This window comes from Miscanthus floridulus, chromosome 6, assembly GCF_019320115.1.
Source record: "Miscanthus floridulus cultivar M001 chromosome 6, ASM1932011v1, whole genome shotgun sequence".
NCBI lineage: Eukaryota > Viridiplantae > Streptophyta > Magnoliopsida > Poales > Poaceae > Miscanthus > Miscanthus floridulus.
In genome coordinates, this window is record NC_089585.1 from 61,178,063 (window position 1) to 61,322,241 (window position 144,179).

General features: G+C 46.0%; 1 protein-coding gene across 1 annotated transcript; it reads right to left on the bottom strand.

The window, feature by feature from the left end:
- Nucleotides 1-16,795: 16,795 nt before the first annotated feature.
- On the bottom strand, nt 16,796-97,157 carry LOC136456069 (piezo-type mechanosensitive ion channel homolog). The gene is given in 22 exon segments (XM_066455827.1): nt 16,796-17,765; nt 18,976-19,120; nt 19,334-19,475; nt 19,604-20,119; nt 20,533-20,691; nt 41,839-42,234; nt 42,310-44,855; nt 44,963-46,507; nt 47,614-47,850; nt 54,451-54,541; nt 54,543-54,625; nt 55,316-55,444; nt 56,383-56,560; nt 56,640-56,855; nt 64,553-64,637; nt 91,356-91,471; nt 92,283-92,469; nt 92,561-92,717; nt 93,197-93,339; nt 93,475-93,634; nt 94,507-94,587; nt 96,728-97,157. Coding segments are annotated over 22 exon segments (7,509 nt in total). The 5' UTR covers nt 96,789-97,157; the 3' UTR covers nt 16,796-17,629.
- Nucleotides 97,158-144,179: the final 47,022 nt, after the last annotated feature.

Genomic DNA, 144,179 nt, shown 5'->3' on the forward strand with positions numbered 1-144,179 from the left:
CTGAATAGGCTGATACCCTGAAGCATGCTGAGCTAGTCGATTAGCTTCCTCATTATGCAATCGAGAGATATGTTCAAGACGAAAATCTCTAAATCCTTTCAATAATTGCAAACACCTTTCATAATACGAAATCAAAGCTTCACTTCGGCATTCATAAATTCCAGCCAATTGATTTATAACTAGCATAGAATCACCAAAGATTTCAACAACATCGGCACGTATCTCCTTTAGCAATTCTAACCCTTTTATCAAGGCTTGGTATTCAGCTTGATTGTTTGTCGCTGTAGCAACAATCGGTAATGAAAACTCATACTTCTTTCCTTGAGGTGAAATTAACACAATGCCGATACCTGCTCCTTCACCACATGTGGACCCATCGAAGAAAAGTGTCCAGGGAGCAATCCCCAGAGAATCCACCGTATTACAATGCTGAGTGACAAAATCAGCCATCACTTGCCCTTTAACTGCCTTAGTTGATTTGTAGCGTAGTTCAAATTCTGATAATGCTAAAATCCATTTGCCGATTCTACCACTTAATATCGGCATCGACAGCATATACTTGACCACATCGTCTTTGCATATGACCGTACATTCGGCAGGATAACAAATAATGCCTTAATTTGACACAAGAAAAGTATAAGCATAGACACAATTTCTCGATAGCCGAATACCTCGTCTCAGCATCCACTAATCTTCTGCTCAAATAATAAATAACACGTTCTTTCCCTTCAAATTCTTGAATAAGAGCTGAACCGATAACTGTATCATCAGCTGACAAATATAACCTGAAAGGCTTCCCATGTTGAGGTGGAACTAGCACTGGAGGATTTGATAAATATTTCTTAATTTCATCAAGGGCTAATTGCTGTTCAACTCCCCATACAAACTCCTGATCAGCTTTCAATTTAAGTAGTGGGCTGAAAGCCTTGATCTTACCCGACAGATTGGATATGAATCTTCTAATGAAATTAATCTTACCGATCAAAGATTGCAATTCAGTCTTATTGGCAGGAGCAATTACCTTGTTAATTGCATCAATAGACTTCCTACTGATTTCAATGCCCCGCTGATGCACCATAAAACCCAAGAATTGTCCCTGCCGATACACCGAATGCACATTTATTAGGATTCATCTTCAATCCATGCTTCCTTGTGCACTCCAGTATTTTTCGCAGATCAGGCTAAATGTGCTGTGATATCTCCAGACTTAATCACTACATCATCAATGTAGATCTCCACTAATGTGCCGATGTACTCATGAAAAATAAAGTTCATAGCCCTTTGATAAGTAGCACCGGCATTTTTCAAACCAAACGTCATGACTATCCACTCGAACAACCCCACATGCCCTGGACATCTGAAAGCAGTCTTGGGAATATCTTCCTCAGCCATGAATATTTGATTGTAACCTGCATTACCATCCATGAAGCTAATAATTTGATGTCCAGCCGCAGCATCAATCAACAAATCAGCAATCGGCATTGGATAGCCATCCATCGGTGTGGCTTTGTTGAGATTCCTGAAATCAATACAGACACGAAGTTTTCCATTTTTCTTATAAACAGGAACCACATTAGAGATCCACTCTGCGTATCGACATTGCCGAATAAACTTTGCTTCAATTAATTTAGTTATTTCGGCCTTAATGTCAGGAAGTACATTAGGGTTGCATCGGCGCGCTGGCTACTGATGTGGCCGAAATCCAGATTTGATAGGTAACCGATGTTCAACTATCGATCGGTCTAATCCAGGCATCTCAGTATAATCCCAAGCAAAACAATCTTTATATTCTTTTAACAAATCTGTTATTCGCTGCTTACACTTGGAATCTAACTTAGCACTAATAAAAGTAGGTCTTGACCTATCACCATCACCGATATCTACTTCTACTAAATCATCTGCCGATGTGAACCCTTGACCTAATTTTCCATCATCGGCAAACCTATCCATTAAAACTCCTCTTCAGAACCGACTGCTTGGATCGGTGGAATTTCATAATCAGCAACTCTAAGGAACTCTTTTTCCCAAGCTTCTCCTGATATGCATTTAGTTCGCTCATAAGTATCTGATTCTGCCGATGCGATGATATAAGAAGAATCACCAGGGACGACCTCAATCTTATCCCCAATCCATTATACGAGGCATTGATGCATTGTAGAAGGAACACAACAATTAGCATGAATCCAATCCCTCCCTAGAAGCAGATTATATGCACCCTTGCTGTTGATAACAAAGAACGTCGTTGGCAAGGTTTTGCTGCCGATGGTCAATTCAACGCACACTGCCCCTTTAGCCGGTGACACATTGCCTTCAAAATCTTTCAACATCATATCGGTTTTGGTCAAGTCTTGATCTCCTTTACCAAGTTTCCGATACATTACGTAAGGCATAATATTAATCGCAGCCCCTCCATTAATAAGTACCTTAGACACAGGCTGCCCATCAACTCTGCCCTTCACAAATAAAGCCTTAAGATGTTGTCTCTCGTCATCGGTAGGTTTCTCAAAAACAGCCATCATTGGATCTAGTGTTAGCTGAGCTACTTGATCAGAGAGAACAACTTCTTCCTCATTATCAGATAGTGCCAGAAACTCTATCGGCAACATGAATACCATATTAACATCTGCCGATGGACCCTTATTTTTGTGTTTTACCTGCCACTGCTGATGACCAGGCCTTTCATTGGAGGATTTTTCCTCTTGGTATAAATCCTCCTGACGCTCACGTTGCATCCTCCTTCTCTGCGTCTTTGTCAGACCCTCTGGGCACCATCGAGGAAACTTGGTTTTCCAAACCGGCTGATAACAAGTCCTAGTTGGTTCTACACGACGTATATTAGGGTCCCTGTAGAATATTTCCTCATCGGGAACTCTTGCGTTTGCCATCTCCTCAAGCTCCTCTTGATTCCTTGGAAAATATCCAGCGCGTTTACCAAGCCTCTCATGTACACTAAGTCTGCCCCCCAGCCGATCATGCACTGATGTTCTGCCTCTGATCGGCTCGTTGATAGACAAACCCTGACTACCACGTTGAAACCTCCTTTCTGAATGATTGACTCCGTAATAACCATTACACTCAGGGCAATTTTCAACAGTTGGCAATTTAATACCTTCTTCCCAGCAATGGATGAAAAACGGACATCTCCAATGATCTTTATGTCGATTCCATTCTTCCTGACGTCTCATTTCTTGCTGTTGTCGATATCGGTCATTACGTTGACGCCAACCCTCCTGCTGCCTTCGATGAGTAATCACAATGCCAGGTCGAGGAGGATTTTTGGAACTACTGCTTTCTCCTAGCAAACCCTTACTCTTTGCATCATCGGTAGTTATCCGATGTTGGGGGTCCACTGACGCGTTTTTCTCAGCAGCCTCTGACGTCAATACCTTGGTCTTTCCTTTGGCATCCAACATATTTGCTGGAAAAGGGTGTTGATCAATTTTCATCGGCTTCTGGGTCTTGGAAGTACCAAACTTAATTCTCCCAGATTCAATAGCCGATTGTAACTGTTGCCTGAATACCTTGCACTCATTTGTACTGTGTGAAGTTGCATTGTGCCATTTGCAGTACAAAATCTTCTTCAACTCTTCTGCCGATGGGATCACATGATTAGGTGACAGCTTAATTTGGCCCTCTTGAAGCAGAAGATCAAATATTTTATCGGCCTTGGTGATATCAAAGGTAAACTTTTCTGGCTCTTTTTGACCAAAGGGACATGATATCGGCTTTTTATTCTTAACCCACTCAGCTAAGCCGATAACTGGTTCTTCATCAGAGTCAGAATCTCCTACTTCTTCAACAAATGATACCTTTTTACTCCAGTTCTTTTTTGGTTCAAAAACCCTAGTATCTTGATCAGAGATCCTTTGCACAAGATGACTGAGACTTTCAAACTCCTGAGAAGCATATCTGTCCTTAAGATGTGGCAATAACCCTTGGAAAGCCAGATCGGCAAGCTGCCGATCATCCAGCACCAGGCTGTAGCACTTATTTTTTACATCTCGTAGCCTTTGTACAAAGCTCTCTACCGATTCATCATTACGCTGTCTCAATTTTACTAAATCGGTAAGCTTCTTTTCATGGATTCCAGCAAAGAAATACTTATGGAATTGTTTTTCTAGATCAACCCAAGTAATAATAGAATTTGGTGGTAATGAAATGAACCATGTAAATGCTGATCCAGACAAAGATGATGAAAATAATCGAACTCTTAATTCATCTCTGTTAGCTGCCTCTCCACATTGAATAATGAAACGATTGACATGTTCCATTGTTGATGTATCATCTTGCCCAGAGAATTTAGTGAAATCCGGTACCTTGTACCGATTTGGGAGAGGAATTAAATCGTATGCAGGAGGGTATGGAGTTCGATAAGAATAAGTATTGACCTTGGGCTTTATCCCAAACTGATCCTTCACAATTTCTGCTATCTTATCGGCCCAAAAAGCATCAGCCTCCTGCTGACGAACTGGTTGAATTTCTATAGGAGGTGCCTGCTGACATCCCTCCACATATCTTTGTGGCCCACGATCTCCAGCAATCGGCATATTTGCCGTTACTTGTGGTCCATTAGCCTGTTGGAAAGGATTCATCGGCTGGGCTGCCGATGCTTGATTCTGGAAACCAGCTTGCATATGACCTTGTTGAATCCCTGCAACCTGCTGATTTCGCTGAACTGTATGTTGAATAGGTAACTGTCCTGACCAATCATTATTAGAACTCATCGGTACAAAACTTACCGATGGCTGGTAATTTGCTGATATTGTTGGATAATTATAACTGGTTTGAGGCATGAACTGAACCCCAGTTTGACTTATAGCAGGGGCTTTCTGCTGCATCAGCAGTAAGCTCGCCGATGGGCTTGAATTGAATGTTTGAACCATAGGCATCTGGAAACCTCCTGGAGTTGGTTGCGCAGAAGTAGTCGCGGCATATTGAGGCACTTGAGCCATCGGCGAAACGGCCGATGGTATAGGCGCTCTTCCTACTGCATCAAACACTTGAGGTAATCTAGGATTGAAAGCAGAGGACTCTGGAGGCATGCCATATCCCCACCAATTAGTAGGAATCTGGCTATTCTGAGACACAGGGCCTGACATAGCTGATGCCGATAGATCTGTATTAAGCTGAACTCGCCCTCCTGGTAATACCTGATCTGATTGTATCGGTGTAGATTGAATATTAGGTGAGCCTGCCAATACTGGAGGGGAAGTAACTTCTGTACCCACAACGGCCGAAGGAGCCGATGGAGTTTTGACAGATGCCGGCTCTGGTTGATGATAGGCAGGCCCAACGTAATGTGGTGCCGCTTGTCCTTCTTTGAGAGTTCGAACCACAGCATTATGAACAGTATTGGACAGCACATTAGAATGATTAATCAAAACATGGTTTACTGCAGAATTAACCATCTCTTGAAGTTTACCAGGATTGGAGTCAAAGGTAACCTGCCGAGGCAACGGCAAATCTTGCTTCTGGATGACTTGTCCACTCTTGTTCAAGCTAAACGATCTCAGACAAAGCTGCTTGTATTCTTCTACAGCCTTTTCCATAGCCTGCCTCTGTTCTTCCTTGAGATCTTCTTCTGATACTGCGATAATGTTCCCTGAATCGATCTCGGAATTGAACATATTGATTGATCTGTCCCACCGGGCGTGCCAAAAGATGTGTTGATGCAAAAGTGGATCTGCAAACACAAAGGGCTAATACCCGAAATCGATATCCAAAGCGTGCCAGTCGATTTGACCTGCTAATCGACAAGGATGAAGATACGAACACTTTGGTCCTGACAACAGCGATACGCCCGGAAGTCACGGCCAAGAGGTGCTCACGCGGAACTCAAGAATCACCGAAGGTCGTACTGAAACGATGCAGCTCGCCGAATCAATGAGGACTCGTAAAAAAGGAAAAATATGCAAATTGACGAAGTCGCCGAAAAGTAAGTAGATGCGAATAGGAGTAAAAATTGGTTTTGATATTGATTGATATATTTATTACATTGCCCCTTACTCCATATTTATACCCTGATCTAAAGAGACACAACCAAACACAACTAGGACACCAATCCCATATCTAAGGAAACACGTGACTCTTACATGAATCATAACCTAACAAATACAGAAAAGGAAATCAACTCCTATCTATTTCCCTATCCGCCTCAATTACGATGGAAATCTCACCGTCCTCCTTCCCATCGGCATACTCCCTATTTCATCGGCAGTAGTCTTCAAGTCTTCCTTCATCGGCATACTCCCTGTTTCATCGGTAGTAGTCTTCAAGCCTCCCTTCATCGGCATACTCCATGTTTCATCGGCAGTAGTCCTCAAGCCTCTCTTCATCGGCATCGACAATAACACCTCCAACCTCATCGGCAACGCCCGAGTCCAAATCAACCTTTCCATCGACCATCACCAGCTATCGGCAACCATCTTTACAAACCATCTTTCATCGGCTATCAAAGTATTCAATAACTTTCCCCTTGCCGATTAGTCCACTCCGATTATTTTGACACGTGCAAAAAACGGTGTCAACAGAAGAATTCAAGGAAGGCATGTCAAGTGATGCCATAGAAGGAGAGCCAAGCCATTTAGAAGCCACTCCTATTCTCTCCCCTTCTATGCCCACATTAGATGTCTTATCTAAACCCATCCTTAACCTTGATGATCCCTCTTATGCTCTTTCTCCTAAGTCTCATGATGACCCTAGAAATCCACTAAGACAACCAAAGCATAATAATCATGAAGACCAAAAGGATGACCAAGAAATGCAACGACAATGGCTAGAATATATGAAGAACTCATATGCCATTGTTAAAGAATGGATGGATAAGGTCGAAGCCTTATGGGTAGAATCCAAACTTGGCCTAGATTCAAACGGCGAGTTTAACTCAATTCCCTTTGCAAACATGACTCATCCAAGTTTAGAGGAAGCCTTAGACGAGATCAACCCGAGAGCCACTAATCCATAGGAAATCCTAGACAATAAAACGTCCAATGAATGTCATAGGCATGGAATGATGGAGACAATGTTGTCACCTATAGACATTCATGAAGAATCAACCCTAGAGCTTGAAAAGGAAGACTACATCAGTGAGCATGGAAGCTACTTCATTAACACATCATCAAATCCATGCTCACATGAGAAATCTCTTAAAGCAATTGGTCTCTCCAACATTGCCACACATGAGATCTTCAACCCCCTCGTGCTTCATGTTCATAAAGGCTTTGAAAGGGTGGTTGTAGATGCATATATTTATCATAAATATTGCATATCTCATTGTGTGAATCTTGAGATAGGTACACAAAGGTTGATGTTGGAGGGGAAACCACTTCACCAACTTGAAGCGAAGGTTTCCCAAGGACGAGCTTTTGTCCTAAAGCAAGCACTTTCGAAAGATAATATGAGTTTTCCCCTTCCGCTATGATACCCTTGTGAAATAAGCATAGAAGCATAGTTGTGAAAATATACCTTCGGGAATTTTTGTCACTAACCATTACAGGATTGAGGCAAAAAGAATGAAAGATGATGACTCAAGGTATGTCCAACCAATCATCATGCAACATTGAATCACATCCATCCAAACTTGACTTTGCCTAGCAAAAATCAAGCCTGGGGGATGGGCTTCTTTGAAAAATCTCATGCCAAGTTGCTAATTCATCATAGTTATCTCTACCTTTAAGTCATGCTCAATGACAATTATGCTCTTTCATCTCCAATTGAATAAATCTCTATAATGCTTTCATGCTACCTTTGCCTGTCATAGTAAGTTTTGGTTTAGAAGTACTGCACATACTTCCATAGGCATTTAAATTAAGCATGGTGCTTAGGTTAAAATGCATTCCTTAATTAAAACTAGACATGGAGTTTAGTTTGGTTATTGAACTAAAAATTGCTTGTGTAGACACTGGCTATTTTGTTGAACTAACCCCTATAGGAAACTCTCACATCAATATTGGTAAGTCCCGAGATGAATTCAAATCAAAGATGAAGCAAGGCACATGATGAACTCCAATAACATTGCACAAAGAAGACATAGCTCATTCATGATGGATAGAAGAACTATAAGTACCAAAGATCATTCACCTTATCTTTAGTTGCAAGTTACCTTTGCCTTGAAGCCATGCTTATATAGAACATGATAAACAAAAACTATGCTAGAATAATTTTAACACCATCTTTTCATTAGCATAAAGGGAAACTACAAAATTCTGGGCAAACAACCCATGTTTCAAAACTGTATATTCCTTTGGGTCTGTGTTGTTCACTAATCCTTTGCAGGCATAAAACAATAAGTGAGGCGGAAGGTCTAACAAAGTGTCAAGATCAAAGAGCAGAAAGATGGCATGACAAAAGGATGAGAAAGAAAAGGTGCGATCTAGGAAACAAGAAGCTCATGAACAACTCAAGCTATGAGATTAGCTGAACAAGGAAAACTTCGAGAAAAAGGGAAGGACCATCACGAGTCATCTACCCTTTGTCATATGGTGCCTTCACACTCCAATGACAAAGGTAACATCCTAAGGTAAATGGTCTTTATTTAAAAAGTTTTTCCTTGATTTAGGTATGCATATGAATAAGAAACAAAATATGTGTCAGTTACAACTTAACTTGATCCAACCTGATTAACTCAACATGTTTAGTTCTTTAAGCTTGTTCCTAGCACCACTTCCTTGATCTCATAGTTTTAACCAAATGAGCTAAAAAAGTTGTGCACCTTATCTCTAGAAGATGATAGTCATAATCATATAAAGATTGATATAGTATGCATAGATAGACAATCCTTCCATAGGTTAAGCAACACAATCTTTTCTGCCAAATAAACTTAAATGCTACATTCATGCTCAATCTTCTGATCTTATCACTTATGATATAATTGAACACAACACATAACATAAACTTCATCTTCTTCAATGTGCCTAAGGCTAGAGAAGAATAAGTAAAGTTTTGGTTCTGTTGGTGTTTTTCCACCAATAGAGCCTATGCACGTGATCTCTACCTTATCTTTATGAGCAGGACACACTTCATGCAAAGTATGGGAGAGTCAGTCGATTCTCCAAATTCTACAAGTGAAAGTTCTGAACCTGTCAACCCAAAATCAAAACTCAAAATCAAGATGGGTTTGGTGAAAGAAGGTGACATCACCATTAGAGGTGCCACCATGAGAATCCTCGCCCTCGAAGCAAACCGAGCTTCATGATCAATGAACTTCACAAGGAGAAGTTCGGTTCGAAGGACTTACAACACCGAACCCTCACTGAAAGAGCTAGCTTGGGGGAGAAGCACTCTCATGTATCCAGGTAAGCATTCTTTCCCCTTTTGTTTTAATTTTAGTTTCTTTTCAATAGTTAAAAAAGTGATGAATGAAACAAAATAAAAAGTTATCTTTATAATAAATATATATAGCTATAGTAATAATGTGTGATCTAGTAAAATCAAAAACAAAATAAAAGGTGTGTCTAATTTGTTTAATTTGTTTTTAAGAGATAAATAAAATAATGAGGACTCAGAATAATCTCTTAAATGTAAATGAATGAATAGTTGCTCTGTTGTAATTCCTTTCAAGAATCTAGTTTTTAGCCTTGAATTCTCCCAAGTTTTGGATAAGATTGTTCTGATATAAGGATTTACTCTAAACTTGAAACTTGTGGGTAGCATAAGCTTGATCTAAGTCTAGGTAATTGATGGATATGATATGAGAAGGTCTAAGCTACTGTTTATCTTGTTCCAAGTGACACTAAAGTTCTGGAGATTTACTTTTTGAAAAAACACAAAAATGTTATATGATGAGTTCCTGTATGACAAAGCTTGAATTCCCACCAGAGCCATACATGTTAATTAGGCTAGGAAAACTTCCACATATATGCTACTTGCTTTTGCATTGAGTTTTGTCAAGCTTTGTTGACCCTTTATGAGAGGTTTGCCATGCTCTTAAAATCAAGATCACAGTACACACCATCCAAATATGCACTACTCCTACACTAGGGGTAGGCGCAAAAACATGCTTTCCATCTAGATCCACCCAAAAATGTTCTACTCCTACACTAGGGGTGAACACAAAACATGTTTGTTAGGTTTTCCATTCACCAAATAAATGCTCCAAGTTTTTGTTACTATCTCTCAAAAGTTTTGTTGTAGAAAAGAGGCATGGGGCTATGCAAAATTTATTCATAAAAAGAGAGAGAAAAAGAAAGTATTAAAAAAATGGATAAGTGTCCGAGATATTGAAAACAATGGGTACTTAGATGCCTGCCTGCAAAAAGAAGAAAGAAGAGATGAATAAGATAGTCCCTGCTCTCTAGCAAGTGTTCTAAGTTTCAAAAGAGAGATATATTTTCAAGGAGCAAAGTAGAATTAGGTTAGCCACCATATATCCACACACATGCACATCTTGATTCTATTATATGACTCAACTCTCTTTGGATCCATTGTTTGACTTTACAATATATGCATTGCATGTATGCTCTAGCTTTTTCCCTACCTATGAACTCCACATAAGCCTTAGTGCTAGGAAGGAAAAAGCATAACATCTTTATTGCCTTGGTGAGGATCCACAAATACCACATATATTGAGAGACTTGAGAGTGTCATACAATAGAATCTCTGAGTTTTATTTTGAAAACTTATAAAAACTCTAGAACAATGGTTGAACAAAGAACTCGAGACATAGTGCTTGACTTGATCGTTCTAGTCTTTCAAGTACTTAAGACCCAAGTGAAGGCTAAGAAGCCCCATGGTTGAAGGAAATATGGGTAAGTTTGAAAGTCAGATCAGTTTATTCTAATCCAGAGGAGAATTTTTGATTGAATGCATGTGTACTTTTGAGGCGTGAAAACATTGTAGCAACTCCTAATCCATTGCTGAGTTTAGCTTTGCTCAGGGACTGGCAAAGGTTAAGCTTGGGGGAGCTTATTGACGGTCACTAACATCAATTATAAACAGTCAACATAAGCTACATATATACTTAATTCCATAACCAAACATAGGTATAGGGGTTTAAACTAAAAAATTCCACAAGTTTTGGTGAATCTTGTTTTCAGCAGGGTTTATCTAGAAAACCACCAAGGGGGGGCCTATTCATCAAAGGAAATCGTGTAATTCCTGTAGCATAACCGATGTAGGAAGACTCTAGAAGACTCCAAGAGGCTCTCCACCGAAGCGAAGCCTAAGACACTGACATGTGGGGCTGGCTAGCCCCACATGCAGGCCACCTGGCCCCTAGGATCCGCCAGTCAGCCCCTCATTGCTAAGTCAGTTCCCCACCGCTTCCTTAGGTTGCATCTATGCCGTCCTTTAGGTCGATTTGATCTAAGGGCTCACGATGGACGCTCTGGCATATATATACCAGCCCCTGCCCCCTCCCTCAGCAGATCCCTGAAACCCTAATTCATTTCATGAGGATCAGAGCCAGCCATCAAGACAATATTAGTCTTCCATAGGATTTAGTCTTATGATTAGAAATAGTGAGATAGAGAGTGAGGGAAGAGTTTGGAGGAGGTGCTGGCCTAGTCGGTGCTCTCTCTACGGCTTGTACCTTGGTGGATTCAAGTTCTACCTGAGCTTGCTTCTGAGATTTCTCTGGTAATCAACCTCTGATTCAAGTAAGCATCTTATTTATATTGTTCATTAGGTTTGTGACTCTTTTGAGTGCTATATTCTCTACATAGGGGGAGTAAAGTATTTATCGTAAGTGTAAGCGTGGTGCTTAGACTTGGGTTAATCGTGGATGCACCCTGCATTTCGAAAGGTGGTAGATCGCGTGAGTGACATAAGTTCTATATAGCCTGTACTATATAGCTTCGTTGATCCTTTGCAGTCCACCTCCTATCTGTAGGCGCACTGTAGAACATGGTTGCGAAGGAAAGCATCCTCTGCTAGTGTCTTTCCCTAGTAATGTCCCCTAGTTGAGTAGTAGAAGACATAAGCTTATCCAAGTTAGAACTAGAGAACCCTAGTAATCCTTTCTACGCTCCTATTTATCCTAACCTTGTTGCTATCCCTTAGTTAAGTTAGATCGTAGTTAGTCTCACATGTTTTCCTGTGGATACGATACTTGGAATACCTCTGGGTGAAAGCTACAACGGTATCCGTGCGCTTGCGGATTTATCTGTGTGCGTTAAAATATACCAACAGCATGGAAATCATTTTGGACGAACCCGATGGTACTCCTAGTAGACGTGGGTCAAGTGGAAGCTCGTTTTGGTCCATTTTGAGATAGTATTAATCTCGATGGAAGAAAGGTCCATAGTTTGCACCAAACGTACCATAGGCTCAAAAATCATTTTAGATGCACTCGATGGTACACCTAGGTGACGTGGGTCATGTCGAACCTCACTTTGGTCTATGTTAATCTCGGTGCAATAGAGGTGCAAAGTTTATGCCAAAAGTACCACGGGCATGGAAATCATTTTGAATGCACCCGATGGTACTCCTAGGTGACGTAGGTCAAGTGGAAGCTTGTTTCGGTCCTGTTTGGGGACATTGTTAGTGTTAGTGCAAGATAGGTGCACGGTTTACAGCCGAACGTACCATAGGCTCAGGAAATTGTTTTAGATGCATCCAATGGTACTCCTAGATGACGTGGGTCAAGTGGAAGCTCGCTTTGGTCCTTGTTAATCTCAGCATAGGATAGGTGCACAGTTTGCGCCAAACATACCACGGGCATGGAAATCATTTTGGATGCCCTTGATAGTACTCCTAGGTGATGTGGGTTAAGTTAAAGCTCGTTTTAGTCCATTTGGAGATAGTGCTAATCTCATTACAAGGAAGGTGCATGATTTGTGCTGAACATACCATAGGCTCAAACTCCTAGGTGACGTGGGTCAAGTGGAATCTTATTTTGGTCTGTTTAGAGATAGTGTTAGTGTCGGTGCAAGATAGGTTCTCGGTTTACGCCGAACATACCATAGGCTCAGAAATCATTTTGGATGCACCCGATGGTACTCTTAGGTGACGTGGGTCAAGTGAAAGCCCGTTTTGGTCTATGTTAATCTTAGCGCAAGATAGGTGGATGGTTTGCCGCCGAACTACCATGGGCATGGAAATCATTTTGGGCGCGGATAGTTCTACTAGGTGACGTGGGTCAAGTGGAAGCTCGTTTGGGTCTATATGGAGACAGTGTTAGTGTCGATGTAAGATAGTTGCACGGTTTGTGCCGAATGTACCATATGCTCAGAAATTATTTTGGAAGCACCCGATAGTACTCCTAGGTGACATGGATCAAGAGGAAGCTCGTTTTGGTCCATTTGGAGATAACTGTTAGTATCGGTGCAAGATAGTTGCACGGTATGTTCCGAACAGTACCATAGGCTCAAAAATGGTTTTGAACGCATCCGACTGGTACTCCTAGGCGACGTGGGTCAAGTGAACATCGTTTTGGTCCATGTTAATCTCAGCGCAAGATAGGTGTATGGTTTATGCTGAACGTACCATGAGCACGGAAATCTTTTTGGGCACACCCGATAGTACTCCTAGTTGAGGTGGGATCAAGTGGAAGCTAATTTTGGTCTGTTTGGAGACAGTGTTAGTATCGGTTCAAGATAGGTGCACGGTTTGTGTCAAAAATATTATAGGCTCAAAAATCATTTTGGACGCACCGGACAGTACTCCTACATGATGTGGGTCAAGTAGAAGCTCGTTTTGGTCCATGTTAATCTCAGTGCAAGATAGGTGCACGATTTGCGCCGAACATACCACAGTGGAAGGAAATCATTTTGGGCGCAGCCGATGGTACTCCTAGGTGATGTGGGTCAAGTGGAATCTCGTTTCAGTCCATTTGGAAACAGTGTTAGTGTAGGTGCAAAATAGGTGCACGGTTTACGCCAAACGTACCATAGGTTCAGAAATAGTTTTGGACGCACCCAATGCTAATCCTTGGTGAAGTGGGTCAAGTGGAAGCTCGTTCCAGTCTATGTTAATCTCGGCGCAAGATAGGTGCTTGGTTTGTGCCAAACGTACCACATGCATCGAAATCATTTTAGGTGCACCCGATGGTACTCCTCGATGACGTGGATCAAGTGGAACCTCATTTCGGTCTGTTTGGAGACAATGTTAGTGTTGGTGCAAGATAGGTGCACGATTTGTGCCGAACGTACCATAGGCTCAGAAATTGTTTTGGACGCACCCGACGGGACATGCATATGCATTGCATTTGCACTCTTTGAAGTTTATTTGTATTGAAGTTTTATATTGGCATCGAGTGGATATGCAGGGTATTGTTTGTATTCATACGAGGAGTATTGTTTCATTTATAATATGAGAGTATTGTCTTATTTATATGTGGAGGTTCTTCATTTATTTTATATCATGTCCTTAACTTCTTTATGGAAATTTTGTTGGATTAATAATCTTATCATGAACCTTTTATTGATTATAATGGCATGTATTCTTCTATGATTAAATTGATGTCTAATTAACAGGCAGTTTGCTTGCTGAGATTTATTCTCACTCCATTATCTTTTTTCAGGTGCTTGATTCAAATGATTCGCTTGAAGGGAGGGCATTAGCGGCACATCTTCACTGTTTCACCCACTTTTAGAGATAATAACGATGTTTTTGGCTTGCTGTAATAAGCTTAGTTTATTAGTCATGGAGATCCTTCGTGGTTTAAAAAAACATAGCGATGAAAATTATCTTAATCATAGTTTTGTTCTTGTCGTTGCTTCTGTGTTTTACTTTGACGAAGGGGTTTTGATGTCGAGTTTTCACGCTCTTGCATGTGGGAAGGGATGTTAGTTACATCTTGGAACTTTTGTGGCGCCTAGGGTGTTACATTACCACAAAACAAATATCCTTGAAGGTCATAAACCTTCAAGGAAACCATAAAACCACCACAGAAACTATTCTTGGCTTCAACACTCAAGGAAGGACTGCCAACAATAGAGAGCAAGGGAAACAGCTATTACCATGGGTGTCGACCGCCACAAATGATTTCCTTGAACGTTTAGCCGATAAGGAAACAAAGATGAAGTCAAATTTTGAACGACATTATTAACATAATATAAGGGTCAATTTTTTTAACAGTGTGAAGGGAATATAATTTTCTTGAGTGCCGATGACCCCCAAGGTATATCTAACAACTGCCAAGAATTTTTTTTCGAGGGCCAATGCCCTCAAGGATATATGTCGCCGACCCAAGGATGTATATAACAAAAACAAGAAATAAACACACATTTGCCCAAGCTAGGAATAAAACCTGTGACTTAAGATTTCAGGTGAACGTTACTTTCCACTACACCAAACGGTCATTTGTGATTTAGTGGATGTTTCTTTCTTATTTGAGACTAAACAATGTCAAATGAAAATGCTTTAAATTGAAAAGTTTTATATGTGGTCGAGTACTACAACTTTGGTTTAGGTTGTATCTTTGTCTGAGGATCATTTGGAAAATTTTAAAAATAAATCGAAACTCCAAGGACTTAAAACATAATTTTTGGACACCTAATTTTAAATGAAAAAGTCATCAACTACGAATTTGTATGTCTTCAAGCTCTACAACTTTGATTTAGATTGTATCTTCATCCGAAGTCATTTGGAAAGTTAAAAAATGACTCTTAAGAACTTAAAACATGATTTTTCCTTGCTACGTACAGCAATTTACTTGACACACTCAAGGAAACTAGCACTTCCTTGGCGGTTTCAAATATACTCAAGAAAATGTACAATTTCACACAAGGAAATCTGAATTACCTTGGCAATTTGTGATAACACTTAAGAAAATGTGCAATTACCTTGACGGTTGAAACTAGCACTCACCAAAAAGTGCAATTACCATTGGCGGTTCAAACTAGCACTCAATGAAACATGCAATTACTTTCAATTTGGCTTAGCACTCAAGAAATACACATTTCATTGAAATTTTTCTACAAATTGCCAATGTAGTGGTATATTCCCCGAGGGTTTAATCTAGTCCATCAAAGAAATTAGTCACCCTTAGAGTTCCATTTTGTGGTAGTGCTTCAGCGGCTTTATTTACCTAAGAATTTGTCAGTGATCATTTAGCTAATTCTGGTGCTAATGTTTTTCAGGTTTTTTTGGGTGAAACATAAAGTTCTTTCTTAACAAACTATAAGATAAATTATCAATACATATCAAAGAGATCAAAATAGATCCACCGAGATAGATAATGAAATGAGTTGACTACAACGATCAACCACCGAGAATGATAATCTTATTTTTGTCACAACGGTCCCGTTCGCTTCGCTGAAAAAATAAACCGAAATACTGTTCCGACTGATTTGTTGCGAGAGAAAAGCACTGTTTCGGCTGAAAATGACTGGATTATAAAAGAAACGAACATGGCCAACGAATTGAACATTGAACACACGTACTTTCGAATGACAAGATTAAACTAGTATTTTCTTCAAAAAAGATTAACATGATATGGGGAAAAAAACGTAAGAACAAATTCATCTTTCTCTTGAAACAGATACGCTCAACGAACACCTAACCCCTGACTTATGAGAAATAGGAGTCCTACGTTGCCACTTCAGCTATGACCTGAGCAAGATCAAGTACAACCTGAGGAATTATGTCCAGATCTCAAGATTAACGCATCAGTTTTACTGAATCAATTCACAAGCATGTTTGACACCCTGAGGAAGCTCCTTCAGTTGTCCATTTATCTACTTGGAGATGCAACTGAACAAAGTTCAGTTTCTTTGTTATGATGTCTCCTAATGTCAATTTTTCTATACAAACTACCAGAACATTTAACGTTGTTCTGAACACATGATATGCCTAAAAATGGGGGAGGCATTTTACAAAGGACATAAATTTTCGCATCATTCAGGACAAAGGTGCATGCAAACAAATTTACATAATCCTGTATAAATATTACACACTTAAAAGATTAAATCAATCAAATACTTTATTCAGTCTCAGCAAAGACATCAATGCACTGCAATGTGCATTATTTTAGTAGACTCCTGTCGAAGGAAGAAGTCGAAGGTACCTCCAAAAATAATAAGATAATTCTTGATCCTCGGTTTGAAGTCATCAAGTATCCAAGTCAGACACCTCAAGAACATTACCATCACAGGGGATATCCGTGTCCAGCCCCAAGTCTATATGCAAACTCTAGCAGCAATTTTGGAACGGTAACATATTGAGTAGGGGTCAATGCAAATTTAGCAGGCATATAGAATAGAAAATCATAGAGCTGAAGACATACCTGGGTAAATGAACCAAAAGCTGAAGACAATGCAAGATATATCTGAAGACATTTTGCATTGGGATGGCATGGATTACATTTTTCTTCGCAACACTTTTAACACATTTTATTAACTTGAGATAACTTTCACAATGAAACTTTGATGTATACATACATTTTCCAAAAAAAAATACAATGGTCAACCGTATACATGTTAGCAAAGAAGAATTATAACTACAAAGCCTATTTGCATGATTTTGTCCTATGACACAAGCGGGGGGGGGGGGGGGTTTAAGTTAGCTTTGGGCTGGTTGAAAAACCAGCCGGATTTCACTGTGCGCGGATGGAAAATACTGTTCATTCTCACAAATTCCTCCAGATTCATCTAGATTCCTCCCAGCGAATAGGGCCAGACCTCAAAGGAAAGAAAATGTATTCTACTTGTACATTACTACATTACATGGAAAAAATTGCTGAATGGGTGCCCTAGTCAGGCTTTGTATATTCAAGCAGCATATGTGGTGATCTGTAGATATTTACCAATGTCCAATACAGAACTTCTTCCACTTCTAACTCGCCTTCAGCTCTTGCTGCATATATTCCTTCACAGATGTCAAGTAGCCTACAAAAGGCAGGTATATCATTTTTACTCCTAGCAAATATTGACAATAAAATGCATTCCAAAAATGTTTCAGTTTGTTTGTACTGTCACTATTTGAATTTTTGTTGCAGCTTGCTCAGTTTGCTTGCATAGGAAACAAAGTATAAAAATGGAATCTGATAAAGATAGGTATTGAACTTTATCATTCTGAAGCATAAAGATGCACAAGAAAACAGTGACAGAAAATTAGCACTCTCATATCTGTGCATATGCCTGTGAAAACTTTTTTAATTAGAACAGGTTTAGGAAAAGTTCTCTCATACCACCACTATGAGCTAACGTATGCTTGCTGCAAGGTCTGAGCAGATGTTATCTGTTGTCGCATCCAAGATGATAACTGTGCAGCAATACATGGCAGCACCAAAGACTAGTTAATACAGAAATGGCGGGAATGGCAGGACAACTAAAGACACATGGAAGTTATGGAGGCAAAGCTTGCCATTGTGGACCATGCCATGATTTACCACCACATTTGTTCAGTCGTGGCATCCAACTTCATGCTCCATTGATCTCTCCCAAAGATTGCCTCAAGCACAACCACCTTATTAGAACACTGCTGAGTAGTGCCCAACAGTAGTGGCAACAAGAAGCAAAAGTTTTACACATGATTTTGCCAGAATACAAGTGGGAAATGAAGGATTGAGAAAACAAATGACCAATTGGAGAATTAAATTAAATGATATCTATATCCATGAGGTTAGACCTCATGATAGAAATCCTCCAAAATTCCTATAAAACAAGCAACTCCAAACAAATTTCATAAGAATTGAAGTCCAATCCTCTATTCGAAACGGTTTTATAGGAAACTTCCCTACGAAACGAATTTCATAAGAATTGATGTTCAATCCTTTTTTCGCAAAAAGTGGATAAGGAATAGGACAAGGATAAAGAAAGATGCAGGGACGGTTGTACATTTCTTATTTGTTTGCTGACCCAAATATTAGCATATTAAACGGGAATTTTGGAAGCAGTTGCACAGAATGAATTAAGAAAATAAATGATGACAATTACAGATAATTATTTCCCAAAGACATAAGACCAAATGTCCCCACAAAATATTCAGAATACTTGGTTCAATTTTGTCCCTTTCTCCACTCTTGTTTAGTAGGTCCTCAAAGAGTTCATATCTCCAAAAAAAAAAGTAGAACATTCTCACATATATGTGATATACCTGTCACAAGATGGAAGGTTCTCATATGGTATTCTCATTCTCAAGTCTGAGCACTGCAGCCTAATAAATCTTGCAACAGCTAGAACAAAAGTAATGTATAAACTCCATATGCTAAATTTACTGAGTGTTTCGCCAATAATGCCCTCTGGACAGAAGAAAAGGAGATATATAAATTGTCAGACTAAGTTTGAGGCAACACCAGAGATGAGTACAGGCTAAACATTACTACATAATTGTGGTTGTTAAACAATCAGCATCTTCATACAATGTAAAATTATAATTTTATTTTTTATTTTTTATCAGATTTTAAAGATCATGCTACGGTTGGCAGGAAGTCAGGACAAGGATAGATACATACGAGGTGTCTCCTCAGAAACAACTATGGCCATGGGACCATTCAGCCCTTGACAGCCTGCCAAATCTGACGGGTTTGTATCATAGAATGACCACCAAGAAGGAGTACCATTATTTAATAGCAATTCACCACTCACTGAATCTATCTGCAGTTATGGATACAATAAAACAACTTAGCTTCTGTTAGGGAAATGAAATGACACGCAGCTCTCCTGTGTAGTTGGAGAAAAGGGAAAGCTAACAAAAACTGTAAGTCCAGAACTTCACAACATACCGCTGCTTCTAATCGCCGGACTTCACCTGATCCAGTAACTCGAAAATACCTTGGGTAAGCATCAATTATACTGAAGCTGTTTGCAGTTCCATTAAGCACTTGTTTAACATCATCTACACTCGGGCAGTGTTCAATAGGAGATTCATATCGCACTAATTCCTTCCCTTTTGGTCTAGTTCTGAGAAAATCCCAATTTAAAATAAGTTCCATCTTTCCAAAAAGCATCTCTCTCTCCTCAAGGGATTGGATAAATCTGCTTTGGACTGGAGGAGGTATCAACCACATTGTTGATGCATCAGGCTGGCAGCAAATGAGCTGAATGTCATCCACATTGTATGCACCAAGGTAATCTAGAGGATCAACATCATCATAGGCCTTCAAGTACTTCCAAGGTATTTTTTCACAAGCAGTAGTCTTAAACAAGGTTAATCTCCCACCAAGTGCCTTTATATCAATCTTAACACTTACATCAACAATGGGGTTGGCAATATTTGTAGGGTTACCACTACTATAAATCTGAAATTTTGGAAGAGAAAGGAGTGTCTTAAGACATTGCAAGAGCGCATAGCATTAGATATACGATAATTAAGTTGTGCTAACCATTTGACTGAAAGAAAAGGGGAACAACATTAATGTTGGAAAATAGACTTTGGCTATTAGCAAAATAAGTTTGCACAATTGAATCATATATGGTAGAGAGAGGATGTTACAGAGGTATAGCCAGATAGCCTGTTTTCTGTATTTAGCAGAAAGTAAGTCATTTGTACTCAAGGGAAAGTAGATTTGATGAAGAAAATGGGGACAATCCTCTATGGTTTATTGAAATCACAAATGTAAAAAGTATCATGTTTATGCAACTGTAAAAAAAAAAATAGGTAAGCACTTTGGAAAGGACAGTGTAATTATTCTGGAAGATTATAGTCGCATACCAACATAGGAGCCCAAATAACACAAATAAGTACAAAGAATAAGCATATCCCACTGCAGAACTTTGTCATTTTTGTTTGTTTTTCTCCTTGACGATGATTCGCTCTATTCAAAATTGCATCACATTTCACAAGAAACAAGCTTGCATATATGTCCTCCAACTGTCCAGATCAGTAGAAGTATCATGTTGCAACATTTTATGCAGAATTGAGAACAATACTAAGGACAAACAAATAAATACATTGACTACGATAACAAAAAGTGAATGTAATTGCAGCTAGTGATTAAATACAGATACCTTATAATATGTCATCGAATTTGTCCTCAAATATTTTTTTTTCTTGAACATGCAAGAGAGCTGTGTATCATTATATTAAAGAAGAAAGGGTAAAGAATCCCGATTACACCCACACCCACACACCCATAGGTTCACAAATTACAAACACATCTTTTTCATACAAGAACAAACAACCTGGAACGATCTAGTCACTAGGGATAAGGGCCGACAATAAGGAGGTCCCTTTCGCACCAGCCATCGGCCAAAGCTGAGCCTCATCAGCAAGTAACATGGCCCTGACCATATTGGCAGCGATACCATCCAAAGGCACATTGATCGTCTTGCTAAGCGCGGGCTTCCTCATCCAGCAGCATGTCCGCTTTGTGACCAGGCAGAGGAAAATATCCAGCATATCCTCATTTCTTGTGTGTTTGCTCGGGAAGCTTGGGCTTTAATTTTCCAGAGGCTCGACCTGCTGACTAGCTCCTCAAGGGATGAATGATCGTTTCTCCGGCTGGTGGTGTTGCGCTATTAAAAGCGTTCAAAAAAATGAGCACAAGGGTCTCAACACCCTAATCATCCTAGTTGCTTGGGAATTATGGAAGCATCGGAATGCTTGTGTGTTTGAGGGTGCTAGGCCTAACATTGAAGTGCTGCTGCAATCACTTGGCAATGAGTAGCATGTGGTGCCTGGCAGGGGCCTCCAAGTTGCATGAGCTACTTGCTAGGTCGCTCGTCCTAGATCATTATGGGCTGAGTCTGTTTCTGTGGTCATGGTGGTGTGTATTCTTCTCTCCCATTGGGAGGGACTAACCCCCCTCTTTGTATACTATATCTTCTTCTTAATGATGAAATGACACGCAGCTCTCCTGCATTGTTCGAGGAAAAAAGACACATTGGTTCCAAAGTGTCCAACTTTGATTCCACCAATGCACCAAATGGAAAGGGAACACAATATACACATGTGCTCCTGAACGTCTTGTCTTTTGATGTTTAGCTATTTCTAGTAGTCCTCTTTTTCATATATATGCTAGTGTTTGGCTATATCATTTTATCTTCTAAATGTGGGCACCAGGAGATGAACACTGCTGATCATGCACCCAACAACTCTACCAGCACAATAGAGGTGCTTCCCATGCCTTAACAAAGGTGCATTTACTGTTATGTAAAGCTGACTTGTTTGCACAGTACTCACAGCACTACCTAGTTATCAGCTCACTGGAATTTAGCAAATGGGCTATCAAAACCATGGACAAGATTCAAAGAGCTTTTCTGTGGAAATGTCGCAAGGAGCTGAATAGTGGACATTGCCTTGTTGCTGGGGACGAGTAAAGAGGCCAATTGATCTTGGTGGACTGGGAATACTTGATTTAGAAGTACTTGGTTGGGCTCTGAAGATGAAATGGTTATGGCTAAAGAAGACACAACCTGATTGTCCATGGGCTCGCCATGATATCCCTGTGCATCCCAATTCAGTTGTGTTGTTTACCATCTCAGTCACCTCAGTTATAGGTGACTGCAGAACACTTTTTTGGCATGACAAATGGTTACATGGGAAATCCTTGTGTGATCTTGCATTATCCTAAAGGTTCCAAAGCAAATTATCAAAAGCCAAACAGTTGCTCAAGCTATAACCGGAGCTGGGTGTTTGACATCAAGGGGGCTCACTGTACAAGTCTGGTGGAATGATATGATTCTTCAGCAGGATGTTCAAGACCAACACCGCTGGAAGCTGACAGCATCAGGACAGTATAGCAGTAAATTTGCGGCATTCTTTGTGGGAACTATCAAATTTGCTCCCTGGAGGCAGGTGTACAAGACTTGGGCTCCACTGCGGTGCAAGTTCTTCATTTGACTAGCTCTCAACAACCAGTGTTGGATGGCAGATCGCCTTGCAAAATGTGGTCTGCCTCACCCGGCTGCTTGTCCCTTCTGTGATCAGGCTGAGGAGACTATCTGTTGAATAATCTGCTGCTGGTCTTGCACAGAAGTCTGCAATTGCAGACCAATCTTCAGTCAAGGCTTATCCTGCAGCAAGGACAGTAGTTTTTTTACTGCAGTACAGCAGCCCACCTTCACTGGTTCCAGTTCACACACAAACTGGACCTACCCCTCTATATATAAATATGCAACCATGGTAATGTAACATTCAGTTCAGCTGCATCACATATTCAGAGTTCAGTGTTGTGCTCGTGGTGTGTGTGTGCTCTCTGTTCTTAGAGTTCTTCTACCTAGCATTGAGTATGTGAGTGTGCGGGTGGTGGTGAGCTAATCGTGGTGAAGGTCAAGGGCCAACAAGTGGTGCCAGAGTCCCGTTGATCACCAGCGATGGCGCAAGAAGGCAATGGCAGTTCGGGCCGCAGCAGAGCCAGGTCTCCACCGTGGCAGTCCTGGTCACCAGAGCGCCGAGAAGTCGTCATGTAGAAGACCGTGCGGGAGGTTGGCGGGGCCAACTGGCCAGTCCAAACTCACAGAGACTATGGCGAGTAGGCGGTGCTGATGAAGGTGAAGTTGCATGCACGGAAGCTGTGGCGCGCCATCGAGATCGGCACCGAGGACGAAGAAGAGGACTGCGTGGCGATGGAGGCGATCCTGTCCACCGTGCTGTCGGAGTATGTGAAGTCGCTTGGGAGCAAGGACTCCACGAAGCTTGCTTGGGACGCCCTCAAGGCCATGCGCGTCGGGTCGAACCACGCAAAGAAGGTGAAGCCACAGCAGCTTCGGCGGGAGTACGAGGCGCTGGCATTTCACGACGTCGAGGTGGTGCATGATTTCGCTCTACGGTTGCCGTCACTAGTCAGCTAGCTAGCGGCGCTTGGCATCGTCATTAGCGTCGAGGAAGTCATCCGGCAAGTACTTGGGGGTGGTGCCCACCATGTACGCGCAAATCGCTCTCTCTACTGAGACGCTGATTAACCCGTTGACGCTCACTCTGGAGGACGTGACAGGCGCCTGAAGGCGGCCGAGGACTACGCGGAAACAAGGACGATGACACCCGGTGGCAAACTACTATTGACCGAGGAGTGGGCGGCTCACATGCGCGAGCGGCAGATTGGCGAAGGCTCCTCCGAGTCATGCAGCCACGGTGGCGCAGGGAAGCGCCGCGGCAAGGCCCCGCAAAAGATGAAGAAGGACGGCGGTGATGTGACACGTCCTCTCGATAAGGACACTTGTCGCAGGTGCGGGAAGACTGGCCATCGGGCCTGGGATTGCAAGAATCCAAAGAAGGTAAGAAGGAGCATGAGCATCTCGCACAGGCAAATGACGACGAGCCGACTCTCCTGATGGTGTGTGCGCTGAACAATGCGGTCAAAGAGCCAAGTCGAGGGTGGAGAAGAGCATCTCCATCGACGAGTCGCGCGCTCAGGTTCACATTGGGAGTGAGGGCAGCGACGTGGAGCAGATGTGGTACCTAGACTCAAGGGCCAGCAACCTCATGACCAGCGACAAGGAGGCATTTGCGGAGCTGGACGGCAACGTGGGCGGCTCCGTGAAGTTTGGCGACGGCTCGACGGTGTGGCTCCATCATCTTCAAGTGCCAGAATGGCGAGCATCGAGCATTGACGGATGTGTACTACATGTCTACATCTAAAGGCTGCGCTCAGGCATTGTCAGCATCGGACAGCTTGACGAGCGCGGGTGCCAAGTCCTCGTTGACAACGGCATCCTGTGCATCCGTAACCACGAGCGCGTCTCGCCAAGGTAAAACGCTCCAAGAACCAGTTGAATATGCTCGATCTGAAGATTGTGCAACCGTGTGCCTCACGGTAAGGCACGAGGAAGAGCCATGGCTGGCATGCCTGTTCGAGCACCCAAGCTTCGACGCGCTCGGGAAGATGGTGCGGGCTCCCACACATCAAGCACGCTGGTGGTGTGAGGAACATGAAATTATTCATGAGGATGCCTCCCTATTCCCCACAATCAAATGTGATTGCCGAAAGAAAGAACCGCACTCTAACTGATTTGGTTAACGCCATGTTCGATACTGCAGGACTTTCCAAATAATGTTGGGGTGAGGCTCTATTGCTAGGTCGGGTCTGAGAACGTAACCTGTTCCACTTTTGGAACATCCGTTGTTCAGTCGAGTCAGGGGCGACTTACCTTCCTCAAGGACTGAAAGAAATAACACCATTTCAGGAATATGAAAAGAAAAGGTTGACTTTCTCATACTTACGCACCTAGGGATGCTTGGCCAAAGTGAATGTGTCAATTATCAAGAAGTGCAAACTTGGACCAAAGACTGTATATTGTGTTCCTCGGTTATGCTCTGAAGAGCGTGGGTCATAGATTTTTAATTATAAAATCTGGAGTACCTGAGATGTTACATTTTTTTAGAATGAATTTCCAATGAAATAAGATGTACCTAGCACATCTAGTCAAGAACCTACTATTTCACCTAATTCTTTTGTGCTGTTAGAAAATGTTGAACAAACATTTGTGGAAAATCCTGAGGATAATAATGGAGTTACTCATAAGAGTAAGAGACATAGGAGTGCAAAGTCCTTTGGTGATGACTTCACTGTATACCTTGTGGATGATACACCAAGAACCAAAGAAGGGGCATATTCCTTTCCCGACACTGACTATTGGAAGGAAGCAGTACAGAGTGAGATGGATTCTATTATGTCTAATGGAACTTGAGAAATCGATGATCGTCCTTATGGGTTCAAGCCTTATGTAAATGGGTGTTGAAGAAGAAGCTTAGGCCTGATGGTACTATTGAAAAGTACAAGGCAAGGTTTATGGCTAAGGGTTATACCTAGAAAGAAGGCGAGGACTTCTTTGATACTTATTCACCAGTGGCCCGATTGAGCACAATGTGAGTACTACTTGCCCTAGCTGCCTCTCATGTTCTTCTAGTTCATCAAATGGATGTTAAGACAACTTTACTAAATGGAAAGTTAAATGAGGAAATCTACATGGATCAGACTGACGGTTTTGTAGTAGAAGGTCAAGAAGGAAATGTGTGTAAATTATTAAAGTCTTTGTATGGCCTAAAACAGGCACCTAAGCAATGGCATGAAAAAATTGAGAAAACCTTGACATCTGTTGGCTTTGTTGCGAACGAAGCTGACAAATGTGTATACTACCGCTATGGTGGAGGAGTGATCATGTGTTTGTATGTCGATGACATGCTGATCATTGGGACCAGCCTCACTGTGATTGAGGAGGCCAAGGATTTTCAGTCAAAGAGTTTTGACATGAAAGATTTAGGATTGGCTGATGTAATACTAAACATTAAGCTACTGAGAGGAGAAAATGGTGGGGTTACACTTGTGCAATCCCACTATGTGGAGGTCTTAAGTCGTTTTGGTTATAGTGACTGCAAGCCAGTTTCCACTCCTTATGATCAAGTGTGATCCTAAGGAACAACCGAAGTATAACGAGGGATCAATTGAGATACTCCCAAATCATTGGCTCGCTAATGAATTTAGCTAGCGCCACGAGGCCTGACATCTCGTTTGCTGTGAGCAAGCTAAGCCGGCTTGTTTCAAATCTGGGAGATGATCACTGGCGTGCTCTTGAGAGAGTGATGTGCTATCTAAAGGCAACAGCAAGCTATGGGATTCACCATGCTGGGTACCCGAAAGTACTCGAGGGCTATAGTGATGCAAATTGGATATCTGATACTGATGAGTTGAAAGCCACAAGTGAATACATACTTTCACACTTGGAGGTGGCGCGGTTTCCTGGAAGTCTTACAAGACCATCATAACAAGATCAACAATGGAAGCAGAACTAGCAGCACTGTTGAGGCTGAATGGCTTCATAAACTCCTTATGGATTTGCCAATGGATGAAAAACCTATACCTGCGATTTCAATGAACTATGACAACCAAACAGTGATAGTAAAGGTGAACAATTCCAAGGACAACATGAAGACAGCTAGGCATGTAAAGCGGTGGTTGAAATCTGTCAAAAAATTGAGAAACTCCAGAGTGAGCGTTGGACTATGTTCATGTCTAAAAATCTGACAGATCAATTCACAAAGGGACTATCACGCAATGTGATAGTGCATCGAGTGAGATGGGCTCGAGACCCACATGAGGTCTAACTTAGTGGTAACATGTCCTATTTGACCGGAGATCCCGTGAAGTAGGATGGCGAAACAAACTGTTGGTAAACTGAGAAAAGAGACCCTTACATGGTTCATCTCTTCAGTGATGCACTTCTCTTCTTTACTGTATGGCAGGTTAGTGTATACCTTAATGTGATCCGAGTGGCTTATCTAAGCAGAGATGCCAGCCTACAGGGCATCTTAGAAAGAACACACCTATGTGAGTTCGACTGCTGGTCACAGTATGATATTTTGGTGATCCCTGGATACTCATGAAAAGGCATGAAGTTTGACTTATATGCTCTAACTAGAGGGGATGCTTTAGACAACCTTGTATCAGTTAAGGAATTGGGTAAAGCTTGTTACACATGAAACTGTCAATTCAAGACATAGTCCATTGTTCAGTTGTGGGTAAGTATAACCCCTTTTCTAGATGGATCTTCAACTTAACAGTCTCCATCGAAACACTGGTATATCAAACAACTCTAGAACCGAGGGCATTCATTATGCACCTTTGAAATTTGGTGGGATTGTTGGATTAATTGGGCTTGGCCCATGGTTAGTCTAGCAATTAATCAAAGGAATTCCAAAGGTCCACAATAAGTGCTAAGTTGGAGTGGGATTAGTACCACATGGTACACTCACTAAGAAGGTGCTCAACTTAAATATGAAGCTTGTTGGTTAGTTGGGGGACCACACGCACGCGGGTTCCACTCAAGGGTACAAACTAAACTCATCTCTAGTTTATATGACAATGTGTGCTATGATATTGTGGTTACGATTCGCTACAACTAGGTTCAGTAGCATATCCGCATATGCTATGAATGGATTGCTCATGTAATGTGACATGGTGTATGCGATGTCATATTTATGGATTAAAGCATGCCAAATATTCAACACTACCCAAGCAGGACCTGAAAGACTAGTTCATACGTCAGGACTTCACAGCGGAAGAACAGATGGGCTTGTCAATGAAGAATACTAAAACCATCTGAAAACAAGTAAAAAGATAATGCATGCGTACAACCACAAACGAATCCTACTTAACAGGTAATGATATTTAGTTTTTTACGAATCCTACTTAACAGGTAATGATATTTAGTTTTTTTGCTACCAAGACGAATTAGCAACACTAACAAGACTTCCCATGTTTTCAAAACTATCAGACATTTTGAGTACAAATGCTAAAGTATGCACAGCTGGACCTATTAACAAGCCGTATGACTTAACACAGTAAAACTACAATGTCTGTATAGAACAATAAGTGTTTTCCTGCTGATAGACTATTGTAAGACGTAATCTGATGCTAATCTCCCTCCCTCTTGCTGCAGCAGTTGGAATTTGGTCAGCTCGGCTGTCCAGTCTCTACTGTTGTAGCAGTATGGCAATAGGCCACTTTAGTACATTAGTTGGTAACTATTACATCAGCCATGTCTTGGTAGTGGGCTGATTTAAGCTTTGTACTGCTAGTACTAGGAGTAATTGGTGTACCTTAGGAGTAGGTAGCTAGTGTACTCACCAACTACTATGTACCTGGTAGAGGTACTAGTACTTGTATATATATCACATCTAAGGCAATGCAAAAGAGCAGTTCAGTTTGCCACATCCAGTAGGTAGTTGGTGTACTCACCAACTACTATGTACCTGGTAGAGGTACTAGCGTTGGGCTTGTGTTATCTGTGTGTGAGCTGTTCTCAATATCTTCTTCTACCTCTAGCCATAGTGAATGAGTGTTCTGGTAAGCTTACTGCTTATCTGTGCAGGGCAGCCGAGGGACCAACAAGTGGTATTGGAGCCATACAAGCGCCATCGCCGGAATAACCACTACCGACGACGGACGGTTCGGAGATGGGCGACAGCAGCGACGCTGCTGTGGCTGCCTAGCCACGATAGGAGATCGTCGTGCGCACGGTGCGGGAAGTCAGCTGCACCAGTTGGCCGACACTAACTCGCAACAATTATGGCGAGTGGGCGGTGACCATGAAGGTCAAGCTCAGAACCCGACAGCTCTGGAATACCATTGACAAGAGCAGCGACAACGAAGAAGACGACATGTCAGCGTTGGAGGCTATCCTCGCTGCTGTGCCAGCGGAGTACACGGAGCCGTTGGGTCGAAGAACTGTGCTAAGGAGACGTGGAAGGCCATTGCAGCGATGCGCGTCGGCTCCGACCGCGCAAAGAAGGCGACGACCTAGCTGCTGAAGCAGGAGTACGCTAACCTCAAGTTCAAGGATGGTGAGTCGGTGGAGGGCTTCTCCCTCCGCCTGCAGTCGCTCATCAGCAAGCTGAGGAGCCACGGCGTCACCATCGACGAAAAAGAGACGGTCTTCAAGTATCTCCACTCTATGCCGGTGAAGTACACCCAGATCGCTCGCTCCATAGAGACGATGCTGGACTTGTCCACCCTCACCATTGAGGATGTGACAAGTCGTCTGCGGGCAGTGGATGAGCGCATGGAGCAGGCCACAGCAACGACGGACAGCGGCAAGCTGCTGCTGACAGAGGAGTAGGCTGCCCGGATGAAGGAGAAGATGTCCGGGGAAGCCTCCTCTAGCCACGGTGGCGATGGCAAGCGCCACGGCAAGGCTTCTTCGGAGAAGAAGGTCGATCCCAACGCCTACCGACGTTGCGGGAAGATGGGTCATTGGGCAAAGGAGTGCCCAAATCGCAAGTAGGAGAAGAAGACTGAGGCTCCTTTAACGCAGGCTGATAAGGATGATGAGGCCACTCTCCTGAAGGCGACGTTCTGTGCGCTGCACGACGTTGAGGCCAAGGAGAAGGGAGAGGTGATGGCGGTGGAAGGGCACGGCAAGGCTCTCAAGGTTGTCAACCTCGATGAACCGCGCGCCCAAGTCCACCTCGAACGTGTGGACAACGAGCAGGAGCACGGTGGTACCTGAACTCCGACGCCAGCAACCACATAACGGGCTCCAAGGAAGCCTTCTCTGAGCTCGACGGCAACGTGACCGACACAGTGAAGTTCGGTGACGGCTCAAGGGTGGCGATCCGAGGGAACGACACCATCATCTTTAGGTGCCAGAACGGAGAATACCGCGCGCTGACGGATGTATATTACATTCCGCAGCTGCATTCAAGCACTATAAGCATTTGCTAGCTGGATGAACGCGACAGCGAGGTACTGATCAAGGACGGCGTCCTCAGAATCAGGGACCGGGAGCAGTGGCTTCTTCCCAAAGTGAAGAGGTTCCGGAACCGGCTGTACCTGCTTGACTTGAAGGTGGAGCAGCCCATCTGCTTGGCTGCACGGCACACGGAAGAGTCATGGTTGTGGCATGCCCGATATGGCTATCTCAGCTTCGACACTCTTGGTCGGCTGGAGAAGATGGTGACTGGGCTTCCTCATATCGAGCACGCAGACGGGCAGTGTGACAGCTGCCTGGTGGGGAAGCAAAGAAGGTTGTCGTTCCCGAAGACGGCGAAGTACTGCGTGGCAGAGGCCCTCGGGCTAGTCCATGGTGACCTCTGCGAGACGATCACGCCGGCGACGCACGGCGGGCGCAAGTACTTCATCTTGCTAGTGGATGACTGCAGCCGGTTCATGTGGCTGCAGCTTCTAACCAGCAAGACCGAGGCAGCGGAAGCGGTCAAGAAGTTCAAGGCGCGCACGGAGGCGGAGAGCGGCAAGAAGCTACGCATGCTGCGGACTGATCGCGGCAGCGAATTCACTTCGGTGGAGTTCGCTGCGTACTGCGCGGATCACGACACCACACCACGCCGTACTCGGCATAGCAGAATGGCATGGTGGAGCGGCGGAACCAGACGGTGGTCGGCATGGCTCGATCCATGATGAAGGCCTAAAGCATACCGGCAAAGTTCAGAGGAGAGGAGGTGACCACGGCAGTGTTCATCCTCAACCGCGCGCCCACCAAGGCCCTGAAGGGCAAAACGCCGTTCGAGGCTTGGCATGGACGCAAGCCAAATGGGTCCTTCCTCAAGACATTTGGCTGCGTCGGCCATGTGAAGAACACCAAGCCTCACCTCAGCAAGATGGAAGACAGGAGCATGCTGATGGTGCTCCTAGGCTACGAGGAGGGCACCAAGGCATATCGGCTCTGATCCCAAGAGAGGCAAGGTGGTGATCTCTAGGGATGTGGTGTTCGATGAGATGGCGGCCTGTGACTGGGAGGGTCCGGGCACGGGGGAAGCTAGCAGCTTGAGCACCACACCTTCGTCGTCGAACACTTAGTCATCCACAATGGTGGACACTAGAGAAGAGGTGCCGACCACCCTAGAAGTGGTGCCGAGCGGTCCAGCAGCAATGCCGACCACTCCAGAGGGGGTGCCGAGCATTTTAGCAGCAGTGCCGAGCGCTCCAGCAGTGGAGCCGACCACTCTAGGAGTGGTGCCGACCGCTCCAGCAGTGGATCCGACCACTCCGACAGTGGTGCCGAGCGATCCAGCAGCGATGTCGACTATTCCGACAGTGGTGCCGAGCGGTCCAGCAGCGATGCTGACCACTCCGTCAGAACAAGGAGGCCATGGACCACCGATCGAGTTCACCTCTCCACCCACCGACATCGACGAGTACATGGACGCTTTCCACGACGGCGAGGAGGTCCGGTTCAGGCGGGTGGACAACATCATCGACGAAGGGGGAGCTCCTGGGTTGGCTAGTCGTTTTCTCGACGATCCAGAGCTGCTCCTTGTTAGTGCAGAGGAGCCACCGACGTTTGCAGTGGCTAAACGCGACGACAATTGGCACTGGACAATGTTGGAAGAGATGAAGGCCATCGAGGACAATGGGACATGGGAGCTAGTGGATCCACCGGTGGGCTGCAAGCCGATCAGGTTGAAGTGGGTCTACAAGGTGAAGCGGGACGAGCGCGGCGCCATTGTCATGTACAAGGCTCAGCTCGTCACCCGTGGCCTCGTGCAACGTGAGGGCATTGACTTCGAAAAAGTCTTTGCTCCGGTGGCGCGAATGGAGTCCGTTCGCTTGCCGTTGGCCATGGCAGCAGCGAAGGATTGGCGCATCCACCACCTCGACGTCAAGTCTGCGTTCCTCAACGGCGAGCTCGTGGAGACGGTCTTCGTCAAGCAAGCTTCGGGCTTCGCCGTCAAGGGCGCTGAGCACAAGGTGCTCAAGCTGCGCAAGGCGCTCAACGGGCTGCGGCAGGCCCATCGGGCGTGGAACGCCAAGCTCGATGCCACCTTGGGCGAGCTTGGGTTCACTCGTTGTGCCACAGAGCACGCGCTGTACACGCGACGACGGGGGAAGGAACTCGTCGGCGGCGTGTATGTGGACGACTTGATCGTCACTGGAGCGCGAGCGGAGGACATCGACGGCTTCAAGCGCGAGATGGCTGCTCGTTTCAAAATGAGCGATCTCGGCGCGCTCTCCTACTACCTCAGCATTGAGGTGAAGCAGGGGAAGGAGCACATCTCCCTGGGCCAGCGCGCCTATGCGGAGAAGCTGCTGGAGCGCAGCGGCATGGCGGAGTGCAAGCCGTGTGCAACTTGTTAGTCGCTGAATTCTCACTCTTGGTAGTAGGAGAATTCTTACTCTCATCGAGAGAGGATGACACTAGGAGTTGGGGCAATTTTCTTGTCTATTTCTCACACAAGCTCACACAAATGCCATGCCAACCCAAGGGGTTGGGGTTACATATTTATAGGCTGCTAGCCAGCCAAGCATATGCCAAGATGCTAGTCTAAGATGCTAGTCTAAGATGCTAATATGCTGTCCTAGCTAAGATGCTGTCCTCTAGTCTAAGATGTTGTCCTCTAAGATGCTGTCCTCTAGTCTAAGATGCTGTCCTAAAAACAGAAAAACAGCCACAAGGACCATGACCATGTGAGCATCATAGCCCCACAAAAACCAGCCACACATGAGACTTATCCATCATTCTCCCCCTAAGTCTTGTGCGTCGTCTTGTGGGAGAGTTGAACCATCCCGGTCCTGGAGCAGAGCTCAAGGAACTTGATCCTCCCAAGGGGCTTGGTGAGCAGGTCCGCAAGCTGGTCCTTGGTGTTGATGTAGCTCGCCTTGATGCTCCCTTCCTCCAAACAGCTTCGGATGAAGTGGTACCTCACCCGGATGTGCTTGCTGCGTTCGTGGAACACGGGGTTCTTTGCCAGGGCCAGAGCGGACTTGCTGTCCACCCTGAGCTCCACCGCTCTAGTGTCTCTGCCGAGGAGATCACCAAGCAGTCGAGCGAGCCAGAGCGCCTGAGTCGAAGCGGTGGAGGCCGCTATGTACTCGGCCTCGCAGCTGGACAGGGCCACCACCTGCTGCTTGACCGACTGCCAGCTAACGAGGCACTTGCCGAGGAAGAAGAGGATCCCGCTCGTGCTCTTGCTGGTGTCGATGTCGCCGGCGTGGTCGCTGTCGCTGTACCCGACGAAGTGTGCCGCCCCAGGGCACCTCGGGTAGTAGAGGCCGTGGTCGAGAGTCCCCGCAACATAGCGGATGATCCTCTTCACAGCCTGCTGGTGCTCCGTCGTCGGTCGCTGCATGAACCGACTAACGTAGCCGACGGAGAATGCCAAGTCCGGCCGTGTGTGGGCGAGGTTGCGAAGGCTCCCCACAAGACGCCGGTACTGCGTAGCGTCCACCTCCTCCGTCGTGCTGTCGCGGCTCAGCTTCAGCCTCTCCTCCATCGGAGTGAGAGCTGGGTTGCAGTCGGTGAGCCCAGCTAGCTCAACGACGCGCTTGGCGTAGGCGGTCTGTCGAAGCGTTATCCCAGAGTCATCCTGGTGTACCTCGATTCCCAGGTAGAAGGAGAGAGGCCCCAGGTCACTCATCTGGAAGGTGGCCTTCATCTCTTCCTTGAATGCCGCCACCTCCGCATCCTTGGTGCCGGTGATCACCAAGTCGTCGACGTAGACACCCACCAACAGAGCATTACCTCCATTGCCCCGTCGGTAGATGGCCGCCTCGTGCGGGCTTTGCTCGAAGCCCATCCCCTTTAGCGTGGAATCCAGCTTGGCATTCCACGCCCTCGGTGCCTGCCGCAAGCCATAGAGGGCCTTGCGCAGGCGGAGCACCTTGCCCTCCTTGCCGGGGATCGCAAATCCCGGCGGCTGGTGCACGTAGACCTCCTCCTTCAAGTCGCCGTTAAGGAATGCCGACTTGACGTCCATGTGATGAACACGCCAGCCCTCCTGGGCAGCTAGCGCAAGGAGGAGTCGCACGGACTCCATCCGTGCCACGGGAGCAAAGGCGTCGTCGAAGTCGACCCCCTCCTGCTGCACGAAACCTCGTGCCACCAAGCGAGCCTTGTGCTTGACGATGACACCGGCTTCATCCCTCTTCAGCTTGTACACCCACTTAAGGGTGATCGCGCGATGACCACGAGGAAGGTCAGCAAGCTCCCAGGTGCGGTTCTTCTCAACCGCATCCATCTCCAACTGCATCGCGGCGCGCCATGCCGCGTGTCTCTCGGCCTCTGCGAACGACCGAGGCTCGCCGTCGTCACACGCAAGGTGCAACTGCGCCTCCAGGTCCTCCAGGTCATGAGGCACCAGTCCCGGCACCAACTGGTCGCCGAGAAGGTTCTCCATCGTACGGTACCGCAACGGCTCGCCGTCGTGGTACGCGTCGATGCGCTCCTCGTCGTGAGAGAGCGGAGTAGCGAGCTCAACCGGGCTATGCTCGACACGAGCTGGTGTTGGAGTAGACGTGCCCGGAGAGGTGCCTGTCGGTGCTGGAGTGCGTGGCGTTGCCGGCTGCGGTGGAGCCGACGAAGAACTCATCGCAGCCGAGGTCCTGGCTGGAGAGCGTGGAGCTGTCGGAGTAGCAGGCGCCGGGGTCGGTGGAGGCTCGGGGACTGGGGTAGACGCGCTCGCCGAAGAAGAGCTGCCTACTCCCCCAGCTCCCTCGAAGTGGACGTACTCGACAGTGAAGTCGTCGTAAGTCGGAGCCGAGCCATCGTCCACCGCCTTGTCCCACGCCCATCCTCGCCCTTCGTCGAACACAACGTCGCGCGCCGTGCGCACACGTTGTGTCTTCGGGTCGAGGATGCGGTAGGCCTTCGAGCCCTCCGCGTAGCCGATGAACACTCCCGGAGTGCTCCTGTCGTCGAGCTTGCTGATATGGCCAAGCTCCTTGGCGAACGCGACGTAGCCGAAGACCCGCAAGTGGGAGACCGCCGGCTTGCGCCCATGCCAAGCCTCGTACGGCGTCCTGCCGTCGAGCGCCTTGGTAGGCGAGCGGTTGAGGATGTAGACGGCCGTCACCACCGCCTCTCCCCAGAAGACAGCCGGCATCCCCCTCTGCTTGAGGAGGGCCCGAGCCATCCCCACAACCGTCTGGTTGCGCCGCTCGACGACGCCGTTCTGCTGCGGGCTGTACGGCGCGGAGTAGTGGCGCTGAATGCCCTCGTCAGCGCAGTACGACGCGAATTCAGCCGCCGTGAATTCGCCGCCGTTGTCGGTGCGCAGCACGCGCAGCTTGCGGCCGCACTCCGCCTCCGCAGAAGCCTGCGCGCGTCTGATGGCGTCCGCAGCCTCTCCCTTGCTGCCGAGGACCATCACCCACATGTAGCGGGAGAGGTCGTCGACGAGCAGCAGGAAGTAGCGTCGTCCTCCCGGTGTGGCCGGTGTCACCGGGCCACACAAGTCCCCGTGCACGAGCTCGAGCCTCTCCTTGGCTCGAAAGCTCGCCTGCTGGGGAAAGGGGAGTCGCCTCTGCTTCGTCAACACGCAGACGTCGCAGAGCTGCTCCACATGGTCGAGGCACGGCAGGCCTCGCACCATCTCCGTGGCACTGAGCCGCTTCAGGGCCTCAAAGTGAAGGTGCCCGAAACGCTCGTGCCACTGCCACGCCTCGTCGTCCCGACGAGCAGCGAGACAGAGGGGTTGTGCCACCTGCACGTTAAGGACGTAGAGTCGATTTGCGCTTCTGGATACCTTGGCAAGAAGGCGACGACGACGATCCCAAATCCTCATGACTCCGTCCTCAACCACCACGCGCGAACCGTTCTCATCCAGCTGTCCCAAGCTGATGATGGAGTTCCTCAACGCGGGGATGTAGTAGACTCCGGTGAGCAGCCTGTGCTCACCAGACACGGCGGTGAAGATGATGGAGCCGACGCCCTTGATCTCCACGCCGGAGGCATCCCCAAACTTGACGGAGCCTCGGACGCTAGAGTCAAGCTCGGTGAAGAACTCCCGTCGACCGGTCATGTGATGGGTGGCGCCGGTGTCGAGGCACCACCCGTCAGTCTTGTCGTTGCCGGAGCTGTCGCCGAGGAGGGCGTGTGCTTTTGGCTCGTCAAGGTGGAGGAGAGCCGCTGCGGCCGGTGCCGCTGGAGGTAGCTCGATGCTGGCATGTGCCATGAACAGAGCCGGCTCCTCCTCCTCCGCCTGTGCGACGTGGGCCTGGCCGCGTCGTGGCTGTCGACAGTCCTTGGCCCAATGGCCAAGCTGGCCGCAGTTGCGGCAGGCGTCGTCTCGTGCCGGCTTGTGCCTGCCGGCGGCGCCGCCCTGGGCGCCTCCGCGGGCATCACCCTCGGCACGTCCTCGCGCCCCGGCCTGGGCGTCTCTGCGCGCCTTGCGTGGCTTGCCACGCTTGCGGCCGCCTGTCGCGGAAGAAGGCTCCCCCTTCCTCCGGTCACCCTGGCTAGCAAGCCACTGCTCCCGAGTAAGAAGGAGCTTCCCGCCAGTGGTGATGGGCCCTGAGAGGGACTGTGGCTCATCACTATCGACGACCTTGAGGCGACCTATCGCCTCCTCGATCGACATCGTGGAGAGATCCAGCAGCGACTCGATCGAGCGAGCCATTTGCTTGTACTTCTCGGGGACGCAGCGGAAGAGCTTTTCGACAGCTCTCTCCTCGCCGTAGGTGTCGTCGCCGAACTGCACCATCTTCTGCAACAGTGTTGAGACGGAGAGCAAAGTCATCAACGTCCTCACCTGGCTTGAAAGCCAGGTTCTCCCACTCCTTGCGAAGTGCCTGCAGTGTGGACTTGCGGGCGCGGTCGCTGCCGATGCGTGCCACAGCGATGGCGTCCCAAGCCTCCTTGGCAGTCCGCTTGCTGGTAAGCGAGAACTGCATCTCGGGTGGGACTGCAGCGATGAGAGCATCCAGCGCCCGTCGATCTAGGTCGTAGTCGACGTCGCCGTACCGGACTGCCTCCCACATGTGCCGCACCTGGAGCTTTACCCTCATCACCGCAGCCCACTCGACGTAGTTGGTCTTGGTGAGGGTAGGCCACCCACCGCCGGGACCGACGTCCCTGACAACAGCCTGGAGCCCGTGGTAACCACGGTACCGATCCGGGGAGAGAGAGCCACACTGCCTGTGAAGGCCGCGCTCTCCATCGACCCGTCGGTACCGATCCGGGGAGAGAGAGCCACGCTGCCTGTGAAGGCCGCGCTCTCCATCGACCCGTCCGCCACCGTTGCCGTGCGCGCCTCCTCCAGGAGCGCCGCCGCCGTGCGCGCCTCCTCCAGGAGCGCCACCGGCGCGTCCGCGCCTGTCTGGGCTGCCGCCGCACTCGTGGGCGTGCGCGGCTGCCCCAGGAGCGCCACCGCCGTGCGCGCCTCCTCCAGGAGCGCCGCCAGCGCGTCCGCGCCTGTCTGGGCTGCCGCCACGCTCGTGGACGTGCGCGGCTGTCCACTGCGCCGCCCGCGCTCGCGCTGCCTCCCTCTCTAGCAGCTCGAGGTCCGCGTCGGCGGTGTCGTCAGCGGAAATGGAGCTGCCGATGCTGCCGCGCAGAGCCTCGACCTCCGCCGCCGCCGCACGCGCTGCATTCGCCGCCGCCGCTGCTTCCGCCTCCGCTCTGGCTGCTGCCAGCTCCGCCGCTGCTAGCCTCGACGCCCTTGCCGCCGCCGCAGCGGTCTCTGCCGCCGCTCGCTCGCGTTCCTCTGCCACGGCAAGTTCGGCCTCCTGCCGACGCCGCGTGCTCGAGACGACCGAGCGCTGAGACTGCCCTGCGGACATGACGCGCTACCGGGGGGCTGCTGCGTGGGGAGAGGGCTGCTTCAGACGAGCTGGGAGAGGAGTGAACAGGAGCGGCCGGAGGAGCTGCTGCTGCCAACAGCTGGGGCTGTTGTGGGGCTGGGAGAGAAGATGAGCAAGAGATGCTCAGGCTACAGGATAATACGGCTCTGATACCACTTGTTAGTCGCTGAATTCTCACTCTTGGTAGTAGGAGAATTCTTACTCTCATCGAGAGAGGATGACACTAGGAGTTGGGGCAATTTTCTTGTCTATTTCTCACACAAGCTCACACAAATGCCATGCCAACCCAAGGGGTTGGGGTTACATATTTATAGGCTGTTAGCCAGCCAAGCATATGCCAAGATGCTAGTCTAAGATGCTAGTCTAAGATGCTAATATGCTGTCCTAGCTAAGATGCTGTCCTCTAGTCTAAGATGCTGTCCTCTAAGATGTTGTCCTCTAGTCTAAGATGCTGTCCTAAAAACAGAAAAACAGCCACAAGGACCATGACCATGTGAGCATCATAGCCCCACAAAGACCAGCCACACATGAGACTTATCCATCACAACTCCAATGGAGGAGCGGCTGAAGCTGTCCAAGCACAGCATGGCGGCGAAGGTGGATGAGACGCACTACCGGGTTGCGCTACCTCACGCATACTCGGGCGGACATCACGTTCGCGATCGGGTATGTTAGTTGCTTCATGGAGGACCCGCGCGAGGATCACTGGACGGCGATGAAGACGCTGCTGCGCTACGTCAAGGGGACGCTCGATCAAGTGATCATCTTCCGCAAGAGTGGCGGCAAGGGTGGGCTGCAACTCACGGTCTTCAGTGAGGCACCCCCCAAGGCAAAGGAAGGTGAGCCGGAGCTCACTGTTTTCAGCAACGCAGACATGGCGGGCGACATCGACGGGCAACGGAGCACCCCCGACGTGCTCGTCTTCCTTGGAGCAGCCCTATTGCTTGGCAGTCGCTGAAGCAAAAGATCATAGCGCTGTCGACGTGCGAGGCAGAGTATGTCGCAGCAGCCACGGCAGCGTGCCAGGCTGTCTGGCTACGCCGGCTGTTGGGCGAGCTGACCGGCGAGGAAGCTCACCCGCCAGCTCTGATGGTGGACAACCAGCCCGCCATCGCCCTCGTCAAGAACTCCGTCCTCCACGACCGGAGCAAGCACATTGACATTAAGCTCCACTTTCTCCGGGACTGCATCGATGGAGGGCAGATCGTCATCGAGTTCGTCGAGACCGGCAGAGAGCTCGCTGACATCCTCACCAAGTCACTCGGGCGTCTACGGTTCATGGAGCCGAGATAAATGATTGGCATCGATGAGGTCAATGCATCGGGTTAGCAGCACGATTAGGGGAAGAATTGTAAGACATAATCTGCTGCTGATCTCTCTCTCTCTTGCTGCAGCAGAGTTGGCATTTGGTCAGCTCGGCTGTCGAATCTCTACTGCTGTAGCAGTATGGCAATAGGCCACCTCTAGTACATTATTTGGTAGCTATTACATCAGCCATGTCTTGGTAGTGGACTGAACTAAGCTTTGTACTGCTAGTATTAGGAGTAGTTGGTGTACTATAGGAGTAGGTAGTTGTACTCACAAACTACTATGTACCTGGTAGAGGTACTAACACTTGTATATATATCACACTTAAGGCAATGCAAAAGAGCAGTTCAGTTTGCCACATCCAGAAGCAGAGTTTTCGGCCAGCGCTGGGCTTGTACCGTGTGTGTGTGAGTTGTTCTCAATATCTTCTTCTATCTCTAGCTTTAGTGAGTGAGTGTGCCGATAAGCTTACTGCTTACCTATGCAGGGCAGCTGAGGGACCAACAACTATCATTGCTACCAGCAATTATATTGGCTAACAACGACAACAACAACAAAACATTTAAGTCCCAAATAAGTTGGGTTAGGCTAGAGTTGAAACCCAGCAGAAGCAATCAAGGTTCAGGCACGTGAATAGCTGTTTTCCAAGTACTCCTATATAACACTAAGTCTTTGGGTATATTCCATCCTTAAGTCTCCTTTTATTGCCTCTACCCAAGTCAACTTCGGTCTTCCTCTGCCTCTCTTCACGTTACTATCCTAGCTTAGGATTACACTACGCACCGGTGTCTCTAGGAGGTGTCCGTTGGACATGTCCAAACCATCTCAACCTAGTGTTGGACAAGCTTTTCTTCAATTGGTGTTACCCCTAATCTATCACGTATATCATCATTCCGAACTCGATCCCTTCTTGTATGACCACAAATCCAACTCAACATACGCATTTCCACGACACTTATCGGTTGAACATGTCGTCTTTTCGTAGGCCAACATTCTGCACCATACAACATAGCAGGTCTAATCGCGTCCTATAAAACTTGCCTTTTAGGCTTCTGTTGTACCCTTTTGTCACATAAGACACCAAATGCTTGACGCCACTTCATCGACCCTGTTTTGATTTTATGGCTAACATCTTCATTAATATCCCCGTCTCTCTGTAGCATTGATCCTAAATATCGAAAGGTATCCTTCCTAGGCACTACTTGACCTTCCAAACTAATATCTTCTTCCTCCCGAGTAGTAGTGCCGAAGTCACATCTCATATACTCAGTTTTAGTTCTACTGAGTCTAAAACCTTTGGACTCCAAAGTCTCCCACCATAACTCCAGTTTCTGATTCACTCCTGTCCGGCTTTCATCAACTAGCACTACATCGTCCGCGAAAAGCATACACCAAGGGATGTCCCCTTGTATGTCCCTTGTGACCTCATCCATCACTAAGGCAAACAGATAATGGCTCAAAGCTGACCCTTGATGTAGTCCTATCCTAATCGGAAAGTCATCCATGTCTCCATCATTTGTTCAAACACTAGTCACAACATTGTTGTACATGTCCTTAATGAGCTCAACGTACTTCGTTGGGACTTTATGTTTGTTCAAAGCCCACCACATAACATTCCTTGGTATTTTATCATAAGCCTTTTCCAAGTTAATAAAAACCATGTGTAGGTCCTTCTTCTTCTCCATATACCGCTCCATAACTTGTCTTATTAAAAAAATGGCTTCCATGGTGGACCTTCCGGGCATGAAACCAAATTGGTTCATAGAGACCCGTGTTATTCGCTCTCAAGCGATGCTTCGATAACTCTCTCCCATAGCTTCACAGTGTGGCTCATCAACTTAATTCCCCGGTAATTAGTACAACTTTGAATATCCCTTTTATTCTTGTAGATCGGTACCAATATACTCATGTAAATCTGGCAGTTTCACGAAACTCTTGGGAAACAGGTCAATTACTTGGGGTGTTGTCATTGTTGTAGCCTTGTGGGTCCTTTGCTTTCATTACATAAATGTTTTTTTTTTGAGACATAAGCAGGGGAAGCCCCCACTGTTTGCATTACATAAATGTGGATACATCTAGAGATAGAAATAAAGCTTTTTTAGCTATTTGTTATTTGCGATTTAATCACAAGACATGCTACTTCTAATGTCTGAGACTGCTAGGAAAATGTGGAAAGAGGAAACCTTGTATGGGGAATACTTAAAAGTTATGTAATTACACATCAACAGAATGCTAAGAGCCTAAGACCAATGTTATCACGTCATCCGATTAATCGCCTTAGTCGGTCCGCTGCACTCGATTAGGCATTCTGTCTCGATCAGAGTGATCAGAAACCTAGTCATCCAATTAGTCGACAATTAATCACAATTAATCGTCCGACTACCTTGTTTTGGACGACTAAACAGGCAAACTGGTAACTAGCTGCATCTGGTAACTAGCTGCATCAGCTCCTGGACTAGCTTGTGTTTTTGGCCCAAGCCCCTATACAAGTCCTGGTATGTACAGGAAGATTATAAAGACGACCAGGATGAGCGACCGGGGTTGATTAGTGGACCTGGTCGTCGATTAATCGCAACTAGTCACCTGATTGGTACCATGGCGGCTAGAGTCGACTAGCCGATTTAATAATATTGGCTAAGACACATCTAGTGGTCTAACATACATTGATACGTCAATACTCGCTATGATAATTAACTATGTGTAACTGCACAAGAAAAATATTGAAAGCTGATACATACCTTCAGCCAATCATACATTGTTAATGATGTGGTTGTGCAAGACCAATCAAGTACACACCGCAATTCATACAAGAATGGTAAAGCGCGATACAGCCGGAAGCCCAAATAATTCACTTGTGTAACTTTGCTAGTCAAGAACTGTCTATATACGTTGCTCTTGTTAGGAATACCATATCTGATCTGTAAAGCTTGCAGTGCTAGGGAAATTGATTTGGTAAGGTAGATCGCACGTAGTACAAGTCCTCCAACATCCCTGTGAGCTAGCTCCATTCCCCAAGCATATTCAGTGACAGAATACGTGAAAAGCACAAGATTAAAAAGGTAGAAAACAACTTTGCCAGTAGCAAAAGACCAAAGATATATAATGCGGTCAACCACTATCAAGAAAAAGAGAACCTGCAAGAGGTATGGCAATCAATAAGGGAAAGACCTCATAAGACGAAACTTAACTAGAACAGTAAATTAGCTCACCATAAGTATGAAAACAAATTCTTTTGGGAACTGATCCTCCAGCTGGTAAACTTCCAAGAATTCGCTCTTATTTTTTAGGACAGATTGATAGAACATCGCAACAAGGAAAAAAACTGCCAAGTCAGCGCCAAAATAATATGCATAAAGATCAATCTCTCTTTTACCCCCACCAATCACTGAGACGATCGGGTAAGGAAAATTTATTTCTTCAAAAAATCCTGCTTTCTGTGATTCATGAATCTCTCGTTCTACATCAGCTGCTGGAGTGAGAGATTTGTGCCATCCCTTAGATTGGCACTCTACAGGAGCAGCATAAACAACTTCTAGTACAGCAAGAGCCATATTACAATTTTCTTTGCTTTTTTCAATACTTTGAATCCGGACTTTACTACAACAGTGGCAAGAGGAAGGCAAGTTTGCCTGACATCTTTCTTCATGAGCAATAGCAAGCACCCTATTTATGGCAGACTCTATCCTCTCTGGCTGGATTCCATCTTCTGGCCAATTTCTTACCTCCATCGTAACTTGCACAAAATATGGAGGCGATTCAGCTCCATGTGTTAATGACATCCAATATCTAGATAAGCCTCTAACAATCATCCTTATGAGATTCATTACAGGTAAGTGCAAACTTTTTAGCTTCTCTCTCCAACTGTAAGCTACACAGTGTTTCTCTTCAATGTTGTTCCTTGCACTAACAAAGCTGAATTCTGTTACCGGAACCCATTCACCATCTTTGGCAGTGATTGAGCTCTGCAAGAGAGTGGATATATAGACTAAAAAGAGAGGCAATATGCTGACAACAAACGATGCTTTTATTTTATCGTCAGGGAAACCTAATCTCTGAAGAAGAGGTAAATGTATATTCAAACCACAGTGCTGAATAATAATCTGATATATATACTGTGACAGAATGTTGAGCTCAGTGTAGATCAGAATGATGACCCAAAACAAGTAACTTGGGCCATAGTTCACACAAAGAGCATATAAGAAAAGTGCCCCAAGGTAGGCCATGGATAGCAAACTAAAATTCCACAGGAAAACCAGAATAAAACAGCAATAGCAAACATAATCATAATTACTTCGCATCTGGTACCATATGTACCGAAAAATCACACCAATTGGCATGCTTGATTTCACTTTAGTCCCTGAGGTATCTGGAACTGAATGTGTTCTTGAAAGCTGCCCATCTTGTGTTTCCCTCTGACTTTCAACAACATCATAGATGTCACTTTCTACAGGATGCTCATTGGAGGGTGGCTCATCTGGATCAATGTTCAAGAAGCTAACAATATTTGTGACTGCCTGGTTCCCAAATGACTGAACTTGAGAAACACCATCACCAATCAATTGTACAGCTGATTTTAGTGGGTTTTCCTTATATTGTCCCCTCGCCTTCTCCCCTTTGGATAAATTACAATTAGCTTTGTCATCACTCTCCTCAACCTCAGTGATCTCACGTGTCAAACCAACGGAATTTTTTCTAATGTTATCAGTGAGCACACGTTCTTCACTTCTTCCCCTGATCGGTGATCTCATAGTATCAGATGAACCCTGGAACATCAAATCTGTCATGTTATGCTGTGTATCTGTTACAGATAATTCAAAGGACTGTGATGACTCTGTGCTTCCAATCTTATCTTGTTTTATTGGTGAGACAATCTCATTATCTTCATGCGATGTATTAGCAAGTTTCACATTCCTCCTACGCCTCAAGCCCTCATTGTGAGACGTATCATTTATTGGTGTGAAAGAGTTCATTCTGTTAAGTTGACTTTGCAAATTGTACATCTCAGACTTCATCCTCTCCACCTGCATATTCCGCTGACGTTTATGCTCAAAAGACCTGCAAAGATGATGCAGCTGCTCAGTTTTCTTTAAAGCTTTTTTTTCCTGCTCACGGACCATAGCACCAATTTGCTCTGCTTCAAGATATCTTGACACATAATCGAACTCGCTAGAGCTAAAGATGTATGATTGAACAGATACCAATAGGAAGATTACTATCTCAACAAAAGCCGATCGTGATGTTATCTTAAAACCATAGTCATACTTGTATAATCCAATTATTTCATACAGGTAGTCAATTTGATCGCACTTGCCAGAGCTAAACTGCCCAACATAAGGAGATTGATAAGCAAGTGACAAAACAATGAGACCAAAATTATACATCCGTAGAAACTTGAAAATCCTATTCTTCTTCTTCAATATTTCAAGTCTCATTCTAAAGAAAACCAGAGCAAATCCAAGATATCCAAGGTGCAGAACATCATACTCTAGAGTACCAGTAATTGCAATTAATGCCAAAACTATGTCCAATAAATGGCAATAGGCATAAAGCCGCACATAGTCAAGGAATGTCCAAAAGCTTTTTGTTTCCAGTGAGAGGTCCCTCCATACTACTGCATTTTTCCTTTGGGACATCATCTGGCGATATGTATCTGAATCTGAGAAGCTTGAAAAGTGGTCAGAGCGAAGCTTAAAAGAGGAAAATATAAACACAACATAGTAGCTGATCAGCATTCGAGGATCATCAGCAATAATCCCTGGATCATGTTCATGTAGAAATAGTTAGTAAATATTCTGATGTACCGAACTATAATAAAACATTGAATAGCATCGAGTTACTGCAAGGAAAGACTCAATGACATACCAAGCCAGCATTTTGAGCAGTAGTCAAAGAAAATCCTTGAATTCTTCCAGCATTCATGGCAATGGACTTCAATGTCATTGATACCATGAAACCAGGGTATCTCATCATTCCAAAGAGCAAAATATTCAAGTATTAAGACAGAAGCAAACAGAAACACAAAAAGGGGCCACAATTTCTGGATTAGATCTCTGTTCATAAGAATGCATATGACGAGGCACATGATATAGAAGATCGATACAACGTTCAACAGTGTAAAGCTTGCCAATAGTAACACAATCATGTTAATTTCCAGACCTCGCAGTTTGAAAAGATTTTCTATCCAGAATTTCATGTAACATTTGAATGTTGTCTTCTGGGTTTCGAATCTCTCTCTTTTCAGAAAAATAACCCTTTTCTTGTCCCACTTGTGGCTTTCTTTTGACAATCCCCAAATCTTTGCAAATGAGGGTCTTTTGTCCTCATCTGAGCCTTCGATGACATTATCAACATACTCTGATTTCTGCTGAGTGCTGCCTGGACCCAGTGATGAACTTGAACTACTACCTATAAGACCTTGAACTTTAGAAAACAACAAAGTAAACCTATTAGAAGAATGACTTTCTTCATTGCTTATCACAGGACTATAAGGTGGATTGGAAGAGATAAAAAGCTGGCAGGGCTCTTCCCATTTACCCTTATGTACTAGAGATGTTGGCATCAAATCTATCCAATGGAAAACATTATACTGAATGGTGCAGGCCACAATCACCAAAACCTTTCCCCTAAGCCCGTATTCGACACCCCAAAACCCCGAATCATAGTATTTCAGACCAAGAATCACAGACAAACCATAGAAGTGCTGATCAGGACACATTTGTGCAGGTTTGCACACCATTTGAAATAGATATTCAGATGCAGCAAGTAAACCAGTGTAGACAAGGTAAACCTTGGAAGGAATTCGAGAAACTTTTGGTAACGTAGAAAACACAATGAGGCCTAACAGGTAAATTAGGCCAGATAAACTGATTGATGATAGGCAAGCATAAAAGCCACAGACTGATAATATCTTGTCGCTGTGCCAAATTAGAAACCTTCTTAGGAACCCCAGAAGTCCAGATTCTGAAGCATCAGATACACCAAAGTTCTTGTCACTGTTTTGTCTTCGTTCATAACTGTATAGTTGCATTACTACTAGAATGGCCAATGATTGCCAAACATTTTCCAACAAAGAAGCTTCAGGGTCAAATCCCAGATCAGGGTATAGTTTAACGAACTTTGAGACTGATTCTGCAAAGATCGGTGAAACACTCAGGCAGTAGGTAAAAATAAAAACCACTGCAGCATATACTTTTAGAGGAAACCACAGTCGCCTTTTTGTCTTCTCCACAAGCTGCCTTCCAATAATCCAAAATAGAAGGAAAAATAGGTAACCAAATGATATATAATTAGGGGTCACCAAGTATAGAGTCAAAAGAATTGTGACAAAAGCCACATAAGTTCCATATGAGCGGTACACTGAGAGAAATTTCTGACCAATTTTACTGAGATATGATGCAATTTTTTTCTCTGCAAAACAGAAGAAAAGGTAAATAACATGTTATGGGTTTTCTAAAAATGGGACTACTTTCCTAGTATCGAAATCTGCATGTTACCAGACCACAATAACAGGAAGTTAAAAGGCAGACACCCTAGGTTGTCGCACATGCATCCTGCTTGGATTAGTGCTTGATAAAAGAAGCTACAGAGACATACAATTGTAGCAAAAAAACTAGGTTGAAGTTTCTTGATTTTAGAACAAAGAAGTAAAATGGAATTGAAACATAAACATCTTCCAAATTTTCAATAAAAGTTTGCTGAAAGTATAGTTCCTCTACTATGCCAACATAGTTATCAAAATACGAACTATACTAATGCAATAGATATTACAAAGTGAATGCACAAAAGGAAGAGTTCTAGTGTGACAGAAGTCCAAGACTACTCTGCTAAACAAAGATATGTAATTGGCAATGAAACCAGTGGCAGAGGCAAACCACCTACATTTATAGGAGAACACATTAAAGCCCCCTAGAGATATACTATTTTTTTCTCGAATACACAGGAGAGCTGACATCATTGCATTAAGAAGAGAACTCAGAGTACAACGCACACAAAAACACACACCATACACACACAGATTAATCATTGCATTAAGAATAAGAGAACTCAGAGTACAACGCACGCAGTGACATACTATCATACTATTAAAATTAGCACCACAGGGAGAATTTCACCATCCATTTCAGGATTAATGGCCGAAGGGTAATATTTTTGGAACTTTAATCCCACATATTACATGTTAGCGAATAATGTTGTGTCCAGATTATTGTCCAGGTTCAATCATTAGTGTTAGCAGGATTTAAGATGGTAGTTAAGTACAATAGTAAGGCTGATTACGGTTGTAATTTTCTTAATTAACTAGGAGGCTATCACAGCCATATCTGTAGCTCTCGGCTGTGTATAAATAGAGAATAAAAAAGAAAAGCTGTAAGCTATTCAGCAGCACATACTACTGTGTTTGTGTATATGATCTTGGTGAGTGTGTCCTGGGTGTCCTGTTGAGGGCTGAGACCTTTTATTACATGCATTAATTTATAAATAAAAATTCCAAAATGTTTACAACAATGAGGTTATACCATGTGAATTGCGGCGGTCTTCACCGTCTCGCGAATTTTGTGAGCTATAAACTGACAGTAGAACTGACTTGTTCAAACCAGCCTTTAGAATAGTGAATCCAACAGGTGGACAAGGTGTATGCTGAAGAACCGCTGATAATGAAAAAAGCATCTTAAAACCATGGCTATGTACAGCACAGAAGCACACTATTGAGCCTATCTCTATGAAGTCCTTTGTTGTAGCATTATTTGAGAGACCTGCAAGATGTATCAGGGAGCAGATTAAGATGTACAAGGATGGTGAATTGATTATACACTTAATAGCATCTCAATATTATATCCATGGTTCAGCATAGAGCACATATAATCACCTGATTACAAGGATAAATAACAAACAGACAAATAAAATGATTGGAGTGAACAATCCAGAAAAGACATGCCTATAAATACTAATGTGTAACCTGTTACATATACATTTAAGACCCAGTGGAATTTAAACGATCATTTTTGCAGTAAACTCATGCAAGAGAGCATGATGCTGGTCACTATTGCTGCCTTATCATTTTTCGTGTAATTCGCAAAAAGAAAATTCTAATTGGCTAATAACCACTGAATCTCCAGTTATCCATAAATTGCACCTCACATTGTTTCAGATAATTTGGTCAGTTATAGGTCATAGGTGCAGAAAAACCGATGCCTGAATTGTCCTCTGGGGCGACTCATGCGGACCCCATCTAACACCCTCCTCACCATCTCAGTCACCGGAGCCCCGTGCAGTGGTGATGAAGGTGGCAGCGAGGATCTTCCCCTTCTTTCATTGTGGTAGTCATGGTTGGAGAGCAGTGTTCCTCAGCTCCCTGAGGCAGCTGCCCATTCAGCCCCGGGGTGGCTAGATCTGCTACCTTTGTGACCAGGTCCGGCACCTCCTAGCCAATGGTTACTGGTTCATGGGCCGAGCTGCATCAGAGTGGCTTCCCTCCTCAATCTTGAAGAAGGGGGTAACCTCATGCTTGTCAGGATCCCCGGCTGAAAGCAAGATGACGACCGTGGGCACATGGAAACACGAATATCACTCAGCACCACCCAATCATGGACGAAGTGGAGATCAACCTCGATGTGCTTGTTGCATTGATGCTGATGTTGTACTGGGTTCATCAACATGTAGATAGTGCTGATGTTATCACAATACACCAGAGTAACTCGGCGAGCTGGCGAAGACAGGCGGCCTCAGCAACGCCATTGGCCAGCCCTGTATTCAGCTTCCGCACTGGAGCACGAAACTCTATTCAGGGGCTTGGGAGGACGAAGAGACTAGATTGTCGTGGAGGAAGACTGCATAGCCAAAAGTGGATTTGCATGTATCCATGCAGCCAGCACAATTAGCATCGGAGTAAGCCACCAGCTCAGTCTGCACGGAAGGGCGAAGGAGCCCCAAGTGGAGAGTGCCACGAATATAACGCAAGATGTGTTTGAGAGCACCAAGATGAGGCTCCTACGGATTGTGCATATGAAGATAAACCTGCCGGACGGCATAGGAATAGGGACGCCATCTGTGGTGGACATTTTCGGATTGGTGTCAATAGGTGTGGACACAGCAAGCACTCGGCCATACCAGCCCGCTCTCAAGAATGTTAAGACTGGAAGGGGACACCAGAGCACTTCTGAGCATGGAGCGTAGAGTTTGCACCTCGATGAAGTAGAGTTTGCTGCCGAAGAGGATCGGCTGATCTGGGACTGATGTCGCTGCATCATCGTCGTTGATCACCTTTAGCCAGCCAGTCACTGCTTCAATTGAGAGGTCCGCCATGTCGAGCATGGTGTCGATTGCAATCGCCGCCTGCTTGTAACAACTGGGAACAACGAGCAAGGGCTTCTCATCCATGCGCTGCTCGCTGATGTTCTCGCTAGTGGTTGAGGGAGCTCATCATCCCCGTTAGGTGGAGCGCAAAGTCATCAATATGCACGTCATCACGGAATGAGCAACTCCCAATCCCTCCAGAGCCATTGCAGCGTAGAGTTGCATGTGCGCTCCGAGCCAACAAGGATGGACTTGATCGCCTCCTTGGCCGTCTTCTTCACCATCAGCGTGCGGGTCATCTCCGGGGACACAAGAGAGAGGATGGAGTCGAAAGCCATGCGATCGGCATCACCATACTGAGGGTTTAGCCTAGTGCTTACCCATGTATCTAGTTATCTACTTAGCTATTTACTATTCACTATCTAGTTGTTTTCAGGTGCCTTAGCATCCAAGCTAGCATCTACTTTATACACTAGAATATGCTGTAGTAGTTGAGAACTTCTTGTATCCCAAGTTTGCTTTTCCTATATAATGCAATCAAGTGGCTAAGTGCCAAGCTGCCCTCTGGCAGGATAAATTCCACTTGTCTAGCTACTTACTTGCAACAATTGGTATCTAGAGCCCGGTTAGGAGACAGCAAAGGCCATGTCCATCTCCAGCGAGCGCGCCCTGAGAGCAGCAACCGCCGCCGTAGCCGCCAACACAGACGGAGGAGTGGTGGTCAATCCTGGCGCCGATCGCGCTGAGCGCCTGGCCGCGGCAGAGGCCGCAGCCGCGCAGGCGATCACCCTCCGTCAGACACATTATGCCAAGAGGATTCTGGAGCTCGGCGGAATGGCTGGCTGCAACGCTGCCCATACTCCAATGGAGGAGCGGCTGAGGCTTAGCAGGCACAGCACAGCGGCGGAGGTTGATCCCACATACTACCGGCGCCTCATCGGCAGTCTGCGCTACCTGGTGCACACTCGCCCCGATCTAACATTCGTTGTTGGCTTCGTCAGCAGGTTCATGGAGCGGCCTACGGTGGAGCACCAACAAGCTGTCAAGCGCATTCTCCGCTATGTCACTAACACGCTCGACTACGGTCTGCACTTCACCAAGGCGCTCGGCTCCGCTCGCTTCGTCCGCTACTGCGACAGCGACCTCGCCGGTGATGTCGACACAAGCAAGAGCACGAGTGGAACAATCTTCTTCCTCGGCAATTGCTTGGTCAGCTGGCAATCAATCAAGCAGAAGGTGGTGGTGCTCTCCAGCTGCGAAGCAAGAGTACATTGCCACTTCTACTGCTGCAACCCAGGCTCTGTGGCTCTCAAGGCTGCTAGCAGAGCTCCTCGGCAGGCATGTCGAGGTGGTGGAGCTGAAGGTGGACAGCAAGTCGGCCCTCGCTCTGGCCAAGAATCCAGTCTTCCATGAAAGGAGCAAGCACATAAGGATCAAGTACCACTTCATCCGCAGCTGCCTGGAAGATGGAAGCATCCAGGCCGATCACATCTCAACTACTGAACAGCCTGCAGACATTCTCACCAAATCCTTGGGCAGAGCCAAATTTGAAGAGATGAGGGAGAGAATTGGTCTGAGGCAGATCATCTCCAAAGCAGGGCACAAGGCTAAGGGGGAGAATTGAGGGTTTAGCCTAGTGCTTACCCATGTATCTAGTCATCTACTTAGCTATTTACTATTCACTGTCTAGCTGTTTTCAGGTGCCCTAGCATCCAAGCTAGCATCTACTTTATACACTAGAATATGTTGTAGTAGTTGAGAACTTCTTGTATCCCAAGTTTGCTTTTCCTATATAATGCAATCAAATGGCTAAGTGCCAAGCTACCCTCTGGCAGGAGAAATCCACTTGTCTAGCTACTTACTTGCAGCACATACTCGATTGCATCCCTAGAAGCCACGAGCCTCCAGCTTCGCCTTCATGAGGAGGCTCCAACCCTCAGTTGCTGTGTGTCAATTGTGGATGCAGCGTGCTACCGACTTCCTTCACCATGCGTTGGACGACCATCTCTGGGCCTCCATGGCGCCTCCCGCTCCTTGGCTGCGTGGAAGGGGAACGACAACGGTAGGTGGGCACCCATTGTGGGCTATGGCTTGGACCACTACCTGCCGGAGCAGAAGCCATGGATCACTCTACTAGCTGCAGACATGAAACTTACTAGCTAAGGAAAGTCTGCCGACCTCCATATACCAACCAATACTAATTACTATCTAGTTAAGTAAAGACACAAGGATTATATCTAACACCTAGGTGCCCTCTGTTAAGTATAAGAAGGCCCATCTAATATAGGACCCTATGGCCCATGAGGTTCCTATATATAGTCATCTCCACTAATGGAATCATTTATTCTCCCTAATCTCCAAGGTTAGGAACACCCAAAAGCAACGTGTGGGGCTGCCGCTCCATGGATTGTAGAAGGATGGCAACCACGATCTACCTATACCAGAGCAAGCGACAGAGGAGCGAAAGGCGGCCAGTGAGACTAGCCACATCTGGATGTTGCAGGTCTATGGATAGTGCCTTTACCGGAGCCGCCCTTGGAACAATCGGCAGAGCCACCCATCCATGTGGCGCCGGGGGATGGGTTCTTGGCGGTCTGGTTGTTCTTGCCACGCAGTTTCCCGCGTAGCTGTTTGTTGCCATTACTACCATTGTTGCCAGTGGAAGGAGGCTTGGCCGGGAAAAGGCTGTTGCAGTTGCTGCATATTAGGACTGGGGTAGAAGAGGATCTAGTGAAACTGTGGAAGCGACGAGGGCAGTCAGTGGTGAGGCCTAGCGATGTGCCAAGTTGAGCTCTTCCAGCAGGAGGTCAGTTGCGGGCCTTAATAATGAAGGGAAGGGGTGGCCACACTAGAGATGTTGGCCTATGGAGGCAAACTTATGTTGAGTTCATGGATGACATGGAGCACAAGGGTGCGATCGGTGATGACCTCACCTAGGTCACCAAGATCATCAGCCATGCTCTTCAACCACTGGTAGTGGTCGATGATGGACAAGTCCCCTTGGACGAAATTCCGGACAACACCTCGAGGTAGAGAGACTGGGCCTCGTGATTGCCAAGGAAGTAAATTTCAATGGCGACCCACATGGCCCAACGGGAGCCCGTTTCCATGACGATTTTGTGAGGTTGGTGTACATGGGGCCTAAGATCCAGGTATAAACCACACAATGCATGCGCTACCAGTCGGGGAGGGGCAGGAGAGGCGGTTCGACGGAGATGATCCTGGAGGGGGTACTTGCCGTCATTGAGGAGGAACAAGTCCACTAGGTGTAGTTGCTAGAGGCCAAATCGAGAATGACTGGAATGAGGGCCAGATGTTATGGACGGCTACGGCCTGGGCATGCATGTTAAGGATGGCGACAGCCTCGTGGAGAAGAAGAGCATCATGCTAGACGCACCATAGTCTTCGGGTTCGAGATTAGGGAGCGCCTGCTCAGCAGCAACGCGCTCCTTGACCACCTCAGCGGCTTCATGCTCGGCAGCTAGGGCGCAGGCGAGGGCGGCCTGCCGTAAGTCCTAGGCATCCCGGATGTGCACCTCCATAGGCAAGCAGCTTCAACGTCGGTGCCAACCTACGGCTTGGCAGCGGCAGCCACAACCTTGGGAGAGAGAGGAGGGGTGGCCATATGAATGCACCGTGAGAGGAACACGAGCAGGGGAGGCAACGACAGCAAGGAATGCCTGTGTGGGGTGGACACAATTCCAGGGAATCGCGTGCAGAGGATGCAGTGATGGCGGAAGCTGAGGAGTCGTCGTGCTAGGGTAGTGGAAATAATTAGGTGTCTGATACCATAAAAGCAAGATGACAGGCTAAACTTGTGGATTGATTATGAGGTATGAGAGTACAACCACATATATAGGCAAGGATTACCTTAATATTAAGGCCTATAGAAGTACGGCCAATTAGGGGATCCCCCCTTGCTTGTAGAAGAGACCGATGTACTAAAAAATGCACGCATGGGCCTGTTAGCCAGGTGCGGCCGGTAGCCTAACCTCATGCCCAAAGGGCCAGCCAAACATACCAAAAAGGCCAATCTACAGGATCAGCAGCCGTTGGATTTGCTCTCACCATGTCGTTTGTGCGGGATCCTAATAGATCTACATGGGTGGCAGGGTGGTGATCATCCAGCTCCGCGTGCTCGCCAGCTGGATCAGTTCTCTCCAGTGATAGCTTTGTTGCACTTGTGCGGTCTCATGCTGACCGGCTCACCTAGTGACGTGAATGCAGGTGTTGGTGTGGAGTTCAGCGATCGTGAGTCATGGTGTTGCCAGGTTTCAGGGTTCTTTGCTGAACTGATGCAAGCTTGACTCCTAACTGCTGTGGCTGGTTTTCTGTAAATGGAGGTGCATGTGGCGGGGACGCCCGCAGCACGCGTGGTGGCATCCAGTGTCAACAAGGACACCCACTTTCATCGCAGATGTCCAGCTTCTAGGATGGGCAAGCTCTACGCATGGCATTGCCAGGTCACGGTCTTACTCAAGGGTAGGTTGGTAGAGGTTGGACAATAACGTCTGTGGACTGACCTTGGAGGCATCCTCTTTGCACATGTTCCCCTCTCCTACCAAAGATCGGTAGAGGGTGGACGGTAACAGTCTAGCTTGGAGCTGTTCGGCTGATGGTTTCTGCGGCTGATAAGCCGACTTATGCTGTTTTGTTGTGAGAGAAAAACACTGTACCATGGCTGATAAGCCGGACTGATAAGTTCAAGCAAACAGGGCTCATCGCTTGGCCCATGCACCCCGAGGAGGCTAGGATTGGTCAGAATTAAGGTCGAGGTTGTTCCTTTAGTTCCAAATTTTCAATCAAGGGTGAGTTATGTAACATAGCCTGTGTGGCTGTGTGTGCAAGGGTCTTACCACTTTTTCCTTCATATAATGATACAAAGCTCTCATGTGTGTTCAAGAAAAAAAGGAGGTGTGCACTTCCTTACTGTGCCTCATCCAACGATATAGCTAAGCAGCTTTCGACTTTTTAAGAGCACTCAATTGTCATTTATGACATAAGCGACAAACAAGGGTACCTCTATATAGAAATGGATAAGGAAAAAAAAGAATGCGCACCTAACTGTGAGAGTACCTCCATTGTTAATGAACCACTGCGCTCCAGAGCACTGGACACTAGATCAAGCTGGAGAATGTACAGTATCGAAAAAATGAACCTCACAAAACAATACTAAGATCTGGCGCAGTCTCTTGTCGATTGAATGATTCACCAGAAACACCAAGAAAAAGCACACTGAGACAGAAATATGCTAGTTAGAATTGGTACAGGTCTAGGATAGTATGAAGGTAAAAGAATAAATTTTAGAGCCCACAAAGTGATTTAATAAGATAAAGGAACCAACTACCAACATAAATAAATGAAACAAAGCAGAATATTGCTTCATTTGCATGACTGACTAGGTAAACTCGAATGAGTCGATACATACAGGTTAGAATAATAATATAAAGGGACATCGAAGTGCTAATAAATATTAGAAGAACAGGAATATTTGCATGCCCAGAGCCTACAGCTTACAAGTTGCAGTTAAGGGCTGGGATAAATATAAACATTAGGCCTAGTTTGGAATAAGGGCCTAAAGGGGAGGCAAACCCAGGGATGGAAAGCCTCCCATGGAGAATTAAGCAGCTAATTGAAATGGCAAGTCTGTGGATTGCTGGACCCGGGAAAAATCCAGGATCCCGAGGGGGTTGGTGTTTCCAAACTAGTCCTAAGAGCCTCTGCTATGGAGATATCATAGTTGAAATATATGTCGTATGCATGCCACTTAGAATAGAACATGTAAAAATAAATCAAGAAATGTAACATTTTAAGATGAAATGCGTAAATTCATAAAGGATAAATCTTTTCACAATTTATAGGACAAAATATAAATACTACAACGAATTTAAAAAGACAACATAGAGAAGGAATGTTTCACCATACTGTAAATAGCATGAATAAATCCTCGTTTCATCACAAGTAGAAAGAGTAATGTTAAAGTAATTGCACGTGAAAGTTTGCGTAGACCCCATGCTAGTGTTGCTACAATCAGAACCATTGCATCTTCCTTCTCTGTAAAGAACAAGCCACAAGAAATCAGAACATAAGTCATATCACACAATAACAAAAACGTTTGCAATACCAAACATAGGGCACTGGAGCTCCAGTGCAATCTGTTTGAAGTAAACTCTCAAAATTCACAAAAAAGGAATATTATAACATACTACTGACGTAACTTTCAGACTCGCCTAAAAACGTAGAAATAGCCCCATGAAGCCTTGCCAAGCTACAGAACCAAGAGAAACAACATGAATAATTTTATGTTATTGGATTCGAGTTGAACTTGAAGAATCATTAGTTCAATATGTTTTATTGGCCTGGGAGATTTGGAAACACCGGAATGCATGTGTCTTTGATGGAGCAAGACCGAATATTATGTTGGTGCTACAGATCATTGCAAATGAATGTTTCTTATGGTGTTCGGCTGATGCAAAGAGACTACGGGAGCTTCTGATCAGTCTTGGACTTGGAGCAGCTGATCTTGCCCTCTGGTAGTCCTGGTCATGTTTTCTTTCTCAAAGGGCGAGGTGTGGCCTGTTTTTTTCTGTGTTACTGTGTGTGTGTGTTGTTTTTGTTTGTTTGGGGATGCTTCTCTCCTTGTACTCTATGTACACTCTCTTCATCTTAATGAAATGATGCACAGCTCTCCTGCGTGTTCGAGAAAAAAAATGTTTCATTGGGAAATAATCATGCAATCATGACAATGTGATTGCAGGAGTTTCAAACAGAACCTAAAACTCAGAAACAAAAGTAACAGAAAGTTATGGAATTCAATGCAGCAGTTTCTTTACAAAACTTTGTCACTGGTGTTGTCAGAATTAAATACATCAAACATATCCAACATGGCTAAATGCACGGCAGATTGAGCATCATATTGCTTAACTGTCAGCTGTGGAAACAGTGAATATGTAAAATGAAAATACTTTTTCATGATAATATGATAGACATACCATCAATTAGGTGATCATCACTTGATGAAGGACTCTCCTCAGAAGTCAAGTAAAGAAAAACAGAATTGTTAACAAGATTACACAGCGCCACAAACACTCCAAGGCAGAATTGGGCCAGTAAAAATAATCCAGGAATAGAATAGTGCCAAAGCCCAACAGTCTCCCAAATCATCATATCCTGCAACATTGAGTTGATTTCTCATAAATATTGATAGAAAAAATAACTTCTGGAGGACTTGCATAGCTTAACATGATACCTTTTGAAATCTTTTGTTGAAGAATGTGAATGCCACATTGAAGACATATGTGCTGGCTGCCCAGAGCAGAATGAACACAAGAAGTGACCCATTAAGCCGATGCATTTGGAACAAAGAAGGAAAAGCATATAAAATGTATCCAACATATGCTAGGAGACCAAAAGCACAAATACTGGTGAAGTTGAAACTCCAGAAAGAAAGGGCAAGCAGCAAGACCTGCAATAACCAAAGATATTTTTTTCTGACATGAGAATGGGTCATTGCCATAGGCAAAAAGGAGAGAAGACATAGGGATAAGACAATTGCATATTTGCATGCCTTTGAAAGAGATTGACATCCATCTTTCAAACAGAAGAGTCCTTAACACGATCAACTAACAAACCCCTGGAACATAAAAACCCAGGATACTGTAAGACATATCTGCTGCTCCCCAAATCTCTCTTTGCTGCAGATTAGGAGTAAGAGCTGGTCAGTCTTGGCTGTCCACTCCCTGTTGCTGTAGGCAATTTGTTGCTGTAGGCAATAGGCCATCTCTAGTACCTTAGTTGGTAGAAGGCAGCCATGTCTTGGTAGTGGGCTGATCTAAGCCAATGTACTAGTAGTACTAGAAGTAGATGGGGCTGTACTCAGCCATACTCTTGTGTACCTTATAGTTGGTGTTGGAGTATGAGAGTATGTGTATTAGGCCCATGAGGCCCATGTATGACCAATATACATTGCTACCCTCCTTCTAGGGTTAGCATGATGAAATCACAACTCTAGCATGGTATAGAGCTAGGCTTTCCTCCTCCCCTTCCCCACCCAGCCGCCAGGCGCCGCTGGCCGATTTCTTGCCGCCGCCATGGCTGGCCGCCCTCCCCCTCCCTCCCCAACCTACTTCCAACATACTTCCAGGCTTTCCCCTCCCTTCCCTACCCGGCCTGGGCCCAGCGCGCGGGCGCTGGCCTCCTTGCCGCGGACGGCGGAAGGCCCGGCCGCCGCCGCTGTCGCTTGCGGCCGCGGGCGCGGGTGCCGGCGCAGCCGCGGGCGCGGTGCGTTGGTGGCCCCGCCGCCGCTGCGGGCGCAGGCGGCCCCCGCTGCTGCGGGTGCGGGCGTAGGCAGCCCCGCCGCTGCGTCGCGGGCTGCAGGCTGCCCTGCCGCACGCGGGCTCGGGGCGCAGGCAGCCTGCCCCTGGCCCTCCGCCGCGCGCGTGCTTGGACAGCCTGGCCGTTCCGCCGCCTGCTTCTGCAGCGGCGCGGCGCGCAGCCACCCCCTGCCGCTGACAAGAGTTGTATATATACTACACCTAAGGCAATGCAAAACTTCAGTTCAGCTGAAGCAACTTTCAGAGCAGCAAAGCTGCTGCTTGGCTGTGTGTGTGCTGTGCTCACCCTTTCTTCTACCTCTAGCCATATTGAGTGTGTGAGTGTGCTGGTAAGCTAGCTGCTTACCTGTGCAGGGAGTCAGGGGGACCAAAAGATACAAGGGGACCCAGACTTGTCAACGTAACATAAAAAATATGTCTTCCCACAAACCCGGACAATCCCCTCCCGAAAAGAAAAGAAAACTGGACATGACAATCTTAAAGTTGACTCAGCAAAAATCAAAACACTTAAATTTGGGAAAATTGAAAATACCATACCAACTGTATTTTCAACAATGTTAGCCATAGCGTGTCTTCAGTTGTGCGGATGGTCAAGGAGGGAACCCTTTGGTGTTCAGCCAGGGCCAGCCTTCAGACCCTCTTCTAGGGTCAGAAGTTTTAATCTTGGACGTTTATTTTGCTCAGATGTGGCGCACATGTAACAGTAGTCCTAGAGTGTTTGGGTTCTGTGTGTGTTGTGTGTGGGGATTGTACATTTGGTACTCTTTCTTCTTAATGAAAATGAAACAGATCTCTCATGTAACAGCAGAATGATCTCTCCTCCCTTGATGTCCCTTTCTCTGAGGATGAAGTGTGGGAAACCGTCACAGATCTACCTCTTGATAAGGCCCCAGGCCCAGATGGCTTTACTGGCCGATTCTACAAGTCTTGCTGGAATATTATAAAGGAAGATGTGCTGCTGGCCCTCTCGGATATTCATCAGGGACATTTGTTTAAATTCAAACTTCTAAATAGAGCATTCATCATGCTACTCCCCAAAAAATTGGATGCACTGATGGTCAAGGATTTTAGGCCTATTAGCCTAATCCATAGCTTCGCGAAGCTAGTGAGGAACATCTTGGCTAACCAGCTTGCCCCGTCGTTGCCCAATTTGGTCCAGACTAATCAAAATGTCTTTATTCGAGGAAGGACCATCCATGATAAATTTCTTTTCGTGCAACAAATGGTGAAGGCTTTGCACAGGAAGGAGAGGCCCACATTCTCCTTAAATTGGACATCTCAAACGCTTTTGATTCGGTGCCTTGGCCTTTTTTGTTGGAAGTTCTTCGGCAGCTCAGTTTCAGACAGCGGTGGTGTAACCTCTTATGCCGATCTTGTCCACTTCTTCTACCCAGGTTTTGGTGAATGGGATCCCAGGTGATTCTATTTTGCATCAACGTGGCCTCTATCAAGGTGATCCACTCTCACCAATGTTGTTTATTTTGGTAATGGATGTTCTGAATTATTTGATGCAGTTTGCTGTCAGCGAACAACTCCTTCAACCGCTTGCTGTTCAGAATGTTCGCCATCAGGTTTCCTTCTATGCTGATGATGCGGTGATTTTCTTGAGACCTTCTTGCTATGATCATCAGACCTGCAAGCTCCTACTTGACTTGTTTTGGCATGACTCGGACCTCAAAACTAATCTTGCAAAGAGTGCAGCAATCCCTATCCACTGTAGTGATGATGACCTGCAACGTACTTCAGAATATCTTTCTTGTGCAATCAAAGATTTCCCGTGCACCTATCTTGGACTTCCGCTTACAATCCGTAAACCTACAAAGGCTGAACTTGTGCCCCTAATTGACAAGGCTGGTGATCACCTGCCAGGTTGGAAAGTGTTAGGCCTTGATCTGCTGGGAAGATGGCGTAGGGAGTAGGGATAGGAAGCAGAGGAGGAGGGGCGTGAGCGCTGGCGGCGGATTGGCAGCGCCGTGGCCGGCGCCGGGAACGGGGACAACCCTGGACGTGAACAGTAGGGCTGGGCGCCCAAGGGTGACAGAAAGTCACAATCCCAGGCTGATTATTCCTTAACCACAGGTTAGGCCATATAGGCCAGCGATTACAAGGAAACAAACTATCTCTCCTTAATTCTCTCAACCACTTATTTTAGGAAAATAACTAATGGCTGCATGCGATCTGGGCGTGGCTGCTGCATGCACACGCCCTGGTCGAACCTAGCCAGTCGCCTGATCTGATCGAACCGCCCGATCCCTACGCCTGTACGTCGTGCCAACCATAACATCTCTTCCCCCCTCGGAAGAGAGTAAAGGGCAAGAGCCCAAACAACACCACATACACACACGCACGCACTCACACCCCACCAGTTTCCAGGATTACATTCGCACCCGTGACAAAACTACACAAGGCGACCACTACAAAGCTTGTCACTCTAACTACGGGGGAGGAGGGCAGTCAAGAATGATAGCCCTCGAGCCCCTGGCATTGACCACAAGCTGCGCTCCTCACCAGCTGCGATCAAAGCACCAGATAAGTTTGGAGCTGCTCCATCAAAAATACACCCATTGCGATGGTTCCATATAGTCCAAGCTCCGAGTATAATGAGCGAATTAATTCCTTGCCTCATCAACTCATCAGCGGTGCTGCTGCTAGCTTTCTCCCACCAATCATGGAAAGATAACTCAGAGGTTTTAATCTTGGCCGTTTATTTTGCTCAGATGTGTCTTCTAGGGTCAGAGGTCACCCTTGCCTATATATTGTACACCCCTTGTACTCCTGACAATCAATCTACTATTATTCCTAAGCCATATCAGCTTTCATGGTATCACGAGTCTGGGTCATCACCCTGATTCACCTTCCGCTGCCCTAGCGCGCCTCTCCGGCTGCGCCTCCCCCCTCCCAGCGCGCCTCCTCTCCTGGCTGAGCCCTTCGCGTCGGCATCCCCTGCTGTGTAGCGATCTCCATGGGTGGGACTCGCCCTCTTAACCCTCGCACCACCACCGCCGCTGCCTCCGGCTCTGACCCGAGTCTGATGCCAAGGCAAAGGCCGCCGCCGCCGCAGCTGATGCGGACGCTGCTGCGCACCCGCGTGCGGCCTCCCGCAAGAAGGCCCGGGCTGACGCCCTGGCACACGCCGCCGCCGCCAAGGAGGCCTAGGACGCCGCTTTGGAGCGCGATGCCGCTACGGCATGCGCTCGCGACGCCCTGGCCCGTGGTGAACAGGATCGCGCCGCTGCTGGCGCGCCTGGCGACGATGACGACGACGTGCCCGGCGCCGATGATGACGACAAACCCCCTTCTGATGCGAAGGATCGCACCTCCAACCACCACGATCTTCATCAAGCCCTGCTCCTGCATGAAGCTGCCGCCATCGCCAATCTTCATGCCCAGGCAGTCGTTGTACAGAACATCCAGAACCTTGTTAGGGTCGTCCTCGACCTCAATTCCGGCAACTATAATCGATGGCGCGATCAATTCCTCCTCACCGTTGGGAAGTTCTCCCTTCAGGATCATGTCCTGCAGGATGCTCCGGCGCCTGGCTTCCCTGACTGGGGCACGCATGGACTCCGTTGTCAAGTCATGGATCCTCAACGCCATCTCCGACGACCTTGCCGAGACGATCTCGGCCCGGAACGCCACTTCCCGCACCACCTGGTGTGCTGTTGAATCCCAGTTCTTCAGCAACCGCGAGACACGAGCCCTCTACCTCGACGCCAAGTTTCGGAACTTCGTTCAAGGTGATCTGTCCATCACAGATTACTGCAGGGAGTTCAAGCGCATGGCAGACATGCTCGGCAACTTGGGTGAGGTCGTCACCAACCGCACTCTGGTGCTTAACATCATGCGCGGCCTGATCGAGCGGTTCAAGACCATCGGCATGCATCTCCGGCGTGGTCGTCCCTTCCCCACGTTCCTGGATGCCAAAGCCGATCTCCTCATGGAGGAGGTGACGATGGACAACCAGGCGCCCTCTCAGCAAACCACCCTCGCTGCGTCCACCGACACCGGCTCTTCGCCAACCCCACGCCCTCCAACTGCTCAGCAGCCCGCCACGAGCGGCTAGGGCTCCGGGTGCGCGCCTTCTTCGTCGTCCAAGAGCCTGCCGCAGCAAGCGTGGCGGCAAGCGCGATGGCTCTGGACAGCAAGCCGGCGGCCAGCCTACAGGCGCCGGCTCCCAGCCCGGTGCGCCGTCCAAGCCCGACAGTTCTAGCACCAGGGGCGCCCCGTGGCCCTCCTACAACCCGTGGGCCGGGTCCATCCAGATGTGGCCTGGTCCGCGGCCTCTGCTCACGCCTCTGCCGACGCCCACGCACCAGCAGGCACTGCTGGTGCAGCCGTCACCCCAGCAACCAGCCACGACCGGCCCTGCTATGGACCACGCTGGCCAATGGCCTGCTCCCACCGGTCAGTGGGCGGCGCCACCTCCTCCTGGGTTCTACAACCCGATGGCTGGGCTTCCCTCCTGGGATCAACCCTCCCTGGCATCAACGTTCAGCACCATGACACTGAACCAGCCCTAGTACGAGTGATACTTCGATTCAGGTGCTACATCTCACATGGCCTCACGTTCCAATATTCTTTCACATACAACTTCCCCACGGTATCCTGCTCCTTCCTCCATTGTTGTCGGTAACGGTTCTTTACTTCCCATTACAGCTACTGGCGCTAATGTTATTTCACCTTCCTTACATCTTAATAATGTTTTGGTCTCTCCACAGCTTATTAAGAATCTTATTTCTGTTCGCCAGTTTAATCTCGATAACAATTGCTCTGTTGAGTTTGACATGACTGGTGGTTCTGTGAAGGATCTTCAGTCTCGGAACGTGATCGTCAGGTGCAATAGCTCTGGGCCGTTGTACCCTCTTCGTCTGCCGGCTGCGCACTCCCTGGTCGCTGACTTCGGGTCTTCGCTTTGGCATCGCCGCCCCGGTCAGTCCACCTCGGGCTATGCTGTGTTTCTTGGTGACAACCTCGTCTCCTGGTCCTCCAAGCGTCAGAATACCGTCTCCAGATCCAGTGCTGAAGCTGAGTATCGCGCAGTGGCTAATGGTGTCGCCAAGGCCGCCTGGCTGCGCCAGCTCCTTCAGGAGCTTCACGCCCCTTTGCACCGGCGCTGTCTACATGTCCTCCAACCAGGTTCAGCACCAGCACACTAAGCACATTGAGATTGATCTTCACTTCGTCCGGGAGCGAGTTGCAATTGGTGATCTTCGTGTCCTTCATGTACCGACTTCGTCTCAGTATGCGAACATCTTCACCAAGGGACTTCCTTCTTCAATTTTCACGGAGTTTAGGTCCAATTTGAACGTGCGCAGTGGCTGACGAGTTGCAATTGCTATCATCGCTGCTGCAATGCTAGTATATTGAGGCCTAGTATTTTCTAAATTCCTTCATCTGTTACATTTGACTCCATCCAAATCCTATTCTACACATCACAGTTCATCCATGCCAGTGCGTGTCCACAAATTTATTGTCAAATCAGCTATTTTTTATTTTCTTTCATGGTTAGCTGAGTCACGTCGATTTAGCTAGTCAATATCATCATTGATGCGACTATGCCCTCTTGGTCTCTTTCGTAGCCATTTTGCTACACTACATGATCAATGGCCGTTTATTTGTCGTCGTAATCATTCTATTCTACTGCGTGCCATCTTGCAGCAGTGATCTATCTATTCTTTCTTTGGCTTGATTTGACATATCTCTATATTCTCGTCGAGTTCAAAGTCTCCAAAGCAAGGTTCATATTTGAAGAGTTGAAGTACTGTTTTGTGAAGAGTTGAGGTATTTGCTGAAGTACGTGTTATGAAGGCAATACCCTCTTGTGGAGGAGATCATTTCTACATCGACAATGTTCAATGAGTTGCACACTTTAACAACACCTTATATTTTGGATTTTGGATGTAATTCGTCTCTTATTTTTCAAGTCTAGGCATAGTGTCAACTCTCCAAATGCAACGACATTGCATTCACGCTGCATTTGAGAGGGGGTGTTAAGGCCCCATTTGGCAGAGCTCCCATAGCTGATTCTCTGCTGAATCCAGCAAGAGCTCTGCCAAATAGTTTTTCAGAGAGAAGTGATTCTCTGCTGATTCCGCGAAGTGATTCTCTGAAATGAACTAGGAGGCTGAGAGCTAAAAAAAAAGTAGCTTCTCCTGATTCTGTGAAGTGATTCTCCATCATGATTTCAAGAGTTTATGCTAAAGAATAAAAGAGAATCACTTTCAGCCACAGAATCACTTCTCTCAGAGAATCAGATTTAGATGAAGCTCTACCAAACAAGGCCTAAGATATATTAGTCAAGGGTATTATTGTAATATGTCTAGTGCATAGTGTCAACTCTCCAAATGCAATGACGTTACATTCATGTTGCATTTGAGAGGGGGTGTTAAGGTATATTAGTCAAGGGTATTATTGTAATCTCCTGTGTCTAGGGTTACGTCTTGTGTCTCCCATGTACTCTATATATATCCCTCATTAGGCCTCAATACAATCATACAGTTGAATCTCCCTTTATTCGTAACAATAATCAGCCGATGCAGCTCAATGCAATACAATCTACTATTCTCAACTTACATGCCTGACTAAGATGCCTCATGAAGTGGATAATTTTGTGTGTTTTTTATCTTTCAACATCAATCGAACTAAATATAATGGACCCTACCCCGTATGTTTGTCCCTGGCTATGTTCTCCCATCATCAATGACTTTAGGAGCATGGCAGAAACAAGAGGAATAGTTGGCCCAGACAATCATAAGAATGTCAAACTCTACAACAATGAATGGAAAGGCATGGGTTGAGGTGAAGGGAAAAAAGGCTTGGGGAAGAATACCGGGAATCCATAAGTGAAGAAATTAATGCTGAAAGTTCGGAAAACTGATCCTCTCAGTAATATGTTTCCATGCCTTCTGCCAGATCTGAGGTAGAGAAAAGATAATTAGCAACAAAATACAAAATATTATAGAAGCAAATCTGTAGTAGTAGCAGTCACAAATAGGCTACCAAAAAAGGTTATTGGCTCACTAAAAAGTCCATTAGGACATTTTTTGAACACAAATACAGCAGGGGAGGCCCCCACTGTAAGAGTTTATTATTAAGAAAAAAGGAAAAACAAAACAACAGAACAAACGACTGTACAAAAAGGAAACAGACAAAAGAAGACTGTACAGAGTCCGAGATGGGCGAGAAAGGGAACTCGTACTTAGCCAAAGAGGCTCAACAAGAAAAGGAAAACTGGTCTTTTTGAATCACAAAATCTATTGGTGTGTAGACTAGCTTCCTCAAAGAAGTTTTGCCACCAAGAGTCAACGGATCGGCGTCCATGATCAAAGATGAAGGTGTTCCTTTGTTTCCAAATTTGCCAGGCACCAATGATGAAGAATTCCATGAAGGGGCTCGGGAATTGCCGTTTAGTTTGCACCATCATCTGAAAGTAGCCCTGAGTAAGATCCCATTGAATGCCGATGTGCTGCCAACAAGATTGACCAAAAGGGCAACTGAAAAAGAGGTGGAAGGCAGTTTTCTCTCTATTGCTATTGCAGAGCACACAATTGTAGTTATTCACTTCGAGTTTATGTTTTTTCCTTTTAAGGATGTTCCTTGTATTCAATCTATCCATTAGAAGCAGCCAAGTGAAGACTCTGAGCTTGTTGCAACATTTGGAGTTCCAGATCCCGATGAAAGAAGCAGGGGGCTGAACATTTTTATAGAGAAGATTGTAGAACCTAGAAGAAGTGTAGGTGTTGTTTCCCCAAATGTACTGCCAAGGATCAGCTTGTTCAGAAAGGGGCAGGTGGAACTAAACTTCCAAAGTGTTATTAGTCAAGAATTGAGCAACTGAGATGTTCCTGTTTTTTTGCAAACGAGTAAGAGTCTTGGGTATTTGATTTGTATCACATTATTTTCTTTTCTCGAACTATGCAGGAGAACTGCGTATCGTTTCATTAAGAAGATAGAAATACAATGGAAAGAGGCAAAGTGCCTTTTCCAAAACCCACAAACACAAACACAAACACCACAAAGAACAAAAAAAAAACAACCATCACCAGCCCCTCAGATAGTTGGCCAGGGCAAGTGACCTCAACAACTCTTGGAGCGCTAAAGCACCGGCTGAACACCAAAGGCTGCTCTCATATACAATATCCTGCAGGACAACTTCTAATCTCGGTCTTGCTCCAAAAACACAAGCATTCCAATGCATCCAAAGTTCCCAAGCAACCAAGATTTGTATCACATTATCACTCCAGAGATCTGACCAAAAAAGAACAGTAGAGCCATCTCCAATTTTGCAGGTAGCAATTCCTCTAAAAAGATCACAAAGCTTTAAGACATCTCTCCACCAAAAGGAGCCCTTGTCAGTTATAGCATGGGGTATCTGACCATTTGAGTAGTGAGCGTTCCAGAAGAGCTTAACCCAGGGAATTTCTTTCTTATTGTCAAACATGTCCGAGTGTTTGAGAAGAATAGCATTTTTTTCTCAAAAACGCAGGAGAGCTGCGCATCATTATATTAAGAAGATGAAAAAAGGGACAGGTGCCCAGACAACATAAAAAACTCACAAAACACCACACACACACACTCTCACAGCTGCTGCTGCTGCTGCTAGGAACACTCGCACCTGCGAAAGAAACTACAGACGACCAAAACTAAAGCACAGGGTGGCTTCTGAGATTTATTATTCCATGTCCACCTTTTCTTTTTTGTTTACAACATTTCTTCCATGCTACTAAAGGGTTCATTTTAGCATATTGCTATCTAATCCTCTCCATAAGCAATGTCTTCTTGCTCTATCAATACATTCAAGGACGGTCACTGGGATTTGGAGGGCACACATAGCGTAAGTGGGCACAGAGGCGAGCACTGAGTTAACCAGTTGGAGTTTTCCAGCATGAGTCAGGAAATTGGAAGTGGCAGAGAGTTTCCTTTGTGTCTTGTTCATCAAGAAACCAAAGTGCTCAACTCGAGGCTTAGTGGTTACCAGAGGCAATCCCAAGTGAAAGGCAATGTTTCAAGCTTGCATCCAAAGACCCTTGCCAGAAGTTGGGCCTTATCATCCGAGAGATTTAGGGGGATCAGGCAAGACTTGTTATAGTTGACCCTCAATCCAGTTGACTGGGAGAAAGATTCTAATAAGCCTTTCAAAGTAAATAGTTCTCGTTGGGAAGCTCTCATGATTAAGAGGGTGTCATCGGCATATTGAATTATGGGATATTGGTCCAGATCATATGAGGGGATAGTATTAGGATATGTATATATCAGGATCATTAGACAGATCCCCTAGATAGGCTAGTTGCTAAGTATAGCCTAGTTTCCTTACATTAGGATAGCTTCCTTGTACAGGTGACAACCTCCTATATTTGTACCTGCCATGTGTGCCTAATTGGCCCTATATATGAAAGGCTCCCCACCCACATTGGGTGTGTGGTGATTCTCTGTATTCTACATGGTAACAGAGCATTAGATCCTTTTTCCTCCCTCCCTCCCACCGCACCTGCCCTTCTTCCCCTACGGGCCGATCATGTCCACCTCCTCTGCCACCAGCGCCTCCAACTCCCCTGCCACCATGGCGGCTACGGAGTCCCCCTCTGCCCCCGCCATGTTCGTCGCTCCCTACGCGACAATCTCCGTCAAATCCCACGTCCCGGTGACCTTGGAGCTGAAGCACCCAAACTTTAACCAGTGGTCGCCGTTCTTCACCTCCCTCTGTGGGAAATTCGGCCTCCTCCGGCACATCGACGGCACGACGGCGGCCAGACCCACTGACCCTGCTTGGGCCATTGCGGACTCCTGTGTTCGCAGCTGGCTCCTCGGCCTCGCTGCAGCACCGGACCAGACCGCGCACGAGCTCTAGGTCGCCATCAAGCGTCTCTTCGACGCCAACAAGGCCCCACGTGCCATCTTCCTGAGTCACAAGTTCCACTCCATGACCCAGGGTGACTCCTCCATCGACGAGTATTGCCAGCAGATGAAGGCCACCGCCAATGCGCTCCGCGACATCGGCCGTACCATCACCGAATCGGAGCTCGTCCTCAACCTCCTGCGCGGCCTCAATCCTCGCTTCGCCAGCACTGCGGACAACATCGATGACTGCCAACCCCGTCCACCATCGCCGCACGAAGCACATCGAGATCGACATCCACTTCGTCCGCGAGAAGGTTGCTCTAGGACAGTTCCGAGTTCTTCATGTTCCCTCCGCGTACCAATTCGCAGACATCATGACCAAGGGTCTACCCGTCCAGCTCTTCACTGATTTCCGAACCAGTCTGTGCGTCCGTGATTCTCCCGCTGCGACTGCGGGCGGGTATTAGGATATGTATACATCAGGATCATTAGACAGATCCCCTAGATAGGCTAGTTGCTATGTATAGCCTAGTTTCCTTACATTAGGATAGCTTCCTTGTACAGGTGACAGCCTCCTATATTTGTACCTGCCATGTGTGCCTAATTGGCCCTATATATGAAAGGCTCCCCACCCACATTGGGTGTCGTGATTCTCTCTATTCTACAGATAGGGAGCTCAAAAAGACCATCACGATGTCCTTTGTTGACGATGCATTGAAGTAAGTCACAGCAAGGACAAATAATAAGGGGGACTGAGGGTCACCTTGCCTGACACCTCACCTGCAATGAAAATATCTACCAGGGACACCATTGAGCAATATGGAAGAAGAACCAGAGGAAAGAATCCTATGAATCCAGTCAATCCATTTATCATTGAAACCCAGATGCTCCATCATTTGCAGGATTGTGTTGTGTTCAATTGTATCACAAGCAAGACAATCTTGGATTGTTCTAGGGGTCCAAGTAAATTGATGAACCTATGGATATCTACTACCCCTCTTTAGTTCAGCCAATTGTACTAGTTTTCCAGAATGAGCCCATCTTTTGGAAAACTAATTGGCATTGCTTGGCACAGCTGAAACTTATACAGAAGCCAGCCATAAGCTGGCTGCGCCAAGAATCTGCTTCCTAGAGAAGCATGCGCCCTAAAAAGCTAGATGTTGGGCCATCTGGTTTTTTATAGCTTTTTTATGAGTGCACCCACATGTCATGGGCTTGTACAGGAACAAGCTTGCCATTTGCCCTAAGCATGGCCTGGCCAAGTGTGGTATGCTTTTCCGTTTTGCCGGTCTTCAGCAATAGTGTGACAATAAGTGCTGGGAAAGCACGGAGCACAGTGGTTCCCGGAGCATGCTGAAGATGTAAGAGAGATGGCCTAAGCTATAGGAGGGAGCAGAAATGACCTCTTGCTCTCGGCGGTACGCATCCGCTGTCATTTTTTTTAACTTTAAATACAGCAGGGGAGACCCCGACTGTAAGGATTTTATTATTATTAGAAAAAACAAAACAAAAAGAACAACACCACTGTACAAAGATGGAGTGGATTATGATGAAACCAGCAACGGTCCGCACAGTCCTCTCTTCGGCTCTCTCACAGCAGTGGCCTATTTATCAACTGGATGCCAAGAATGCCTTCCTCCATGGCACTGTCGACGAAATATGGCCAGCAGTCTACCGAGGGGTATACCCACGGTGGTAGATGGATCGGTGAAGGTGCGTGTAATAGGAGCTGGATGGTGACACAAGCGCAAAGACAAGCGATTTAGACAAGTTCAGACCGTCTAATCGACGTAATATCCTACGTCATGTGTCTTTAATGGATTGTATTGAATATGAGATGAATTCGATGGGGGTCCTTACCCGCCTTATATAGTCTGGGGGGTAGGGTTACAAGTTTGTTTAGGCCTAGATCTATTCGGCTACATGGTAAGTATTTACAAGGAATACGATATCTATCATATCCGAAAAATCTAACTTCATCGCCCTGATGTCTTCTGATTGCCTTGCGGTGCACGCCGACCAGAGCCGAACACCGTAGGCCTTGATCTTATGGGCTGGACCTCCCCTGGTGGTGCGGCCCATGTCCATTACCGTGGGTTCCTGGGGTTATACCCCCCACAGCTAGTCCCCGAGCGTCTAGTATCCGCTGAGCAACGCCTTCTTGAGCAAGTCCGAGCAGTTTAACTTGGAGTCAGACAGTTAATCTAGCAATCCAACCAGTTTAACTGGTAAATCAATCAACAAAATGAAGTGCCGACCAGTTTAACCGGTAATCCGACCAGTTTAACTGGTAATCCGATCAACAAAATAAAGTGTCAACCAGTTTAACTGGTCAACAGGCCTTGAACATACTCAAGTAAGGCTTACCAGAAGGATGTAAGGAGCTCAAGTTTAAAATTTAAAAAATTCTCCACCTTAGGTGACGTGTACACACTTAGGCTTCGTTGGCGAAGTCAGACGATCACCATCCATGACTTTGTCAAAGAGGATATTAGTATTAATACATGCGCTGCAAGGTGCAATGTATACATTGTAGTCCCCGAGCCTGACAGTAGGTGAAGAAGACACCTGGTGTCAGGATCAAAGAACATCAGTGACTGAGAAAGAAAACGGGAACTTAGCCAACCATTAAATTTGATACAAGCACCGCAAGGTGCAATATATACATTGTAGTCCCCGAGCCTGATAGTAGGTGAAGAATGCACCTGGTGTCAGGATCAAAGAAGTACAACAATCAGTTAATCAGAATAACTAAGTCCCAGCTTAGCCGAGCACACAGCCAGCCCCCAGCTTAGCTTAAGACCAGTAAGAGGAAAAACAGTACACTCACTGCTAGGTGAAGTGTACACACTTAGTCCCCGAGCCTGCTGTAAGATAGAGCAGCATCTTGTAGCAGGATCAAAGAAACAAGTGAAAAAGACGAAATCCCCATGCTTAGCACTGGACATTGGAGTAAAATTTAGAGAGTGCTTAGCACTTAAAAATGGAGAAAAATGGAGAATGCTTAGCACTTTACCGTTGGAGAAAATTGGAGAGTGCTTAGCACTTAAAAATGGAGAAAAAATAGAGAGTGCTTAACACTTTACCGTTGGAGAAAATTGGAGAGTGCTTATTACTATAAAAAGGACAGGCCCAGTGCCGGAGGCTCCCACATGAGTGGGGTATGGGGAAGAGATAAACCGAAACAAGCCTTTCCCCCGCAAAATCTGCGGAGAGGCTGCTTCAAACCCACGACCTGGTGACTCAGTGAGACAACTCTCACCACTACACCAGGCCTGCCCTTCTAGAGTGCTTACTACTATATCAGGGCGAAATTGGAGTGCTTAGCACTTGACCGTGGCGAAATTTGGAGAGTGCTTAGCACTATGCCATGGAGAACATAGGAGAGTACTTAGCACTTGATAGTGGCGAAATTTGGAGAGTGCTTAGCACTATGCCGTGGAAAACATAGGAGAGTGCTTAGCACTTGACCGTGGCGAAATTTGGAGAGTGCTTAGCACTATGCCGTAGAGAACATAGGAGAGTACTTAGCACTTGACCGTGGCGAAATTTGGAGAGCGCTTAGCACTATGCCGTGGCGAAATTTAGAGAGCGCTTATCACTATGCCGTGGAGAACATAGGAGAGTACTTAGCACTTGACCGTGGCAAAATTTGGAGAATGCTTAGCACTTGACCGTGGCGAAATTTGAAGAGTGCTTAGCACTATATCAGGGCGAAATTGGAGAGTGGTTAGCACTATATCAGGGCGAAATTGGAGAGTGCTTAGCACTTGACCGTGGCGAAATTGGAGAAACATGGAGAGGTAAACCGACGAGACGTGGGGGCATTCTATCCTAAGATTCTTGTGCACGCTTAGGAATATGAGCATCACCGAGGAGCCACTGCCGCCCGCTCATGACGCAGGGTGCTACTGCTCGTGCACGTTTAGGTGCTAAGTCGAGGACAGGGCTGCTTCTGGATAACGCAAATGAAAACGTGACTGGTCGGCGCGGTTTGCTTACGACTCAAGCGGCTCGCTTAGCAGCTCGCTTGGCGGCTCGGGCGGCTCGGCGGCTCTAGCGGCTCGGCGGCTCTGGCGGCTACGCAGAGTCGTATGCAAACGGGCGTAATCGAAACCTGACGGAGTCAATTCGCGTGGAGAGGCGAAGCCCTTGAGCGTGTCCGACTGAGGCGAGGACGCAATCCGATTTGAATGGCGATAGTATGCATTGTCTCAAAGATGTTTAGCATGGAGAAATAAGTATTTCGAGAGAAATTATGGAAAGCAAATGGAGAAAACATCATGGATAAAATCATTATTGAAATGCATATATACATAAAAAGGTACATATCTTTTGTAGAACGTCTCAAGGATAGAAACGCCTAAGGTGTTCGATGCGCCAGGAATTAGGGATGTCAACGCCGTCTTGATCACAAAGACTATATGACCCTGGTCGGGTCACAGCCTTGACAATGTATGGACCCTCCCAAGGTGAAGATATCTTGTGCATCCCGTCGGTCTTCAGTCTCCTGCGGAGTACCATATCGCCAACCGCGAAGGATCGCTCCTGGATATTGCGGTTGTAGTACTTACGCAGACTATCCAGGTACTTGGCCGTCCGAACACATGTGACCAAGCGTTCTTCCTCAAGTCGGTCGACATCGTCTTGTCATGCCTGATCGTTGTTCTCTTCGTTATAGTTCTCTATCCTTGGTGCTCAGAAAGCGACATCAGCAGGTAACACGGCCTAGGGTAGACTCCGGTGTTGCGACTGGGCTAGGTCCTTAGTCCCTAGACCACAGCTGGCAATTCTTTGAGCCATTTACCTAGATGTTTCTAGTCCTTCTCGTATAACCACTTTTTCAGGGCATCTATAATCATGCTGTTTGCTCGCTCAACCTGGCCATTAGCAATGGGATGCGTGACCGATACATACTTAACAGATATGCACCGATCCTCGCAGAAATCCCAGAAGTCGCTGCCGGTAAATGTAGAACCAAGGTCGGTGATGCTACTGTTCGGCAGCCCAAACCTATGGATGATGTCGTTGAAGAGCTCCGCTGCTTTCTTTGTTGACTAGACGAGCGGCTTATACTCGATCCACTTGGAGAATTTGTCAATAGCGACATAAACCCATCGGAATCCGCTGGGGGCGTTCTTGAATGGCTCAATCATATTCAGTCCCCAGCATGCGAATGGCCAAGAGGCAGGAATCGTCTGTAGAGCCTGAGCTGGAACGTGGATCTGTTTGGCGAAAAAATTGGCATCCCTCACACCGTCGGACAAGCATTTCGACGTCTGCGACTGCTGATGGCCAATAGAAACCTGCTCGGAAAGCTTTGCCGACCAGACTTCTAGAGGCTGCGTGGTTGCCGCAGGATCCCGCGTGGATTTCTTGAAGCAATGCCACTCCTTCCTAGGATATGCACTTCTGAAGCAATTCCTCATTTGCATTCTTCCGCATTAGCTTGTCATCGACTAGCATGTAATACTTGCTGCGGCGAATTAGGCGTTCCATCTTGGTCTTGTCAACCGGTACATCTGCAGTGGTCAAGTACTTGATAAAAGGCTCTCGCCAATCACTGCTCGGCACGGGAATTACCAGGACCAATTGCTCGGCAGGGGAAGATTCGTGAACTGCTTGCTCTTGCTTAATGGATGGAGTTTGAAGATCCTAGACGAAGACACCGGACAGGACCTCGGCTCTGGTCGACCCTAGCTTGGATAGTTGGTCGGCTGCTTGGTTCTGATCTCATACGACATGATGGTATTCAATATCGTAGAATTTGCCCTCCAACTTTCTGATTTCCGGGCAGTAAGCATCCATCTTGTCACTGGTACAAGACCAATCTTTGTTGACCTGATTAAAGACCAATCTTTGTCCAACTTTCTGATTAACGCCAAGATCGACAGCAATACGGAGACCATGGAGACAAGCTTCGTACCCGGCAGCATTATTGGAGGCTGGAAAATGAATTCGGTGGACATATCGGAGGTGATCCCCTGATGGAGTAATAAAAAAGATACCTGCCCCAGCACTGTCAAGGTTGAGGGAGCCATCGAAGTACATGACCCAGTGCTCGGGTCGGTCGGCTGAGACAGGAGCTTGTATGTCGGTCCATTCGACGATGAAATCGACGAGCACTTGAGACTTTATCGTCTGGCGGCCCCTAAAATCAATGGAGTACGTGCCGAGCTCTACCGCCCATTTAATAATGCGGCCATTGGCTTCCTTATTACGGAGGATGTCGCCCAGCGGATACTCAGTAACCACTGCTACTTGATGTCTCAAAAGTAATGGCGGAGTGTCCTGGACGTAATAAGGACAGCGTACAACAGCTTCTGGACCTAAGGATACCGAGCCTTAGACTCGTTCAGGACTTCGCTAAAGAAGTAGACAGGGCGTTGAACCTTATAGGCGTGCCCGGCTTCTTGTTCAACGATGATGGCAGTACTGACGACACGGTTGGTTGCAGCGATGTAGACTAACAAGGTTTCACCAGGCTGTGGTGCTGTCATAACTGGAGGCATCGTGAGGAATTGTTTGAGCTCGTCAAAGGCCTTGTCGGCTTTAGGAGTCCAGGTGAACTTCTCCGAAGCTTTAAGCAGCTTGAAGAAAGGTAAACCCTTTTCCCCAATCGGGATATGAAACGGCTTAAAGCCGACATGCATCCCGTTAGCTTTTGGACATCCTTTACGTAGGTCGGCGGTTTCATCTTGGTGATCGCTTTTATCTTCTCTGGGTTTGCTTCGATGCCATGGCGGCTGACGACATTGCCTAGGAGTATACCAGATGGAACACCGAATATGCACTTAGTAGAATTCAGCTTCCATTGGAATTTCTTCAGGTTCTAGAAGGTTTCTTCGAGGTCGGTGATGAGGTTATCGGCAGTCTTAGACTTAACCACCACATCGTCGACGTAGGCTTCGACGTTCTTCCCAATTTGCTCTTGGAGGCATCATTGGATAGCCCTCTAGTAGGTGGCGTCGGCATTCTTTAGCCCAAAGGACATGGTGGTAGCAATAGGCACCGAAGGGTGTGATGAACGAAGTCTTGATCTGGTCTTCCTCCTTTAAGGAGATCTGGTGATAAGCAGAATAGCAATCGAGAAAGCACAAGAGCTCACAATCAGCTATTGAATCTACGACCTCGTCAATGCGAGGTAAGCCGAAGGGATCTTTAGGGCAGTGCTTGTTGAGATCGGTATAATCAACGCACATTCTCCATTCATTATTCTTTTTTTGTACAAGGACCGGATTGGCGAGCCACGCAGGGTGATACACATCTTTAACAAAACCGGCTACTAAGAACCGTGTTATTTCTGTCCTAATGGCCTCCTTTTTGTCTTGCACGAATCGTCGTAACTTTTGCTTGATCGGTTTGGCGGTCGGCGAGACGTTTAAGGAGTGCATGATCAGCTCCCGAGGAACGTCAGGCATGTTAGCAGGTTTCCATGCAAACACGTCGACGTTTCTGCGGAGGAAGCTGACGAGCGCGTCTTCCTATTTGGGGTCGAGATAGGCCCCAATCCGGGCCGTCTTGCTTCTGTCGCCGATCACGAGCTCAACCTCCTTTGTCTTTGAACTTAGTCGCAGACCGAGGTGGCTCCTGAGTCGGGATCGCCTGCTCCTCCGCTGGGACCTTCTTGGAGTCGACGATGCAAGCCTCCATTCTGGCCGAGAGATCCATCGCATCAGCGATGGCGGGTCCTCTTTCGCAGTCGTAGGCGGTGGAGACATTGGCGCGCAGGGTGAGAATGCCCTGCTCCGTCGGGATCTTCAACACCATGTAGACATAATAGGGCACGGCCATGAACTTGGCGAGAGCTAGTCGGTCAAGGATGGCGTGGTAAGCGGTGTCGAAGTCTACCATGAAGAAGTTTACGTACTCAGAACGGAAGTGGTCGGCGGTGCCAAACTGGACTGACAAGGTGATCGGTTGGGACGCTCTGCCAGGTACAATACCCCAGAATGGAGAATCAATAGGGACGAGATCGTCCTTTGTGAGGCCTAACTCAGTTAGGGCTCCTGCGAAGAGGATATTGAGGGCACTCCCACCGTCGATGAGGACCTTCTTGAACCGCACGTCGCGGATGGTGGGATCTAACACGAGTGGGAAACGCCCTAGGTATGGGATATCTGCCCAAAGGTCGGCCCTACTGAATGTGATAGGATACTCCGACCAGTCCAGATATTTGGGATTGGCGAGCGTGCCGTATTGGGTGATCGACATGCCCTACCGAGCGGTGAGCTTCTGCTGGCATTTGCTTTTAGAGGCGGCGTACCCTCCGGAGATTGTGGCGACGGTCTTGTTGGCATCTTGGGTAGTGGGTCGTGCGTCCTTAGGACGCTCCTCCCCTTTCCCATCGTCTGACTTGTCGTCCTTGCGCGTTCGCCGTTTCTGCTCCTCATCGTGGAAAGCTTTGACCATGCCATGGCATTGTCGCATGGTGTGCTTGCTGTTCTTGTGAATTAAGCATGGACCGTCAAGGAGTTCTTCGTAGGCAGCACTGAAATTTCGCTTAGCGCGTGGCTGCTCTACGTTGTCGATGGAGTTTTCCGGTCGGCGGCGACATGGCTGTGCAGCCCTCGATCCTTCTGGCCAATCAGCTTCTTCAGAGTCTGCGTATGAGTTTGCAACCTTGCGGAGTTCGCCGATGGTCTGGGACCTCTTGCGGTAAATTTTGGAGCACAGCTCCTGACAGTGACGGAGTCCTCTAGTGAAAGTGGAGATGGCCTCACTGTCTAGCCAATTCGCGGGTGGCCACATCCAACTCTGGAAGTCGTTGACATGGGCCTGAGCTGCTTTGAGCAGCGCTTGAATCTTGAGTATCTCTGGCGTTTGTGGGAGTCTAGCCAACTCGTGGGTGGCCACAGCCAGATTGGCGCTCGGCGTCTGCTCCACTCGCTGATTGTCCACCATGAGGAACTCTTGTTGGAGATTACAGGCGAGAGGCAGCGGGCCACCTCTGGCGGCTTGGGCGACGTTTTCTGCTTCTTCATTGCGACGTCATTGGCGATCAGTGTTCCTGGCTTCGCGCTCACGGCGCTGGATACTGGTCTCTCCATCATCGACAGCAACGCTGTCGTGGCTAACCATGAAAAACTCTCTCCCCAAAGCCTGGAGGGAAAGGTGGACAGCTGCTGGTAGAACTCTCGGAGTATGGCTCGTGGCTTTCCTCCAGGATTGTGTGAAGCGTGTTATCCGGAAGATTTGTTTGGATCTGCACCATGTTTACCATTGGCGCAGGCTGGTCAGCCTCAGGGAAGTTGATCTGATAGAGGTCGTTGACGTGGCTGCGCTCGGCGTGGTCGGCGAAAAGATGATGCACGGCGTCCAGACAGATCGGACCCGCACCCACCATGTTTACCATTGGCGCAGGCTGGTCAGCTCGATATGTTCACCGTCGGGGCGGGGAGTGGTCGGCGTTGAACGGCATGCCCTTCTAGAGTTGCCGTGATCACCAGATCGGAATCTAGCCGCCTTGAACGATGTGGCTGAGCAGGTCGCCCGGTTGCAGCGGCTTGGTGATCTTGGAGTACGGGAAATTCGCCGCTTGCTCTAGATTGATCTAAGACCGAATCCATGAGGAGCTGACATTCCGCTAAGCAGTCTGCGACCCGATCGATGAATTCGGCGCCCGCCTCGTGCCGCGCCCGTCCCTTCCTCTCCCGCGCGCGCGCCTCGGATTGCGCCCGCCCCGCGCGCCCTTTCTTGCCGCCGCAGCCCGCCTCGGGTCGCGCCCGCCCCGCGCGCCCTTCCTTGCCGCCGCAGCCCGCGATCTTTCCCTGCCGCCGGCGTGCCTGAAGCTGCCCAGCCACGCGCCCATGGCCACTTCAACCTCCGGCGTCTCCACCGCGGCTACCGTGATCAAGCTTCGTGATGAAGCTCTCGCCGCCGCCCAGAAGCTAGAGGAGGAGGCCGCCTCCCTGCACTCCACCAACACCGACCGCAGCCAGCAGCTTCAGACGGAGGCTGATCTCCTCAAGTCCGCTGCTGCCGCTCAGGATCGCGTTCGTGCCGCCGCTGACGCTCTCGAGAAGGAGCGCGCGTAGGCCGACACCCTGGAACAGCAGGCCGCTGCCCTCCGAGACCATCTCCGCACGGACTCCTTCCACGACGACGGCTCTCCGGACCGCGGCGACCACTCCTCCGACGCCACGACCATCGCTCATCTGCACAGCCAGGCTGCCGCTGTCCAGAACATCAAGAACTTGATTCCGATCATTTTGGACCTCCAGTCCTCCAACTACTCCAAGTGGCGCGGCTACGTCCTCCTCATCCTCGGCCGCTTCGCGTTCAAGGATCACGTCCTCCGTGACGCCTCCCGCTTCACCGATCCTGCGTGGTCCCGCATGGACTGCGTGGTCGTCTCCTGGATCTTCAACACCATCTCCGCCGATCTTCTGGACGTCATCCACGAGCGTGACGGCATCTCCGCTCGGGCTGCGTGGCTCGGCATTGAACAGCAGTTCCTGAACAATCGCGAGTCACGCGCCATGCTCCTCGACGCTGAGTTCCGTACTCTCTCCCAGGGCGCCCTCTCCATCGACGACTACTGCCGCAAGATGAAGGCCATGGCTGATGCCCTTGCCGATCTTGGTGAGCCCGTCCATGACCATACTCTGGTGCTGAACATACTGAGAGGCCTCACTGAGCGCTTTCAGTTCATGTCGCAATTCATCACGCGCCAGAAGCCATTTCCCTCCTTTGCGGACGTCCGCGCCGACCTGCGCCTAGCCGAGCTCAACATGGCACCTCCATCGGCTCTCATCGTCTCTTCATCCAGCAAGCCACTTGCATCCCAGCCGGCCTCTGGGTCTGCAACCCAGCGCCCTCAACAGAACGCCGGGGAGCGTCCTCAACAGAACGCCGGGGGGGCTTCTCTGGTAATGGTCGTGGCCGGCGGCGTCGTGGCGGCCGTAGCCAAAGCGGCTCGAACAACGGCTCCCCCGGTGGTTCCCAGTGGCCCTCCCTCCTCAACCCGTGGACCGGATCCATTCACATGTGGCCCGGGGCTACTCCCAGTGGCCCTCGCGGTCCACCTCTCCGCACCGGTCTGCCTCCATCGCAGCAGCTGCAGCAGCACGCTCTGGTGGCCGGCGTGCCTCCAACCTACTACCCTTTGGCTTCTGGGACATACCAACAGGTGCCCACCCAGGCGCCTCATCCTGCCTGGACGCCAGCACCACCTCCGACGCCTCCTGCTTGGTCACCTTGGGACCCTCAGTCCCTCGCCAACGCCTTCAGCACCGTCACCCTCACCCCGCCACCAACCTCCTCAGACTGGGTGATCGACTCGGGTGCTTCGTCTCACATTGCCTCCAACCCTGGTATGGTTACCGTATCTCCATCCTCCTCTTTTCCTTCCTCCATTGTTGTGGGAAATGGCGCCACTCTACAGGTCATTGGCACCGGATACTCCACTCTTTCTGGCCCTTTCCGTCTCAACAATGTCCTTATAGCTCCTGACATCATTCAAAATCTCCTTTCCGTTCGCCAGTTCACTACTGATAACTTTGTTTCTGTGGAGTTTGACCCTCTTGGTGTTTCTGTGAAGGATCTCCGTACCAGGGACACCCTCCTTCGATGTAACAGCTCAGGGCCGCTCTACATCTTGCAGCTCCCATCGTCGCCCTCTGACCCTTGTGCTCTCGTGACCACTCCTTCTCCAACTACATGGCATCATCGTCTCGGCCACCCCGGCAAGGCTGCCCTTCAAAGTCTCGCCCAGTCATCTTCCATTTTCTGCAGCAAGTCTACAGATGACTCCATCTGCCATGCCTGTCAGCTTGGGCGCCATGTTCGCTTGCCTTTTACTAGTTCCTTGTCTAGAGCACCTAAAATTTTCGATCTGATACATTGTGACCTATGGACATCCCCTATTGTCAGTGTATCTGGTTTTAAATATTATCTCGTTGTTCTCGATGATTGCTCTCATTTTCTTTGGATTGTTCCTCTTCGCTTAAAGTCCGACACTTTCTCTGTTCTCTCCAATTTCTTCGCCTTTGTGCACACTCAGTTTGGTTGTACTATCAAATCCGTGCAATGTGACAACGGTCGTGAGTTTGACAACTCTGCGTCTCGTGCTTTCTTTCTTGCCAAAGGAGTTTCTCTTCGCATGTCTTGTCCCTACACCTCGCAGCAAAATGGCAAAGCCGAACGCATGCTTCGCTCCACCAACAATGTCACCCGCACCCTACTCTTACAATAATCCATGCCCCCCTCTTACTGGGCCGATGCCCTTGCTACTGCCACCTACCTCATAAACCGCCTCCCCACCAAAACACTGAACATGAGCACTCCATTCTTCGCCCTCTATGGTACTCACCCTTCCTATCATGACCTTCGAGCTTTCGGGTGCACCTGCTATCCTAATCTCACCGCTACCACTCCTCACAAACTTGCCCCGCACTCTTCTTTATGCGTTTTCATTGGCTACTCTCCCGATCACAAGGGTTACAGGTGTCTCGACCTCGCCACAAACCGTGTCATCATCTCCCGCCACGTTGTTTTCGACGAAACAACGTTCCCTTTCTCCCTTTGCCGGCCTTCCCCGCCTACACACGAACTGGATTTTCTAACTGATGACGACCCTCCGTCGGTTCCTTTTCTCCCTGCAGGAACTCCCGGGGTCGCTGCCACCCTACCAGCGCCTGCACCTCTGCGGTCCCCCTCCCAGCCGGTGCCTTCAGCCACCCCGGCGCCGGGACCAGGCACCCCGGCGTCCCGGTCTCCTCCACCCGGCTTCACCACGCCCATGGCACCCCCTCCACCGGCGCCCGCTGAACAGGCGCCCACGGCGCCCCCGTACAGACGCCCCCGGCTCACTCCTTCAGGAAGCAGCCCGTCGTCCACGTCTACACTCGGCGTGCCCCCGCACCTAGCTCGCCACCAACGTCCCCCGTTGGGGCTCCTCCTCGACGCTTCGGCATGATTCCCTCTCCACCACGCTACGTCAAGAGCGGTCTCCATCCCGCCACTCGCCAATTCTCATGGCATGGCAACCCGCGGGAAGTCCGGATACAAACAGCCTCGCCTTGCTCTACACACCGAGGCTCTGTCCCCACTGCCACGGTCCTGTCGAGATGCTCTTGCTACTCCGCACTGGCGTCAGGCAATGGAAGAAGAATTCGCTGCTCTCTTGGACAACCACACTTGGGATCTCATTCCTCGGCCTGCCAAGGCAAATGTGGAGGATCTCACCGATGTCTTCACCAAGGGCCTTCCTTCTTCTGTTTTTATGGACTTTCGCTCCAGTCTGAACGTTCGTTCTAACAACGTTCCGACTGCGGAGGGGTGTTAGAGTATTTATTTCCTCTATCATTCATTGTGTATCGGCTGCCTCCTGGGTTTCTACCCAGTGCTGCCTAGGGACTCCCAGCATGCTGCCTGGGATTCTCCCCCCTCTTAACTCTCTAGCTTAGTCTCTCTTAGCCTCTTTATATATATGTAATACTCCTGTAAACTCATCATCAAGTAATCTAAGCCTCTTGGCCTTTCTCTATCACCAACACTGTTCTGGACCCCTTGTGCAGCACACTGTTTGGACCTCATGCTAGAGGACATTGGCAAAATGAAGGAGTTTAGCAAGCCTATTGCACGTGCAAAACAAGTTACTACCTTTATTTATTGGCACGGGAGGCTTCTTGATGCAATGAGGGAGAAGACAGGAGGTAGAGATCTTGTTAGACCAGGAGTAACTCGTTTTGCTACTGCTTTCCTCACTTTGCGCAGCCTACACACTCATAAGGATGCTTTGAAATTCCTATTTGTAAGTGATGACTGGACTAAGTCCAAATTGGCAAGAACAGAAGCAGGAAAAAAAGTGCATGACACCATCCTTTCAACCGAATTTTGGAACTCAGTTGAGGACTGCCTGAGAGCATCACAGCCCCTTATTGTTTTGTTGAGGATAGTTGATGAGGATGAAAGGCCAGCAATGCCAGAGGTTCAGTTTTGTATGGAATATGCAAAGAAAAAGATTAAAGAAAATTTCCCTATTAGGGGAAAGACAGACTTGCTTAAGCGTATCTTGGCAATCATTGACAAGCGTTGGGAAGATCAAATGGACCAACCATTATATGGGGCAGCACTATATTTGAACCCAAACAAGTATTTTGACCTGAAAACAGATGATGTTATGGCTGGTAAGCTAAGGTCTGCATTTACTGAGGTTCTTTCAAAAATGGTGCCTGACCAAGATCTTCAAAACAAGATTGATGACTAAGCTTTGGAATATGAGGACTTAAGGGGTAGCTTCAGCAACAAAATTGCAATCAACAACATCAAAACCAAGTCTCCTAGTAAGTTATTCACTGACTGTACAATCTGATTTTTTAGTCTTTCCTAATTTCTAACATGAAAATGTTTATTTGGTCACTTGATCTAGTTGAATGGTGGCGTTCATGGCAAAGCCATAGAGCTTCAAAGATTTGCAAAACGTGTTGTTGGGCTTTGTGCTTCAGGTTGTGAGCGTTGTTGGAGCACATTTGAGTCGGTAAGTAATCTGTCAATTACATAAGTATTCAATTATCCCAGTTCAAGGAATAAATAAAATCTACTATCTATTAATGCTTGCTGAATATTTCTTTTGTTTCCATTTTTACCATTGCAGATTCATACTAAGAAAAGAAACAGGTTAGAGCATAAAAGGCTTAATGATTTGGTCTATGTTCAGTACAACCGAAAGATGGCAGTGAGGTTTCAAAAGCAACATGAGAAAGGAGCAGGCAGCTTTGATCCTTTGTGTTTGGAAGACTTTGATTGGAACAATGAATGGGTTGATGTGGATGCGGAACCAGTCCATAATGGTCGTGGACTTGGGATCAAGTTGATGAGGCTGTTGGTGCATCCCAAATGTATCGTGGTCGTAATTTCCCTAGGGCAGCCCGCAGCGATGCAACTAATATTGATAGAACTTATACTCGTAGGCGGTCTGCAGCAGCTACTGCCCCAATTAGGAGGACTTATGAACCACAGGAGGATGAAGACATGGAAGATGATAACTCTGATGAAGAATATCTGGTTGATGATGTGGAAGTTGATGACTATGGTGAAATTGCACTTATTGTTGCTGACGAAAGTGATCAAGCTGCTGCTGGTGGTGGCAATTCAGATCCTTTTGTGATGGAGGATGACTTCTATTGACTTAATGATGCTTGAGAGTTGTGAGAGTATTTGTGCCAGACTATTTATGCACTAGTATTGTAATATTGTGGAATGTGCTCACTGAGCACTCCAGTTATCTTGTTTAGTGGACTATTATTGAACTACTTGTGTAATGGTTTTATTTGTGGCAGTGTGCTTATCTACTCGTTAATCTTTACCTGTCCCTCAACTAATTTCTATTTTTGCTGGTGCCATATTCCCTATGAAATACCTAGGTACTAACCTGAATTGTCTATCCATTGCAGTGTATTGTTGGATGCACACTTGGGGCTGCGGGCTGCACAGGAGAGGACAACACCAAGGTATGACATGCTTCTAGTTCTCTAGTCTATATTACTGTTGGATGGCCGTAAGGCGTCGCCTCGTCTTACGCCTTACTCGCTTTAGCGTAAGGCAGTAGTTGGTCGCCTCGCCTCGCTTTACTGCCTTAAAAACATTGCTCGACGCCATTGGCGCCGATGACCCAGGTCATAGATCCGACCGTGAAGGTCTGGCCTAGCTCGGGAAGGATCATGGAGCTCAGGAAGCGGACCATCTGGCTCGCCATGGAATCAGCACGCACCCTTCTACCTGGCGCGCCACTGTCGACAAAATATGGTCGGCAGTCTACAGAGGAGTATGCCCACGGTAGTAGATGAATCGGTGGAGGTGCGCGTAATAGGAGCCGAATGGTGACACAAGCGCAGAGACAAGCGATTTAGACAGGTTCAGGCCATCTGATCGACGTAATACCCTACGTCCTGTCTCTTTGGTGGATTGTATTGAATATGAGTTGAATTCGATGGGGGTTTCTACCCGCCTTATATAGTCTAGGGGTAGGGTTACAAGTCGTTTTAGGCCTAGATCTATTCGGCTACATGGTAAGTATTTACAAGGAATACGATATCTATGATATCCGAAAAGATCTTCCTTCATTGCCAAGATGTCTTCTGATTGCCTTGCGGTGCACGCCGACCAGAGCCAAACACCGCAGGCCTTGATCTTATGGGCTAGACCTCCCTTGGTGGTGCGTCCCATGTCCATTGTCGTGGGTACCTAGGGTTATACCCCCCACAGGCACCCTCTCCGAGATTGTCTATTGCTACCAACCCACTGGTTTTGTTGACACCGCTCTCTTCCTGATCATGTTTGTCGCCTCAACATTTCTCTGTATGGTCTGTGATGGATACGTCTCATGTGTGGCTGGTCTTTGTGGGGCTGTGCTGCTCACATGGTCCTTGTGGCTGTTTTTCTGTTTTTAGGACAGCATCTTAGACTAGAGGACAGCATCTTAGACTAGAGGACAGCATCTTAGCTAGGACAGCATCTTAGCATCTTAGACTAGCATCTTGACATATGCTTGGCTGGCTAGCAGCCTATAAATATTTAACCCCAACCCCTCAGGTTGGTATGGCATTTGTGTGAGCTTGTATGAGAAATAGACAAGAAAATTGCCCCAACTCCTAGTGTCATCCTCTCTCGATGAGAGTACGAATTCTCCTACTACCAAGAGTGAGAATTTAGCGACTAACAACTGGTATCAGAGCCGTATTATCCTGTAGCCTGAGCATCTCTTGCTCATCTTCTCTCCCAGCCCCACAACAGCCCCAGCTGTTGGCAGCACCAGCTCCTCCGGCCGCTCCTGTTCACTCCTCCCCCGCGCAGCTCGTCTGAAGCAGCCCTCTCCCCACGCAGCAGCCCCTCGGTAGCGCGTCATGTCCGCAGGGTAGTCTCAGCGCTCGGTCGCCTCGAGCACGCGGCGTCGGCAGGAGGCCGAACTTGTCGCGGCAGAGGAACGCGAGCGAGCGGCAGCAAGGGCGTCGAGGCTGGCAGCGGCGGAGCTGGCAGCAGCCAGAGCGGAGGCGGAAGCAGCGGCGGCGGCGAATGCAGCGCGTGTGGCGGCGGCGGAGGTCGAGGCTCTACACGGCAGCATCGGCAGCTCCATTTTCGCTGACGACACCGCCGACACGGACCTCGAGCTGCTAGAGAGGGAGGCAGCGCGAGCGCGGGCGGCGCAGTGGGCAGCCGCACACGTCCACGAGCGTGGCGGCAGCCCAGACAGGCGCGGACGCGCTGGCGGCGCTCCTGGAGGAGGCGCGCACGGCGGCGGCGCTCCGGGAGGAGGCGCGCACGGCGGCGGCGCTCCTGGAGGAGACGCGCACGGCAACGGTGGCGGACGGGCCGATGGAGGGCGCGGCCTTCACAGGCAGCGTGGCTCTCTCCCCGGATCGGTACCGACAGGTCGATGGAGAGCGCGGCCTTCACAGGCAGCGTGGCTCTCTCTCCCCGGATCGGTACCGTGGTTACCACGGGCTCCAGGATGTTGTCAGGGACGTCAGTCCCGGCGGTGGGTGGCCTACCCTCACCAAGACCAACTACGTCGAGTGAGCTGCGGTGATGAGGGTAAAGCTCCAGGTGCGGCACATGTGGGAGGCAGTCCGATACGGCGACGTTGACTACAACCTAGATTGACGGGCGCTGGATGCCCTCATCGCTGCGGTCCCGCCCAAGATGCAGTTCTCGCTTACCAACAAGCGGACTGCCAAGGAGGCTTGGGACGCCATCGCTGCGGCACGCATCGGCAGCGACCGCGCCCGCAAGTCCACACTACAGGCACTTCGCAAGGAGTGGGAGAACATGGCCTTCAAGCCAGTTGAGGACGTTGATGACTTTGCTCTCCGTCTCAACACTGTTGCAGAAGATGGTGCAGTTCAGCGATGACACCAACGGCGAGGAGAGAGCTGTCGAAAAGCTCTTTCGCTGCGTCCCCGAGAAGTACAAGCAGATGGCTCACTCGATCGAGTCCCTGCTGGATCTCTCCACAATGTCGATCGAGGAGGCGATAGGTCGCCTCAAGGTCGTCGACAGCGATGAGCCACAGTCTCTCTCGGGGCCCATCACCACTGGCGGGAAGCTCCTTCTCACTCGGGAGCAGTGGCTTGCCCGCCAAGGTGACCGGAAGAAGGGGGGGCCTTCTTCCGCGACAGGCGGCCGCAAGCGTGGCAAGCCACGCAAGGCGCGCAAAGACGCCCAGGCCGGGGCGCGAGGACGTGCCGAGGGTGATGCCCGCGGAGGCGCCCAGGGCGGCGCCGCCGGCAGGCACAAGCCGGCACGGAACGACGCCTGCCGCAACTGCGGCCAGCTCGGCCATTGGGCCAAGGACTGCCGACAGCCACGACGCGGCCAGGCCCACGTCGCACAGGCGGAGGAGGAGCCGGCTCTGTTCATGGCACATGCAAGCATTGAGCTACCTCCAACGGCACCGGCTTGCAGCGGCTCTCCACCTCGACGAGCCAAAAGCACACGCCCTCCTCGGCGACAGCTCTGGCAACGACAAGACTGACGGGTGGTGCCTCGACACCGGCGCCACCCATCACATGACCGGTCGACGGGAGTTCTTCACCGAGCTTGACTCTAGCGTCCGAGGCTCCATCAAGTTTGGGGATGCCTCCGGCGTGATCAAGGGCGTCGACTCCGTCATCTTCACCACCGTGTCTGGTGAGCACAGGCTGCTCACCGGAGTCTACTACATCCCCGCGTTGAAGAACTCCATCATCAGCTTGGGACAGCTGGATGAGAACGGTTCGCGCGTGGTGGTTGAGGACGGAGTCATGAGGATTTGGGATCGTCGTCGTCGCCTTCTTGCCAAGGTATCCAGAAGCGCAAATCGACTCTACGTCCTTAACGTGCAGGTGACACAACCCCTCTGTCTCGCTGCTCGTCGGGACGACGAGGCGTGGCAGTGGCACGAGCGTTTCGGGCACCTTCACTTTGAGGCCCTGAAGCGGCTCAGTGCCACGGAGATGGTGCGAGGCCTGCCATGCCTCGACCATGAGGAGCAGCTCTGCGACGTCTGCGTGTTGACGAAGCAGAGGCGACTCCCCTTTCCACAGCGGGCTAGCTTTCGAGCCAAGGAGAGGCTCGAGCTTGTGCACGGGGACTTGTGTGGCCCGGTGACACCGGCCACACCGGGAGGACGACGCTACTTCCTGCTGCTCGTCGACGACCTCTCCCGCTACATGTGGGTGATGGTCCTCGGCAGCAAGGGAGAGGCTGCGGACGCCATCAGGCGCGCGCAGGCTACTGCGGAGGCGGAGTGCAGCCGCAAGCTGCGCGTGCTGTGCACCGACAACGGCGGCGAATTCATGGCGGCTGAATTCGCGTCGTACTGCGCTGACGAGGGCATTCAGCGCCACTACTCCGCGCCGTACAGCCCGCAGCAGAACGGCGTCGTCGAGCGGCGCAACCAGACGGTTGTGGGGATGGCTCGGGCCCTCCTCAAGCAGAGGGGGATGCCGGCTATCTTCTGGGGAGAGGCGGTGGTGACGGCCGTCTACATCCTCAACCGCTCGCCTACCAAGGCGCTCGACAGCAGGACGCCGTATGAGGCTTGGCATGGGCGCAAGCCGGCGGTCTCCCACTTGCGGGTCTTTGGCTGCCTCGCGTTTGCCAAGGAGCTTGGCCACATCAGCAAGCTCGACGACAGGAGCACTCCGGGAGTGTTTATCGGTTACGCGGAGGGCTCGAAGGCCTACCGCATCCTCGACCCGAAGACACAGCGTGTGCGCACGGCGCGCGACATTGTGTTCAACGAAGGGCGAGGATGGGCGTGGGACAAGGCGGTGGACGACGGCTCGACTCCAACGTACGACGACTTCTCTGTCGAGTGCGTCCACTTCGAGGGAGCTGGGGGAGTAGGCGGCTCTTCTTCGGCGAGCGCGTCTACCCCAGTCCCCGAGCCTCCACCGACCCCGACGCCTGCTACTCCGACAGCACCACGCTATCCAGCCAGGACCTCGGCTGCGATGAGTTCTTCGCCGGCTCCACCACAGCCAGCAACGCCACGCACTCCAGCACCGACAGGCACCACTCCGGGCACGTCTACTCCACCACCAGCTCGTGTCGAGCACGGCCCGGTTGAGCTCGCTACTCCGCTCTCTCACGACGAGGAGCGCGTCGACGCGTACCACGACGGCGAGCCGTTGTGGTACCGTACGATGGAGAACCTTCTCGGCGACCAGCCGGTGCCGGGACTGGTGCCTCACGACCTGGAGGCGCAGTTGCACCTTGCGTGTGACGACGGCAAGCCTCGGTCGTTTGTAGAGGCCGAGAGACACGCGGCATGGCGCGCCGCGATGCAGTTGGAGATGGATGCGGTTGAGAAGAACCGCACCTGGGAGCTTGCTGACCTTCCTCGTGGTCATCGCGCGATCACCCTTAAGTGGGTGTACAAGCTGAAGAGGGATGAAGCCGGTGCCATCGTCAAGCACAAGGCTCGCTTGGTGGCACGAGGTTTCGTGCAGCAGGAGGGGGTCGACTTCGACGACGCCTTTGCTCCCGTGGCACGGATGGAGTCCGTGCAACTCCTCCTTGCGCTAGCTGCCCAGGAGGGCTGGCGTGTTCATCACATGGACGTCAAGTCGGCGTTCCTTAACAGCGACTTGAAGGAGGAGGTCTACATGCACCAGCCGCCGGGATTTGCGATCCCCGGCAAGGAGGGCAAGGTGCTCCGCCTGCGCAAGGCCCTCTGGCTTGCGGCAGGCACCGAGGGCGTGGAATGCCAAGCTGGATTCCACGCTAAAGGGGATGGGCTTCGAGCAAAGCCCGCACGAGGCGGCCATCTGCCGATGGGGCAATGGAGGAAATGCCCTTCTGGTGGGTGTCTACGTCGACGACTTGGTGGTCACCGGCACCAAGGATGCGGAGGTGGCGGCATTCAAGGAAGAGATGAAGGCCACCTTCCAGATGAGTGACCTGGGGCCTCTCCTTCTACCTGGGAATCGAGGTGCACCAGGATGACTCTGGGATCACGCTTCGACAGACCGCCTACGCCAAGCGCGTCGTTGAGCTAGCTGGGCTCACCGACTGCAACCCAGCTCTCACTCCGATGGAGGAGAGGCTGAAGCTGAGCCGCGACAGCACGACGGAGGAGGTGGACGCTACGCAGTACCGGCGTCTTGTGGGGAGCTTTCGCTACCTCGCCCACACACAGCCAGACTTGGCATTCTCCGTCGGCTACGTTAGTCGGTTCATGCAGCGACCGACGACGGAGCACCAGCAGGCTGTGAAGAGGATCATCCGCTACGTTGCGGGTACTCTCGACCACGGCCTCAACTACCCGAGGTGCCCTGGGGTGGCACACTTCGTCGGGTACAGCGACAGCGACCACGCCGACGACATCGACACCAGCAAGAGCACGAGCGGGATCCTCTTCTTCCTCGGCAAGTGCCTCGTTAGCTGGCAGTCGGTCAAGCAGCAGGTGGTGGCCCTGTCCAGCTGCGAGGCCGAGTACATAGCGGCCTCCACCGCTTCGACTCAGGCACTCTGGCTCGCTCGACTGCTTGATGATCTCCTCGGCAGAGACACTAGAGCGGTAGAGCTCAAGGTGGACAGCAAGTCCGCTCTAGCCCTAGCAAAGAACCCCGTGTTCCACGAACGCAGCAAGCACATCCGGATGAGGTACCACTTCATCCGAGGCTGTTTGGAGGAAGGGAGCATCAAGGCGAGCTACATCAACACCAAAGACCAGCTTGCAGACCTGCTCACCAAGCCCCTTGGGAGGATCAAGTTCCTTGAGCTCTGCTCCAGGACCGGGATGGTTCAACTCTCCCACAAGACGACGCACAAGACTTAGGGGGAGAATGATGGATAAGTCTCATGTGTGGCTGGTCTTTGTGGGGCTGTGCTGCTCACATGATCTTTGTGGCTGTTTTTCTGTTTTTAGGACAGCATCTTAGACTAGAGGACAGCATCTTAGACTAGAGGACAGCATCTTAGCTAGGACAGCATATTAGCATCTTATACTAGCATCTTAAACTAGCATCTTGGCATATGCTTGGCTGGCTAGCAGCCTATAAATATGTAACCCCAACCCCTCAGGTTGGTATGGCATTTGTGTGAGCTTGTGTGAGAAATAGACAAGAAAATTGCCCCAACTCCTAGTGTCATCCTCTCTCGATGAGAGTAAGAATTCTCCTCCTACCAAGAGTGAGAATTCAGCGACTAACAGTCTGAAGCAGGCACCTCGCGCTTGGTACAGCCAGCTTGCCACCTACCTCATCTCTCGGGCAATGAGATTGTTTACCTACTACTCTATGTGGATGGCATTGTCCTGACTGCCTCAAGTGCCTCTCTTCTCCACGGCACCATCACTGCCTAGAATCAAGAATTCTCCATGAATGACCTTGGTCCTTTGCATCACTTTCTGGGAATTTTAGTCATGCAACATTTAGGTGCTCTCTTCCTGTCAACAACAGCAGTACACCATTGGCGTCCTCAAATGTGCTGGTATCATGGATTGCAAACCATGTAGCATGCTTGTTGACACTCATGCTAAAGTTTCTGCTACTGAAGCTACCCAGTACCTTACTTTCACCAGACCAAACATTGCTTATGTTGTTCAGCAAGTATGCCTTCGCATACATGATCCTCGCGAACCTCACTTGTCTGCTCCGCTATCTTCAGGGAACTCTCAGCCACGACCTGCACCTTCAGCACTCCACTCCTTCTGAACTTGTGGTCTATACTGATGCCGACTGGGCTGGGTGTCCCGACACTCGCCGCTCCACTTCAGGCTATGATTGGTGGACAAGTATACTGCACTGATGTTGTCATAGTAGATGAGTGTGCTTCTAGGCAGTGGAACATGCAATTCCTGTAGAAGTTGGCGGAGCTAGCAAGTTTTAGCAACTCCATTGGCCACAACCCGGTATTTAGCTTCAACACTTGAACGGGAGATTGTGTTTTGGCGTTTTGAAGACCAAGAAACCAGATTGGCGTCGAAAAACATAGTTCAACATCAACGCACGAAGCATGTTGAGATTGATCTCCACTTCGTTCGTGAATGGGTCTCCATTGGTGATGTTCGGATTCCACGTACCAACGACATCCCAGTTTGCTGACATATTCACCAAGGGACTTCCCACCTCCGTGTTCCAAGATTTTTACTCCAGTCTTGATATCAGCGAGCCTGCCGATTCGACTGCGGCGGGGGAGCATGTTTATTACTGCTTCCTTTATTGCGCAAAAAAAAATAAAAAAGGGGGGGGGGGGGGAGATACACAGCTCCCGTGCATATTTACTCCTTATTCTTCTTAATATAATGATACGCAGCTCTCCTGCATATTCGAGAAAAAAAAGGGGGGGAGATAGCAAAAAACACGTGGAAATGTTTCTGCTTATGGAAGTCCTAATCAAATGGCAACAAAGGAAAAAATATGCCAACTGAACCAACGACCTAAAATGCCTTTTCTAAATTTATTAATCTGCTATCTCAGAACCTGTACTGTAATCACTAGAAGCTCAAAAAATTGTTTCATGCCCTCAACAAACCTGGCAAATGAGAAATCATTCCTGTTTAGCCAGGATATGTCCTTTTCACATAAAAGTTTTCAAATATGTCATCCCCAGGGAAAAAAGTTTGAATGTAGATAGTGTTTATCAGCACAAGTGAAGAACCATGCCATCAAGATAGTAATTGCATAATAATAAATAATGATTGGGATGTCATTTAGCAGTCACAATCCTTAGTAGTGCTACTCTCTAATTTCATTTTTTTCTGTGACATTACCAAGCTTTTTCTTTTTTGGAAACATTCACTTTTTTCACAAGTGAGGCAAGTGTAACCAATTCAATAGTTTAACAAGAAAAGATTATTTGCATACCGAGATTGGCGAACCAAAAATGCATTTCTAGAAGGCAGAAGGTCTTCTGTTAAGCTGTCATTTTCTAGAGATATAAGTGAATCCATTTCCTGTATGTCTCGTTTCGCTGATGACAACTACAGTAAGTGGACAAGCACCAGTATTAGAAGGTAAAGATCTTTCAGGTAACGGGAAGTCAGAACTCAACAGAGCTTCCCATTTTTCGCAGTGATGACAATTTGACTGCCGCTAATTCTAAATTCAAACTAAAGAGTGCAACACTAGATACTACTATTGATGCATAATTTATTATTACTTCAGTTTAGTTTGGTGAATTGATCAATCCACTATATCCATCTAAAACATAAGGACCACTGTTTTACTAGAACGAATACTAAATGCTATATTTCAGGTGATACATTCAGAGATGTTTTATGCCCTTTCATATATTACTACCATAGCCAACAATGCAACTGATCACAATTCAGAGTATGTGTAGTACTTGTAATTTATTGTGCTACTACTGGGTCCTCAACAAGGAAATGGAGAATGATGTTGTTATCAAATTTCTTGTGGACACTTCTGGATAAAGATCCAACATAATGAACTAATGGGAAAAATAGCATCTGAGCAGAGCAGCAATAATTCAGTGAGCTATACGAACATTTTATCAACCCCAATATGCCAGATTCAGGTACTGGACAGCTCATCCCAGTATGTTATAACAGTTTCAACCCCCCGCCCCCCACACGCACAGACACATGTTATGTACAAAATCCTACCCAAGTATATAAATGGGAAATTACTAGCCATGAAAGCGTCAAGATTAAAGAACAAGCAAACATGAGCATGAAGTATTAAGAGTCATTTAGTAATATACTATGCAGAATTATTTTGCCCCATATGTCACACTGTGCATACTGAAGAAATCAATGGTTAGCCGCTTACCATGAAGTAATATACCAGAAGAGAAATACCAGAAGACAGCTCAGGCCATTCTGATTTCGAGGAAATTTTGAAAAGCCCAATGAAGTCAGCAAATGCTAGCGCAATATAGGGAAATTTCACAGGCAACTGGTAGAGATAAAGCAGAAGAATACTGAACACTGAGTATATCTCAAGTAACCTCCACCATCTTCACAAAACATTGAAAATAAAATTAAACAATAACACTAAAAAGTACATTAATGATGATAATAAACCAATGTTCAGATCAAGGAGCTTACCGGAAAAGGCCAAGAAAGTTGCTTGTTAAGGACCAATCCACAAGACCAATGCAGCTAAATACAAAGAACGGTAACGAAATCCATGAAGGATGGCTAATACTGACAACTAGCTGGGCAGCAGGCAGTAATAAGCAGCATGCTACCCGCAAATGGTAACCTGCACAGAGTAAATGTTTTTCCATTGGAGAGTACAAAATAAATGAATTAGTACGCCAACAATTCTTATGGCAAACATATGTAAGGCATGCACGAACAGACATAGGGGATTAGAGTTCTACAACACAGCAAGTCAGAGATGGGGTTATTTTCAAAGATGAAATAACTCAATGATCTTTTTTGAAAATATAGCCTGCATAAATGTATTGGCCCTAACTCATTTACTATTAAAAATTTAATATGATACAAGACACAACCTTGGTTTCTGTTGGTTACAATGGGATTGTTTAGGAGACAAAAAAAAGTTAATGAAGCAGCAAGAAACATGACCTTAACAGGGACACAAGGTCATGTTGTCAATTTTTCTGTACACATAATCACAACTTTTATGCCATGACAGAAAAAAATGGAGTAATAATTCACAAATATACTAATTTTTGTGTCTAGTCCATGCTCATCCATATAGCTTAGCAAACGAACCTATTTGCTCAACCTCAAAAGAGAAGTTCATCCAGCAAGAATCTTGAAGCCTGCCTCCAAAGACTTCGACCAAAGCAAGGCCTGCAGCAGATAGCTGTAAGGCAAGAAAATAGATAACTGATGGTGATTCCCATGGCTGGCCCCTGCATTAACATCCATGATTAGTTGCAATCCAGAGGTGCCTGCATAGGAAGAATCTGCAAATAGGTGGACAGATGGAGATGTGCACATACGCAGGAATACAGAATCAGCAAAATGAACTGGTAAAACTTAAATACCTTGCTAAGCCCACCAACTTCGCCCACCAAGAATGAGCCACAGACCATCCCTTACCCTCAACGTACCAGATTATATGAAAAGCAACTTGTGCTAAAATAGCAAGCACTGAGTAAATAATCGTACACCACAACACAATGTGCAGCCTCCATGTGTGAAAACCTTTGAAATGAGCAAGAAAGGATAAATTTAAATATTGTGTATGTAGTTTGCAATAATACAACTAGGAGAACCAATTTTTCATCTAAAAGTTGCAAGAGGAATCATTCCAAATTTAAAGGTCAAGTCACTGAGCTTCTTAGGTATATAAATACCAGTAAATAGGCATTTTACCTAATGAACAAGTTAAGAATTAAATGATCTCACATGATATGATGGTGAAACAAAGAAGTAATTTTCAAGATAAGGTTCTTTTTTCTGCAATTATGCTCTCTACTTCTCTGTCGAGACTTATAAGGCTTCTAAATTGGCATTACAGAATCACCAATCCACCACAATATTAATCCTTATCCGCAATATTACTTACTAGTTACTACTATAAAATATGCCTCCTCCTGAGATGATACCATCAAGAAGCTGTATACCCAGAAATCATTTGTTTTTAAAATTTCCGCCACCTGATGTTGTCAAGCATAAGCACCTCTCACCATGTGCTTGGAACAGAACACAGTTTTGATTTGATACATGACAATAACATGCATTGACCACCACGTGATTTGCTTTGAGGGCTATATATGACACAATTAAGCATGTGCTAGAGTTTGCTGAAACAATAAATTTAATGGCATTGGTTCATGAATCATGGCTTAATCTACAAAAAGGCTCTAGATTGGTTGTCGATGGTGGTAAGTCCTTGGTGGAAATATATATACAAAATGTCACGATTTTAAGGGAAACAGTGGAACTTTCAGTTTAGCAACATGAACTTATTTGTTCAGTATACAACCCAACAAAAACTGCAGTCTAGCTTTATCAATGAATATAGTTGAAACTTGAGGCATGCACAAAAAAAGTCTTAGTCATCACAGGCATACCTCTTCTTGGAACAGCAAATCGAATAGCAAAGAAGATGATCATATTAATAAGAGAAACCAAGCTCCAATCAAGTAAAGAAGCTGCAAAAACACAGATGAGTCAGATCAAAAGGAACCATTATGGACAAGCTTGCAATTGTTATGCTACAATGCTAAATAGGGGAAACAAACAGACAAAGACAAATGACATCAATCCAACGGAATAATCATCAGGAAGGTAGTCATGTATAAAGTAAAACCAGAGCTTCAATGCTTCTGGTGAACATCACAAGAACAAAGGGGTAGTATCACTACCAATCAGCCATCATCTTCACAATTACTGATTCCATGCTGAGCTTTTAGGCCACGAGAGTCAGCTGACCAAATAGTCTCATTAGTCGTTACCTTTCAGCAGGATAGACCACCTTTGCCAGATTCTACATTATTGTCTAGAGACTGGAGCCCAGAGATTCACCTACCAGGTCTACAGAGTACCCAGTCCACCAGACAGAAATCATTACAACCTAGATAGTCCACAAGAAATGCCCAAAGTACTTCTATTTCGAATCCATTTTAAAGGGCAGCTTTCTGTCTGTAGTAGGTTCCAGTCTCTAGTGCAAAGCACAGGCCAGGTGTAAACAGACATGTATTCTAGACATACTAACCACTTTCTACCATGTCCCCTTTTCTTACCATCAGGTACCACATTCTTCAGAGCCTGTAACCTTTAAACAATACTAACCACTTTCTACCATGTCCCCTTTTCTTACCATCAGGCACCACATTCTTCAGAGCCTGTAACCTTTAAAGCTACATATTCTCTTTGCTGAAACATGCTTCAGGCATAAGCATAAGTGCATAACACATATGCGCCCTATAAGAAGTGAACACAAGGTAGCTGCCCCTGTACAAGGTGTTCTATATATCATTAAAGGCTACACACATGTCCTCGTATGGAGCTTCCAGACAGGTTGATCCACCATTTGCGCACTCATGCATGCAGATTCAATTGATCAACAGACAAACTATAACACAAGAGTGTAAAGGATGATAGAAACTAATTCATAGAGGTCAATGAAGTAAATTGGATCATCCATGTCACAACCATGATTACATCTCAATAGTAGAGTCATGTATCAACAGGTACTAATTTTCTGGGTTTACATAACTGGTGATCTAGTATACATCAAATTGTGATTGTGGTTCAACAAAGTAATGTTAGATGTCCTGCCACAGGTAGAAGCACTGGCAGAGCCTCCTGGAGGCGAAGCGGGGTCCTCCCCGCCACCCCCCCCCCCCCCCCCCCCCCCCCCCCCCCCCCACCCCCCCACCCCACCACCCCCACCACCACCCCTTTTTTTTGTCTACTGTCATGTCCTCTATTGTGTTCCACAAGATAGCTTATATTACTTTGAGAACCTAGTAGTATTCTTTGTACAAAGCTCAAGAATAGGTTGTTTTGTTGGTATGTTGTGTGCAAATACAAGACATTTGCAACAACAGCTTCTTGAAAAAAAAATCATACATTGATTTTGTTGAACAATTTAGCGCCCCTCCTCCCCCTTCCGTCCCTTAATTAATCCCCATGCTCCACCACTGGGTACAATGTATATGTCATGTTGGTTTAGCATGCCATACCAACACATCCTTCTGTTCTGTCCGATAGGTAGCGAGTTTTTGACCTTTATAAATTTTACCTTGTAACCTATTAATTGTGTCCTATCACTCTATCAGCATCAGGAAATAGCTGGTAATTGAGCACCCCAAACCCTCGAGCACACCACGCCACGACAGAAAACATTCGCAAACGATAGACGTCAGTCTTAATGTACGCATGTGAAATGTTTTAGAACATGAGTGCAAAACACTTGATAGATTGCCTACTAAAAGTATCACCAAGAAATTGATGGTGCTAAAACAGAAGGAATTCTGTTCTCTCCAATAGGTACGAAGTTTTTTTACCTTTGTATGAACATCAGCGTGCTGCCCATGGCTTTAAAGTCCTAGTATAAATTTTACCTTGTAACCTATTAATCGTGCCCTATCACTCTATCAGACTCAGGAATTAGCGCCCCGAGCCCTCGAGCACGCTACGCAACGACAGAAAACATTCTCAACATTATGAGGGTAGAATTCCTTCTAGCCAGCTAAAATCGACGCAAGGACCACTGCAACACCCCGCCCTAGTCGATGCAAGGCATTTTGCGACATTTCGGGTGCGGCGGGGTTGGAGGAGGCGCACCTGCCAGGAGCAGCAACGGCAGCAGGAAGCCGCCGGCGCACCCGCCCGTCCGCCTGGCCATCGAGTGACGGCGGGGCAGCGGCTCTCGCTTTCGCTTCGACTTAGTCCGACCCGGCCGCCATCTCGGGAGCACACATGATCGAATCTACACCGCTGCTCGTCCTCCGCGCCGAGGGAGGAGAGATTGCGGCTGCGAGGAGAAGATCTCAATGGGAAGGGTGGGGTTCCTTCTTCTCCGATCTCCGCTTCGCCGCTGGGCAAAGTTTCGCTGTTTCACGTGACGGGCCGGACTGGTGCCTGCAGGCTGCGGCTGCCTGCACCCGATCGTCGAGCTCGATCGTGGCTCGATTGCTCCGTTTCGTGTGGCCCCTGGAACCTAGATCCTGCGACGTAGACCATTTCCAGCAGTTCACCCCGCGTCCGCGTTTGGTGTTCATCCAGGGACTACAACGGACCTTTGATGCTAAGGAGGACTAAACTATCTAATTATAAAACTAATTGCATAGATGAAGATTAATTTATAAGATAAATTAATTAAGACTATTTAATTCATCATTAGTCCATATTTACTGTAGTACCATATTGTCAAATCATTGACTAATTAGGCCTAATAGATTCCTCCTGCAAATTAGTCTTTACCCATGCAATTAGTTTTATAATTAATCTATATTTAATACCTTAAATTAGTATCCAAACCTTCGATATGACAGGACTAAACTTTTATAGGTATCAAACACCCCAGAGTCATCTTTATTCCATGTTTGGTAGAAGAGACAGGGATAAACTAGAACCATCAACGATTGGTATCGATTAGACATCGCAGTCGACACTGTGGATCTCCGGCCCCGCTCGATGCAACGCCAGTGCGAGCTCATGTCGGGACAGATCTCCCCTGCGCGCGGCCGGGGTGGAACTCGCCCGACCGCGCTGGGCCAAGCTCGCTTGACCGCGTGGGGCGGAGCTTGTCACAGAACCGACCAATTTATAAGAACACAAGTAAAAAAACAATCGCCGAAACGATTAAATTCTCGCACTTGAGCCCATATAAACCCGGTAGTTAACTGAAACCTCGAAGGATTTCAAACCAACTTGCATACAACCAAGATCACAGTAATTCAACATAACATATCGTACGTTACAACATTTCACAGATGGTTTGCAAATAGGTTACAACACCCCGGAGTCATCGTTATTACAAAACAAGTCTTGGAAAGTACGCGAAAGCAATTAGTTTAACTTACACACCCGAGTTCAAATACAAATACTGGTTTGCTGATCACAACCCGTAAAAGCATTCGGATAAGAGAAACAGAGATCATATCCATGATCTAGTCTTCGTCACCCGCCGGGTGGAGACAATACTTACAGAATCCTTGATATAGAAGGTCATCTGCAATAAGAGGGAATAAACCCTGAGTACGAGAATGTACTCAGCTAGACTTACCCGTCGAAAACCAAAATAATGACACTAAGGATTATGTATAGCTTAATTTAGTAGATCTGGCTGACACTTTCTTTTTGAGAAAAAGCATAAGTAATAAAGATCAACTCTTGATCTGAACTAGCAGTGACTTTTAGTCATTAACCTGTCATCTATATTAGCACCTGTACTAAGCAATCATTTGATTAAGATGTAAACATTAATAATCATATCAGGTATAAATCGTGGCAACATTATCATCATCATCATTTAACCATATCGTTAGATTAATTGAAGCTACGTTGTCGCTGCTCAGTCAAATTCTCACTATCCGAGAGAGACGGCGATTCGAATCGATTCCTATCCAGTTAGAGGGGTATTCCTAACACAAACCCTGCTTCCCCTGTCAAGGTCGCAAATAAGTCACATTTGGTGTGATTCAGGAGTTGCGAGTCCGAACATATCAACGTTCTTAGAGAACCACTCTGTCAAGGTTGTTTGGGACTCTAACCCGCCTTAGACTTATGCCAATGGCTCTCCGCATATCCTTACTACCTCTAGAATGCACGCCACTGCTCGTGTCCCTGGCCTGAGTCGAGTTACTAGGCTTCGCGGTCGGAACAACTTATCCGGCCAGCTAAGTGTTATGCTACGTTCAACATGATATAAGAACGTATAACGTATCGGTCCTTAAACGATATAGATGGAGTCACTATGTCCAACCTACACAAGACTCCACCCGGTCTTAATTCACTATTAACATGGTTCTTTTTCACGATAGCAAATATAGCCACCCGTGATCCACCTCATCCTAAAGCTCGCAGGTGATAGGAAATCACCTGACTTTTACCGCATTAAGCATGGCTAAGCATTTAACTCGTTCCTGAACTTAAATAGGATTCCAGTGCGATATTTGGATAAGGATGGATATATAATGCAACAATTAGTTCCAACCAATTCCTATACTTAATGTATCATCAACGAATAAAAGGTACTCAAGGTATTTGTAAAAACATGGGAGACTTAATATGCTCCGGGACTTGCCTTTCAGGAAAGAGGAAGGACAGTGGTCAGGGCACTCGGGCAACTCCTCCTCAGCGGCTGCTTCATCGATTTCCTGCACCTCGGGCTCCTCCTCCTAGTTAGCTCCCTCAAACTCCAGCAGCGTCACTCCCTCCGGTACACCTACTGTATGAATGCGTAAGATAAATATCATGGATGCACATAAACGAAGTCAGGGATGCTCGGAGAATGCACATGCTCACTGTAGTACGCATATTCCAACTTAAGCTCTATTCAAATCACTTTAACTTACCAAGTTTATATAACCTAATGTATAATTGCTCATCTTCAGTTAAGGACCTAGCACCTGCAACTAAGCATGTTCTCAAGTTAGGCTAGCCCCTAAACAATCAACAAGAACATTGCAACAAAGCATACACACTAGTATTTGTATTTCAGCAAAATAGGAACTATATAGCGGTACAGTAAATTGGTCATAACTGGAGATTTAGAAATGCAAATGATATGCAACAAGACAATTTGAAAAGCTTATGAAATTGTCTACAATTCATTTTCAGACCTCAAGTCATGATTCTAACCTTTACCAGGTCAAATTCTTTAATCAATAGAAATCTGTCTTCACAAGACAGAGAGCAGGCAAAACTGTGATCCAACTTTAAACGACTGTAACTCCTAAACTACTAGGCCAAATGTCGCCAAATTTTGACAGGAGCTAGATATATAAATTATCTACAACTTTTGTATCCACCACATTTCCAGAAAACCAAATTATCATGGGGAACTTTGCAAAGGCCCCAGAACTGTCCAGAAGGACATAATGCAAACAAAATAATTATTAACTTATGTTGCAAACACATAATTGGACAAAACAAACTTTACTCACTCATCACACATGTCACAAGAACACCAGAAAGTAAGGTGTTCATCACCAAATCATTTCTTTTAATACATTTCTTAATCTATTTATTTAATTAAGAGGAATAATAAATATATATGCTAACTATACCATTTAATCTACAAAAATTACAGTAGGTAATACATGCTCTAAGTAGGCTACTATAAAAATTTCACACCATTTGAGCAAGTATAACAGCCTACACAAAAATGATAAGACATAATGGCTTAAAATGACATAATTAGGAAACCTTAGTGAAATGTGTCAAGCAGTAAATTTTATATTTTTCCTAGCATCCTTAAGGTACTAGGATACTCCCCATAAAATTTCATGGTTATTGGATTTCTAGATAATTTACAAAAATTCACACAAGGATCATTTAATGATAAAAGGAAAATCTATAACTTAAACACCATACATGCAATGACTCTCAAATTTTTACCAGAGCTTATACTAAGCAAGAATAGCTTATCCACAAAATTTCATAATTTTTGGAGCATAGAAACTCAAGATATAATTTAAACAAGTTTGTATGCATTTAAAAAACACATTTCAAGTTCCTATTTAATTCATCCAAAATTCCCACTTCAAGTGTTCAGGTCATATTTTTTCTAAATACTAGACTTTACCAAGATCCTAACAAAATTAGAATCACCCCATTTGGATCTACCAATTTGGAGATACACATTTTACAAAACAGCACAAAAACTAGAATATTTGAACTATCCTACTGCTTAACGGTCACTGACGTGTGGGACCCGCATGTCAGCCGGGCCCGCTTGTCATCAACACCAGAATAGGGGAGACGCTTACGATGGCACGACAGCGGCGTAGCTCGCCGACGGCGGCTTCTCCGGTGACACCGAGGGTACCTCCATGACCACCTCGATCTCCTACATTGATTGAACCCCCTAACCTAGACTCTAGCGGCCTCTAGGTGTGTCAGCCATGGCGCACGGCGGCTCAGCCATGGCGCACGGCAGCGCGTGGCCACGTTCTGGCCTGACCGGACCAACGGAGCTGGCTACATCATCACCCGAGCAACAGTGAGTGACAATGAGGCTAAGACGGAGGCTAGGGAAGGACGAGAGAGGCTGTGTCGTGCTAGCCACGGTGAGCTCCAACTCCGGCGAGGTACGACGACGGCAAAAACCAAAAATACAGCCACTACCTTGGTTTGCTGACCCAACGGCGAGGTGGAAGAGCTAAAGGAGGCTACGGTGGAGCTTCGGGCTAGCTGGAGGTAGCGTTTTTGTGGCGGCGAGTGAGCTAGGCGACGATGGCTCGCTCGGCAGCAATGGCGGGCGGTGGCTTCGCTTCGGTTGCTTTGGGAAACGAAGGAGGAGCAAGAAATGGGAATGAGAGCTGGGAGGGCAAAAGGGCGGGGCTCTTGTAGTGGACAGCGGGCAGCGGCGCTAGGCCAGCCATGGCGTGTGGCCTACGCGGTCAGGTGGCCAGCAACACGTGGCACCATGCAGCATTCACGGTCTGTTGCCGGTCGGCACTGTAGACATGTTTCATTGAAACCGATCGAGCCTGATAGCGTGATTTGGTGAGCTTCAAACTCCAAAACAGTGACTAGTTAGCAAAATCAACTTGAAGCAAAATGTAGAGCTATGGTAGGGATACAACAAGGTTTTAGAAATCATTAGCTAATTCTCAAAGAATCACAAGTTACATCAAGCCAAAGTTAGCTCCTTCAAACTGTAATTGCAATCCATACTTAGAAATTTTTCTAAGTGTTGAATCAGCCCTCAACACTAACTTGTGGGCCCTTTTTGAGCATGTTGTGCACATTTTCATGACTTGACTTCTAAACAAAGTTTGTTCCTTATAAACTTTTCTACAACTTTGCTTTAGGTTGCTCAAACATGCAAACACTCTAAGCTACACTTTTTAAACAGTCAAACTCAGAAGGTCTAGGGGTCCATAATGGTCAAACCATGACTTGGAAACCTAATTAGGCAAAATGATCAACATGAGCATTATTCCTAATGACATTCTAAGTATAATTAAGTTGCTTAAGAGGATTATTAGCCACACCACACATTGGTCACACCAAAATCAAGCATTACATGTACTGAAACAAGGAAAAACCAATGAAATATTACCTTTGTTTCAAAGTCATGTTTCACATGTTTCATGATTTTGTTGCACAGTACTAACTAACCATGTTTCACTAAAGTGAGTTGCACATGTTGCACTTGAGTGTTGCACACTATTCATTTCATAAAACAAGCACACATGAAATATAACAATATGTTGCAATGTTTCGAAAACATGTTTCATGCAATATAAGCTCATGAATGGATGAATGATGCTCATGTTCATGAAATACAAGTGCAAATATGAAAGCCAAACACCTAGGGTGTTACAGCCCTCCCCCTTATAAATATCTCGTCCTAAGATTTGACAAGCGTACCATTGTTGATGGAATTCCCTATAACCGTCCCTCAAATAATCTTCTCTTTCCCATGTTGCATCGCGTTCACTACCCTGATTACTCTACATAACTTTGTAAAACTTGACCACCCTACTCCGAGTCACTCGCTCACGAGTGTCAATTACTTGGACCGGCTTTTCTTCAAAGGTCAAATCAAATTTTAACTTGATATCCCCTAGTGGAACTCTCTCTTTAGGAATGCGAAGATATTTTTTCAGTTGGGATACATGAAAGATATTGAAGATAGCACTCATCTCAGGAGGTAATTGGATCTTGTATGCTACCTTACCTCTTTGTCCAATGATTTCAAATGGACTGACATATCTCGGCGCAAGCTTTCGCTTCACACCAAAGCGTTGGACACTCTTCATGGGTGAGACTTTCAGATAAACGAAGTCTCCAACTTCGAACTCAATAGGTTTCCTACGACGACCAGCATAACTTTTCTACCTAGCTTGAGCTGCGGCCATATGGGTTTGGATAGTACGGACTTGTTCTTCAGCTTCTTGGACAAAATCAATTCCATAATATCTCCTTTCATCAGCTTCTACCCAATTCAATGAGGTTCTACACTTTTGGCCATATAAAGCTTCAAACGGTGCCATCTTGATACTCTCTTGATAACTATTATTGTACAAGAATTCAGCTAGGGGCAACCACTTTTCCCATGAACCCTTAGCCAAGATGACACATGCTCTCAACATATCTTCTAAGATTTGATTCACTCATTCAGTTTGTCCATTGGTTTGAGGATGATAGGTAGAACTTCTTACTAACTTAGTTCCTAATAATCCATGTAAGTGCTCCCAAAAGCGAGCAGTGAACTGTGATCCTCTATCAGAGACAATAGTACAAGGTATCCCATGAAGTCAGACTATTTGATTAAAATACAACTCCGCATAGTTAGTTGGACGAAAATCTATGCGGACAAGGATGAAGTGTGCAGACTTGGTCAAACGGTCTACAATCACCCAAATGGAGTTAAAATTCCTCTGAGTAGTAGAGAGTCCAACTATAAAATCCATACTTATCTCCTCCCATTTCCAACCTGGAATAGAGAGTGGCTGAAGTAATCTAGCTTTCATGTGCACAGCTTTGACTTGACAACAAGTGTCACACCTAGCCACATAAGTGGCTATCTCTTTCTTCATTTTGGTCCACCAAAAGCGAGGCTTCAAATCATGATACATTTTGCTACTACTAGGATGAATAGATAATTTAGAGGAATGGAGTTCGGATATGATTTGATTTCTAAGTTCTCTATCCTTCGGAACCACCAACCTATCCTTGAACCATAACACGTCATTCTTATCTACCCAAAAATGTTTGGTTTCTTGCTCTTTCATCTTGCGCTTGATGTGGAACACACCTAGATCTGTCTTCTATAGCTTGATAATTTGACTCTATAGAGTACAATTGATAGTGATATTGTAAAGGACTGCAGGATGAAGGAGTTTTGACAAAGGGAAGTCACTTTCAATCAAAGAGTGGCAATGAGATTTCCTGCTTAAGGCATCCGCGATGACATTTGTCTTGCCAAGGTGATAGTGCACTTGGAGGTTATAATCCTTGATCAACTCGAGTCATCTTCTCTAACGCATATTCAACTCTGGTTGAGTGAAGATGTACTTAAGACTTTTATGATCAGTGTAGATGTTACACACATTGCCGAGCAAATAATGTCTCTAGGCCTTCAAAGCATGAACAACTGCAGCGAGTTCCAAGTCATGCGTTGGATAGTTCACCTCATGCTTCCAAAGTTGGCGAGAGGTATAAGCAATGACTCTACCCTCTTGCATAAGAACACCTCCTAAACCTATACCTGATGCATCACAGAACACATCGAAAGGTTTCTCGATATCCAGTTATGCCAAAACCAGAGCCGAAGTTAGAAGAGTTCACAGGGTGTGGAAAGCCGTATCATACTCGGAAGTCTAGACAAACTTCATGTCTTTTTGTAGCAACTGAGTCATAGGCTTGGCTATTTTAGAGAAATCTGAGATGAAGCGACGATAATAGCCAGCCAACCCCAAAAAACTCCAAACATCATGCACCGAGATGGGAGCCTTCCAGTTCAACACTTCTTGCACCTTGGTGGGATCCACCATAATTCCACCATCGGACAACATGTGTTCAAGAAAAGGTACTTCATGAAGCTAGAATTCACACTTGCTGAACTTTGCATAAAGCTGGTGTTCTCGCAGTCTGGTGAGAACCACTCACAAATGTTCAACGTGATCTTCTTCATTCTCAAAATAGACCAAGATATCATCTATAAATACCACCACAAATTTGTCCAACTCGGGCATAAACACCGAATTCATTAGATACATAAAATGTGCGGGGGCATTGGTCAATCCAAAGGACATAACAAGATACTCATACAGACTATATCTTGTAGAGAATGCCGTTTTTGGAACATCCTTAGGACAAATTTTAATTTGATGATAACCAGATCTTAAATCAATCTTGGAAAAGACTTTTGCTTTAGACAACTGATCAAATAAGATATCTATGCGTGGCAGAGGGTACTTATTCTTGATTGTAACTACATTCAAGGGTCTATAATCTACACACATGCGTAGTGATTGATCCTTCTTCTTTACAAAGATAGCTGGGCACCCCCACGGAGATGAACTAGGACGGATAAGGCCTTTCTTTAGAAGTTCATTCAACTGTGTCTTAAGTTCAGCTAGTTCATTGGGAGGCATCCTATACATCCTTCTAGAGATGGGCGCTGTACTGGGTAGCAACTCTATCTTGAACTCCACGTCTTGATGTGGGGGCAATCTAGGCAAATCATCAGGAAAAACATCCAAAAAATCACACACGACAGGGATATCTGCCATAGCCTTTACTTGCACCGCATTAGTCGTACAAGAAAGATTGATGTCCCTAGGTAGCTATACTAGAAAACCCTCCTGATTACCCAAATCTCTGAGCGTGACTACTCTAGTCGATGTATCAATAAGCACTATATGACTGCTCATCCAATTCATTCCCAATATCACATCGATACCTAGCCCCGGTAAAACTATCAGATCAACCTGATAACTTTGCCCCTCTATCTCAAATCATACGTCCCCAACTATAAGCTTGGTTGGGATAGTACCACTGGCAGCCCCTAATACAATAACCCTCACCCTCAACAGTGTATGTTTTCTGTATAAACTTGGATGCAAATGCGGGACTAATAAAAGAATGCGAAGCACCCGAATCAAATAGTACAACTGCGGGGTGTTGATCAACTAGAAACTTACTGTCCATTAACACCTCTCCTACCGGAATATCAGCAATATTAGTGTGGTTCACCTGTCTCTAACGGCCACCTTAGTTGTTATTCTTCTTAGGGTAAGGGCACTCCCTTGCCTAGTGGCCTGTCTTGTTGCAGTTCTAGCATGGCATATTGCTTGGAGGAGCCTTGGAACTACCTTGACTAGTAGTGCCCTTGGGAAGAGCAACTGTAAAGGCCTTGCAAAATCTAGTCTTGCCTGGATTCTTCTTCTTCTTCATCTATAGGTTCAGCTGCATTATCATCCATCTACACGTCCTCTTCTTCTTCATCGGCCTCAATCACTTAAGGTCCACCCACATTAGGATACCTTGGTATGGGGTGGGGAATAGGAAACATACGGTTGTTCAGTTGATGGTGCTCAACCTAAAGCTCTTCCAGCTGTTCTTGGAGTTCTTGCTCCCTTTAGAAAGCATTGTGGTTAGCCATTATCCAACCCTAACGTCTTTCTTCTGCTAACTCTAAAGCTGCATCTCTATGATGGGTCACACGATCCAACTCTTATGCTGCCTCATCTCTCTCTATAGTGAGGTTCATCAGCTGGTTATGAAGCTCGTCTCTTTTGTGTGCTATTTGACCCCACTATTGGAGGCGATAATTTGCAATACCTCGAATCTCATCTACTTCTTGCTGAGCTCGCCCACATGCATCCGCCCTACGGTGATACTTGCGGGCACGCAACCTAAACTTGTGCTAGGCTCCCATTGCCTTGCTAGCTTCTTCTAGCACACTAGAAAGGGTGTCTTGCTTGACTCGACAAAGCTTCAAGACGGCCATCATAGCACTCAATCCAGCATTGTTGCTCTGAACATGTTCACCACGGCCTCGAACCAAGGTCTGGTCAACATCATGAGTCCACTCAGCCTTAGTAGGCGCCACTTGGGGAATGGATGAAGCTGGTCCACCCACTAACTCATCCCCGAAGCTCTATGCTATATCCATAAGCACATCAAGGGCAGCAACTTGAGCGGCTTCCCATGGGCTTTGCCCATCAGTCTCTATGCTCCACCCATGCCACAATGACCTTATGGGGTTCTGCGGTACTATAAAGTTCACAATGTACCAAGGTACGTCTCCCAATGGTACTGCCTACCTCCACATGTAGCAGGGTGCCTCTGGGTACCCAACTAAACTGAGCACCCTCCAGAGCAAGGTGGGAGTACCGAACTAGTCCAAAAAGGTGCTGCTACCAGTAGGAAACACGGGCGCGCCCATCTGTATCAAAAAGGGATGCAACCCACGTGAGAGGATTATTTTGCTGAGAGATTGAACTTAATACTTGGGATAAGCAATTATAAGGGAGGGAGTAATGCAATATGGATGACATGAGTGAATATAATGCATGCTCGTTCCGTATGTCCTCACAACCCTAAGAAAATTTAAGTTTTAGCGAAATATACGGTGGCATACATACGTTCTCTCAATTAACGATAACTAGTCGATCTACATAGTGTGTTGTTAGTGTACCTACAGAAAACTTCATTGCAGCCCAACCCAACAAGATATAATGCTAATAACAAAAGTAGTAGCTAAGATACTCTCCATATATACATCCCCAGATATATATACTTTGGTATCCAAACTACCCAATAGATGTACCCACAATTAAGTACCTTCATATATACATGTATGCAACATGTAAATACTCTAGTAACCACAACTAACTCTCTCCTAGACCGACGGTTGGACGGTCATGCTCTCACAACTCACACTTACCTTAGCGTAGAGGCAATTGATCCATACATTACCATTCAAGCGAATGGCACCCATGCAATATCACACCGCATGGACGACAAATAGAAACAATCAATTTCCCCCAAGTTAGTAATTATATATAAGCCACCTAGAAGTCCTTAAGTGGGCTACAAGGGATGTGATCACCAGTACACCATAAAAATTTTGATTTTTGAACACTTATATATAACTATAAGTTGGAAAACCGTTTTCACAACAAAAGCTTTTGTTTTAAATACCCATATGACATGTTTAGTGTTGAATCTAGCTCTGATGTTAGCTGTCACAGAACTGACCAATTTATAAGAGCACAAGTACAAAAACAATCGCCGAAATGATCAAATTCTCGCACTTGAGCCCATATAAACCCGGTAGTCAACTAAAACCTCGAAGGATTTCAAACCAACTTGCATACAACCAAGATCACAGTAATTCAACATAACATATCGTATGTTACAACATTTCACAGACGGTTTGTAAATAGGTTACAACACCTCAGAGTCATCGTTATTACAAACAAGTCTTGTAAAGTACATGGAAGCAATTAGTTTAACTTACACACCCGAGTTCAAATACAAATACTGGTTTGCTGATCACAACCCACAAAAGCATTCGGATAAGAGAAATAGAGATCATGCCCATGATCTAGTCTTCGTCACCCACCAGATGGAGACAATACTTACATAATCCTTGATATAGAAGGTCATCTGCAACGAGAGGGAATAAACCCTGAGTACGAGAATGTACTCAGCTAGACTTACCCGTTGGAAACCAAAATAATGACACCAAGGATTATGCATAGCTTAATTTAGTAGATTTGGCTGACACTTTCTTTTTGTGGAAAAGCATAAGTAATAAAGATCAACTCTTGACCTGAACTAGCAATGACTTTTAGTCATTAACCTGTCATCTATATTAGCACCTATACTAAGCAATCATTTGATTAAGATGCAAACATTAATAACCATATTAGGTATAAATCATGGCAACATTATCATCATCATTATTTAACCATATCGTTAGATTAATTAAATCTACGTTGCCGCTGCTTAGTCAAGTTCTCACTATCCGGGAGAGACGGCGATTCGAATCGATTCCTATCTAGTTGGAGGGGTATTCCTAACACAAACCCTGCTTCCCCCATCAGGGTCACAAATAAGTTACCTTTGGTACAATTCAGGAGTCGCGAGTCCGAACAGATCAATATTCTCAGAGAACCACTCTACCAAGGTTGTTTGGGACTCTAACCTGCCTTGGACTTATGCCAATGGCTCTCCGTACATCCTTACTACCTCCAGAATGCATGCCACTACTCGCATCCCTGGCCTGAGTCGAGCTACTAGGCTTTGCGGTCGGAACGACTTATCTGGCTAGCTAAGTGTTAGGCTGTGTTCAACATGACATAAGGACATACATCGTATCGGTCCTTAAACAACACAGATGGAGTCACTATGTCCAACCTACACAAGACTCCGCCCGATCTTAATTTATTATTAACATGGTTCTTTTCCATGATAGCAAATATAGCCAACCATGATATACCTCATCCTAAAGCTCGCAGGTGATAGGAAATCACCTGACTTCTACCACACTAAGCATGGCTAAGCATTTAACCCATTCCTGAACTTAAATAGGATTTTAGTGCGATATCTGGACAAGGATGGATATATAATGCAATAATTGGTTCCAACCAATTCCTATACTTAATGCATCATCAATGAATAAAAGGTACTCAAGGTATTTGTAAAAACATGGGAGACTTAATATACTCTGGGGCTTGCCTTTCAGGAAAGAGGAAAGATGGTGGTCAGGGCACTCGGGCAACTCCTCCTCGGCGTCTACTTCGTCGATTTCTTGCACCTTGGGCTCCTCCTCCTGGTTGGCTCCCTCGAACTCCAGCAGCGTCACTCCCTCCGGCACACCTATTGAATGAATGCGCAAGATAAATATCATGGATGCACATGAACAAAGTTAGGGATGCTCGGGGAATGCACATGCTCACTGCAGTCCGTATATTCCAACTTAAGCTCTATTCAAGTCACTTTAACTTACCAAGTTTATATAACCTAATGTATAATTGCTCATCTTCAGTTAAGGACCTAGCACCTGCACCTAAGCATGGTCTCAAGTTAGGCTAGCCCCTAAACAATCAACAAGAACATTGCAACAAAGCATACACACTAGCATTTGTATTTCAGCAAAATAGGAACTATATAGCGGTACAGTAAACTGGCCATAACTGGAGATTTAAAAATCGAAATGACATGCAACAAGACAATTTGGAAATCTTATGAAATTTTCTATAATTCATTTTCAGACCTCAAGTCATGATTCTAACCTTTACTAGGTCAAATTCTTTAATCAACAGAAATCTGTCTTCACAAGACAGAGAGCAGGCAAAACTGTGATCCAACTTTAAACGACTGTAACTCCTAAACTACTAGGCCAAATGTCACCAAATTTTGATAGGAGCTAGATACATAAATTATCTACAAATTTTGTATCCACCACATTCCCAGAAAACCAAATTATCATGGGGAACTTTGCAAAGTCCCCAGAACTATCCAGAAGGACATAATGCAAGCAAAATAATTATTAATTTATGTTGCAAACACATAATTGGATAAAACTAACTTTACTCACTCATCACACATGTCACAAGAACACCAGAAAGTAAGATGTTCATCACCAAATCATTTCTTTTAATACCTTTCTTAATCTATTTATTTAATTAAGAGGAATAATAAATATATATGCCAACTACACCATTTAATCTACAAAAATTACAGTATGTACTACATGCTCTAAGTAGGCTACTATAAAAAGTTCACACCATTTGAGCAAGTATAACAGCCTACACAAAAATGATAAGACATAATGGCTTAAAATGACATAATTAGGAAACCTTAGTGAAAAGTGTCAAGCAGCAGATTTTATATTTTTCCTAGCATCCTTAAGGTACTAGAATACTTCCCATAAAATTTCATGGTCATTGGATTCCTAGATAATTTATAAAAATTTATACAAGGATCATTTAATGATAAAAGGAAAATCTATAACTTAAAAACCATACATGCAATGACTCTCAAATTTTTACCAGAGCTTCTACTAAGCAAGAATAGCTTACCCACAAAATTTCATAATTTTTGGAGCACATAAACTCAAGATATAATCTAAACAAGTTTGCATACATTTAAAAACACATTTCAAGTTCCTATTTAATTCATTCAAAATTCCCACTTCAAGTGTTCATGTCATATTTTTCCTAAATACTAGACTTCACCAAGATCCTAACAAAATTGGAATCACCCCATTTGGATCTACCAATTTGGAGATACACATTTTACAAAATAGCGCAAAAACTAGAATATTTGAACTATCCTACTGCTTAACGGTCACTGACGCGTGGGACCCGCATGTCAGCCGAGCCCGCTTGTCATCGACACCAGAACAGGGGAGATGCTTGCGACGGCGTGGCAGCGGTGTAGCTCACCGACGGTGGCTTCTCCGGCGACACCGAGGGTACCTCCGTGACCGCCTCGATCTCCCACATCGATTGAACCCCCTAACCTAGACTCTAGCAGCCTCTAGGTGTGTCGGCCATGGCGCGCGGCGACGCGCGGCCATGTTTCGGCCTGACCGGACCGACAAAGCTAGCTACATCATCACCCGAGCAACATTGAGTGACAGTGAGGCTAAGACAGAGGCTAGGGAAGGATGAGAGAGGCTGTGCCGTGCTAGCCACGGTGAGCTCCAACTCCGGCGAGGTACGACGGCGGCAGAAACCAAAAATACGGCCACTACCTTGGTTTGCTGACCCAATGGCGAGGTGGAAGAGCTAAAGGAGGCTATGGTGGAGGTTTGGGCTAGCTAGAGGCAGCGTTTTTGCGGCAACGAGTGTGCTAGGCGATGGCGGCTCGCTCGATAGCAGTGGCGGGCGGTGGCTCCGCTTCGGCTGTGGTGGGAAACGAAGGAGGAGCAAGAAATGGGAATGAGAGCTGGGAGGGCAGAAGGGCAGGGCTCTTGAAGTGCACAGTGGGCAGTGGCTCTAGGCCAGCCACGGTGTGTGGCCTGCGTGGTTAGGCAGCCGGCGACGCGTGGCACCACGCGTCGTTCATGGTCTATTGCCGGTCGGCACTGTAGACACGTTTCAGTGAAACCGATCGAGCCTGACAGCGTGACTTGGCGAGCTTCAAACTCCAAAACAGTGGCTAGTTAGCAAAATCAACTTGAAGCAAAAATGTAGAGCTATGGTAGGGCTAGAACAATGTTTTAGAAATCATTAGCTAATTCTCAAAGAATCATGAGTTATATCAAGCCAAAGTCAGCTCCTTCAAACTGTAATTGCAATCCATACTTAGAATTTTTTCTAAGTGTTGAATCAGCCCTCAACACTGACTTGTGGGCCCTTTTTGAGCATGTTGTGCACATTTTCATGACTTGGCTTCTAAACAAAGTTTGTTCCTTAAAAAATTTGCTACAACTTTGCTTTAGGTTGCTTAAACATGCAAACACTCTAAGGTACACTTTTTAAATAGTCAAACTTAGGAGGTCTAGGGGTCCATAATGGTCAAACCATGACTTGAAAGCCTAATTAGGCAAAAGGATCAACATGAACATTGTTCCTAATGACATTCTAAGTATAACTAAGTTGCTTAAGAGGATTATTAGCCACACCACACATTGGTCACACCAAAATCAAGCATTACATGTACTGAAATAAGGAAAAACCAATGAAATATTACCTTTATTTCAAAGTCATGTTTCACATGTTTCATGATTTTGTTGCACAGTACTAACTAACTATACTTCACTAAAGTGAGTTGCACATGTTGCACTTGAGTGTTGCACACTATTCATTTCATAAAACAAGCACACATGAAATATAATAATATGTTGCAATGTTTCGAAAACATGTTTCATGCAATATAAGCTCATGAATAGATGAATGATGCTTATGTTCATGAAATGCAAGTGCAAATGTGGAAGCCAAACACCTGGGGTGTTACAGCTTGTGCTAGTGCCAGGGCTGAGGCCACCCATTCTTGCTGGAGCACTCATGACCACATGAAAGAAAAAGGCACGCACGTTGATAGAAGAAGCGGCGTTGAGAGGGGATGAGCGCGTCCCTTTGATTTTAGGGGACAGGGTTGCCCCCAAATCTGAGAGAATACTTTCTCCTCGAATGATGTCGTATGTGCTGTCTCATCCAAGCACTACTAAAAGAGGACTCGTCCTATCCTTTCCCTAAACTAAACACTACCTAATAAACTAAAAAAACATCTCTGTCCAGAAAAAAATATAATAATTATAATTACGTGTCAGCTAAAGTGGTTCATGTTTGACCAAGTTTCAAGTAAATATTATTTACATTTCATAATCAATCTAATGTTATTTATTTGATATCATAAATATTAATATTTTATCTATAATTAATCAAACTTAAGATACTAAAATGTGATACTATGCTAGAATTGCATTCTTTCTTTGATGGAGGAAGTACCTCTTTTAATTAAAAAACTAAATATAGACTTTGTAAACTTTGAAACTATTGACGGTCACTAAATGCCTATTTTAACCATCAACATTGCACCAAAAATGGGTCTAAGCATCAACACAAGTAGTCACAAGTAGTGATTTATGTTTATAATTCACATATTTTCACTTGTACTTGTAGAATTATTTGCATGCAGGAATTATAACAAAATTTGTGCAAAATGGTGAAGAAAATGGACAAAGGAGGCAAGTGGATGTGGTAGGGGGCCTTGGGCCCACTTGGCCACACCAGCCGATCCCACAAGGGCACCGCCTAGTGCCCCACCTGCCCCTACCACGTCACTAATCCGTGGGAGAGGTCCTCTAAGGCTTCTCCACCACTGATCTCAAGTCGGTTCAACATCAAAGGCTCGAATGAAGCATCACACGGATCACTGATGTGTCATGGCAATACAACCAACGTGACAAACATCTCTAGCCATGCACACCCACTTATGACATGTGAGACAACCTTCTAGAAGGTTGGGGGAGGCCCCACCTATCATTGGGGGTCGGCCGACGCCACCCCTATGCCGCTCGGCGCCTCAATCCCTCTCCACCACCATTGCATGCCTCCATGCAAAGAAGCACATGCTCAAATGCTCTCTACCCTTGATTATATCTCGGTTTGATCCAATGGAGGAGGATGTAGAGCACATGGATCGATAAGGTGGTGATAGAGTAGCCCCTACTCCACCTCCCACTATAAATAGGACCATCACCCCTCACTTGTAACACACACCAACACACAAGAGATGTTACTCTCTCTCTCTACTCTCTCAAGATGTAGCTCTTCTAGTAGTAGCTAGTCTTGGTGGGAGCTCTGGAGCAGTCTTCAGGAGTCTGGTATAGGTTTGTCTTTCTTTTGTAAGTACTTTTATTTATTAGTATGTTACTTTCTATGCAAGTATTATTTCAAGTCTTTTACTTTATGTACTAGTCTTGTGTTCTAGTTATACTTTGGTTATGCTTATAATTCCTGTGATAAGTGGGCTTTCAGTAGCATGGGTTGTTTGTCACTAGTTGATGCTCTAGTCTTAACATGAGGCTAGAGTAGTATACAAATAGTGTAAGCATGGTGCTTATACTATCGGGTACCTTGCAATGTGGCTAGGACTCCAGATAGATCGGGGTAGTTGGTAGGTGGTGATAGTCCTGTCCATCCTATGTATTCCCCCACGATAGGTCTAGTTATTAAATCATAGGGCTCGTGGTGCTTCATGCCCAATCAACCCTCTGGGTGAGTTTGGGGTAGGTACGCCTTAAGTGCTATTGCATCCTACCTTGCACTATCTTGGATCATCAGTATAGCCATAGTCACTAGCTAGAGTGGTGCTTGAATAGAAGTAACTTAGGATTTTAGTTCTCTTTATTATTGTCCTGCTACTTAGTTATGTTTCCAATTTACCTTTCCATGATTTGATACTTGTGTGTCACCCCACTTTATTGTGTATCACTTACCCCCATTTTAGTCTAGTCGGTATAGTAGTTAGTAGATACATGATGGTTAACTATCACTATCTTTAACCATTACTTCCCTGTGATAAAAATATAAATAACGATACCCTAGAATACTCTTGGGTGAAATGATATAACGATATTCTGTGCGCTTGAGGAATTATCTACTTTAGCATAAGAAATATCAATAAGTATTTCTAGCGTCGTTGCCGAGGATACAAAACCTGATGGCGACACTAAGAAATGTCAACAAAAACTATCTAAATGACCTCCCTAAACGGTTTTGGTTAACATGACACCATGTCAGCCACAAGACAGGTACACTAGAGATCAATTAAACTTTACAAAAAAGTTACTAAAATAAATCATTAAACTATTTTCTAGAAAAAAATCATTTAAAATACTAAAATCCTATCTAAACCTTATAAAATTATAAAAAAATACTTGCTCTTATTGCTTAGAGCAGAAGTTGGAAAACATTGTGAGCAGCAAAACTTTAGGTGAAAGGAAAATGTTTCGTTGATCATCTTGAAATGTTATTCACATAATGCATGAATGTGTCATAATTTGGGAGACATAGTGTGTGTTTACTATTTAGTTTGAGGAATGACTTAGTCCATCATTTATTTATTCCTCATTTCTTTATTTAGTTTATGGAATGGAATAGGGTGATGCATCATCACGTCATTCCTCATAAGCTAATAATTAGTACTAGTATGAGAATGGAGTCATTCCACTAGATTTGAGGAAATGGATTCTTGATGGACCACTTCATCTAGGTGTCAGTTTCTGATGACCTGCAACATGTTGCGGGGCTACTCAGAACAATGTTTGGTGGGCTTCAATGAGAGCTGAACCAGATGGTGAATGCAAAGACAACGATTTATACTGGTGTAATACCACATCCAGTTAGACGTGTTGTTGTCACACCCTGTTTTGCAGGAGCAAACCAGGAGTGTATCACATGTGTGCCAGGATCTTAAATTACACACATGCAATGACATCATCAATGGTCCAATACACAGTGTTCATACAATGAAGCGTAAACGAGTACAAGAGTATCATTATTACAAGTCTTTCATCAAAGTTCTAGCGCAAACTCAAATAATAGCATTTGGTGAAACAAATAAACAACGACAACGACGACGTAGCGGATCCACCTCGCCACAGGAAGGTCGACGGCAGGAGACACAAGCCTAATACCCCAACAAGTCTTTAGGAAAGTCCTTGTCCCACTCTTGATCATTAGAGCACCCTTTATTTGTGATTATAGCAAGGATGAGTCTATGTCAAACTCAACAAGTAGATACAGAAATTAATGACATGCAAGGCTTATACAAAAGGAAGGCTGACACGGTTTGACTGCATATTAGCATTTTTAGTTGGTAAACTTTTATTAAAGCAACCTATTACTACTGTGAGTAAAATATCCCAACCCTTAATTAATGGAATAGTATTAACAATATTATTCTTAATCATTATCATTGTCGAGGTAGCAACCTCAAATAGTAACCCGGGGTAGCAACCCCAAAAAGAACATGGGATAGCCATCTCGCCAAAACACGAGGTAGCCACCTCAAACCATAAAACCACCTCCACTATCCAAGTGAGTCAAGTTCTAATCATATGAGAGTCTGGGTCGCTCGTGTCCATGAACACGGCTGATATATCAGTTTTAACTCTGCAGAGGTGTACACTTTTCACTTCAAATCGTGATTCCCATTTGCCTAGGGTCATGACTCCCCCAAACACTACCGAGGTGAGAAGGCAGGGTTTCACTACGAGACTATTCATAGGTTCCATAAAGTAGGAGGCAACCCGCTAGGTTATGACTTAGGCGCATGGTTACCGCCCCCATAGCCACGAGACCCACATTACCACACTTTAAAACCTAAATCCCCCATATGCGCCTACCCAGTAAGCCACCAACCTACAGTCAGAGGTCCTACTAATTAGTCAAGCTAGAGCCATATGGCTTGAAGTTGTACTGTATGTCTTAGGTGGCCGCTCCACGAACCGGTCCTTAGGGAGGGTGTACATGAGTACCCCCAGAAATTGGGCCAAGCTCCAGTACCCGTTCCCCCTTCATCACCTTATCCACGATGCAATAAACCATCATAACTTCTCCATCGTCATAGTAACCATTAATCATCATTAAGGTAGTCACCATTCATCATTACTTTCATTAACATGTAGTAGTTGTGTGTGGAGCAGCTAAGCACAACTACACTACTATTGACACCTGTGGAGGCACACAGGGACAAAATCCACAAGCACACGGGTATCGAAGTAGTTTTCACCTAGAGTATTATCGAGTATCGTATCCATGGGAAACTTGTGTGTGTTGTCTAACAAGTTTGTCCAGGGATAGCAATCAAGGTTTAAGGTATGAGTAGAGAGGATTCCTATGGTTATGACCCTATGCAAAGCAAGGCTTATGATTCTAATGTTCCCTTTGGGATGGCGCTTAAATGGCAAAGCATCGCTAACAGATAACTCTACTGACACGACTATGGTCCTACTAATTTAAGAACCTGCTCAATTTGATGTGGACTACAAAGGATAGATGGGGCTATCACCTCCCACTGCTACCACACAACCAGAAAGTAGGGTGCAAACATAGGTAGCTGATAGCCTAAGCACCATGCTTATGCTAACGATTACTACTCTAATCTAGCTAGCAAGAACTGAGCACTCAAAAGAACTGTGAACCCGTGAACAAAAGAGCACAAAATTTACTTTAAGCAGAAATCAATTACCAAAGGTATCTTAGATATAAACTTGGAGAAGTCTAGATCCGCCAAAGTACAAGCTGTAGAGGTAGCACCGACAAGCCGGGACTCCCTCCAAACTCTTCTCTCACTCTCTAGCTCACTAATTCTATTGCAAGACTAGATCCTATAGAGGACTAATCTTTTCTTAAGAGCTGGCTCTGATCCTGATGAGGAGGATATGAATTAGGATTTGAGGATGGCTCTAGGGAGGGGAACAGGGGCTAGTATATATAGACCGGAGCATCAATTCTGGACCCTCGAATCAAACTGACTTGAAAGAACGACATAGATGCAATCTTGGAGGCGGTGAAGAACCAACATTCAAAGGAGGGGCTGACAGGTGGGCCCAGGGGGTCAAGCGGCTTGCAGGTGGGGTCGGCCGGCCCCACATGGTAGCCACCTACCCTCCACTTTGGTGATTTGCCTTTTGGAGTCTTCTAGAGTCTTCCCACATTAGTTTCGCTGTGGATAAACGTGATTTGCTTTGACGAATAGGTCATCCTTGCTGGTTTTCTGGATAAACCCTACTGAAAACATAGATTCACCAAAACACGTGGAATTTGTTAGTTTAAACCCCTAAACCTATGTTGGTGATCATTTTCATGCATTTATACAAGTTATGTTGACGGTTTATGATTGATGTTAACGACCGCCAACAAGCTCCCCCACACTTAACCTTTGCTAGTCCCTAAGCAAAGCCAAACTCAGCAATGGATCAGGAGTTGCTATAATGCTTTCACTCCTCAAAAGTACAGATACGTTCAATCAAAAATTCTCCTTCGGATTAGAATAAACTGATCTATTTTTTAAACTTACCCATATTTCCTTCAACCATGGGGCTTCTTAGCCTTCATTTGGGTCTTGAGCAATTGAAAGACAGAACAATCAATTCAAGCACTATGTCTCAAGTTCTTTGTTCCACCATTGTTCTAGAGTTTTTAAAAGTTTTTAAAATAAAACTCAGAGATTTCATTGTATGACACTCTTAAGTCTCTTAATATATGTGGTATTTGTGGATCCTCATCAAGGCAATAATGATGTTATGCCTTTTTTTCTTCCTACCACTAAGGCTTATGTGGAGTTCATTGGTAGGGAGAAAGCTAGGGCATACTTGCATTGCATATATTGTAAAGTCAAACAACGGATCCAAAGAGAGTTGAGTCATACAATCAAATCAGGATGTGCATGTGTGTAACACCCTAAAATTTGCCTCTTTTGAAATAGAGTTAAAATGATTTAAGTTGGAATTTTTGTGCACATGAAATATAGGGAAATAAAAAATTTTCATTAAATTAAAATACATCATAAGGTAGCAACATGTTTGAGCATATATGCCATTGCATTTGATTTTATTGGTTGAGTGGTTTTAATTGAAAAGTCAAAATGGTTAAAATGCTTTTGAAATGAAATTAAAAATGGCTTTGAAATAAAAGAAAAGAAAATTAGAAAAATAAAAGTATTTTTAAAAGTTGTAAAGTTTATCTTGGGAAGCCTAACAAAATTGTCCATTTTTTATTTGAATAGGGAAGTATATTTGAAACTATACTTGAATTTGATTTGAATTGGGCTTGGATTTGAAAACTAGAATTGGAAAAGAAATTCATTTTGAAAATTTGCTTTTCAGCCCAGCCCAACCCCAGGAACTGGCCCGGCCCTCTCTTTTCTTCCCTCCTGGCCAGCCTGCCCAGTGGCCCAACCGCGCCTCCCCTTCTTTCTTCTTCCTCCCACGCACTGGCCCGCTCGGCGGCCCACTCTGCTCCCTTCCTCTTTCTCCCATGCTTGGCCTGCTCAGCCCGTTGCTTGTGCCTTAATCCGCACCGCATGCCTACTGCTCCACATGGCCTAGCTAGGCGGCTCGCTCCGCTTTGGCCTCCGCCCGCATGCGCTTCACCCTCCTCTCTCTCACTGCCCTATGGGTCTCGCCTGTCAGCCGACCCTGCTCCCTTCTTCTTCCCCTTTCCTTCTTTCCCCTATTTCCTTTCCTTTCTCGCTCCCACCGATGGCGCACGCCAAAACAGCAAGCCACCGCTAATGAAGACGGGGATCCCGATCTTCCATCAGGTGATGGTAACTATCGTTGAGGCGGAGAGTGACACACCGATCCGGCTTCAGATCGAAAGATCGAACCCTGCAATCTTAGCACCACAGCTCCTCTAGTTATCAACCAAGTCACAGACCAAGTTGACCTCGCTAAGAAGGCTAATCCCTACCTACGCAATGAAGAACACAAGCAAGAACAAGAAAGAATGCAACCAAATTGCAGATGAATGATTAAACTAATGAAGTTGGGGTCTCACAAACTGATGAACGGCGAAACTATTCTCAACAGATTAATCTAAGCAAAACCCAAACTCTAATGGAGGGGCGGCGGCTGTTTATGAGGACTCTAGGGTCATGAAAGACCCCTAGACGCACCCCTAATGGGCCCAAACTCGATACATGGTCCAACGGACCAAAAGATGGTGTCGCAGCACCTTGGCATATTCTGGATGCTGACTTGTTTCGACGATTCCCATTGATCCCGAATAGCTTTTGACGTAAAACCACTTGGATTGGCTTCCTTATCAATTTAGCTTTCCATCCATATGTGGATCATCAAAAACGGAGTCCGCATGCATCCTGGGTGACCAGTTTAAGGCAGACTAGTCCTGGAGGCCGAGGCAGACTCGAATTCTTGTTGGACTGGGCCTCCAGCTTGTGTTGGACGTCCTTGCTGGTCATCATCACCTCCACCACTTCCTCTAAGCCCTTCATGATCCTCTCCAATGTTCCTAAGCAAGATAACATCATTAGGTAGTAGTCTATTCTCAAAAGTATGAAAAGTATCACTTAAGAACGAGCTCACCTCTAAATTGAGTTGTCGCTTTCGAGCTCGGGTCTTGGACCTTGCATGACGGTTGGAGGATCAGCGGGTACCTCTAAAGAAGTGATGTCCTCATCATCCTCCCCCTCTTGAATTGGAGTCATCCTCGACTCAAGCTCATCTTCTTCTCCCAAATAAGGTTTCAAATCTGCAATGTTAAAGGTAGGACTAACCCCGAACTCGGGTGGCAATTCAAGTTTGTAGGCATTATCATTTATTTTCTCAATGATCTTATAAGGACCAACTTCTCTTGGCATTAATTTAGACTTATATAGCTCAGGAAATCTATCTTTTCTTAAATGTAACCAAACCAAATCACTCAGTTCAAGTTTAATCTCTTTTCTTCCTTTACTACCAGCAATTCTATACTTTTCATTCATGCTTTCAATATTTGCTTTAGTTGTTTCATGCAACTTACGAATAAAATCAGCACGCTCTCTAGCATCACTATGTATTCTCTCAGTGGTAGGTAAAGGCAAAAGATCAATAGGAGCACAGGGGTTAAAACCACACACTACCTGAAAAGGACTTACCTTGGTGGTGGAATGTTCCGCTCTGTTATATGCAAACTCCACATGCGGCAAACACTCTTCCCACATCTTCAAATTATGCTTCAAAATGGCTCTCAACATGGTGGACAATGTTCGATTCACAACCTCAGTTTGCCCATCAGTTTGGGGATGACATGTTGTAGAAAACAGCAGCTTGGTCCCCAATTTATTCCACAACGTGCGCCAAAAATGACTCAAGAATTTTGTATCACGATCTGAAACAATAGTAGAAGGCATACCATGCAAGCGAACGATTTCTTGAAAGAAAATGTCAGCAATATGAACAGCATCATCGCTCTTATGACAAGGAATAAAATGTGCCATCTTAGAAAAATAATCAACCACCACAAAAATACTATCCCTTCACCTCTTAGTCCTTGGCAATCCCAACACAAAATCCATAGATATATCTGCTCAAGGAGTAGAAGGAACAGAAAGAGGCATATACAAACCATGTGGGTTCAACCGTGACTTAGCTTTTTGACATGTGGCACACCGAGCCACATACCGCTCTACATCTCGCCTCATCCTTGGCCAAAAGAAGTGTGTGGACAGCATCTCCTCCGTCTTCTTGGCACCAAAATGTCCCATCAATCCACCTCCATGTGCCTCCTGCAATAACAAACGACAAATGGAACCAACTGGAATGCATAGGCGGTTAGCTCTAAACAAAAACCCATCACTGATCATAAACTTATTCCATGTGCGTCCCTCTCTACAATTAAGCAACACATCCTTAAAATCATGATCAAGCGCATATTATTCTTTAATGGATTAAAGACCAAAAATCCAGCAATCAAGTTGGGACAGCAATGTATATCTTCTAGACAAAGCATCAGCAATCACATTATCCTTCCCTTTCTTGTGTTTGATAATATAAGGAAAAGATTCAATAAATTCAACCCATTTAGCATACCTACGATTCAGATTATTTTGAGAGCGAAGATACTTAAGCGATTCATGATCAGAATGAATAACAAATTCTTTAGGCCACAAATAATGACGCCACGTCTCCAAAGAACGAACATGTGCATACAATTCTTTATCATATGTGGAATAATTAAGAATAGGACCATATAATTTTTCACTAAAGTAAGCAACTAGTTTACCATCTTGCATCAAAATACCACCAATGCCAACTCCACTAGCATCACATTCTAGCTCAAAAGTGTTACCAAAATTTGGAAGTTGCAGCAATGGTGCATGTGTAAGCTTGTCCTTCAAAGTGTCAAAGGACTCCTCTTGTGCCTCTCCCCAATGAAACACCACTCCTTTCTTCGTCAACTCATGCAATGGGGCAGCAATGGTGCTAAAATCTTTGACGAAGCGGCGGTAGAATCCTGCAAGACCAAGAAAACTCCTCACCTGTGTGATGGTTTGGGGAACTGGCTAGCTCTTTATGGCTTCAATTTTCATCTCGTCCACCTCAATTCCCTATGGAGTAACATAGCCAAGAAAAGAAACTTGATCCGTGCAAAAGATGCACTTCTCAAGGTTACCAAATAAACGTGCATCACGTAAAGCATTAAAAACAGCACGTAAGTGATCCATATGTTCATCAAAAGACTTGCTGTAAATCAATATATCATCAAAGTAAACTACCACAAAATGTCCAATAAAAGCTCTTAAAACCTCATTCATTAAGCGCATGAAAGTGGTAGGTGCATTTGTCAAACTAAAAGGCATTACTAACCACTCATACAACCCGAATTTGGTTTTAAACGCAGTTTTCCATTCATCTTCAAGTTTCATTCTAATTTGGTGGTAGCCACTTCGCAAGTCAATCTTAGTGAAAATTATAGAACCACACAACTCATCAAGCATGTCGTCTAGCCTAGGAATAGGATGATGGTACCGAATAGAAATATTATTGATGGCTCTACAATCAACACACATACGCCAACTTCCATCTTTCTTAGGAACCAAAAGTACAGGAACGGCACAAGGACTAAGGCTTTCACGTACATACCCGTGGTCCAAAAGGTCTTGGACTTGTCGCTGAATTTCCTTAGTCTCCTCAGGATTGGTTCGATAAGCAGCACAGTTGGGCAAGGTTGCTCCCGGAATCAAATTGATTTGATGCTCTATCCCTCTCATAGGTGGCAGTCCCGGGGGTATCTCAGCTAGAAAAATGTCCTCATACTCCTGCAAAAGGTTAGTGATAGCAGGAGGTACCGAGCTAACAATATCATCAAACGAAAACATAGCTCATTTGCATACCAAAGCATAGCAAATATCATCATCAGAAATTTTAGCAAAGTCACATTTTGTTGCAAGCATAACACCACCCTTCAATTTAATCCCCTCAGCCTTAGAAATAGATGTAGACTTAACATTTTTAGGTGGGAAAATAGAATTAGCAACTTGCTGATTTTCAGATTGAACATCATTAAAACTAGCAGTGCGTTCTCTATCAGCTTATACAATTTGAGCAGGGGTCAAAGGTACCAAAGTAATTTTCTTTCCTTTATGCACAAAAGTGTATTTATTACTTCTACCATGGTGTGTAGCATCATTATCATGTTCCCAAGGATGACCCAATAAGAGTGAATAAGCTTGCATAGGTACCACATCACAATCAATAGAATCAGCATAAGAACCAATGGAAAATGAAACTCTGCAAGTTTGTGTTACCTTTGCTTTACCAGAATCATTTAGCCACTGAATATGGTATGGACGTGGGTGTGGGCGTGTGGTCAAGCCAAGCTTCTTGACCAAATTAGAACTCACCAAATTATTATAGCTACCTCCATCAATAACGACACGTGCTCGATGGTCGCTGATGATGAAAAAAATCTAGAAAAAGTTATGGCGTTGTAGCTTCTCAGGTTGCTGGACTTGTGAGCTGAGCACCCGCTGTACAATAATGCTCCTATAGGACGCCGTGGCCTTGTCACCAAGGACTTCACCATCCTCCTCATCTGCATATTGGTCTTCTTCATCCTCAATGTCAGAGGTGCTGATGTAACCATCTTCTGTAGCAATATATGCCCGTTGACTTGGGCAGTCCTTCTACACATGGCCAATGCCATGGCAGCGGTGGCACTAAATACCCGAAGTGCGTCCTGTCGATGCAACAGATGAGGAACTCTTGGTAGGCACCTGCAAAGAATTTTTACCTAAATCTAAAGGTCGTGCGGGAGGTGTCTTAGGTGTAGCGGAAACTCCAGAGGCTGTTGGTCGCTTGCTCACTGATGGAGGCGTCTAAAAAGTGGTTGGCTTGGTCAGCCCCGAAGATGGTGCCGAGCGTGGTGTGTATGTGCTGGTGCTGACCTTGCTCTTGCCCTGCTGTTCATGCCCCTATAATTCCTTTTCTGCAAGCATAGCAAACTAAAATAACTAGTTAACAGTGTTAAATTCTTTATAATCAACAATGTCCTAAATCTCATGCCTCAAACCCGAATAAAAACAACAAATGGCATCTTCGTTTCCCTCCACAACACTACAACGCATCAATCCCTTTTGGAGCTCACCATAGTAATCCTGTACAGATTTATCTCCTTATTCTAAATGCATCAATTTCTTACGCAAGCCTCTATGATAAGAAGGAGGAACAAAATGATCATGCATAGCTACCTTAAGTTCTTCCCATGTACCAGGTAAAGCATCCTGTGTAGCTAGCCCATTCCACCAAATAATGGCAAAATCCTTAAACTCACTAGTAGCTTGTCTAACTCTATGCTGCTCAGGTACAAGGTGGGCACTAAACTTTTGTTCTACCATCATCTCCCAATCAAGATATTCCTCAGCATCATAATGACCTAAAAAAGATGGTATTGTGAACTTAATTTTAGCATAAGGGTCATCAGGCACATGGTGATTATTACCTTGATGGTGGTGGTGGACACCACCCATACCTGTCATGTTGCGGTGAAGACGTTGTCGTAATCTCTCTTGTCGGATAGCTGCTCGACCTATGTTCCTGTTGGCATCATACACCATGTCTTGACCATCGGTGTTGCTGCTGGAGATGTCGTTGTTGCCCGCCACAAAGGTTTCCAACTCAGTAACCTTATCGGTTAGCGTGGAAATTCGCTTGTCCAATCTCTCCATGCTATTGCCAATGTTGAGCTCAATGAGTGCGTCAGTGATGGCCTTTCTGACAGCCTCATTCATCCTTTTTTGGGCATCCTCTACAATAGCTTGTAGTTGCTCTTGACTGACACACTCATTGAAACCCTTAGGATTGTTATCTCCAGTCTGTTCACCTCCTACCATTGTAGACACAAAAACAGGAATAAACGGTGAAAGTTATCCCTACCAAATGACTACGTGGTTGCAGTGGTATCTCTTTTCATAGCAAGTGGAAGCACCTTACCAAGCTCTTACAAAGTTCTTACCAACACAAGCAGTGGACGGTACAACCGGTGGCTGGTTCATGATACCTATGAGGCAGTGGTACCGATATTGCAAAGCCCTTTGTCTGTACTGATCTGAAGAATTTGTGGAGCTTGGAAGGCAAACAAAGAGTAATATGTATATCTGGCACACAAGTCAATAACAGAAAGTAATGCTGAATTATAGTCCAAAGTACTTATTCTCATTGCTGGTCTAAAGTGTTGCAAGTACTAGGTGTGTGACAAAAGTATGGTGGATAGCAAGGTGATAGATATGAGAAAAACAAGTATGGTAGATGGAAACAACAACACAAACAAGGAACCAGACTATACACGCTAACACAGCTCACTTTGGTCTTCTCTATGTGCTCCTCTAGATATTGTTCCTCTTTTGCCCCTCTTTTTTTCTATTTTTTTGGCTGTCGTTGTTTTTTTGGGAAATTTTGACTTTTTTATTTTATTTTTTGATATTTTTCCTTTACTTAGGAGCATAAAAGAAGTAACCACAAAAAATATGAGCTCAAACAAGTGAAAGACATGGACTGTGGAATTTTCAGAAAACTAGATCAAAATCAACGAAAACCTTGTGACCACGAAACGAGGATCTTGTGACCACTTTTTGACCAATCTAAAAATGTCGAACCCCAATAAAGTAGGGGATGGATGGATCCAAAATTTTTTTCTGATTGATTTGCATATATGGAACGTCGAAAACAGAGTTCATATGCGAAAACTAGACCAGTTTTGAGAATTGGCTCTGAATTAGAGGACAAAATGAAAATAATGTGTGCAAAATTGGTCACAACAGCCAAGATTTGATAGAAACAATGGGGAAAAACACATGAACTGGACTCTAACACGATCTAACCAGCAATACAACCTCGACCAGGACACAAACTCAACACGACAGACTCTGAAACTGAAATATGCAAAGGCTTTGGCGCGGAAGGTTCTAGGACAGGAAAAACGAGTATGGCACTGGACTATGGGACGAATGCGAAACACTCAAACTTGAGAATAAAAGTGAACCTGATGGTATACCTTAGCTCTGATTACCACTTAATGAAGACAGGGATCCCGATCTTCTGTCAGGTGATGGTAACTATCGTTGAGGCGGAGAGTGACACACCAATCCGGCTTCAGATCGAAAGATCGAACCCTGCAATCTTAGCACCAAAGCTCCTCTAGTTATCAACCAAGTCATGGACCAAGTTGACCTCGCCAAGAAGGCTAATCCCTACCTGCGCAATGAAGAACACAAGCAAGAATAAGAAAGAACGCAACCAAATTGCAGATGAATGATTAAACTCACGAAGTTGGGGTCTCATAAACCGATGAACAGCAAAACTGTTCTCAATAGATTAATCTAAGCAAAACCCGAACTCTAATGGAGGGGTAGAAGCTATTTATGAAGACTCTAGGGTCGTGCAAGACCCCTAGATGCGCCCCTAATAGGCCCAAACTCGATACATGGTCCAACGGACCAAAAGACGGTGTCGTAGCACCTTGGTAGATTCTGGATGCTAACTTATTTTGATGATTCCTGTTGATCTCGAATAGCTTTTGACGTGAAACCACTTGGATTGGCTTGTTTATCAAATTAGCTTTCCATCTATATGCGGATCATCGAAAACGGAGTCTGGATGTGTCCTGAGTGACCAGTTTAAGGAAGACTGGTCCTAGAGGCCGAGGCAGACTCGAATTCTTGTTGGACTAGGCCTCCAGCTTGTGTTGGACGTCCTTACTGGTCATCATCACCTCCACCACTTCCTCTAAGCCCTTCATGATCCTCTCCAATGTTCCCAAGCAAGATAACATCATTAGGTAGTAGTCTGTTCTCAAAAGTATGAAAAGTATCGCTTAAGAACGAGCTCACATCTAAATTGAGTTGTCGCTTTCGAGCCCGGGTCATTGGACCTTGCATGACGGTTGGAGGAGCAGCGGGTACCTCTGAAGAAGTGATGTCCTCATCAACTGCACCCACATGGCAAGCGACCAGAATCGCCCATTTCCTGCTCTCCTTCCATCTACGCAGTGCCTCCTGGCCTATAAAACCTGAGCCAAGCCCTCCCCTCTACCCCTTCCTCCATTCATCCGCACTTGAGCTCGCCACCGCCATGGTAATACGCCGACCAGCACCTCGAACCTCATCGCCGATGTGTCCCCAAAGCTTCGCCGTTGTCCCCCACGCCCGTAGGTACCGTAATTTCTTAGTTTTGGTCACGATTGGATTGAATATCCCCTCACCCGTGCATTCTCTCTCTCCAGTTTAGCGCTGACGACAAACCGTGCCTCGAAGACTTTCCCGGACGCCGCAACCATCACTGCTAACCTCGTGGTGAGCTTCTTCATCTTCCCATGCCATTTGTTTATCATTTGGTGGCCTAGAACACCGTAGCAGCGAGCACCCGAGCTGTCGACAATAGCGCTGCCGTGGGGAGCGCCACCCCAACGTGATCCCCGTCCCTGTTAGGTACCCTAGTGAGTTCGCGAGGTTCTATGCTTCACATAGATGCCTTTGGCTTGGTCTCGGGTGGACGGAGTTGCCGTACCGACGTCCACCGCCGTGCTACCTCGCCGCCGGCAATGGAGAGCCACTGGAGCCACTGTGCAGCCGCCTAGAATCACCCACACACACACCTGCGCCGTCAGATCTTGAATGAGCGGTCAGGATTAGATACCCCTTCGGGGTTAAGTGGCCAGTCCACCGTACACCCATGCAACCAGTCCATGGTGCCACATCAGTGCGCGCCATGCACGCATGGTGCACTGTGCCACCCACACACCGCCACATGTCGGATGAGTCAGCAACACACAGTCAACATGCGGTCAGCCGCGCCCGTTTTGCAGAATAGCCCCTTGGTTTCTAGAGAATCAACCCGTAGTCCAGATCAGTTCTAAAGAATTGTTTTTAGTCCTATTTTTATTCACTTTCGACACTATAGTTTCTAGAAATAGTGCGCGCAGTCCAAAATCCTTGAAAATTCAGATTTTAATTGTTTTAATTCAAAAATGAGTTCGAGTTATTTATAGAAATGCCACTGAACCTTATTTCATACGTAGCTTTTGCGTTTTAAGTCCGATTTGACCTGTTTGAATTGCGTTAGGACCGCATTTACATTTTCTACGCGTTTATAGTACTATTAGGTATGTTTTCAATATTTAAAATTCATGGGTATATTTAATCTATTATTTAACTATAGTAAAACTTATTTAAATCATAACTTATTCATTTTAACTCTAAAATGGTCCGTTCAAGTTGCATTTGTTTCATAACGACGAGATCTATGCATTAATAATAGTGTTTATTATATTGTTATTTCTAAAATAACATGGTTTAAATCATATCTTGATTAATGATTATGCAACTAGATTTTATAAATAAAATATGATTTGTTTTACTTTAAGTTTATAACTCAAATCTAAAATTGACTTAATCCAATCTATATTATTTATAAAATATCTTTTATATATGAATTCATATGGTTAACATAAATTAAGCCTATAGTTTTCTTTTCCACATATTAAGCAAATCTCTCGGTAGTTGTAACTTTTCAACCGTAGCTCCGATTAGCGTGCCTCTCGTGACTGTGTGTTCGTAGCGATGTGTAGAATCGTATTTCAAACTCTTTTACTTATTTTTCTATGATTGGTGTACTATTCTAATATAGATGCAATTGTATGCTATGCATGTATGTGTATGGATGTTTGTGTGGTGTTCTACGAATACGTCCAGCCGGTGAGATATACGTGGTGATCCAGAAGAATGAGAAGGACGTTGAAGATTAAAGCTTACCGAAGGATCGGTGTATAAGGAAAGTACAGCATGGGACCATCCTTGTTACCTATTCATCTTTCATCACTTAATTCATATGGCATGTGTCTACCTTGTTGCCAATAAGGATATCCTAGATATTTGATATCTTGTACCTTGATACCTTTGGGTTATTGCATTGGATAGTTTTTGCTAGTGCTGAATCAAAACCATGATCTTGTAACTTGACTAATGGTATATGCAATAAACATTAAAACATGACTTTTTAGCAACATGGAAACAGGGGGCTGGAGTGTTTAGCTACTTTCTAAATGCTTCAGATTCCTCTCCCTAAGGACTTATCTGTAAGCGATCATCTGGGACTTACAGTACAACTATGAGGGCTATATGGCTCTGGCTTTAGCTCAGTATGAGGACCTTTTCTAGCTTGTTAGTGGTTACCTTTATGGTGCAAGAGGGTATGTTTCCTCTTCTACTAGGATGTGTGTACCGTGCTGCGTGCCCACGCGTGCCACTCCTAGAGAAGGGCCACATACGCCTAGCAGCCCTAACTTGTTAGATGAACCTTTGAAAGGCTTCATAGTGAACCCTGCCGACCTTCCTTGGAAGTGGGTCAAGAGATTAGCTACTTTGGGCAAAAGGGTAAATCATGACTCACAATAAAAGTGTACAACCTCTGCAGAGTGTAAAACTATTATAATAGCCGTGCTCACGGTCACGAGCAGCCTTGGACCCTTATGGAATAGAGATGATCACTAATGGATAATTGAATTAATGATGATGCTAATGATCAATTGTTTATGCTATACATTATTCATGTTTACCTAATCATATGTTTATGGGTTTATGGATAAACTTGTTGCCAACCCATTTGCTAAAATTGTGCTAAACAAAGGCTAATCGTAGTTAAACCAGTGTCAGCCTTTTGAGCCTCATGAACCCCATGATATAATTGTTAAGTATGACATGTACTTACGCTTGCTTTACTTTTCTATACATTGGATAAAAATCCCAGATGGGTACCAGATTGCTGGTTTAGAGGAGTTAGGCTTATGGTCAACCAGTCAGTTGTCCCTGTGGATTTGGAGTCTTCGCCTGAAGATCAGAGTTGACTTTTTACTGTCTATACTCTGAGGTTATATTCCTTTTACTAATACGTTATGTAGTAAGTATTGTCTCTTGATATTACCCTTATTTATGGCTATATGTGAGATTTGACTTCATGGGCTCACATATAGTGTGTATCTGGTTTTGTCTTTAAAACCGGGTGCTATAATGTGTGTGGATATATGGTGGATATATATATATATGGTGGCTAACCTAATTCTACTATGCTCCTTGAAAACTTATCTCTCTTTTGAAACTTAGAAACATTTGCTAGAGAATAGGGGCTATCTTATTCATCTTTTTTTAGGCGGGCATATGAGTACCCATTATTTTCAATATCTCGGACACTTGTCTATTTTTTAACTTTTTTATGAATAACTTTTGCATAGCCCCATGTCTCTTTTCTGCAATAAAGCTTTGAGAGAGATATCAATGAGAACTTGGAGCATTTATTTGGTGGATGGAAAACCTAACAAACATGTTTTTGTGTTCACCCCCAGTGTAGGAGTAGAACATTTTTGGGTGGATCTAGATGGAAGGCATGTTTTTGCGCTACCCCTAGTGTAGGAGTAGTGCATATTTGGGTGGTGTGTATGTAATCTTGATTTTAAGAGCATGACAAACCTCTCATAAGGGTCAACAAAGCTTGACAAAACTCAATGCAATTCAAGCAGTATATATGTAGAAGTTTTTCTAGCCTAAATAGCATGTATTGCCCTAGTGGGAATTTAAGCTTTGTCATATAGGAACTCATCGTGTAGCATTTTTGTGTTTTTCAAAAGATAAATCTCCAGAACTTTAGTGTCACTTGGAACAAGATAAATAGTAGCTCAGACCTTCTCATATCACATCCATCAATTACCTAGACTTAGATCAAGCATATGCTACCCACGAGTTTCAAGTTCAGAGTAACTCCTTATATCAAAACAATCTTATCCATAACTTGGGAGAATTCAAGACTAAAAACTAGGTACTTGAAAGGAATTATAACAGAGCAACTATTCATTATTTCCATTTTAAGAGATTATCCTCAGAGTCCTTATTGTTTATCTAACTCTTAAAAGAAATTAAAGTAAACTAGACATACTCTACACATTATTACTATAATAACTATAACCATTTATTTTGTTTTTAGTTTTTTAACATACCGCGGTGTCCACCTCGCCTGACCCTGAGGCCATGGGCTCCACCTCGCTTGACCCTGAGGCCATGGGCTCTGCCTCGCCTGATCCCAAGGTCATGGGCTCTGCATTGCCTGACCCTTGGGTTTGCACTCCGCCTCACTCCGATGGGGTCTCATACCACCGCCAACCACTCTAGGTCTAGGTGTATGGGCCTGGATCAAGATTCTGACACCAGGGAAGAGACTGGCATGCCTTGATGTAACCCACAGCCATGATGGGCCATACCTGAGGATTCACATCAAGAACAGCGTTGGGTGTACCGGTGCTGTTCTGCCTAACCCTCATACGAACACTGATAGACGCATCAGTTCACCACGACGTCCACCAGGACAGAGTGGAGCGCCATGACCTATAGATGACGCCTATGCATGGCGCTAGTGATAGATAAGGCCGTGACTTGGCGCCATCCCTATTGACATCTACAGGATTAGCGGGACCCACATGAAGGATAAGAAGGATCCAATGATCCTAAAGGCCTTCAGCTCTCTCTCGTTCTTCTCTTTCCCTCTACTGTAACCCATGCTTTCCCTTGGTCTATAAAAGGAAAGCAAGGCATCCCATGAAAGGCAAATGGGATCTACCCATCAAGGACCGATCAAGCTAAACCATGAGATAACAAACACATGAGTGCATGGCTGAGCAGCAATTGAGCTCTAGCACCCGCTAATTGCTTTCACCAGAGACTTGGGACCTGTCGCTCTCTTGCTCGTTTGTAACCCCTACTACAAACTTTTGGTGCTAGTAATACGAGCAGTAGTGATGAACTAGATGTAGGGATATCCTACCTGAACTAGTATAAACCTTGTATCCTCTAAGCACACCATCCGAGCCAGACGTGCAATATTAGAAATTTACTCATCGGTGGTAACTCAAACCACCGACAGTTGGCACACCAGGTAGGGGCCTTTTGTGTGTCTCGATATCCACACTAGGCCTCGGATGGCTAGTCACAACATCAGCTGGGTCCTAGGCATGCACGTGCGCTTTGGGAACTTGGACTTCATCATCACAATGGAGGGAGAGTTGGTGTGGGCTCTCGTCATTGTCCAACCTCTGCACTCTGCCAGCCATGACACAATCGTCGAGGTGCTTGAGGAGCTACAGCTACATGCACTAGAGGCCCATGCCCTCGGGAGCGACCAGCTCCTCGGCTTCAACTATGAAAGGTTAGAGCGCTAGCTCGGTGCCTTCATAGGACCCCAACCATCCCAGGAGGACCTGCACCCCCTCACCTTCTCATTCGCCAACATCATGGCATAGCTTGCCTAGGGAGAGCCACTCTCCCCAAAATACCTCATTCGAAGTGCCCCAACAGTGCTCTCGTCCGGTCTCTACAATGCCACAGAGACCGTTGGCCACCTTGTGGCACAACGCATGCCTCCATCCCCCATGAACGACAAGTTCATGGGGATGATCGAATATGTCATGAAGTCATTCCTTGAACTCCTTGCGAGAGAAACAGAGTCGCCCTCCACCTCTAACTCTAGCAAGGAGAGTGAAAGGTCCTTGTTTGGTTTTGGTAATTGAGTGACAACTTAGGTGGACTAATTGTGTTTATGTGAGATACACAGGTGATTAGTCCATAGGTACATGTGTATGAGCAACATATGCCATGAAGGTGAAAATGGCTTGCAAAGCTCACACATGTGATGATGAAGGAGCTTAAATGCACATGAGACATGACATTGAGTCATGTGATCAAGATGGAGAAGATCAAGACAAGACTTGGCTTGATGGACCAGTTGCAAGCGTGAAGGGCAAGTCGAAGGCTTTGGAGTGATGGACCATGTGGCGGTGAAGCTTGAGCAAGACTTGGCGCCGATGGATGATGGCAACGGTGAAGAGCAAGTAAAGTCAAGATCGATGAACCAATATGATCACGTGATGATATGAAGTGGATCATATCATTGTTGATCATGTTGGTGCATGTGTTGCATCAACATTGAAGGAGATGGAATGGAATGCGCAAGGCAAAGGTATAACCTAGGGCATTTCATTTCACCGGTCATAGGTGTGTAGAGAAGTTTATGACCGGGTTTAGGATAGATGGCCGTACTATCAAGAGGGGCAAACTTGTTTGCATATCGGTCATCTAGTGCCACTCGAGTGATCTAACTTTGCATTGTCGCTAGGATCGAGTGGCGTGGCAAGTTGAGTGGCTAACATCCTTTGGGAAATGATTGTGAAAATGCTAACACACATACATATGGTGGTGTACACTTGGCGGTGTTGGCACATTTACAAAGGAGGTGGTGTTTGCAGGGGTGAGATGGGTTTGGGTCCCTCTCTCCCTCCCGCCAAGCTTGCGAGGCGGGATTCAACGCTTTTGGGAAAATGGAATGCCTATTTTCTATTACACCGGATGCAAATTCTTGGTGGTTAGCACATTGGAGCAAGGGTGAAGAAGTTAGAAGTGAAAACGAGTTGATCGCGAAGATGCTGGCGTCGGTCAACTGACCAGACGCTGGATCTAAATGCACCGGACACTGGCAGGCTACGTCCGGTCAGGCTGATGTACGGTGACGCAGAAGCTGGAGTATGACCGGACGCTGGCTACGTCCGATCAAGTGTGACTAGACGCGTCCGGTCGAGGTCGGTACCTTACTGGAAACGACCGGACACTGGGGGTTCAGCATCCGGTCAGTTAAAGCTGCTGCGTCTGGTCAAGTCAAGTGACCGTTGGAACTAGGACACATGGCCATCTACGGGCGACTGGACGCTGAGGTCCAGCGTCTGGTCAACACGACTGGAGCGTCCGGTCGGCCCGACCATTGCCCAGTGAAGGGGTAATGGCTAGTTTAGCCCTTGGGGCTATAAATAGAAGTGGCCTTCGGCCATGGCTAGTGTGAAGCACCTCAAGGGACTTAGTGTCCATGCTTGTGAGTGCTTGGGAGCCCTCCATCACACATATACTTGATAGTGATCATTCGATTGTGTGAGTGAGCGATTCTAGTGCGATTGCATCGTGAGGTTGCATCGAGTGGCACTAGGTGATCGAGTTGCAAGCCAGTGGTGCTTGTTACTCTTGGAGGTTGCCACCTCCTAGACGGCTTGGTGGTGATCTCCATTGAAGCACGCAAGAAGCTTGTGCAGTGCTCCGAAGAAGTGCTTGTGAGGGGCATTGTGCTCGCCCCGCGGGAGCCACGAAGAGCAACTCTAGTAAAGCGTGTCATTGAGCTACCCTCACTTCCGGGGTAGGTTCTTGCGGCACCCGATGTGTGGGCTTAGCAGGTGATGCTAATTAGCTGCCGAACCCCCAAGTGAGCGGTCGACACAACGGGGACTAGTGTGTTGGCAAACACGTGAACCTCGGGAGAAAAATCATCGTGTCAACCTTGTTCTTCCCATTGGTTTGCATCCCTATTACACAAGCTTGCAATTACTTCTATACATATTAAGCTTGTGTAATTGCTCTTGTAATTAGATAGCTTGTGTAGCTTGCTAATTACCTTCTTGCTTGTGTAGCATAGAAGTAGCTCCCTTGCGTGGCTAATTTGGTTTTAGTAACCTTGTTGGTCACATTGCTTAGTTTGTGTAGCTAAGTATTTGCGCTCTCTAATTAGGCATTGGTTGCCTTGTTATTGAGCATTGCTAGTGAGCATCGTTAGCTTTGTGCTTTTGCTTACTAGCATGTGTAGGAGCTCCCTTGTTGCTTAAAGTACTAGTGGCATAGGTTTGTGTAACCTTGCTCCTAGAATTGTTTAGGAGAGCTCTAACTAGCCCGGCACCTTTGTTGCATAATTGTTATCTTTGCAAGGTGCTAGTGAACATATATAGTGGGGTATAGTCTTGGCTAGACCGATAGTTTTTATTCTGCATTTGTATCGGTTAGCCGACGTGATTAAGTTTTAGAAAAGACTATTCACCCCCTCTCTAGTCCGCCATCTCGACCCTTTAGAGAGCCATCACCCCTCTCGTGAATGTTTCATGGTAGGTACCCCCGAGGGACACATCGAAAGCATCCATGTGGAAGAGGCTACCCCAATGAACAACCTCGATGACAAGGTCGAGGGGGATGTAGGGGCCCCATCTCACCTATGGGTGGAGCAGCTAAAGGCCCATCACTAAGAGCTCGAGGAAACGCAACTCTAGCTCGAGCAGGAATGTGTAGAGCTCGAGTGAGAGATCGAGCGCCACAGAGACGGTGGGCGTGCGCACGCCATGGCCCGCGACATGAACCGGAGGATCATCGAGGACAATGAAGCCCTCCCACACTTTAGCTTGGTGAGCCAAAACATCGCTACTATGGTGTCCTTGCTCTAGGGGCTTCTAGGGCCCACGACTCCCTAGGATCATCAGGCCCATCATGAGATTCACATGCTACTCAAGCGTGTGGTGACGCAGCAGGCCAAGAGCTCACTATCCCAACGATGCGAGCTCGACACCACCTAGCGCACACCCTTAGAATGACCTAACAAGGATGCGTCAGTCCACTAGGCATCGCAAGGTAATAGGCCATGCACCATGGTCCTAGTGCATGAGCATCTCGGCCGCCACCGTGATGCGCGTGACACCCTTGATGCCCATAGACATACCCGTGGCGATGCGAGGGAGGGGCTAGCCACGGCTACCACCCTTGTCATGGCACATGCTACGATAGCGGCGAGGACTAAAGCCCATGCCCTGACTTGCTAGGACCTCAGGCCTTTGGCCGACACATCCTCAACGCCTCCTTTCCACCATGGTACCAACCGCCGACCAACATCCCAAAGTACTCTGGGGAAACGAACCCTAGACTATGGCTCTAGGATTATTGGCTTGCTTGCCAACCGATGGAATGGATAATGACAATTTCATTATCCGTAACCTTCCATTGTTCCTGGCCAATTCGGCATGAACGTGGTTGAAACACCTTTCGCTCAACAGAAAACAAAGTTGGGCGGACCTGAAAGAGATCTTTGTGGGAAATTTTTAGGGCACATATGCATGTCCTGGGAACCCATGGGGTCTCAAAAACTACCGATAGAAGGCTAGGGAAACTCTTCATGGGTACATGCAGCGCTTCTCCTAGTAGTGCAATGAGCTACCCAACATCACCGACGCTAACATCATAGGAGCTTTCTAGTCTAGGACCACCTACGAGTCCTTGGTCCATAAGCTAGGACATAAGGGCCCATGAACCACCAAGGAGATCCTCGACATCGCCACCGGCCATGCCTCAGGCGAGGAGATAGTTAGAGCAATCTTCGACCACCTCAAGGGCAAGGCAAAGCAGGATGAGGACACTGACAAAGGCACCTCCAACCATCTTGGCAAGAAGAAGAACAAGCAGTGGCATGAGGGCTGGCTCATGGTCATCGCCAACCGCAAGGGGGGTCGGAAGCCCGCCTTGGGTACCCTGAACCACTTTGAGAAGCTACTCAAAGAGCCATGCCCGTTCCATGATTTCCCCATCAAGCATCTCTACAAGGATTGTGGTCTCATGAAGTGGTTCCTGTCCAGAGGCTCCAACAAGGGGGAGCATAGGGGGGACCCCAAGCCAACCGCAGACAATGCCAAGGATAAGGATGGTGGCTTTCTAACGCTGGATGGCTACCTCATGATCTTCGAAGGGTTGGTGACCTATGACTCCAAGCATCACCAGAAGCTTGCACACTATGAGGTCTATACAGCCGAGCCAACCACGCCTTCCTTCCTCCGATGGTCGAAGTCTGCCATAACCTTTTATCAGACCGACCACCTAGAAAATGTCCCACAACTAGGATGATATCCACTCATGATCGACCTAATCATTGGCATGAAGTGGCTCACCAAGGTACTGATGGATGGAGGCAGTAGCCTCAATAGCATGTATGCTGAAATGCTCAACGCCATGGGCATCGACCGAGTGCATGTCTGGCCGACCAGGGCACCTTTCCACGACATTGTACCTAGAAAGCAGGCCATGCTAGTCAGGCAAATCGATCTTCCCATCACCTTCAAGGATCCATCCAATTATAGGATGGAGACCCTCACCTTCGAGGTGGTTGGGTTCCATGGAACCTACCACACCATCCTAGGACGTCCATGCTTCATAAAGTTCATGGCCATCCCCAACTACACCTACCTAAAGTTGAAGATGCCGGGTCCATGTGGGGTCATCACCATCGGCACCTCCTTCCAGCGTGCCTACGAGTGCGAAGTTGAGTGCTGCGAACACGCCACAACAATTATCGCCTCCAAGGAGCTCATGGCCATCAGAAAGGAGGTCGCCAAAGAAGCACCCAACCCCAAGCGGTTGGCCAGGTCTTTTGAGCCTATAGAGGGTGCCAAGGAGGTCCTCATAGACCCTAGTGGCTCTAAGGGCAAAGTGGTGTGCATTGGCACCGTGCTTTCCTCTGAATTAGAAAGTGTGCTTGTCGGTGTTTCGAGTCACCACCAACAAGTAAATTTCTAATATTGCGCATCTAGCTCGGATGGTGTGCTAAGAGTACATGAGGTTTATACTGATTCGGGCAGAATGTCCCAACGTCCAGTTCATCTCTACTGTTCATGTTATTAGCACTAAAAGTTTGTAGTAAGGGTTACAAATGGGCGAGAGAGAGGGAAAGGATCCCAAGTCTCTAGTGAAAGGTGTAAATAGGTGCTAAGAGCTCGGTTGCTGCTCAGCCTTGTGTTCATGTTGTGTTTTTGTGGTTCAGGGTGATTCGATTGGATCATTGGTCAGATCCCCTTTGTGGGATGCTCTACTTTCCCTTTTATAGGCCAAGGGAAAGATTAGGTTATAGTGGAGGAAGAGAAGAGAATGAGAAGGCTAGGAAGTCCTTTAGGATCTCTAAGTCCTTCTCCTTCATGCGGGTCCCACTGACCATGTAGACGTCAACAGGGACAGCTTCATGTTGCAGCCCTATCCGTCACTAGCACCATGCGTAGGTGTCATCTGCCGATCATGGCGCTTGACTCTGTCCTGGCAGACATCATGGTGAACTGATGTGCCTATCAGTGTTTGTATGGGGGTTAAGCAGAACATCACCGGTACGCCTGATGCTATTCCTAATGTGAATCCCCAGGTATGGCCCATCATGGCCACGGGTTATATCAGGGCATGCCGATCTCCTCCCTAGTGTCAGAGCTTTGACCCAGGCCCATATGCCTAGACCTAGAGTGGTTGGCGCTAGTATGGGACCCCGTCGGGTGAGACAAAGCCCACACCTGAGGGGTCAGGCGAGGTAGAGCGCAAACCCAAGGCTCAGGCGAGGCGGAGCCTGTGACCTTAGGGTCAAGCGAGATGGAGCCAGCCCTTAGAGGTCAGGTGAGGCGGAGCCTGCCCCCAGAGGTCAGGTGAGGCGAAGCCCAAAGCCTTGGGGTCGAGCGAGATGGAGCCTGTGGCCTTAGTGTCGGGTGAGGCGAAGCCTGCCCATAGAGGTCGGGCGAGGCAGAGCTCATGGCCTCAAGGTCAGGCGAGACAGAGCTCATGGCCTTAGTGTCAGGTGAGGTAGAGCCCACCCCTAGAGGTCAGACGAGGTGGAGTCCACCCTCAGAGGTCGAGCAAGGCAGAGCTTGCGCACCTAGGGGTTGGTTGTTGCCATAGTCACGCTCTTGACCGCTTGGATGAATCAATGTTGATGGTTATTAGCTCCTTCTCTTTAGGTACCCTAGTATTGGTCCCTGATAGTAGCCCCCTATTTACACCAAAATTTGGGAAGAAGAATGCGGGAACTTGAAGCTTCCAAGATTGTGCCATTAAGGAATCGATTGCATAAGGATCAATATCAGCTAGTTCAGATGCGGTACTAGGATCAGCTCTCTTTGAACGACGTCAGTAGATAACATCAATAAGCTACGGTTGGTGTCGGGAGAAACATGTCAGACTCTAAAAAAAGGGAAAGATTAGGGTCCAAGTTATCTTAAGTTAGGAATGTTTTGTTTTATTCCAAAGAGTGTAATAAGCTATACTTGAGTAGGATTCATGCTTAGGTTGTGGGTATAAATATTGGACCCCGACAATTGTAAAACACATCTAATCAATCAATACCAATTACTTTTTTGGCTTCACACCAACCCTTAGGAGTAGGAGTAGTGTAGATCTCGGCGAGTTCTTCAACAAGCAGGGCTGCATCGGTCCGGCCGACCTTCGGCTTATCTGTAAGTACTGTCATGGCTTATACCTCTGTTTGTAAGGCTGCATCAGTCCAACCTACCTCTTGTGAGCTCTAGTATAAGCTAGTTATCGATTCTTATCTAGTTCAAGTACGGCTACATCAGTTAAGTTTGACCTCCACTACTCGAAGTAGATTAAGGTCAAGTTATCGGCTCTACCTAAGGGTGGCATCCTTCAGGTAGATTCATTAAGTTATCGATTTTGCTGATATCCTTATTGTCATTAGTCAACCTGCCCAATCGAGATTGAATTAGATTGGCCTCACATCCTTTTAATCCCTCATTTATCTTGTCACATTGTGATAAAATGACGGATTATGTTTCATTGGCTGCTTCAATCTTGATCATGCATAGTACATAATTAAGGCATGTCTGATCTTGAGAAGGTTTACTACCTAGTTGAATCCGGTCTATAGCTCACTATTATGGCTGTAACAATCTGGTCGATCCCCACTGTTAGCACTTTAGATCGGAGTATGATAGCTGGTAGACTTACTTTCGACCAGGCATGACCTTGGCTGTTTGCTATGCCTACATCGGCTAAATAGCCGATCGGCCGTACTTTAACGCTTATAATGTGTCTTCATGATTCTATTAAATGTGAATAGATCTGTTTACTTTAAAGGTTTAATCTGTTATCATTATTATAGCTGCCATCGATCCGGTCGAACCCCACTGTTAAGGATAACGGGTTAGATCTGATGAGTTTATAGACCTGTCCATGTTAAATAGTCGATTGTTCACATGTTGTAATCATTTTTCTGTCTGAATTGGCTATTTCAGCTGATTCGCCTGTGCTTTCACACATATAACATGTCTTTCAGAAAACCTATCAACATATAGATGGTTTCATGGATTCTTTGGCTTTAGTTTGTTGTTATCATCATAGCTGCATCGATCTGGTCGAACCTCACTATTGATGGTAGCAGATTAGATTCAAAGCGTTTGTAGATCTATTTGTACTAGACAGTCGATTTTGTTCACATGTTATATCCTTTCTTGTTAAACTTATCGGCTCAATGCTTTACACCGGTTATATTTATCTAGCTAATGATGTTACTTATATCTGGGCATGTTGCATTTGTTACTATAAAATCAATCATGACCTGTGGGCTTTGTAGTCCTTAACAATCAATTTCTTCTCGTATCGGCTATTTAGTCAATTTTCCCATCTGGCTGCTCCCGAAGCAGTACATATGGAATTGTTTAGGCAAAACTGATATGTTTCACCTTAAATTACTGATAAACTCTCTCTCCATGTCAATTGTAGGTCAAATTGACTGGCATGCCTTTGGGAATTCATAGGGTTGGCTAGTCCTGCGTTGAAGCTAAGCGGATCTCTAGGCTCATCCCAAGCAGATCCTTCTGGCTTGCTACGTGTCGACACGTTTTGTGATGACACGTGTTCTGGCACACTTGGTGGGACCCCACAATCATCATGGCAACTCACAACAATAGGGACATCCTTATGGTGCCGTATGAAGACCTACCAGATGAGGATAAAGATATCATCAGTAAAGCTATAGAAGAATTTTAGAACAAGTGTTTGTTGTCCTACACTAAAACACGCAACAATAAAGTTGTTTAGAAATATCTACTACCAAGAGTTTTGTTGCATGGGCAGTCAGATACAAACGAAGCTGATGATAGACATTTCTTTATAGATGTTGTAAACAAATATGTTCATGATGCCATGATGAACCATAATACAACTTTCCTAAACACATTCCATAATACTATGAAGGTGTTTCATGGATATCTAATTGATCAGGTTGGACTGGCTTATTACAACATTCCACATCCATTAACTCAGGGAACTAATCAAGCCGGTACTAGCCATCAAGAAGCAGCACTAACTGGTAATGATGATATCTAGGCAGTTCAGAGCTCATCTGAGCAAGTTCAAGGTACCACTACTAATCAAATAGAAAATAATCCTAGATTATCAGTACAGTATGTGCAACAACTGATGAGTGGTTAACTTTGGCACATTAGGCCAAATACCGCCGTTGGCTCAAAAAATAGTGCCATTAGTCCAAAGGATTCATAGAGATACAGATCCTAGCATCTACAACCAGAGACTTCAAGCAGTAAACCAGCAAAGGACCCAACAGATAGAGATTCTATAAGGATATTATTATGGCATAGATTATAATATCCTTTATATGATTCCAAATCCAGGGTATCAAGGTATCCAAAATTTTAATCCATAAATGGGTCAGCAATTGTAAAGAAATCTAGATTCAAATGCTGATGAGTTGTTTGCTCAGAGTGACCGAGATGATGAAGAATCAGTTCGGTTTAAAACCAAAAGGGCAGACCTTTTGGTACAAACGTCCATATCCAGAGTGGTATGATTTGGTCGCTCTTCCTACAAATTACAGGCTCTCTAAATTTGCTAAGTTCACTGATCAAGATAGCATAAGTACAATAGATCATGTCAGTCGGTATCTTACAGAGTTGGGCGAAGCATCCATTGAAGAGGCTCATTGAATTCGTTTCTTCACCTTGTCCATGTCAGGACCAGCCTTCACTTGGTTTTCATCATTGCCAGTTAATTCCATTGCCAATTGGGCTGACCTAGAGAAGAAGTTTCATACATATTTCTATACTAGGATAGGAGAGAGGAAAATCATAGATTTGATGACCATAAGGTAGAGAACTAATGAATCGGGTGTCGAGTTTCTTCAGAGGTTTCGAGAGAATAGAAATTTATGCTTCTCATTGAACTTGACTGATGATCAGCTAGCTGCTTTGGCCATTCAAGGAATGTTGCCAACGTGGAGAGAGAAGCTGCTTGGGCAAGAGTTTGACAATTTAGGTCAGTTGGCTGAACGAGTAGCAGCACTCAATAGCCAATTCCAAAATATGCGTAGAGATACCTGATTCTAGAAGAATGCCACAATCGCTGAGGCTTATAATCCATGTCTAGTTAGTGATGATGAGGATGATGAAGAAGAAGAAATTGCTATGGCTGAATGGAATTGGGGTAAGAAGACAGTAATGGTGCCAAATCCTTAGGGAAGAGGAATCAAAGAGAGCTATGATTTCGACGTCACAAAATCGGACAAGCTCTTTGATTTCTTGTTTGAGAGAGGATAGATCAAGTTTCTCGGCCAACCATGTTTTGTTACCTCCTGATTAGATGAAGAATAAGAAGTTCTACAAGTTTCATAACGCTACTTCTCATTCTACTAACGAGTGTAGAATTTTCCAGCAACATATACAGAGGGCTATTCAGCAAGGGAAGCTTAAATTTGATACACCTCAAAAGATGAAAGTTGATGATAATCCTTTCCTAAGAGATCAGAATATGGTTGATGCGAAGTTGCTCAAAGGGAAGACTAAGGTCCTGACATCAACCAGAGTAAAAGAAATAGGAACAGTCGATCTTGAGATGCAAATATTGGCTGATGAATATAGAGAGATTAAAAGGCGTCGTGACCAACAGAAGAGCTAATATGAGCAGGGAGAGACGTCAAGGGATGGAGCGATAAGGTTACGTGTCACATCTCGAATTTTGTTGAATAAATGGCAACGTTAAAAGGAAAAGGATTTTCAGCGCTGGTTAGAAGAGAAAGAATACCAGTGTCAACAGGAGAAAGAGAGGTATGAAAGAAAATAAGCTAAGTCACATTGGAATTGTCCTTTCTTCAGACATTGTTGGAATGAAGGTTTGAAATTGCCTACTACAAATAATTGCCCAAAGTGCAGTGAGCAATATTGGGAGTTTAGGCAATCTCAAGCGAACCGCTGGTCTATCCATGCTTGAGATGAATATCATCATAATAATGTGGATCGGTGCTTAAAAAATAGAAGTGTTCATGATTGGCTTAGGAAGCGAGTTGTTGATCAAAATTGGGCTGATTATGAAGAAGAAGATAACGAGGAAGAGTATGTTTGGCAGGAAGGGCAATGGTATCTAGGAGGTTTGATAAGAAGCTAGAAAAGAAGGGTGCAACATCTAAGGAATAGAGAGCTAGGATAGGCTCAGACATCTGGTAGACCTCAAGTGTGGCGTACTAAACAAACAGTCGATAGGGGTCAACCATCGGCTAATATTCAAATGGCTTTTCTGTTGCCATCGAATTCAAATCTCTAGCAAATCAAGAAGTCTATTCAGATTTTGATGAATTAGAGTATGAGGAGATAGTTGCCAAGTTGACATGGTACAACAAGCTATATTCGATAAGCTAGTCAAGCATCGGGACTTAAAGGCTTCATATGTAAAAGGTTTTGTTGATGGGAAGCCGATGAGCAAAATGTTGGTAGATGGGGGTGCTTCTATCAATCTTATGTCTTATACTACTTTTCACAAGCTTGGCAAGGGACCAGGAGATTTGATTAAGACTAACATGATGCTTAAGGATTTTTGGGGGTAATGCATCTAAGACCAGGGGGCAATAAACGGTGAATTGACAATCGAAAGTAAGACTTTGCTCACTACATTCTTTGTCATTGATGAAAAAGGTTCATACAGTTTACTCCTTGGTCATGATTGGATTCATGAAAATTGTTATGTATCATCGACTATGCATCAATGCTTGATTCAGTGGCATGGAGATAATGTTGAGCTAGTTCATGCTGATGATTCTATGAGTATAACAATAGCTGATCCAGTATATTGGGAACTAGAAGACTTTGAATATTTTTCTAGCAAACTATGGGAAGGAGGCTTCATTAAGATCAATGATGAAGGCCACCAACAGCCGATCCAAGCAATCAGCTCTAAGAGTTTGTTTTAATGGATAATCCAATAGATGATACAGATGGTAAACTAGGGCATGGCTTTACGTCGGCCGATGAATTAGAGGAGATAGATATTGGTTTTGGAGATAGGCCTAGGCCGATGTATGTAAGTGCTAAGTTGGATCCTGAGTATAAGCAAGAGTTGATAGATTTATTGAAGGAATTTAAAGATTGTTTTGCTTGGGAATACTATGAAATGTCTGGTCTAGATTGATCAATTGTTTGATCCTTGG